The following is a 144,179-nucleotide window of genomic DNA, read 5'->3' as shown; positions in this document are numbered from 1 at the left end:
GCAGTACTATAGGATAGGTAATTATTGCTATTCATATAATTCATTAACAGGAAAAGATAACAAATTAGTTTAATGAGTCTCCCAGACATAAATTTGTTTCAATCTACAAACTCATTTATGGTTTTGTGGTATATCCAAATTAAATTGTCACTCTCTGATAGTCTCAGAATTGTTCTTTCTTGTAAAGTAATAAACATAGAACATAGATCAAAACAATTTCTTTACTCAAGTGTTATAGCACTTCCAGGAAATTATTAACACTTCTGGTAAAACTTCTACTTATGATTTTAAAAAACAATATCATTTTCCATTCAATATGGTAAACTCAGATATCACTATATGATTATGTGCAGTAGAACCATGAACAGCCACTTATCTAAAGAATCTTATTTAAAATATTTCTAAATTATTTTATCCAAACAATTGCAGCTATCACTACATAAATGTACAAATGTTTAAAATAGTAAACTCTAGAGTAAACTGCGTGGATTGGAATTCTGGCTCAGGCATGTTCTAGATATAATCAAGTAACTTAAATCCTTTATGCTTTAGTTTCCTTATCTGTAAAACTAAGGATTAAAATAGTACTTTCCAAATGAGTGATTATGGCAATTGATACTACAATATAAGTAAAATGCTCATTGAAGGCATATTATTTTAATTATTAAATATATTTTCTTATCTTGAATATATGAATATATGTGAAACGTAGGATATATATTTGGTCTCTGCCACCAATTTCTGACACAGAGCTTCTAAATTTCTTGTAACTTCCTGGATGATGAGAATATCTTTTGTTCTAATGAGTAAATTCTTGGTGGGCTTTTGGATAGCTTCAGCATCAGAGCTGGTCACCAGACCAAGCCGTTATCAGAAGTTTGGAACTTTCATCCTCATCCCCTGTTCTCCAGGGAGGAGAGATAGGCCAAAAATTGAGTTAATAATCAGTGATTTCTACCTGTACCTCAGCACCTCCCTGTGTCTCAGGGCTGACAGCTTTTCCTTTTCTATGTGAAAAGAAGTGTTTCCTATGTTCTGTGCATTCTCTGAAAGGCAGAGAAGGGCTTCTTGTTTCCTTTTTTCTGGACCACTACTTATCATCTGCTTCTAAGCAAAGATAACTCATGCTATTTAAACTTGAAAAGATTCAGTTCTACTATCTTTAAGATGTTAATAAGAGAGAAAAAAAAGAAAAAAGACAAAGATGGAGAGGACAAAAGAGAAATAAGCAAAGAGAAGAAAAGGAAGGAAAGGAAAGGAAAGGAAGGAAGGAAGAATGATATATGGAAAATGATAGGCAACAAAAATAACATTTAACATTGTTTTGTTAGCTAAACTATAGAATATAGGATGCAACAGAAACATCAGAATTCTTTGATATGACCCTTTAACATCAGATGAGAAAACTGAAGAACTGCTGTGCTTGGTATCCTTGAGTTCATTCATCAGTGTTTATTTAGTGCTAATGAATGTCAGGCTTTGGTCTAGATGCTAGAACACCGGAGTAAATAAAAGAAAGTCTGGGGATTTTCTTAGCAGAATTAAGGTTCTTGTTCTGATTTCCCAATTCCTAATTACTCTGCCTACCTCATTTCACCCATGCCCTAATGAAAGTGACATCACTGATGCCATGAGACTGGCGTGCATTTTTGGAAGAAGTGGCTACATTTAGCATTTTAACATGCTAAGAATCTCTGGTCCTAAATGTAATTATTTAAAACACCAAATTATTATTTAGAAAATTATTTCCATAACATGAATTCTACTGAATGTGTGCTGGCCTCACTAAAAAAAGAATAAATGACTTGTGGTTGGTAGATAAAAACAGGAAAGGGATCATTCTTAGAAAGTTACTTTATTCTTTGTTTATGTTTCCAGGCTTTTAGTGTGCCAGTTATTCTGGCAAACAAACAAGCAGCCCTTAAATATTGTTACAACACAGAAAACATGCTTAGGAAAAGATAAAGGCTATATTAGAGAGGATTTAAAAATACTTGGAAATATTGCATGTGCAAAACAGATAGAGGAGTTGCAGAAAATTCTACATTTTTACCTGTCTTGATTGGCATAGGTAGGGGAATGTAAATTGCTTGGGGTCCATCAAAACATGGCAGGTGACTCAAAATGCCCCATGTGACATTGTACAAGCTAGACAATTTGTCACTAGAAACCTCTTTTCATTTTTGGGTGTGTCTTTGTTTGGAATCATATTGTTGAGTTATCACATTTTATAGTGCATTCAGTATGCATTTATGTAAAAAATAAACATTATTCTGCAAAAAATGTTTTCTGAGAAGAGATAAAAAAATTTTTAAGAGCTTTTAGCAGGAAAGCATAAACTGAACAGTCCTATGTCAGGGAGGTCTACAACCTTCTCCTGGTTTTACCTTCTTTTCTTCTTTATCAAAGTCTCTGCCTTTTCTTTTCATTTTTTACCCCCGTGGGGAAATGTCTGTCTCTTTATCAAGGTCAAATTTAAATGTCAGCACATTGTGAGGCTGGTCTCACCTCCAGTTCTGTCTTTCTTTTATCAATCTCTTCCTTTTCTGCCATTCTGAATCCTTCACATTTACTTCCTTTATAGTAGTTTAGAAAGATCAGTCCTGCAGTGTTGATAGGATTAGAGTAATGAGATGAGGATTCAGGAACACTAGTTAAAAATCTGATTGCATAATCCAAGTAAGAATTGATGCTGATCTGATATAAAATAATGTGGTGGAGATGAATGGAAAACAATAAGACAGGTATTAGGAAATATAAAATAAAAATATGAAATTAAACAAAGTAAAGCACAAAACCAAAAAACAAAATAAAAGCAAAAACAGAAAACCAGATGAAATAAACTAATAAAAAAAAAAAAAAACCCTTGATTCATCAGACTAAAGAAAAACAGTAGAATAATTTGGGTGAATACATAATTTATCATCTGAATCAGGAAAGAGTTTAGGGTGAAAAGGAGCACTATTGATAATTAAATCAAACAAGAAACTTCTAACTAAAGCAGGCTGTGAAAACCTGGGCATCTGGTCACCCTGAGGATAATGGAATCATTGCTGAATTATACATTGAAATGTATTTAAATCCTAATCTTAATTAATCACTACTTTTCTGGGAAAATTTTTGAAAATTAGCTACATGATTTGATGGTTAGTTTTATCTTGCCAAAATTGTTCTAGATGTACTGAAAATTGTGGGTGAAAAGGACTGAAATCTAAGCATCTAGCTATTTTTCTAAGATTGTATGAAAACAAAGAGGATAAAAGCTCTCCTTCCTCTCCCTTCCTTCCCCACCCATCCTCCAACTCCTGAACACAAATAAGCAAACCAGACCTCCTCTGAAGAAGCCAGGTGCTCACCATGGTCACATTGTCAACCCATAGGAAGATGTTACTCCTTGCTAACCACACTCTAATCAAATGATTAAGTTCCAAAGCTTCAACACTGTGTTTATACTGATGCTTTCAAAATGCATATCTCCAATCTCAATATCTCTAATGAATGGAAGACAATATATTTAATGGGGTACTCACCTCAAATCTTTGAAAACTAGCATGTATTTTACACTTAAAAGATATCCCAATTCAGATACTAGATTTTCATCAATTACTTGATCTGTATTTGGATTTTATAAAATTTGCAATTCAGAAAGTAGAGTCACAAGCTAAGTTGATCCAAATACAAGGAAAATTTTTCAGTGAGTTGAGTAGCAGCTTTAAATTTAAGTTTAACTTCAGTAGATTAAATAAAATGTAAAATTTGGTCTCTGCTAAGTACCAGAGGCTACCATATAAAACAATGTAGGAAAAACAGGTGTCTCAAAGTTACAGATTCACAAATTGCATGTTTACCCTACCCTCAAATCTGCTTCCCTCCTAGGCTTCCCGACTACAGTACCTGGCACTGTCATTTGCCTGTGGGCTAAGGTCAAAAAACTTGAAGTCAGACTTAACTCTAGGCTATTTCCACCCCTCATATCCAGTGTCCAGGAAATTGTGATACAAATGTAAAAAAAAAAAAAAAAAAACTGACCACTATTCACCACCTCTGCTGTTAAAGCTCAAATATTTATTGATTCTTCTTCTTTCACTTTTAGTGCCTATATGGTATTTCCCAGGCTAACTAATCCTTTTCATCTGAATGTGCTACTTATTTGCTCAGAGTTCCTCAAAATGTTTTCATTACTCATAAAAAACATACTGCAATCAAAAGTCTGACATGATCTGGTCATTTCTCGCTCTGTTGACTCATCCGCCATCTGCAGATCATCCAAGGTGTTTTCTTGATTATGCCCTGACCACAGGAAGCACATCCCACAGTAAGGCTTTACCTTTGCAGACCCCTTTGAAGTTCCTTCGCATCTAGTTACTTGGCTAACTCCCTTATCTTCTCATTGAGGCTCTCCTATTATTTTTTTATTTTATTTCATTTTTTTAATTGAAGTATAGTCAGTTACAATGTATCAGTTTCTGGTGTACAGCATCATGTCCCAGTCATGCATATATACATACCTATATTCATTTCCATATTCTTTTCCATTAAAGGTTATTGCAAAATATTGACTATAGTTCCTTGTGCTATATAGAAGAAATTTGTTTTTAATCTATCTTTATATATAATTGTTAACATTTGCAAGTCTCAAACTTCCAAATATATCCCTTCCTAACCCATTTCCCTCAGTAATCATAAGATTGTTTACTATGTCTGAGAATCTGTTTCTGTTTTGTAGATGAGTCCATTAGTGCCCTCTTTTTCTTTTCTTTTCTTTTTTTTTTTTTTTTTTAGATTCCTCATATGAGTAATATCATATGGTATTTTTCTTTCTCTTTCTGGCTTACTTCACTTAGAATGACAACCTCCAGATCCATCCATGTTGCTGCAAATGGTATTATTTTATTCTTTTTTTTTAATCACTGAGTAGCATTCCATTGTGTAAATATACCACAACTTCTTTATCTAGTCATCTATCAATGGACATTTAGGTTGCTTCCATGACTTGGCTGTTGTATATATTGCTGCTATGTACATTGGGGTGCATGTATCTATTTCCTTAACTAAAAACTCTCTCATCTTTCACACATTCATGCTATTTTCTCTTAACAAGTTACACTCTAATTTGTTTTCAGAACTCTTCTTACATGGAGAACTGTCATAGCATAGTGATTAAGAGTACAGATTTTGAAGCCATATTTCCTCGGTCTTACTTCTTAGTAGTTATGTGACCTTGAGCAATTTTACCTACCACTCTGTGCTCTGGTTTCCATAACCCTAAAAATGAGGCTAATAATAGTACCTTGATAGTGATAATGTTACTTTATCTAAGGGGCTAAAAACAGTGCCTGGCACATGGAAAACACCCAATGTTAGGTTATATATTTATTTGTTATTATTTATTTCTCACATTAGAGTGAAAGATACATGAGAAGGGGCAATTTGTCAGTTTATTTACACAATCTTCCTAGATCCTAGAAAAAATGCCTGGCCTATACATGAATAGAAAGACCAGAGTTAAAAAATATACATACAGATTCAAGAAGATATCAACAAATAATTATAATTAAATAAGATAATGCCCAGAAGAAATATTCAAACAGGGGAATTGGGAGAAGAGAGGATTAAAAAGGAAATCTATCTGTACTATTTGGATTAAATTAAATTGTTCTTTTAGCTTCACTCTTGTTAGCTCATTTCTGCATCCATCCTTCATTTAATATTTTACATAGGTAAGGCTAACTTGCCTTGGCTTATCAACAGGGCAAATCATGTGACATCCAAGATGCTCCATTTGAAAGCATGCCATGTAATGCAATTAAGAGAGGACCATGTCAGTAAATAGGAACCTGGATTCATTTCTTGACTATACCACCACAAGGGATTGATACTGCTTTGTGTCTCTCATCTTAGTTTTATCATGAATGGAACTGGATTAAGTAGTTACTATTAACCTTCTAGCTTTCTAATTTGTTGCATTTTTGTGGTATGCTCTGACTTTTTCCTGAATGTTTTCTATCTTTGCCCTCTCTCTGTCCTCAATTGGATATCATGGTAAACAGAGCATAATTGCAAAGATAAACATAAGGCACAAAATTATATGCTATACATGTGTACTCACTGATAGTTGAATGTTATGCTATTTGGATTAGCATGGGTAATAATTTCTTATCTTGCCCAACCAAATATGGTAATATGAATTGATGTCAATTGATACGATAAGGCACATGAAAATGAAGCAGTAAAAGTAAGTGAAATAGAGAAATGCAGGGTACCAGATAAAATTACAAGTGGACAAAATGAGGGCAAGCAGATTCTATAGCCATCATAATTTATATATTTCCTATGGCTTCAAATTCTTTCTGGATTCACAAATTAACCAAAACTGCTTCCTAGTGGAATAAGAGAATGGGGAAAATCAACAAATATGTGTAATCCTGAATCTGATTTCCAAGTGGGCATCTGATTCAGTGAGGATGTGTTGTCTTCAAGTTGCAGAAAATCTGAACAATTTTGGCTTCTACTGTAGGCACTTGTGTGCTTTCCTTTAATAGAAATTCTAGAAAAAGAGAATATCAAAAATGGTGTTCCAGTGATGGAATGATGGAATCCTTTTCAAGCATTCTGCTGAGTATTCGGGCTACTCCACATTCATCAGATGGTGCTGGGGTTTCAGTATCACATCCTCAGTTAACAACATCTGAAAGCAGCAAGGAAGAAGTGTGTGGAGGAGATCTTTCTTACTACTCTCCCTTTTCATCAGGAAGAAATAATGTTCCCTGAAACACCAAGTATTTTCTCTTATGTTCTCTTTGAAGACAATCCCTGACAAACTAAGCCAATTGGGCTGAATATTGGTCATTTCCTGAGTTTAAGGTGTCATCTGAAAACACTGATAACCTTATTAAGTTTATTTGTGGTTTTTAACAGAGAAGTGGGAAGGAAAGACAGGCTTTTGGGATCAAAGGGTGTTTGTTTATCTGTAGTTGTTCTTGCTTTTCACACGTCCTTTAATAGGTAATAGTTCTAAACAAGGTCTATATTATTTTTGGCCTTGTATAAGGTTGTGCTCCATTTCTTTACCTTTTATTTTAATATGATTGGCCCCTCAGGCTGAATATCCCCACCGCCTTCCCAGGAGCAGGAGGTGAAAAGATGGAGTCCTTCTTTGGAGTTTTGCTGTAGGCTTTTGTATAAGTAAAGCTGACAAACACACATGGGAACATTCCTGGACCTACTATGTGGTGGTGCACTTAATGCTTTTTAGATTTGTAAGTATCATAACTGCTGACTTCCATTGATCTTCACAAAATGAAAAATAGAAACAAGTTGTGAACAAATCACTCATAAACTCTTTAGCCACAGTTGAATCAGTCATTTCCTTGTGATGGCATTTTGGGAAGAGAGGGTTACCAATAAAGCAAAGTCCCTACTGGGAGAGTTTCAACCACCAAAACAACAAAACAAGTGTTAGATATGACACTTCCTTCTTAAGAAGGTGCCCTTAACATTGGCCAGTATATGATTTTTGTGTTATTGTCAGTGTATGTGTGTCTGCATATGTGTGTATGGACTAAATTATTAAATATCAGGGCTGCTGTTAATTCTTAGAATTATTTGTATTACTAGGAATAAAGAAGTATTCCATAAGGGCAAAGCATTTGCCATAATTTTTTGTGTCCTTTGTTATAGTATTTTAATAATTTGTCAGAAAACTATATACCTATATATTTTTATTAATTATATAATTTATTGTAACTTCATAAACAGTAACTATATAATTTATTACAATAATATTTATAATAACATTAGAACAGTTTAAGGTGCTCAAATATTTTATTATTTTGATATATAACAGAAATATGTGAGAAATTATTGTTTAATATATTAAAAAATCAAATAAGGATAAAAATTAAAATAAATTCTTAAATGCTAAGTAGTACACACATTTCATGATGTCATGGCAACCGAAATATCAGCGATCAACTGGAGCATCAGGCAGAATGGCAGACAGCTTTAATGCATTTATTTTAGAATCTTTGCCTCCTGTAGTGATAGTTTATGCATTTAACTACAATTTCATTCATGTATTATCATCTAATGAGTAGTATAAATGACTGTCAATGAACCAGATATGTTACTGTAGAAAATATATTTTTAAAAGACATGAAATCAAAGTGAATATTGTACAAGTACCATAAATGCAGACTTCCTTCTCATCACACATTAATTACAATATTATTATTAAAATTCTCTCAGTACAATGATTTTCAAACAGAATAACATATATTCAGCTCTTAAAATCATCTTTATATGAGTGTCCTGTTTTCCTGTGGAGTTTCAAGTTAAGTGACCATTTCTTCCTCTTTTGCTGTTGTCAATCAGCCGCATATTCAAAACATAGAGCTTACACAGTCATTGTCAAATGAAGGGCCAATCCGAAGGAAAATAAAGAAAAATAATTATCACGGACATCCTTTGAAAGCAGAATCTAAATAGCCAAAACTAATGCCAAGTACATGCAAGGGTTTTTTTAATTTTTTTTCTCTCTCTCATTACTGCTGTGTTTCCTCTGAGAGTAAAATTCTTTTTAAAACTGCTATATAATTTTAGTTTTATTGAAAAGTCTTCAATTGATTCTAAATACATGAGAATTTACATCAACCTATCTGAGACTGGCCTTTGGGGGCAGGAAAATGGATATTTCAGCCACTTGAGGTCTTCAGGGTTTTTATGAGTGACAAGATGACAAATGCTAATGTCATTGTCCTGGATGAGCATATCAGTGATTTGATATATGACATTCTGTTTTGAACCACTTGTTTGGGATATTGAGATTGAATGCTATTGCATCTATGTGATTGAAATTTTATTAAAGTTTATTCTCCACCCCCCATATTCACAATCAAATAACAGGGGAAATATTAAATCCGTGGTTATAGACTATTTCATTATGTTTCATTGATGGATTTCAGACAAACACATAATCCTGATACTTATCACAATTAAGTCTCGATAAATGCTCTATCCTTGGTCACACTTTGGGGAAAAAATATCAAGGCATTGTGAGAGAAGTCCTTAGTGTTTATGAATACTAGCTTTACAATTGGTAGCCTCCACTCCAGTGTTTGTGTTTTGGTGCCAGTCTAGCAGTTGTACATTCTTAAATAATGTCCTAGGATTTAAATTTCCTAATGTCCAAAATTACTAATTTTTTGGCTTCAATCACCAAATATGTACTGATGCATCTCTCATCTTTATTTCCAGATAAAAGAATCTTTGCATTCATCTTAATTTAATGTTAAAATAAATAGCAAGGTGAGTTTTTAGATTTACCAAATTCTCTGTAACTTACAGGTTACTATTTTAGTGGGTCATTTTAGGATAAAGAATAAGAGACTTTGTTCCATTCTAAAGAATGTGTTACTAACCCTTTAAAATAATAGAAAAATTTCAGTCTTTTCTCTTTAGAGCTTGAACTGAATGTAGGCATTAAGAAATAAAGAAATTGTGGTAACAATAGAAGTTAAATATAGAAAAGTAAAGTAAATGATCACTTTTAATTCCTAATTTTAATGACTTTGATAATGATAATAACATAAAACTATAGTATAAAAGTCTAGATGTTCTAATAATTTAATGTATTTTATCCTTTAAAGCCTCCCTGATAATTCCATGAGCTAGGTTTCATTATTAATCCAATTTTACAATCAAGAAAACAGATATTAAGAATTTAAGTTACTTGTCCAAGATCACACTACTTAGAAATGACAAACTTAGTATTAGAGCCAAAGGAGACCCAGCTTTTTACACTAGGTTGATACTTCTTTCTCATAAATTTCAGATATCTTTGGTGTCCAAACATCACAAATTTCTCCCTGCTTCTTCTTAGTCTATACATTGCTTTTATCCTGCTACCTTTTGAATATATATGAACCAGAGTTTAGTTCTAAGATTTTATATTCTCACCTTGTACCTAGTTAACTTGTTAATGTAACTAGAGTAATTTACTTCACAAGGCAGCAATCTTTTGGAGATTAAGACATTTTTACTCCATATTATTCAGTGGCTGCTGGAGGCATATTGCCAATGATATTAAATCTTAAATGCGATTGAGCTCTGCAGTCATCACATAAGGTAATAAAGGCAGACTTCCAAGTTTTCATGCTGTTGGGTGTAAGCCTCCTGGGAACCATGAGATATCTCTGCCCTGTTTGCCATCAAGTAGAATCTCATACAAATCAAACCCTTCTTGCATTTCATCCAAGAAAATTTGCAAAGACTTGTATACAAAAATTCTTCCCTGTAATGCATCAAGCTTGTAAATATCTTGTGAACTTGTTTGATGGCAAGTTGTTTTCCAAGGCAGGGCAAACTTCTTCAATGAGGAAAATTCATGTTTCAAAAAAAAAAAAAGCATAAAGCAATAAAAAAGATCAACTTATATCACCTTTAACAAATGGAACTAGGGGACTTAAAGTTTTTCCTGAATGTTTTTCCTTTGATGAATGTGGTTAAATTGTATGTCACATATCTAAGGACAAAATGATGAGTTTTCATTCTTTGATTTACAAAGGCCTCTCATCTACTTCTGCTCTTCAACACACATGCCACTTTCCCCTTCATAGGACAGTAGGGAAGAGAGTTCTGGATTTAGAAATAAGAGATCATGGAGTAATAGTCCTATTTAAAAAAAAGATCAACAATCTCTTAGGCTCCTACATATGGATATTTGTAATGCAGTCTTTCTTATACGCATAATGTGTTTTAAAAATAAGATACCAAGTGCATAGTTCACACATAAAAAAGGAAGTCCTCTATATAAGTTTACAAATATATATAATGGATATTTTGTATGTTTGCTTGTGGGTGTGTGGATGTGAAACTAAGTAAATGTATTCATATACACATATATATATATATACACATACATATATATACACATATACATATATATATCTATATACACACATATACATATATATATATTCAGTGCTGTTCCAGAAGGTAGATTATTACCTACATTTTTCAGACATACTGGAGGTACAAATACACTAATAAACATTTTTCAAAGACATTAATCCATGCATAAAGTCTCTACCAGTTTAGCTATTTGCTTAGTTTCATCATTTATATTATAGTGAGCATCATGATGTTAGATATGAATACAATATGGTCTATTATGTCAGGCCCCAGGTTGTTAAACACTCCCAGTGAGCTGGTAACCTTTTCAGAAAATTGCATTGTCATAATACTTGTCAACCACAAGCAAATATTAAGAACTTACTTCTTCATTGTGCATTGCTAATTGCAGGATAATTAATTGAAGGGTTTTGTGACTTACAGAAACAAAGCCCGTGATCTCTCTGGTATCATAGACACAGTTACATAACAGCCTTAGGAAATAGAGATAGGAAATGTTAATTAAAAATGAATATTTGGATAAGTACTAGAACAATATAAAACAGACATCCAGGAAGCTTTTCATATAGAAACACCAGAGAAGAATGCCATAGAGGTTTGAAAGATTTGGAAAAAATTTGTAAAGTGAGCTGGAAACTAGACATATGTTTTTAAAGGAGGAAGGGATATTGATTTGGAATTGGATCAAACATCTACCTTCTTTATGTGATTTAAAGGACTTTTCAAACATTTCTTCTTCAATGATTTGATGAACTTAACAACCACAAAACAAGTTTTCAGTAATTCCTGTTAATCCACTGAAGAACTTCATTCTAACTCAACTATCCACATATATATGAGTTTTATGTTGTTATTAGCTTGTACTAGCAACCATCACCCATAGCTGAATAAATAATTGTACAACTATTTTGATGTCACAATTTACAATATTCTCACTCTTACATTTGAACTTCAATATAATGTGAGTTAAGGAGGACATGGTATATATTTTTTCAATTTTGCAGATGAGAAAAATGAGCATGGCATCTTGAATCAGATATACTTGATTTCAAATTCTGGCTTTATAACTTACCATCAATTTGCATTCCCATGCATTCTTCAGTTTTTTTTAAATAAAATTGTTTTGAACAGTTAAATTAAATAGGGGAGGTAAAGCTGTTAGTACAGTCTAACAGATTAAGAAATGATAGTTATTTTGTTTTAAATTTAAAGCGAACATTTTCTTACTCTGTCAAGTTGAATGCTAAATCTCAATCATTGAGGTATTTTAGAATTTTTGTATACTAGACAGTGTATTCATAAATATTCATGCAATTTAACTTTTAAACCCTGAGCTGAATGTTTTGGCACATATTCTATTCCCTATGTAATGACAAAGACATGCGAGTCCCAGTCATGAAGTGGAGTTAGGTGAGGCAGAAAGGAGAAATGACACTGATAAATAATTCCAGGCCATTTCTGTGAACCACAGATGTTTACATCAAGCTGATTAATATTTTCATAATTCACAATAGATTAATTTATTGTGGGTTGCCACCTCCAGCTCATTTATAAATCAAATTATTAAAATTGTATTTAATAAATCATTTTCATTTTCTAAAAATATGTAAAAAATTTAGCTGTCATATTAACATATATTGTGAGTCCACAAATGAAGATTATTTGAACTCTAACTCTCATAATACAGAAAGAGATTTCATATATTGAAATACAGACAGCCTTTGAAAACATTTGTACATCATTATTAGATAATAAGTTTAAGGCAGGTGTCATCTTTTCATCTTTATCAATCTGATCAAGTTTGTCCAAATATTGGTCAAAAGAAGAATCTGAGTCTATAATCTTATTCCTGTCTCCTGCCCTGACATAGTTTTAGTTTAGTTTCTTTAGAGACCTCTGTTGGAGGTACATATTTCTTGTTAACAACCTTCTTTCATCTATATATTTTCTTCTCTCACATTTTATGATTATAGTTTTCATATTATCTTTAAAATTATAAGCAGATTATTCAGAATGATTTTGTAATCAAGTAAGTTAATTATTCATACTTGACCCTAACTAGAAGCAAATCTATAAACTAAAAATGCTATTAAATAATTGATTTCCTGTCTTGTTTTAAGCGACCTGTTCAAACTGTGATTGTTAATTTTGCTGGAAATTTCAATTTAATCTCCTCTAAGATAGCATGAAGTTATTTTACTAGTTTCTTCTCTCCCCATCATGTTTTTAAAACAATTTTCTAAATGTATTATTGATGAACTTTACCTACCTATCTATCCATCTATCCCTTCCCTTCCTCAGGATTTAACTCATTTCTCAGCTCCACCCTTCTGCTTATCTGTTGTGGACTAAATTGTGTCTTTCTAAAATTCATATGATGTCATATGATGTCCTAACCCCCAATGTGATTGTGGCCATACATAGGACACTTATGAGGTAATTAGTTAAATTAAGTCATTAGGGTAGGACCCTAATCCCACAGGACTTCTGTCTTTATCAAAAGAGGAAAAGATACAGGTTCTCTCTCCATGTACATACAAAAAAGGGGACATATGAAGACACAGAGAGCAGATCATCATCTACAAGGCAGAAAGAGAGGTCTCCCAGAGACCAACCTGTTGACAACTATATATCAGACTGCCAGCCTCCAGAATGGTATGGAAATAAGTGTGCCTGTTGTTTAATCCACCCAGTCTGTGGTATCTTGTTATAGCAGCCTGAGCAGTCTCAACCTAAGCAACCAATTTCTACCACCCTTTCAGATTTCTGTGTAAATATTACCTTTTCCAAAGCCCTTTCTATCACATCCATTTTCATCAACACCACATTACTAGACTTGCTGCATTTTTATATGTTCTATCTAATACTGTTTTGGATTTCTGTTACCTGTGACTGATTTAGAAGCTTCTTCAGTTTAGAGACTGTTTCCCAACAATTAAACATCCTTAAGACCTATCACAGGGAGTGGTGAATGTTAGGCTACAAGAAATATTTGTTGACGTGCGTTTTTGGAGACATATCAGTACCTGGAAGGCTAGCTATCATAAAGTTGTCAAACAATTGCACATGTTCAATTTAACTTGAATTGAAATTCTAAAGACATTTTTCATGTGATAAAATCATGGGGTTCTTCCCTCCAGTGAAGTAAAATAGCTACCAATGATAGTATTAATTATATTATGCTATATCAACTCAATATACGTTTAAGTGGCCTCTAAAAATAATGATTATGAACTCTGTGTAGCATTGTGGAAACATTATAATAAAATGTATGTGAATTGCATGTAACATAATAGAAACATTATAATAAAATGGAAAAGACAGGAGGTGAAATTGCTCATGAACTATGATTCCAAGTGTTAACAGATTGAAACATGAGAATATTTAGAGAATAATAGTTATAACATGGTGTCAATATGAATATTTTCTCCATTTTCCAAATTTCTGTGTTGTTTTCTATTTTCACCATTAAAATATTAAATTTACTTAAAAACGCAAGGAAACATGTGAGTAGCATAGATAATACGTATTAGAAGAATATGTGTTAAAAAGGTGAAATAGCATGGCAGCTGGACTCGTGGGCATGGGCAAACTGGATGGGGTTAAATCTCATATTTAATGCTTACTAGCTTGATGATCTTGAAGAAGTGATTTGCATGCCCTGAGACTTCATCTCCTTGTCCTTTGAATGAGAAATGATATTAACATAATGCCCACCAAAGAACTAAGACTGCTGGAGTATCAGGAGTGCTCTTAAATGCCAGCTAATAATTTCCAATACAGTGTAATCTCTGTGAGGCTAGGGACCTGTGAATTCACTACTATAGATTAGTGCCTGGCATTTGGTAATTTTATAATACAACTTTACTTATAGATAAATGAATAAAAGGGTGAATGTAATGAAGCTAATAGAAAAGACTTCATAGAAAGTCTAGGAATTTTGAAGAAAAGAAGAGCAGGACTTTATATACATATACGTGCATATCTATCTATAATTTCATTAAATGCCTGATGTCTAAGCAGATAACTAAATAAACAAACACTTTTTGCTTCCTGAAGAGAATTAATCCTATTTTCCTTTAAGTTGTTTCCTGAGTAAGATAGTTTTTTTCATAAACTGCTTTAACCCATACCTTGTGATAATTTACTGTGTCTCTGTTCAGAATGATTTTCTTGTGATAGGTTAACTCAGGTTCTAGTAGAATCAGCCATGGTAAATATGTAAAATAAAATTACTGTAAGAAAGATTAATAACATTGGTAAGATCATTTAATATTTTTGGAAGAGAAAAAAAGCAGAAACTGCCTAAAATTTAGAATGACCCTAGGAACAAGCTGCATTCCCTGCTTTCAAAATCCTTCTTGCTACTTCTGCTCAGTGATGGCACTGAAATTCATTGATGCCTCTGCACACAGTTTTCTTTTTTCAACCTCAGGTCATATCACATTTACAGTTTACTGTCTTAAAAACACATCTGGAATGCACCCAGTGTATTGATCATCTCTCATATTTAAATTGAAAAATATAATGGACTTGGAAGGGAATAAACCAAGTGGTGGCCAGCTTTCTCTATCACTTTTTCTGTGTGTAGCACAGCAGATATATCTAAACATTTTCAGGATAAAAGGAGATTCAAGTGAGCCACTCAGTGATGTCATAATAAACTTTCTCCCCACACACACATAGGAGTGTAACACTGACTTACATGTGTTCCAGGAGATAAACCACTCACCCATTCTTTAGGAAATAATTATGAATGGAGTAAGTCAAAGTGTGTCTCCCTGTCCCCTCTCCAGCCCTTATTAATATATTCATACATCTATTGATTCAAAAGGTTAGTCATTCAAATATATATACTATGTATTCATCACACATTTTCTCTATACTAAAGGCCTGTGGAATTTTTGCATTCCAAGAACTTACATTGTAACTGGGAGAGAGACACTGTAAATGAAAAAAATAAGTAAAGTAATTTCAGAATGCAAAAAATAAAAAAGTAAAGAAGAAATAAGGGGGCAGAGGTATAGAGTGAGGATGTATTCATGGCTATTTTAGAGCTAGTGTTCTGAATGTCTTCTCTTAGGGAGTTACATTTCAAGCTGGGGTGTGACAAATGGACACTCAGCCACAACAGGATATTGGGAGAAGAGAATGTCAGGCTTAATTTCCAAGGAGGATACTGACTTGAGGTTTCCAAAGAATTGAAGAAGAAAGGGAAGGAAGGAAGAGGGAGAGAGAGAGAGAAAGAGAAAAAAAGATGAGAAAATGTTAGTGGGATTGAAGAAAACCATGACAAGTTTTATGGGGTGGATGTGAAGGAATAATATGGGCTCAATTTGGCCATGAAAAAGTCTTAGGTATTCTTCTAATTTCAATTGATCTTCAGTGGAGCATTTTCTCTAAGGCAGTGATATTATCTATTAGAAATTTCTTAAAAAATTTACACACACACACACACACACACACACACACACACACACACTACTCCAACATCTTTTGTCTTATGAAAAAGTTGTCTAGACACAGAGATAGGACACCATATACTGAAAGATGTCCAAAGGAATCAATGTGAGAACTGAATTGTGAAAGCTTTGAGTTCCAGTCCAGTTGAACAAGAGGAAAAAAGCACTTTTTAAGTATTTAAGTATTGGTGAATCAACTTTACACTAACATTTTTTAAACCCTTGATTTTGTCAAAAAACATAAATATCAGCAAGATGCAACTGAAATTTTTTGACATCCCTAAAATTTTAAACAGTCTAGACTTGTTTGCTTAAAGGTTGAGCAAAGGTTGAGAGGTTGACTTCTCAAGTATCTGCATATATATTATTTTCTACAAATATAAAAATTGTATAACAGAAACAGAATAGAAAGTGTTTCCTCAAAAATATGTTGGTGTATATTTGTAAAATATCTACCATTTATTGGACTATTACACTGTTCTGCACATATTTTAATTTTTCAAGAATTCAGATTTGAGGAGGAGGTTAGAGTTCAGTGGTAGAGTGCATGCCTAGCATGCACAAGGTCCTACGTTCAATCCCGGACCTCCATTATACAAACAAACAAACAGACCAAATTACCTTGGCCCCCACTCACCTCAAAAAAAGATTGTGTTAAAAAAAAATTCAAAATTTACATTGACACTAACAGGGAACTATTATCATGTTCAATTTCCTGTTGAAGAAAATGAGTTTCAGGGAGGCTTCCCCAGCTCATTTCAGATGGCAAATGTCAGGGTAGGACTAGATCTGAGCTCAGGTCCACCGAATTATTCTGCTGTCCCACACAGTTTAAACCATGGCTTCTTTCAAAGCATGCTTGAGTATTCAGCAGTAGAATGTGGGTTTCTTTTACTGTGTGGCTTACTCTGAAAACAGTAAAAGCCCATAAAATTATGAAAAAGAGGAAAGAAAACATATACATTGCTTTTTTGTAATTTTTTTAAACTACTCTATATCATTCTCCTCCTCATCCTCTTTTCTATTGTCCTTTCTTACTTAATGGCTTCAAACTTTCTTATGTCCCTTCTTCATGTCCTTTTTTGTACTGTGCTTTCTTTGTGGCATAAGCCTTTATTCTTAGATCTACAGTCTTATAGTACATTTGTGAATATATCTTATCTTTTTAAGAGAAAAATATGTAATATATATATGATCATAGAATAGCAAACTTTATACGACTCCTAAATCTATAATTTTATACAAATATTTTTGTCATTTTTAAGCTTATAAGCAAAATCTCCATGTGAATAGTATGTTTGCAAATACACAGACACCAAATATAAAATGATATAATTTGGAATTTTTATATATTAAAAGCTATGGAAATAAGCCAGAAGCAAAGTGCTTATAATTGTTGTCATGGCAGAGAGAAAGTTATGTAGTTTACATAGCCTCAGAGCATCTGTTATCTGAATATGAACCAAAAACACTCTTTAAAAGATCCTGGGCACATTAATGGAATCATGATTTCCCCTAAAAGTAAATAAACCTATAGATTAATATTACAGGAAACTGTGTAAGAGGATATAGTAAAATATTTATTCAATGTTATTTAAAAAAATACTACTTCTGTTCTACCACGTGAAGACATCCAAGTATCAAGAATTTGAGTGGAAAGAACAAAGGAAGAAAAAGAAATAAGTAGAAAAAAGGCTTGCAGTCAATTTTCCTAGAAGCAGTACATTTTTCCTGGGCTTGGCACTTTATAAAATACAATTGTCTATGCCTGCTCTTCAAATAGAATCATTTATAAATATTGTGCAAATCTATATTATAAATTTCATAGCTCCTGCCAAAATTAAGGATATTTTCTTACTTTGAAAAACACCTCATTTAATTGTTTTAACTGCAAAATTAATGAAATTCAGAACATCTAAGAAAAATTACAAAACAAATGACTAACATATTTTATAGCACCTCCTATTCAAGAGATGGAATCTGCATCTCAGTTCTGTGAATCTGGGCTTGTCTATGACTTGCTTTGACCCAGAGAACCTGACAGAAGTAATGGTTATCTTTTTAAGTTGCTAAGTTTCCAGGTGTTTCTTTCATTCAACACAAAATAACTGATACAACACTGACCAACATGAATTGGACAAAATTATTTCAATAAATTTTCCCTGACAAATTAAATATCAAGTGATCTCTAGATATTAAGTTCACTATTCATGCCCCCTGTCAGAATGTGGCTTTCTTCACCTGTCTAGAAATTCTAGAGACCCTGAGCTGTGGTTGCTTCTTTCTTAGAAAGGATGGATGAGAGTGGACTAGCCTGCTTATTCGCCTTGTCTGTCAGCCACATCTGAAGGTAGCTGCTCATCTAAAGGTGGGATTCTGCACTGTTCCTATTTATTATTTTCTCCAGAGCAGAAACTGTGGACCTATGGTTACATGTGATCACAACCCATGGAAGGACACATCACCATGGTCTTTTAAATAGATATAAAATGTCAACAGTCCTGGCTTATTAACACATACAGGTCCTTAATAAAGGCTTAGGTAAAGATTGATCTTTGAGCTTCAAAAATGAAACAAAGAGCTATTGGAGGTCATCAATGAGAGGATATGACTTCAGCTGACTCATGAGCTGGACCCACCAATCAGAGCTCCTCAACCCCTCCCCTGCCCTTTCCATGTACCTTCTGACCACCTTTCCCACAGCTGGAGCTGTTTTCAAGGACACAGCCTTGAGAGAGCAATGTATGATGCAGACCATCTGGAAAGTACATGTGACTGAATCCAGTAAAGGCCTCCAAATAAACTTTTAAGATTCTGGTGGGCAGGTTCAGAAGTCTATTTGTCCCACAGCCACCCAAGACAAACCTCATATGTAACTTCCCATGCTTATTAAACCTGCCACCTACCAGTCTGGAGTGGTTTACCTCTTTCTTCAGGCTCTCTTTGCCCTCCATGCATGGGGTCAGTTTTTAAACCAACAAAAGCAGCTTCATTTCTCTAATGTGGCTATTGGCAGAAACCATAGATTGAATAAAGCACATCTGGTTACTACCTCCATCTACCTTAGAGGGTGGAGGAAGAGGGTAAAGGATAAAGGGCTCCTGACTTGAGTCCATGATGTTTGTAGAGAGGAGATTGCTCACTGCTTGGTAGTGAGTTCTTGAGTGCAGTATCTCAGCTTTACTACTTCAGACAAAGGCAGTGATTTTCGTAGGGAATGGGTGACAGCTGCGGCACTGATTCCACCAGGTATCCAAGGAAGAAAGGCTGAAGGATTATGCTTTTAAGTGGCCAGGTGGGTTGCTCAGAGTTTTTTATTTATTTATTTATTTTTTTAAGCAGTAGGTCTCCACCTGGAGTAATTCTTCCCTGGGACATTTGGTAAGATCTGCAAAGATTTTTGATTGTCATACTAGGAGTGCAATGCTATTGCGATCTCATCTAAGATGCTGCTAAATGTCATAAAATGTACAAGTCAGCATCCCTCCTCACTCCCCCCTACCACAGACACACACACAAGCACAATCCCGTCCAAAATGGCAATAATGCCAAAGTCCAGAAACCCTGGTCTAGAGGAGCCAGGCCTTCCTTCCCAGATCAGGAGCACACAGGTAGTTTTTGCTCTCAGTCTTTCAAATTGTGTAATTAAATCCCAATGACACTTCTATAATTGAAACAGAATGGTTGTGCTTAAATTTAAACTACTCTATTATAACGAAATAATGTTATCCTATTTAAAATTTACAGGGAACAGATTTCAAATGATTTAGGGAAGAATCTGTTATTCAAAGGGAAACAATAGGCCCAGGTCCCCAGTGTGGGATTCCATGAAACAATTTACATAATACATTTACCATTTACTAAATGGTATTATTTATTATTATTATACAATTTTAGTTTTATAAAGAAGCTTTCATGTACCTTGTTATTAACAATAGCCCCAAATCACTGCTTAAAAAACTCATCTGTTACCGAAGTTGTAAATGAATCATTTCCTTGTGATATCAGGGATCTTGGGGCCCATAAAAGGAATTTTTTTAGTGTCTATCAGAGTACACTACAAAACAGATATCATTAAGCATATGAAAAGCAATATAATGCCCTTGCTTTTTGAGAAGACTTAGAAGAAAACACTTATTTAATCAGATCCTCACACTGAACATTATACAAAGAAATGTGCAGCTTAATTAGGATTAAATTTAAGCCTTGTTTAAGTTGTAATTTAAATTATGCTTTTATGTTAACTTTTTTAAAAATCTATTTATGTGTATTTCTGAAATTTATTTGGATGGATATTTAGTTATATCATATTTACTCCTCTCATTCTTTCTAAAATAGAATCTAAAATAGATTGAGGGTTGTTTATCATCTGAAAGTTAACACTCAAACTATAGATGATTTTTCCCTCCATTGGGAACTGGCCAAATGCTGTAGTTATTTAGAAGTCTTTTCCATTGTCTCCTGGGGAGAGTGACAAGAAACAGAAATGGGATAGAAGAAATTAGCCTAATGCATTGACTTTAGAAGAAATAAATGTGAAAGCTGTTATTGTACAGTTTTGCAGTTGGATAACTATTGTATAAAGTGACAGAAAACCAATTTTTATAGAAGTTTTATACCATTAAATGTATATTTAATTTTATTTTGAAATTCTTGTTTTTCCCTTTGTTACTTACAGATCAAAATTTATAATGAGTGCTTTTTGTTATTTTTTCTTCTCTATGAAAGTCATTTTGATAATTAGTCAGTTTATTACTGTGTTCCTTGATTTTAAGTTATTTCTGCTTCTTCATTACCTTGATTACATTATCTTATACAGTGACCCAAAAAACTGCTGTTACCCCTTTTATTTACTGATTGATAAGGCAGTGAATATAGTTAGCAGAAATTTTGTAAAAACTGAAGTGTGTCATGCATGTGGAAGAATTTAATTTTATTTTTCTTGAATCTATATCCTGACATTGATGTTGTCATTCAAAACTGCTTTAAGCATTGCTTTCTAAATTCTTACATTTATTCAACAAATATTGAATACATATAACACATCAGAATGTCCTTAGACAAAGGGATATAATGATTAAAACAAAATATGCCTGCCTCCACGAAACTTGCATTATAGCATCCTCTATCCTTCTGATTATGGTGTTTCTCTTTCTCAATCTATGCATTCATCTTTTTAACAAATATTTATGGTGTTCTTATGTGCTTGGCTTTGTTCTACATGTTTGGTACATAATGGTGAGATGATTACTATCTTCGTGGTTTTTAAATTAGAATGGGGAAATGAATATTATATAATAAAGGCAGACATGAATACAAAATAATGACATTTTACGTACTAAGAAAGAGACAAGTGCTTTGTAAGAAAACAATCTGGGTAGCAGATTCTTGTATAGAATATGCAGCCCAATATTGTCCTTAAAGAAGTAAATCAACCTGAGAGCTGAGTGAAGAGAAGGAAATAGCCATGCCCAAGAATTCAAATTCATGTTTTTCTGATAGACTATCATCACATTTAAGTACTGAGATGGGTAAAAGTCACAGTCTTCAGTACACCAGAGTCCAGTGCAACTGAAATTCAGTGAATAAAAGGAGAGAAAGATATTAGAAGATGCTGGGTGGTGGCCCTGATGCTGAAGATCAAGAAGGTGTTTTTTGGAAATATAATTATCAGGAATTGGTGATTTTTTGTATGTGAGGACTAAGGAATACAGAAGTATCAAGGATGGCCCCTAAAATCTGAGCTTAAGCAGCAAAATAGGGGACATAGTTTATGGAAGGAGTGAGATGAGTTTGCAAAATGTGTTAGAGACACCCTTTCTGGCACTAAAGCAGAGATGTCAGGTGGAAAGCTGAGTATAGGTCAAACTTCAGAGGAGGTGATCAGATTGAAGTTAGAGGTATAATGAGAGATATCTTGGGCTGCAATTATAAGTCATAAAAACAGGTTCCCCAAACAGTGTCTAGAGAAGATACTTCCAGTATAGATTCAATAGTAAGGTTTGAGTAGAGGAATAAAATCTGGGAGCATGCACTAGGAAATGGAGATACAGAAAAAATAGAACAAATCTTTGACTTCTAGGCGATTAAGGTCAAGCTGAAGAGATATACAAGTATCTGAATAGTTATATGATAAAGGTATGTACTAGCTACTAATGGAGCACAATGGAGGAAACATTTAATTCTACTGAGGGTAATTCAGAGGAGTTACAGAAGGATAATATGGAGCAATTCTGAAAAATCTTCAAAATAAATAACAAGCTAATAGGACACAGGGAAGAACATTCTGAGCAAAGGATTTGAGATTAAAAAATTCAAAGCATTTGAACAATTGTAAATAGTTCAGCTTAATTACACGGTTATACCTTGTTTCACAATTCAAGATTTAGGTTAACCTTCACTGATGTACCTTTCCACCTGCATTTTACATTCCTGTAGTAATTAACAAATCATATTGCTTTTGCCCTCTCATTGTCTGCATTAATATTTTCTCTCCTGGCTTGTCTTTAATCTGCACACTAAAAAGAGGAGCGTAATTACTTTTTATAAGCAAATGCTCATGCAGTTCTATGCAAAGAGCAGATGGCCTACAAATGTATCATTTTCTAAACAACTGTATTCTTGTCCCTTTGTCCTTGGTGGAGATGGAGGTAAAACTTTTAATTAGTGTGAAAACCAAAATAACTGTATCCAGAATATTACAACATATCATTCTATCCTATCTGTGATGCCCTGATGTAAGTAAAACAATTCAGTGATCTGAAATTAACCTGTAATTAAAGTGTTGAGAATCAATCAGTACAATTTAAGTTTCATTAAATTCAAACACACTCAAAATTGAATCAATTTATTAAGCTTACTTATTTCCCAGCCCCCAACAGACACAATAATACCAACATGTAACAAGTTCACATATAAACAGCTTCACTATTCCACTTACAGAAGTGAGACTACAACTTCCCAACTAGAATAAGGTACACTCTAAATGCAAATTAAAAGCAAGACAAGACACTCTAAATTGGAGATCTGCTTGCTGTTGGTGAGAATGCCTTGAAGTATTGTTTTTGATCTATATGCAAAAGTATAGGGACACACACTTGTCAAAAGAGAATACAAAGTTCAATGTAACTGATCCATATAGTGCAGATTTTCCCTTCATTCAGTGCAAATTTAAAATGTATAAATTATTTTGATCAGAATTCAGCAATAAAATCTTAACTCAAAAACAAATACAACAGAAGTGTCTTGTTCACACAATGCCTGTGTGTCTTTGAAAAAAGAAAACTACCTGGAAGAAATCGTCTCTGTACCTCTCTGCCAATTTTGATTAACAGATTCCCTCTTCTTGACTTGGAGCAACTCTCTTAGAATCATAAATTGTGAAAATGAATTGCACATTAAAGGTTCTGGCACCCGAGGACCTTGAGTTTTCCAAATTATGTTTTTCAAGACATTTAACTAAATGCAACTATTGTGTAAGGAGACGGTAGTTGTCAATATGGACACTTCAATAGAGTAGAAGTAGTCATGTTGAATTTTTTGCATTCAATTATTCATTCTATTTTATGTGATAACACATAATCTATGAATTATTTGTTAACTATCACAATTAAATTTGTCAGTTTTTTTTTTGGTAAAACCACTACCAAAAACAGCAATGACTAAACATGCTTTTATAAGGATCAATCAACCAATGCAGTTTAACACATGATCCATTAGAACCTCTCTTTTCAAAGCCTGGAGTTCTTTGACAGGTGGAAAAAATGTACATACTGTATACATTACAGAAGAGATCTTACAAAATTCTATCAATAAATATCCACAAAACTATTGCATGTCACTGCCAAAATTCAGTTTCACTATTCTGTTCAAAAATTCCATTGGTTACATATCTCATTTAAGTGTTGGAAAGAATACTCCATGACTTGTAAGAAATGATGGACAATCTGAATTAAATAGCTAACTAACTTAAAATCAAAACTATAAGTTACATATTTGATAAAAGTAATATATATGTGTGCTTATCACACTAATATAATGTAGAATAAGATGGCTATAATTGTGGAAGACTAGATCTACAGAGGTAGTAAAATGGTCCTGCTAGCTAATAAATCAGATTATTAAAATCAGGAAGGAATAAGAAGAAAGTAGGGAAGAGAGGGAGAGAGGAAGATGAGAGGGAGTGAAAGAGAAAAAGGAGGGAAGGAAGGAAGGAAGGATTTGTAGTCAAACTGTTACATATCAGGCCCTAAAATAAATTCTTTCCTTAATTCCATGAATTCACTTATTATACAATATTAACAAATTACTTAAAGAATGAATCAAAACCATATAAGATATTATTTCTCATGTAATGGAAAAAATAATACGATGAAGCAAATTAAATCTAATAGTGTTAAAATATTCAAAGCCTTTCTAATGATAAAAACTTTAAATATAAAGTATTCTACTTCAAAAATGCTTTCAGAGATGTTATCAATGGTGAGAGGATGTATATATCATATATAGTTTTCTGTTTATGAATTTGATTATATTATAGCAATGGAACAGTGTAATATTAAATTTAAAAAATGCATATCAATTGAAGATATAAATTAACCTCAAATTTGGGTTGTAAATAATTTTATATTTAGCTTTCAGTTTTCTTTATGTTTTTATATAATTTTAGGAAAATAATTATCATACATAAATGTACAGATCTGAGTCTTTATCTAATATGTCTCAATCTCAAGAGTTCTAAAACCCCTCAATTTCCTTCTTTCTTTCTTCTTTTCTCCCTTCTTTCCTATTCCTTTATTGGTAATTTGGGGTATAAAAGTTAATTGTTGGCAATATTTTATCAGAACTTATAATGTGAATGAAGGATGAAAAATATATACATATATACACACACACATATAGTGATGATCCAACTTGGAATAAATATTTCCATATTTCTATGAAAAATTGTGAATGAATTTAACGATAGTATGTTATTCCTTAACATTTTTCATAATATACAGTATATGTACTTACAACTTTATACTGTGAACTTAATTGTTTAATATCTACCTTCATGCATGGAAGAGTTTTTATGTTATTATAACGTATACTTTAATAATGTGATAAAGGAGAATGACATGGTGTTAAGAAATTATGTTAATGTAATGGGCTTTATGAATTCACAAATTAGCTGAGCACTGAGAGTGATTGGAATTAGATAGGCAAATCTCTTGAGGGGAGTAGGGCATTGATGTGTAAAAGATTATTTCTGAGAGTGAGAATAGCATGTGTATGGCCCTGTAGCATGAGGGAACATAGTAAGTACGAGGATTGTAAGGCGTATATCTATGGTAATGATCATGAAGGTGAACAAGGAGTGATTTGAGGCAACTAACAAGGGTAAGGCCAAATATATAACAGTCAGCATATTACAGCAGGCTGTCCGGCGAGCCGGCCCTCCGCCCGCGCCGCGGGGTGGGCTAGCGCCCCGCGGGGGTCTCGGGCTCCCAGCCCACTGCCCCGCCTCAACGCCACCCGCTAGGCGTCGTCCGGGGACGCCCCTCGCCGAGAGAGACCCTCAATCACAAGTCACCCCGCCCTCCCCACCCTCCTCGCCGTGCCACGCAACCCCGCCCCCGAACCGCCCTCCCGATCTCCCTGCAGTAGCCCTCGCCCCTCGCCGGGAAGAACGCAGTGACTCCAGCAGCCCTGGCTGCTCTTTGGGCCCAAGGGGCGGGCGCGGCAGCCATTGGCGGAGGCCGCTGCCTCCGGCTGTCAATCCCGCGGCCCGGCCCCGCCCCACCGGCGGAGCGTGGCAGGACGCAGGGCCGCGGGGGCTGTCGGGACGGCACCAAGATGGCCGCGCGCTTGGGGTCCGCACCTGCTGGCGGCCCCGAGCCCCGTTCACTGCCACCGCTGCTGACCAGAGACGCCGGTCGGCCCGGCGACTCCGGGGGCTGACCCCGCGGGGCGGGAGGCCGCCATGGCGACCCTGGAAAAGCTGGCGAAGGCCTTCAAGTCCCTCAAGTCCTTCCAGCGGCCGCCACCGCCGCTGCCGCTGCCTCAGCCGGCACCGCAACCGCCGCCGCCTCAGCCCCCTCAGCCGGACCCGCGGCCTCAACCGCCACCGCCTTCCGCCCAGCACCGTCAGCCGGCACCGCCGCCCGCCCAGCCCCCTCAGCCGGTACCGCCGCCGCCTCAGCCCTTTCAGCCGGTACCGCCGCCGCCTCAGCCCTCTCAGCCGGTACCGCCGCCGCCTCAGCCCTTTCAGCCGGTACCGCCGCAGCCGCCGCATCAGCCGTCTCAGCCGCCGCCGCCTCAACCCGTACCGCAGCCGTTGCAGCCCCCTCAGCCGGTACCGCCGCCGACTCTGCCGTTACCGCCGCCGCCTCAGCCCTCTCAGCCGGTACCGCCGCCTCAGCCGGTACCGCAGCCGCCGCAGCCCCCTCAGCCGGCACGGCCGCCGCCGCCGCCTCAGGCCCTTCAGCCGGTACCGCCGCCGCCTCAGCCGCCTCAGCCGGTACCGCCGCAGCCTCAGCCCTCTCAGCCGGTACCGCCGCCTCAGCCGGTACCGCAGCCGCCGCCGCCTCAGCCCTCTCAGCCGGTACCGCCGCCTCAGCCGGTACCGCAGCCGCCTCAGCCCCTTCAGCCGGTACCGCCGCCGCCTCAGCCGTCTCAGCCGGTACCGCCGCCTCAGCCGGTACCGCAGCCGCCGCTGCCTCAGCCGGTACCGCCGCCGCCTCAGCCCTCTCAGCCGGTACCGCAGCCGCCGCCGCCTCAGCCGGTACCGCCGCCGCCTCAGCCGGTACCGCCGCCTCAGCAGGTACCGCAGACGCCGCAGCCCCCTCAGCCGGCACGGCCGCCGCCGCCGCCGCCTCAACCAGTACCGCCGCCGCCTCAGCCGTCTCAGCCGCCGCCTCAGCCCTCTCAGCCGGCACGGCCGCCGCCGCCGCCTCAGCCCCTTCAGCCGGCACGGCCGCCGCCGCCGCCTCAGCCCCTTCAGCCGGTACCGCCGCCGCCTCAGCCCCCTCAGCCGGTATCGCCGCATCAGCCCCTTCAGCCAGTACCGCCGCCGCCTCAGCCCCCTCAGCCGGTATCGCCGCCTCAGCCGGTACCGCCGCCGCCTCAGCCCCTTCAGCCAGTACCGCCGCCGCCTCAGCCCTCTCAGCCGGTATCGCCGCCTCAGCCGGACCGCCGCCGCCTCAGCCCCCTCAGCCGGTATCGCCGCCTCAGCCGGTACCGCCGCCGCCTCAGCCCCTTCAGCCAGTACCGCCGCCGCCTCAGCCCCCTCAGCCTGTACCGCAGCCGCCGCAGCCTCAGCCGGTACCGCCGCCGCCTCAGCCCTCTCAGCCGGTACCGCCGCCGCCTCAGCCGGTACCGCCGCCGCCTCAGCCGGTACCGCCGCCTCAGCAGGTACCGCAGACGCCGCAGCCCCCTCAGCCGGCACGGCCGCCGCCGCCGCCGCCTCAACCAGTACCGCCGCCGCCTCAGCCGTCTCAGCCGCCGCCTCAGCCCTCTCAGCCGGCACGGCCGCCGCCGCCGCCTCAGCCCCTTCAGCCGGCACGGCCGCCGCCGCCGCCTCAGCCCCTTCAGCCGGTACCGCCGCCGCCTCAGCCCCCTCAGCCGGTATCGCCGCATCAGCCCCTTCAGCCAGTACCGCCGCCGCCTCAGCCCCCTCAGCCGGTATCGCCGCCTCAGCCGGTACCGCCGCCGCCTCAGCCCCTTCAGCCAGTACCGCCGCCGCCTCAGCCCTCTCAGCCGGTATCGCCGCCTCAGCCGGACCGCCGCCGCCTCAGCCCCCTCAGCCGGTATCGCCGCCTCAGCCGGTACCGCCGCCGCCTCAGCCCCTTCAGCCAGTACCGCCGCCGCCTCAGCCCCCTCAGCCTGTACCGCAGCCGCCGCAGCCTCAGCCGGTACCGCCGCCGCCTCAGCCCTCTCAGCCGGTACCGCCGCCTCAGCCGGCACCGCAGCCTCAACCGCCACCGCCGACTGCCCAGCCGTGGGTCAGGAGCCGCTGCACAGACGGTGAGTCCCTGCTGGCCCCTCCCCAGCCCTGCGCGGGTCTCCGTCCCTCCCTTGGCCTCCCCTAAAGGCCCCTGAAGGCCCCGAGGTGGTCCGGGCCCCAGGCCTCTGCTTTCCCAGCTGCGAAACTCTGGAAGGAACGGTGCTGTGTTGTGATCCGAGGCCGCGCGTCCCGTTCGTCTTCTTCTGGGCCACTCCCACCCCTCTCCTCCTCCGGGCCAGGTGTAACATTTTGTCTTCCCTTTTCAACTGACGGTTTAAAACAGTGTTTCAGATAACTGTCAAAACACTATGCATGCAAAACCCTAGGTTAACTTAAGGGAAGGAGTAGGAGAGAAGGGGGAAAGGAGCGAAGTTCACCGGTCACTTCTGTGGGGGTGGGTTAGATGGTCACAGTGGTGAACGCTTAACTGCTACATGGCCCCCTGCGCTTACCATCATAGTCGTTACTGTTACTAACCCCGGACAGCACTGGTGTTAAGGAGGCATGACCACGGAACAGGTGCTCATTGAGCTTAATTTTACACAAACAGTAAGATTTCCAAGGAATCAAGACAGGCAGTAAACGCCAGCTGCAGAGGACAGCTTGTGCAGGGTTGGGGAACAGCATGACATGATCAGAACTTTAGTTTGACTGGCTTGAAATGTAGAGGGAAAGGGAAACTTCACACTGATGAATCAGAGAGGAGATAGCTGTTTTTATTAAACTAAAATGGTTAAATGAGTCTTGTTGGTTAATGATTTGCCTTAGCAATGTGAATTTGGATTCTGCAAGTATTTTATAAGTTCTGTAAGAAGCTTGTTTTAAAATTTCAGAACTCTTAACGTATTAGAAGTTCAGTTTTATTTTATAAAAGTTTTTTTTAAAAAGTCTATATTTAACTCAACTAGAATGGAGTTCCTTTAACATAGGAGACTTTATTACCTCATGTATTAATACCTGCTAGAGGTACACAATGACAAATGTGATTTATAAACAGACACATACAGACACAAGGAAAACAGAGCATGTAGCTTCAGTAACAGTTTAAGAGAAAAGTCAGAAACAGAAATTTTCCCTGGTCAAAATATCAAAAAAAGCACCTGGGGCTTATATCCCTTAATTGATTTGAGCTCTAAATGGACAAATACACATTTTTTTAAAAAAAAAAATGCTAAGAACAAGATTCTTTTTCACGTTGAATAATAATTTTGAAGTTTAAATAAATACCAACAATAGAGTTATGAGGGAGGAAAAATATAAAATACTGATTTTTTTTTTTTAACTTCACCATAAGGTGCATTCTTAAATACATAGGAGAGAACTGTCATGATTTGCGCAACTCGCTTGCAAATAGTTCAACAGTATTAACGATGATTGAATTTAGGTGGTGGGCATATGGGAATTTATCATCCTATTAAACAGTTTTCTGTACTTCTGAGACTTATAACAAAACATTGAAAGGAACCTGTTAGACATAATGCTGTATGTGAAGTAATTTGTTCCCTTTGTGAAATTCTAGGAAGGTTAAAATAACATCAAGAAAATCACAAGCATTTACGATGTAATCAGAACTACCTGAGGATCTGTGAAACTTGGTGAGTTGGTGAATTTTTTAAAATGTCTTAAAACATTTTGTTTTTACAAAGATTACAGGAGTAAGAGAAGATAAATTTTAATAAACTCTTAATATTTTTTTTCCTGGTTGATGTGATATAATTAAATGTGGGGAAAAAAGGTAAATTCTAAAAGGAGACACTACCTTGATGGTTTTCTATGGAGGAAACTCAAGCAGGAGGAAGTTTAATTTAAAAACATAAATTACTGCTCTTTATAATACATTCTAAGTTGTCATTCTTTTGAATGCCTTCCTTTCCAAACAGGTGTGTTATTCTGGGAGATCATCAGGACTTCTGGGTATTTGGAGGTATTGACCTAACCAGTGGAACTGCTGATTTATAAGAAGTTGTCCAGAATTTTGGAAAACTGATTAGTAGAGGTAAATAATGTTTCCTTGGCAAGTGATGACAGAAAGTGACTTGAGTGAATTTTCCTTTGTTTTTAGGCAGATGTACCTAACCATGTATGTTAACAATGATTACAGGCTGGAGACCAAGAAGAACTACCATTTTTGCCGGCTGGGATGAAGAAAAAATTGGACTTCTGGGTTCCACAAATGGGCTGAGGTAACTAAGACAGAAAACGTATCTTCTTGGTCAACATGTAACTCAGGGTAATCACAGATGTGTTCCATTACCTGATATTGTTTTAATTTGGATAAATACTCAAGAAAATTTAAGAAATAGAGTTTGTTTTTGCTTTTACATCAGTTTGGCAAAACAGAACAACCTCTTAATTACTAAGTACAAACCAATTTTTTCATTATTTTTAAAGTATTTTAGTTTCTGTTTATATTTGTTTTGTGATAAGTAAAATCTGTAAGCTCAGAAAATAGTCAAACCTAGGAAGCTGCTTCTGACAAGTGAATTAGCTTATTGAAAATCTGATATAGATCCTTGGCATTAATTTTCAAGTTTTTACAGTTTCCTTGGATTTCTTCTATCTAGGAAAACAACATGCTCTTTTAAGATGACTATACTCTGATTATAGTCTCTCCTTTATGGATTCCATACTAAATTGTAACCATACGTATATTTTACCATTTACAAAAGTGCCTGATTGGGAAGTATAATACATTGATTTTGTAAATTGAATTACTCTAAAATTTCAAGGATTTATTTTTAATTCAATTATGATTAATTTTCATTTGTCACTGGCTCTTAAAGCTTTATTTTAAAGTGTCTCTCATAGGCCCCCTTCTTTCATCTTCTTCCCTTAGGCTCTCTGTCCAGTAACTCTAAGTTCTTACATGTTCAAGGTAGGCTTGTGTATTTTTTTAAAGGCAGGTGCACCAAAAAGCACTTTCCTGTGACTATCCTCTGTTTTGTTCATCGTTTATGAGTCCAAATTTTATAGAATTTGTTTAAAGAATATCATATCTTTCTTATCATTGTGTCTGGTTTTTAAAATGCTTTCCTTCTGACTCATTTCCGCATACTTTAAAATAATAATATGAATCAAATAAGTATGGGAATAAAATCACAGTTACTTGTATCATATTTGATTCCATGTATATTGCAAAGTCTTATTATTATGTTGGTGTTATGAACATGCATTTCATAATACACTTATTTACATGAATCAGATCTTATTCATTAAGGTCATTTACTTTTAGAAATATGTAATTTCTTGTGAATACATGTATATAGAAATACATGTGTCTTTCTATAATTTAAGCAGCTTAGAATACAGATAAAATAAATCCAAGATACAAGATAATATGCCTTGCATTAATTTAAATTCATTTGAGTTAAAAGACAATTTGAATATTGTTTCCCATTTTCTACTAGTTTCTTGATCATATTCAGCAGCACATTTACCTTTACATACAGTTAAGGAATCTTTTTTATTTCTACTGTAGCTCTGTCATAATGGAAACTCTGCAGCAGAATCAGCTGTCATCTATCCTGTGTGGCCAAGTGCAGAGGTGAGAATTCTCATTTGTGGGATGACCAGTCAAAGCTTTAAATGTTTTTACTGTAACTGCTCTTACAAGGTAGCAAGCTAGAGAGAGAGGGAGAGAAACAGAGAGAAGAAAAGAGCTCTCTCCGCATATTCCCATGTGTATGATGGCATTAGTCTTCTTCTGCTGTATTTTTCTAGAATGTGTGTGCGTGTGTGCATGTATGTGTGAGAGAGAAATGTCTTGTCTTTGTCCTAATAGCCACTCTTCTCTCCCTCTAGTTTTTTCTCTATCCTCCCCTCCTTCTTCTTTTTCATCAATATCTTCTCTTTCAAAAAATTCTTGATAAATCAAATTTCCAACTTCCTCACTTTTAATATGGTAAAGTTACTTGGATCCCCAACGTCAAGGGGTCTCATACTTTAATGACTGTAAGGATTGCCAGGGACACCTTTTAAAAATACAGATTTCCAGGCCTTACTTTGAGCAGTTCTCTTCCAGTAGATCCAGGGTGTGGCTGAGCATCTCCGAGCCTTACCCCTTCATATTATGGTGCAGGGGATCAGGGACAGTTTTCCTCTGGGTCTCCCTGCTGTTGCTATGAACAGTGGCTACAGCATCACTAATATTTTTCTTTCTTGTTTTAATTGCATTAATATTATCAACCAGTTAATGGCATTTTCTTAAAATTATGGTCAAAGGCATAGGCATTTGATTTATAATGGTATCTGCAAACCACTCTTTTACTGAATTAATTTATTTGTTTTGCTTGTATTTCCACAATTGTAAATGCTGTGAGTTAAGTGACTGCTTTGCTTCAACTACAGGAGAATGTGAAAACACTCCAGGAGAGAGCGGTTGCATATATCAATGCAGACTCATACACAGAAGGTAAATTTTATTTCAGATTGTCATTAAATAGTATACCAGTATTTAAGTCTGTCAACTCCAACTCATAAACTAGGATTATCCTCTTTCTATGAGATGCCTCAATAATACCTCCATTTCTCCATTTTACCAGAGAGAACATTATTATGATTCAAATGAATCAATATGATTCATAACTAAGTAATTGATCCTAATTTCTTTAGTATATTTACCATTGGCCTATGTTGGATTACTACTTAAAACTTTAGTACTTTTGACATTCTTCCTGTGGAGCTATTTTTAAAAGTTGGGCTAAAGTATTTCATACAGAAATAGTTCCTGTATGTATTGGAACAACTCTGAAATAAGCACCCACTACAGACTTCCTTTTGACCCTGACATGTGGCATGTGCATCTGTAGGCTTTCATCGTGTTATGGTTATTTCTAGGCAAGTGTCACAGGACACATGTTAGTTACTGACACGCTCTAGTCTAACGTCTTGATATTGAATTGAATGAATGAATAAAAACGTGAACATTATGGCCTTACCACTTCCTTTGCCAAAGACCCCTAGGTACTGCTGCCATAATGAGCAATGGCCCTTACTGTTACTGCAGGAGCTGCGGCCTTAGCAGCAGAGTCTGCCTCTGCAGTCTCCTATCCTGAGTGTGTGCTGCAGCCTCTCTGGCTCCTGAAGAGTTATTTCCACCTTGTGTTTTAGTATTAGCCAGACTGTCTGTCTGTCTATTTATCTACCTACCTATCTATCTATTCTAAAATTTTATTTATTTGTTTTTACTGAAGTACATTTGATTTGTAATATTAGTTTCAGGTGTACAGCGAAGTTACACAGTTATATACATATACATATACATATACATATACATATACATATACATATACATTGTTTTTAGATTCTTTTCCATTATAGGTTATTATAAGATACTGAATATAATTCCCTGTGCTATACAGTAGGTCCTTGTTGTTTATCTGTTTCATATATAATAGTGTATATCTGTTAGTCCTGAACTCCTAACATCTCTCTTCCCTTCCCCCTTTCCCCTTGGGTAACCATAGTTTCTTTTCTATGTCGTGAATGTATTTCTGGTTTGTAAATAAGTTCATTTGTATCATTTTTTTGTTTGTTTACATTCCACATATAAGTGATATAATTTGATATTTGTCTTTCTCTGTCTGACATACTTCACTGAATATGATAATCTGTAGGGTCCACCCTATTTTTAATTCTCCAGGAATGATGCCTTCAATTTGAAATCTGTTATATCTTGTTTATAATTAGAAAATAAAGTTAGAATTAAATACAGGTTTGAAGTCCATTTGGAGGTATTAAAATACTCTCTATTTTGCAGGCAATTATACTCTCAGAGTTGACTGTACACCCCTTCTTTTCCAGTTGGTATATAAACTGACAAAAGAGGTATGTAAGTAGATCTGTCATAATGTTTTTTGATGAGTGGATAAACAATAACTTTTGTTTTCTAAATTACTAATATTTAAACTGCTGACAGACATAGCTGATTTGTATAAATAACAAATCAGAATGAGCTTTAATACACTACTTATGTGACATAACTATGAGAACAGTAGTGCTAGTCTCTGTTCTAATAATAGTTCCTAATAATTGTATACATTAGTTAAAATGTGCAGGGTCTATTGTTTCATGGGGCAGATTCTCTTTGATATAACAGAAAGAATACTGAGCTGGGATGGGGAAGCCTTGGCTGTGAAGATTGCCTTGGCTATTCATTCATTCATTCATTCAGCAAGTATTTATTTTGTGGTTACTATGTATCAGGTCCTATGAAATGAATTCTAGCAGCTACAGTGATAAAAGCACAAGGTTTCTGAATCCAAATACTTTATAATCTAGAGAGGCCACAGACCTGTAAATGAGGACTCATACTTCACTTGAATATTGGATACTATATACAGTGGAGGACAGTTGTGGAAGAGAGAAGTTAAAACCCTGGGGTAGCTGGTGAGGTTGGAAAGCATTAGAAGGTGTTCACAGAAGGATTAGTGGTTAGGCTGTAAAATGGAAGGATGTGAAAGTGGGGAGAAGGTTTCTCCTCAGAGGACACAGGACCTAATAAAGACATGGATGTGTGAAAGAACATTTCCCGACCTCTGGGTAATGCAATATAACCTAAATGTAAGGTGTTGGTGAAAAAGCTGGCAAGAAATGGGGACTGACACATAGGCCTAAGTGTTCATAAATCTGGTGATGGAGAAATTAAAGAATCTTTAACAAGGTTGTATATTATCATTTTTATTCATTAGAAAAATTACTCTGTATCAGTGCATTGAATAGGTTAAGCTGTAGTAAGTCTAAAAGCAAAATGGAAATAATTCCACATAATTATTTAGCGCACAGGAACTTATAAATACTAGTTATTGATGTAAAAAGTACTCTGAAAATGCTAATGCACTCTGAATCTCTAATAATTATGTGATCTACTCATTGAGTATATGTGTGCTTCATTTAAATAACCCCCCATTATAGAATTTAACTGTAAAAATTTCTTTCAAGTAGGTATCACTTAGATGACAGTGGGAAGTAGATGTCACATCTCTGTGGTCCTGTTTCCCAATCGCCCTTCATCTTGCCCTGTCCTTTTCACTGTTAGTGTCTTTAACATCTCATCCTCCCAAGTGAGCATCCTCCCATGCCCATCACAACTCCCACCATACTGGGAAGCTTAGGTCCTTGATGCTTTTATTGAAATGTCCCATAAAAACATCTTATTTAAAAGCATGCTGTAAAGACAGCCCTTGTTGGGGAATCCTTCTCAGGAGATACATTTACACTCTGTCCTACAGAGGAGGCTCCTGCCTTTATAGGAGGGGTAGTAAGAATTTTAGGGCCAAGAAGGAGAAGCTTAGGTCTATCCCCTTTGTACATTTATTTAATAAGTATTAAATGTGTAAATGGTTACCATAGTGACAGGATAACTCAAACATAGATTCTGCTATTAGTGTGTTACCTGTGTAGCCAGGAGAGACTATGATCAGGAATTTTCAAATCCAAGATAGAGATTAAAATCACCAAAGTGAATACAGATAAAAGTGTGGGAAGCAAAAAATAAATATCTTAGTTTATTATTTTACATGTTGGAATTAAACAGCCTGCTTAATGGGAAATTGCTAGTTTTTTTCCCATTTTAAAGCCTCTTTTATGTTAATTTGAATTTAATTTTCATGCCACTTTATATACAATATATTTGTCTTTCAGAGTTTTTGTTTAGGTAGTTTTTTAACAGTTTAACTGGGAAATTAAAATGTATCTTTAGAAGTTACATTATCAGGATGAACTAATTAATTGTCCAGAAGAGAAGAGTGAGATTTTATAATCTTGTTTGATTTGATTGTCAGTGGAGGAATCAGACATCATTCATCTGGAGAAATGCTGTTGGTTGCTGAGGGCTCAATCCTGAACTGGATGATTTGATTTAGAGACATTTGGCCCATTGGCTTCACCACCAATTTGTCCATCTCTGAGTGAAGGTGGGAATCCTATTTTCTACAAATGTTCTTTGCTAAACACGTGAGCCTTGTTCCACCTTTGGAGCCTTGTGTAAGTTGGTTTACCTTTCTGCACCTGAATATTCTCATATATAAAATTGGTTTGACCAAGAAAATCATTATGAAACTGTGCTCCAGTGTGGTGCCTGAGCATCTGGTGCAAGGTCAGGGTGGTGGACACTGAATAGGCAAAGCTCTAGCTTCCACACATGACCCCACCTCTTCCTCAGCTGAGTAGTGTCTATTGTATTTCTTTTATATAGAAGGTTCCACTGCTGTATCCTTCCCCCACCCTTAAAAAATTAAGAAACCACTGGAGTAGACCATCTCTTAGGTCCCCACTTATCTCTAAACTTTTCACTACTATATATATATATATATATATATATATATATATATATATATATATATATATATATATATATATATATAATTAAATGAGGTTTACAAGGAGTAGTTGTGGGTGATAATCACAAAAACTGTATTTGAAATCTGAAAGCTTGGGTTCTGCTTCTGATTCAGACCTTTTTAAAAAAAAATTTCTTACTTCTAGCAAGTCATTTAACTACTTCTTAGCTTCAATTTTCTGCTCTTTGAGGGCACAGAATTAGATTCTTGAAATAGTCTGTATTCTTCAGGTTTCCAGTGTGTTTTAGAAATATTTGTTAGGGGAGCTAGAACAGACAGGGCTTCCACTTCAGCAGTGCAGTTATGTTTTTACCTTTTTAGAATTAGAGATTGAGAAATCATTTCATTTGAAAACAAAATGATTCCATTTATTTTTTATGAAAAGTTTAAAATCCACAGGATTAGATTATAAATTGCCCTTTATTTCTGAAATTTAATATATTTATGTATACAGATTAAGTGGTACAATGAAGACTGCAGTACAGAATTTCTTTCTCTTATAATATAGTGTGTTAGTTTTCTTTGCTTCATGAAGGAGCCGTATGAAGCTTGTTAATAACAACACAGTATATCTTTGATAGAGTTCAACTTTTCTTCTTCTTTTTTCCTTTTTCTTCTTAGTCTTTCCAAATTAGGATAATTGTGGTCTCTGACGTTTTTCCAGTTACATTTTTAAAATATACTTTTATTTTTTACATTCTACAATCACTTTAGACTTTTGGAATTAATATAAGATAGAGACAGGTAGGCAGACAAAACCAAACACTAAATGATAGTATTTTCTTCTAGGAAGTTAAATTTTGGTTATAATTATGCCAGGGGGGAAAAAAAAACTTCCTAAGACAGTGGAAACTACTGATAACTTTTAAAAACTAAGTCAGTTTATGCGAGTCATGTCTCCTTTCATAAGCATGTCATTATTAACAGGAAGTTTGTTGGCTGTGATTTATTCTGTGTTCCTATTTTACAGGTTTATTTAACGCTTTTGGTGAAAATCATGACAGCCACATAGATTTTAAGGAGATATCCTGTGGGTTATCAACTTGTTGCAGAGGACCTCTGGCTGAAAGACAGAAATGTAAGTGTGTTAAACATCACAAAATTTGGAAGCTATACAGAGAAAAAAATCATCCATTCATGTAAAAAATCATCTGATTAAAGCTTGAATTTTCATCCCTTTGGCAAATAGCAATCTCTTGCTGAGGTTTTACTGAGGTCAGTGTAAAGGTTCAATCATCTGTTCTTTTTTACTGTGGAGTAATTTAAGATCTTTGTTATTAATAATGGTTGACTTTCCAGATGAATGTACAATTCATGATAAATGAACTACATCATTCATGATGTGTTTGAAAATGTTAAGCATATAGAAAATATTTTCTGGTAGTCTATATAGAAAATTTGTCTTGCTTAACTTGAATTCCAACTTATTTTCTAGCACTGTGTATATTGATATTTTATTAGCAAAATTAAATTTATGATAAAACAATTTTATTAAATGCTAAATTTATCTTTTAAACCTAGCTAAAATATTATAGCGTAATTTATAAGCATATTACAGTAATAAATCTTAAACATATTTGGTTAGGAAAATGCAGCAGTTTACATTTAATTGGAACCTAATTCTTATATATTCATTAGGGTCATTATCTCTGCATCTTTGTAAAATACAGCTTCACAAATAATGCATATTTTGGGTATGATACTTAATAGTTCAATATTCTTTAGTAATGTTGTACTGTGATGCACTCAGTTAATTTAATAGCATAATTGTTACACGGGTGTGTGAAGTAGATAATTATTTAATCTTAAGACTTTAGATTTCTTTTATCTTCCCTGATAGTATACCATTACTCTAACCTGGCTTTGTGATAGATTATTTGTTCACATTAAAGTTCTGGTATTAAAGAGGCTGAAGTCTTTTTTTCTCAATTGAGTTTAATTATTGTCTTAAATTTTTTTTAATTTATTTTTTGCCAGTGGACTAGTGGAAGTTAACCAACTAGACTAACTAGCAATTTTGCTGATATTGATGTTAATTAGCAAAGTGCTGATATTTTGGATTTTTAGCTTGTTGTATATAAACTTCATTGAAGATTTGAAATTGTTCTTAGGCAAAAATATTGGGTGCACATTAATTACATTGGAGAGGCAAAATCTTTATACAGTCATCTCTCATTATCTGCTGAGGATTGGTTCTGAGACCCCCTCAGATACCAAATCCATGGACGCTCAAGTCCTTATGTAAAATGACATAGTATTTGCATATAACCTATGAACATCATCCTGTATACTTTAAATCATCTCTAGGTTACTTGTAATACCTAATATAATGTAATTATTTGTAAATACAATGTAAATGATATGTAAATAGTTGTCAGTGCATAGCAAATTCAAGTTTTGCTTTTGAGAACTTTCTGGGAAAGTTATATATATATATTTTATATATATATATACATTTTTTTTGATCTATTGTTTATACCTGTGAATGCAGAACCAATGGATACAGGGGGCTGACTGTACCAGCTTTTTGTTGATTCTTAATGTAGATGGAATATTTTCAGCATTGTAAGAATCAACTCTGAAGTGATCAGTTTTAAATATTAGAAATTAATTTAAAAGGTTGAATTACCTTCTCAAAATCTGTGAGATATTGTATAGTAACTTGGCCCTTTTTCAGTTTGCAAGAAATTTAACTTCAGATTTAGGTGAAGGATAGAGTTCTCTAAGCTGGCTAATGATATAAGGAGAGAGACTTGTGAAGTGTACAGGAATTCCTACAAGTTCAAAGGACTTTAAGGACACAGTGTCCTCCAAATAAGAACTTAGTTCAGAATGTAGTTGTTTGAGGAACTAAGTAATTTTACTAGGGCAGCTTGTAATAAAATGTATTATACTTCAGAATATGAAAGTAATTTCTCTCCATAAGAGTTTCTTTTCTTTAGTTTGCTTCAAGGTATTTGATGTTGACGGTGACGGAGTTCTTTCTAGGGTTGAACTGAGAGACACGTGGTTGCACATTTAGAGGTCTGGAAGGACAACTGCACCGATGATATCCTCTTAAAATCTGATTGCATACATCTTCTTGCATGTAAACTTCCAACAGGAACATAGAGTGAAGAATTTTTTAAAAGAGGTTGAGAAAAAGATTTCTTACTACTTCTAGGTTCTATATTATGCTACTCAAAATATTCATAGCCAAAGATGCAAAATTGGGAAGAGAATTTGCCTTAGAAAATTTAATAAACTGAATGTATTATGTAAAAAAAAATGAAACCACTGGAAAATTGTCATAAATTTTTAAGGTAAACAAGCAATCTATTTCTGTAATTAAAAAAAAAAAAAAGAAAGAAAAACCTTGACCGAAAATACTTTATACTTCAGCTACTGGCTAATAAAAATGATACCTTCTCCTTCCTAACTACTGATTTGGGTTTCTGGTTTTAAAGGAATTACACGTGGGTGTATCCAACATTGTAGAAGACACATAGAATGCGCATGATACCACAAAGGTGAGTCTAGCAGAGACTAATTTATTCTTTTCTAAAAATACATTATATTCTGAATTGCTATACATACCTTACGTATACATACTTGAATCTCTTCTACATCATCCCTGCTAAATGCTTATTTGGACCTGTCGTTACAATACCTCCAAGTTGTCCCTAAGGAAAGCCCATTCCACCTTTAAACAACTCCATTAAGTGTTATTTACATAAAAAAATTATATTTTATAAGCTAGGCATTTTATAAAAATTAAGTAGAGACAGCTCTTGCCATCTGTAGTTTATAATCTTTACTTCTCCCATTTTAATACATTATGGTAAGACAAAACTTATATTGAGCAAAAGAAGCCACAGAATAAAAGAACACATTGTACAATTCAATTTATATGAAGTTCTAGAACAGAGACAGAACTAATGTTAATAAGTGTTACAATAGTGATTTTGGAGATGGGTGATTTAACTGGGAAGGACCATAGGATATCTGGGATGATGGAAATTATTTTTTATCTCAATCTGGGTGGTGTATATTGTTTAAAAAAAAATTTTTTTTCAATAATATTGGTGAGGGTCTGTCCTAAGTTCTTTAATAGCAGCCAGAATAATTGTATAATAGCAGAAACGAGCATGTACTTTACAAAGAATAAAGCCTTGAATTTTTTTAGTTTCACAACATTTATTAAAGATATTATAATAGGTTTGCCTTAATGTCTATGTATCCCTGTGAAACTGAAGATAATCCATATATGTGAGACACATATGAGCTAATTTGACCCTTTCTATTCAAATGTTGACATGTACCAAGTAGCAGATGGTAGGATGTAGACCATAGTGGTTTTATACAGGCTTAGAAAAATAAGTAACATTTTTTTTAATCACAAATCCAGAAGAAATCATCATAGTCTTATTAACTGACACTCAATAGAAATAAATAATAGAAATGAATTTTTCAGGGCTTGATCTTTGGCAATTCAGATAACCATCTTCATTTACTTTTCTGCCCAAAACTAAGGTAGCCATTTCTATTTGGTATATATGAAAACAGAAACATAGGAAAGTTTCTTTTAGGAAATACCTTATGTAGAGATACAATTTCCATCGCCTTTTTTCTGGGTGTTTGATAAGTATGGAGGTTATCATTGCTGTCTATTTTTGTGCAAGACCGAGTTTCTTCTTATGACTGTACTTTTGAACATTAAAAAAAAAGATCATTTAGCTGCTCCATCTCCGTGTAACCATAATAATGAAATGGTAAAAATTTAGAATAGAATTTGGACCTTTCAACCAAACCTATTTCCCATATTCACTGGTGACTAGACTGTGACAATATTACCCATTATTTTGTACCATTACATTGGTATTAATATACTTTAATGGAAGTTGCATCATGAAAGCCAATAAGTACCATCACAGTGCTTTAAAATCTTTTCTTATAATAAATGGTATTATATATTGAATGAATATATGAATATCATTAATAAATAATATTAAGTATCATTAAATAATAAATCATTAAATAATAAAAATATAATTAAGTAATAAAAGCTAAGAACATTATTATTCATCTAGGACTGTTAAGGTGATTGTTCAAAAGATGAAGTAAGAGGCATTTGGTTATATTTTTGCCTCCCAAGAAATATTGTCTACTGTATATAAATGTAATTTTTGGTACACTTTGACACGAAAAAAAAATACTGCTTTACTCAACTTGTGAAAGTAATGTTAAATTTTATTTTGAGGAAATGTTAATATAGATACTCATTTATTATATATATGTAGTTCTTTTAAATCTCTTAAGAAGTCTAATAATGCCAGATGTTTTAAAGAAGATCTTAGAAAATTGATAGGGTCAAAGGGCATAATCCAGAGAGTTTGGAAAAATGCTTTCAAAGTTAGTAAATAATCCTTTTTCTCTACCCAGAACCTTTTGTGGGTTCTGTTAGTAAACTTCACCTTGAACCAGAAGATACTGTGAGTTATTTCCCAGGTCTTACTGGAGGAAGATTTTTGGTGATAAATTGCCCACGTTATGACTCATTACTTCAGAGTTTGGTTATTTTTGAACTTATTTTTGCTGGCCTACTTTTAGATGAACACATAGCATCTACACTAAATCATTAGTTTTCTTTCAGGCAAATGACCATTGCAAGTTTAATAAAACATTTTATTCAAATAATATAAGAAAATGAAGATTTAAGATGTTCTTAAATATTGTTTCTCTTTCAGAATGGCCATCTTAACTCTAGAAGAATATCAGATCTGGAGTGTGAAAAATGTTCTTGCCAATGAGTTTTTGAATCTACTTTTCCAGGTATGTTTAAGGTAAATGACAGAGACCGAGGGCAGTGGTACCAGTAGTTCTACATCTTTTCCATTATGTAGTAGTTAGACAACTAGACTACAAAACCATATATTGTCAAAAGAACTGCATTAACCTGTACACCACCTGCAGATGGTAAGTTAGAGCGTGAGTGCTTCTCAGAGTCACAATGTGCATGATAGGAAAGTAGAGTATAGCTGATAATGTTTATCTTAATAACTCATGATAGAGCAGATTATAAACACATAGAAAAGAATTTAAAATGTAAAAGCCATTATAATTTGCTATTTTTCTTTACTTTTTTTTTTTTTAAGACCCTTCCTAACAAGTAACACAGTGTGGACAGAGACATAGATCATAAATTGGCAGCTGTAAATTTTTCACAAAGTATACAATCTTTCCAGTTAGGAGGTTATTTTAGATGCAAAGCTGTTTCTTAATTTTCTTTTTTTTCTTTCTTTCTTTCTTTTTTTTCTATTTTTTAATTTAATTCTTTAGAAGGCCCAAAAAAGATTGAAGGAGAAAGGAGGAAAGAAAAGCTGTCAGGGGTGAACATGAAATCATAAAACTTGCCAGATTTTAACTATTTTCCCAGTTAAAGTAGTTCTCTTTGCTCCAATTTAAAGAAACAACTTATAGTTTCCCATTTTTCATAGTTCTTCATAAATATATGTTGATTTAATAGTATTTTACAGGGTGTGAGTAGGGACAGACTGGAAGTTCAAGATTTGTAAATACTGACAGTATATATAGAATAGAAACAAGTTTATACTGTATAGCACAGGGAAATATATTCAAGATTTTGTAGTAGCTCATGGTGAAAAAATATGAAAACAAATATACGTATATTCATAAAGGACTGAAAAATTGTGCTGTACACCGGAAATTGACACAACATTGTAAACGGACTATAACTCAGTAAAAAAATAAAAATAAAGATAAAACTGTTAGAACACTATAAAAAAAGTAGTATTTTAGATTTTTCTTATTTTATTCTCCTTTTCTTATAAAAGCACCCCTATGAAGATCAATAAGACTTGATATCTTTATATCTATCAAGATCCTCCATTGTAAATACAGAGTAACCTGCCTGTGACACAGCTATGTTAGAATAAATGAAAATTGAACTCTTCCTGACAGCTAATAACTAATCTATATTTAAAGCATATGAAATCTGATAAGCCTATGATACCCATTTAAGTCAATCAGTTGCTCTACTGTCAGTTATCAGCCAGGATCTAAGTTGATGTCTTTATAAAACATAAATACATATAAAAATAATATAAACCTATTGTAAACAGAAATGACTTGCTTAGTAATATGAAAATGGTGCAGCTATTTTAATCTCATTTAAAATGATGTCCTCAATTATTTTAAGTTATCATTAATTATATAAACATTTTGACCACTTAAGTTTATGTCTGATTCATCTTGCAGCTCTTACATAGCAAAGCATTTTGAACTTTTATATTGCCTTTCCTATTTTCTCATGCTTATTAGGGACTTGCATAGGCACTATTTTTTCTATGACTCTATAAACAGATGTATGCCTGAGATTTTCTTTTGTATCTCAGTGTCTCTAGCATTATATTACTGACAGATTTTTTGTTGGTTATCAATCTAATTTTTTTCTTGGTATATATAGTCCTTTCAAATATATATATATATGTAGTCAGTTTACACTGTAGTGTCAATTTCTGGTGTACAGCACAATGCTTCATTCATACATGAACATACATATATTCATTTTCATACTCTTTTTCACCATAAGTTACTACAAAACAGTATTGGATATAGTTCCCTGTGCTATACAGTATGAACTTGTTTATAAATTGGGAGTTTGATTTGCAGGTACTAAATATTAACATTACATTTTATGATGCTCACTTTATCCCATATTCAGACATGCTTTTAAAACTTTATGTTCACTTAATATATAAGTAAGCAGACTTACTCTAAATTGTTTTATTTTCTGTCTGTTTCTAAAATAGAATTAGCTAGTAAATTCAGTGATAATAGCTTGAATTATACTTTTATTTTATTTGCCAAGATCCCACTCCTGGCTGACCATTTTGGGTATTTAAGTATAAAGTAAGTAAATGTCAGTAGAATTAGGAAACCATTCCTGTGGTAATATTATTTTCAGTCCTTTCAAATAAACTCAGTGCCCATTATTTTGCAGAGGAAGCATTCTAAACATGATCAGGGTCTTCTATCTTGTACGTTAGTCATAAAGTGTCAAATGTTAAACAGTTTGATAAACAGAATAGTGCACCACACTGACCCCTACCTATATCCATGCTCTAATCCTGAAATCTGTGAATATGTTATTTTACATGGCAAAGGGGATTTTGCAGATGTATCAGGTTAAGGACTCTGAGACAGGGAGATTAGCCTGGATTATCTACATGGGCCTAGTCTAACAACAGGAGTCCTTAAAAATTGAAAATCTTTCCCAGCTGTGGTCAGAAAGATATGACTTTGGAAGAGGGATTAGAAAGCTGTAAAGCTGTTAGCTTTGAAGATAGAGGAAGGGCCATGGGTAAAGAAGTGTGAGTGAACTCTAGAAGCTGAAAAAGACAAGGAAATTCATTCTTCCTTTGACCTACAGAAGGGCATAGTGCTGCTGACATCTTGATTTTTAGCCAAGTGATACCTGTTCCTGACGACCTACAGAACCATAAAACAATAAGTTTGTGTTGCTTTAAGCTGCAAAATTTGTGATAATTTGTTACAGCAGTGATAAAAATAAGTATAGGGGAGATAATCCAAATTTATGGATTGGAGGGCTCGACATTTTAAAGATGTCAGTTCCCCTTCAACTGATTCAAAGATTTATATGTGCACATCAAAATCCCCAAAAGTTAATTGTTGTTACTGTTTTTTTGTAGAAATTGACAAACTGATTCTAAATACATAGAGAAGCGTGAAGGGCCAATAGCCAAGATGATATTAAAGAACAATGTTAAAGGACTTATTATAAAACAATATTAAGTCTATGTGATAACTACCTAAAGTTAGACATATAGACCAATGGAACAGTATTGAATTAAACCCTGTACCATACATGAACAGTAATTTTAGATAGATTATAAATCTAATAAATTTGAAACATAAAGCAAAGCATCTGGGGGAGGGTAAAGCTCAGGTGGAATGTGTGCTTAGCATGCATAAGGTCTTGGGTTCAACTCCCAGTACCTCCATTAAAATAAATAACCTAATCCCCCACCAAAATAAAGCATCTAGAAAATAGTGTAGGAGATATTTTAATGACTTTGAAGTGGCAAAGAGTTCTTAAACAGGACACAGCACTAAACAAAAAAGATGAGTTTTAAGTTGGACTTCAGTAAAATTAAGAATTATTTTTATCAAGAGATACCATTAAGAAAGTGAAAAGCTAAGCCACACGGTGGGAAAATATATTTGCTATACCTATATCCAACAAAAGACTTGTATCTAGGGCATATAAAGAACAAAAACCAGTGGAGAAAAAGGCAGAACCTTAATATTAAAATGTGCAAAAAAATTGAACAGGTGCTTCTCACACACAAAAAAAAATCCACATAAGCTATGAAAAGGGGCTGACCTCTTTAGTAATAATGGAAATACGTACTAAACCCACACTTGGAACACCATTAGACATCCACTAGTATAGTTAGTTGTTAAGTGATACGAAGCATTGGTGAGGGCAACAAGCAATGAGGACTCTTACACATGGACAGTGGGAATATAAATTCTTACAAATACTTTGGAAATAGGCTTTTTGAATGAAAGTTATATATGTATATGTGTGTGTGTATATGTGTACACACACACACACACCCTATTACCAAGGGTAAGCCATGTGTGTACCCTTCAGAAACTTCTACATCTGAGCACCAAAGGACATCCAGAAAATTCTCATAATCACTATTTGTTATACCCCCAAATAGAAAATGACCCAAACACTTTTCAACAATACATGACCATAAGTGGTGGCACATGCATACAAGTTGTATACTTTAAAGCAATAAAAATAAATATACTAGTTTACAGAAAACACTAGTGGATGAATCTTACATAATTTTGAGTGGAAAGTATGGGACCAAAAATTTCAAAAGCAAAAAAGCCAATCCATGGTGGCAGAATTTAGGATGGTGAGTCCATCAAAGGGGTGCCGTAGTATCTGGGAAGAAACCCAAAGTGGAACAGCAATGTTCTGTTTCTTGACTGGATGAAGGTTACATAGATGTGTTTACTTTGTGAAAAATCAGTGAGCTGCATACTTAAGATGTGTTCACATTTAAGCATGTATATTATATTTGCATTTTTTAAAAAAATGTTTGCTTGCAAAAAAAGATATCCAAAGCCTAAATATTTATTAGTAGGAGGATGGATAAAACAAATGATAGTATATTCAAATAATGGAATACTATTCAACAATAAAAAAGAATCAACTACTGATACAAGGATGAACCTCAAAAGCCTAATTTATACATCTCATTGTCAGGTAAATTTTAACTCAGAAGGTAAACAAAACTGTAAACAGGAATGTGCCCTGGGGGGAGGGGTGCTTTAGCCTTTGTCTCCTCAGACCTGTGCCATTACTGGCACATCTCGCAAGAAGAGAGGCAGGGCTCAGCCACATCTACCATCTCCTCCTGTGCATAGTGCCCGGGCGGGGGCGGGGCTGAGGCCTGAATCTGCACATGGGGGCTCCACAACCTCCTAGGCAGGACTGAGACTTGTTTATAGCCTGAGGCAGGGAGGATCTTTCTACCCTGACACCTCAGAGAACTTGTGCTGCCAAGAGAAACAAGGAGCTCAGATTTGGCACAGAGCGTAGGCGGGGCTGTTCCGCGGTCTTCCCCGAGCCCACCTACAGACCGCCTACCCGAGGCAGAGCAGGCAGCTGCACAGAGCAGCGGAGTGACCAGCACCAGGAGAGGGCACAGCACCTGACCACTGTGCTGGGATGGGGTGTGATCTGCCCACCTGCCTCCCACTGAGCACAGCATCTGACTGTGGAATCAGGAGGGGTAGTGACCTTCCCGCCCACTGGGTAAGAGCTCAGCTCCTGACCTAGTGTTAGGAGGGGTCACAATCTGCTAGCCAGCAGCCACTGAGAGCAGCACAGATGAGGGCGCCAACAGAAGGCCTATGAAACAGCAAGCTGAGTTCGCGAAGCAGGGCGAAGACACAAAGACCTCTCGATCAAATCATTAAGGGCACACCATCTCCAGGTTAAGTAGGTAACTGATACTCCTTAAGCCACGGTGCCAGAGAGATATGAGCAATGTGAAGCAGAGAAACCACTCCCAATTAAAAGATCAAGAGAAATCCCCTGAAAGCATGATCAAGGAAAAAGACATTGATGGCCTACTAGATCAAGATTTCAAGAAAAGAGTGATCAAAGTACTGAAGGAACTAAAAGAAATAGGGTTTAGGGATATAAAATATGTCAAAAATGAAATAGAAACTATAGAGAAGAACCAAGTAGAATTAGTAAACTCATTGGCTGAGATGAGAGCTGACCTAAAGGCTGTGCAAAGCAGACTAGAAAATACAGAAGAACAAATATGTGATCTAGAAGACAGGACAACAGGAAGCACCCAATCAGAACAGCTGAGAGAAAAACAAATAAAAAACAATGAAAACAATATATGGGACCTATGGGGTAATATAAAGTGTGCCAATCTATGCATAATAGGAGTTCCAGAAGGGGAAAAAGAACAAAGGGGATTGAAAAGGTATGGGAAGGACTCATGACTGAAAACTTCCCAAACCTAAAGAAGGAATCATATCCAAGCACAGGAGGCTCAGAGGGTCCCAAACAGGAAGAACCCAAACAGACCCTCACCAAGGCACATCCTAATCAAGATAGCCAGAGTTAAGGATAAAGAAATGATCCTAAAGGAAGCAAGAGGAAAACAGAGTGAGTTACAAGGGAACCCCCATAAGGTTTTCAGCTGATTTCTCTACACTGTTTACAACAGCTAAGACATGGAAACAGCCTAAAATGTCCATCAACAGATGACTGGATAAAGATGTGGGATATTTATATGATGGGATACTATTCAGCCACAAAAACTGACAACATAACGCCATTTGCAGAGACATGGATGCTCCTGGAGAATGTTATTCTAGGTGGAGCAGAACAGAAAGAGAAAGAGGAATACCATATGAGATCACTCATGTGTGGAATCTTAAATATATGCAAGATCTTGTGGTAACTCACAGCAAAAAAAAAAAGTGACAATGAATATATGTACGTTCATGTATAACTGAAAAATTGTGCTCTACACTGGAATTTGTCATAACATTGTAAAATGACTATTACTCAATAAAAAATGTTTAAAAATAAGTAAAATAAAATATAACCTTTAAAATACTGTATAATGAGAGGTGTGATGTTCTAGTATCTGTTCTAAGAAGTACGTTAGACACACATAAGAATAGCCAATGGTCAGAAAGATCACATGTTATCAGCTACCACCCCATGCAAATTAATGGCATTTAGTAGATATTCATATATGTGTGTACATATATAAAATGTGTATTAGTATATATGTAAATCAAATAAAATAATTATATTATAATCTAATGTAAAATCATATCAGCAAGCACACTGTGCTGTCTTGGTGTAAACAGATTATAATTTTTCATTGAGTTGTCATAATGGGATAATATTGTGAACCAAGTGGAAATTGTAAAAAAATGTTATCCAAAAAAAAAAAAAAATGCTGACTACATGAAAAGATGCACAGTTACTATAAGGGCTCTCCCCTTATTTACTATCAGTGTCAGAAAATCTCTTGGAATAAGTTAGCACAATTAAAAACTCTAAAAAGACACAAGAATGCACTCTCTGTTAAAGAAACCAAAAGAAAAAACAAATGAATGGACAATTAAGATCCTACAGATAAAAATACCAATTTTTATGGGAAATAGCCTTAATATAAAAAATGAGATTATATTCTAATTTCACTTTTTGAATAAAGATATACAAAATTTAGCTGAATACTTTCGTATTTTGCACTTATGAAGAAAAAATGTATTTGCAATGAAAAAGCAGCCATTATTCTGCCTTTTGAGTATTCTAAAGTTTTAGGTTTGAATATATTTCATCTTAAATGGTCTTAAGCACTATGCAGTGGTTGGTGTTTTAAAAATACCAGTGTGTGTGGAACTTCTAAAAGTGATTCAAAAAAATTTATATTTTTGTAATAATTTAGTAATGGCCCGGATATTATTTTTAACAAGACTACTCACCATGGAATGCTGCAAGATTTTTTCAATGAGTTTATATTCACACATGTTGAAGATTGTCACTATATTATGAGAAAATGTCAACCATGGCAGTATTTTGACTTGAAAACGAGATAAGATGAGAAGCATATTTTAAGTATAAAATAAATGATTGCATGCCTTTAAAGACAAGAAAATAAAAGCACGATAAACTCTGACTTTGACACACTTAAAATATAAAAATTAACATAATGTGATTTACACACTTCTCTTTAACTCTTTCAGTACTTTCTCAGCCCCTTTCCCATTACACCTGTGTCCCCGCTCCTAATCCGCGGTGTACACACCCCCGATCACACGGGGGAGCGGGGACACTCACACCTGCATCCCCGCTCCTGACCCTTAGTGTACACACCCCCGATCACACGGAGGAGCGGGGACCCGGGCGGTGAGGACCAGGGGCACGGACACTCCAGCGGCCCGGATGGACGCGGACACTCACCCGCTACCTGCGGGCAAGGAGAATAGTCGAAGCGGGCCCGCCAGCGCACCCGTCCCCTCCTGCACAGCCGGCCGGGGCCCCAGCTCGGTCAGGTCCACACACACCCCGGCAGGAAGCGGGCTCAGGCCGTGAGAAACCGGCGTAACTTCAGACAGCGGGCGGGGAGCATCCTCCTCCCGCGGACACGCAGGCAGCGCTGTCCCTGAGTTTCCATGGCGCCGCCCGCTCAGTCCTGAGGAAAACAAGCTCCGCCCCCAGGGAAGACGCTGGCTGCTTTCGCGAACTGCGCATGCGCACCGCCACCTAAGACACGCTGGCTTCGCGCGCCCCCTGCAGGTCCTCGAGGGCGGTGCAGGATACTCAGAACTCACTGTAGAACACATGACCCCTCCCAGCCAGGATGCTAAATCACTGGAAATCTCAGTGCCCTGGCCTCTTTGTTGATGGCACTGGCGATGCTCTCATCCAGCCATGCCTGCTCTCTTGCCTGACACATGCCTCAGTCCTTGGAATCCCGCCTGAATCAGATTCTGTTCTGGAGGAAGGACAGGTGCAGAAGAATCTCAAAATTCCAAACTTAGAAGATGATCAGGAACCCAAACTCAACTCTGTCAACTCCCTGGGGTCCCCTGAGGAGTGTGGTTTTCTCAGACCATCTGCCCTGTGTCAGGAGCAGACCAAGCCTCAGGTAGCTTAGAGAGACTATCATGCAGCACATGCTTTGGACGGTTCTCAGTTGTGACCTGCATGACCTTGAGACCCTTTTGTAACTCCTAACACTGTTTTCTCATACCTATAGTGATGGTTATTGATGACTGAGTTAATCCTCTTACAATGCTGAGGTGCTGTTGTTCCTTGGATAACCGAATATTTTGAAGGGATCAACTGTTTATCACTTCCCCCTAATTATGTTTTTAAAACTAGAAATGTTTCAGGGGGCACTCAGGTCCTCCTCTTGCACCAGTTCCTGGTGTTGGCAGTTTCTGCTCTGAGCTCCAGATCTTGATCCTGCCGGTGGTCTATGGTGATGCCAGTGTGTACATGCTCTTCCTTGTGCACTGGTGAGGAAAGGAGGCAGCCCTTCCCCTAAATGAGGCTGCAACATGCTGACACTCAAAGCAGGCACAATGAAGAATCAGCTAGAGTTCCCGGTACCAGCTGTCCCAGGTAGAAACATCACCTTCACCACAGTGTTCCTGTGCTCCTATCAGGCCTTCACTACTCCCAGCAGGCCATGCATGAGCAGTGTGACAGGTGACTGCCTGTCCCAGCACAGCATGGTGGTGATGATCCCACCTTATCTGTTTGTCTTTGGAGTGTCCCCACACCTCTCTGAGCTTCACTTTGCTCTTCTCACAGGCAGGCTTGTACAGGCATGAACCTCAAAGGATTATGGTAGGTAGTCATGGTAGCTGCTCACCCAGTGGCAGGCTCTGCCGAGAGGGCTGCTGGGAGTACTGTGTGTCTTCACACTTGTCCTTCACTCTCCCCAATGAAAACACTCTTGGCCTTATCCTTCCCTGGCCTGTGGCCTTTCTGTGTTTGCAAAAGAACATGGAAACAATCTGCAAAGAAGTTTTGAGGTTCTGTCCATCTGGTCCAGGAAATGCTGACTCTGCTAGATGTGCTGTTGTGTGGGCTCTCATGGGAGAGGCTTGGGCAGGACTTCCCTTGGCAATAAGCTGCCCCACCCAGGCCTTTCCATGATCCAGACTCCTGGGACCAGGGTGCAAATCCCCAGCTCCTCACTTGTCAACAATGTGACCTGGGCAACTTTCTCAAACCCAAGCTTTGTCCACCCAAGGTCAGCAGAGATGGGGGATAACAGGATGTCCTGCACAGAGTGTCTGTGCAGATTAAGTGAGGTAGAACAGACAGAAAAGTGGTGGGGCCTGGCCCATTGGTTGGCAGAAGGGAGCTCACCATGTGCAGCAATTTCCGCGGGTCACCCAGCAATCTGCCCAGAGGCTTAGCCACTCCATCACTATCATGTGTCTGAAGTCCACTTAACCACATGGGAGAGAAACAAACACATATTCTGAGTGTAGCTGCCACAGGAAAAAGTGCATCTGAGCGGGGAGTAATACCAGAGGGTGATCAGGATGGTGGAAGATACCCCCTTGGGTTGAGCAGAGTGTAGCTGCCCTCTGGAGCCTGGGGTTAGTGAGAATGGGCTTGTAGAAATGCCCCTCTCCTTTACCCATCAATGCTGGGTCCTGCGGGTACTGAGTCCCACAATCGGTGTGCTGCTAGTGCCCTCAGCACAGAGAAAAACCCAGGGGTTCCCACAAGGCTTCGGCCACATCCTTGCTTCCTGAACTCCCATTCTGGTGACCCCACCTGGGATGCAGTGATGAGGTGAGGCAGGGGCTTGTGCTGTCAACACCACTGCTCTACCCTGGGAATCTGACACACAGTAGGTTCTCGGTAAGTCATTGTTGAATGAACAGCAATACTGGGTCAAGTTTCTGTGGGTGTCTGTGCCCCCAGATCAGGGACCCCTCAGGGCCCACCTCACAAGTGACATGAAAATAATAATGCCACCAGGAGCAATAACAGTTCCTCAGAATAAGTGGGCTTTTCCAAGCACTCTCCACCTGTTGCAAAGGCCTCCCAGCAGGGAAGTGGGCTGTCAGGGGCAACACTGCACTCTCCACTGTAACAAGGAGAAAGCCAAGGGCCACAGAGAGGAGTGCCTTTCCAGTGTCACTGCTCACTTTCCCACCTTTTGTGATACTGGGAGGCTTTTCTACTACATTCTGGCTCTGAAGCCCCAATATTGTTTGGACATGCCTCCCTCCCTGGAGCAGGGAACCACTAAGTGACCTGTCACTTGTCACCAAGCAGACAGGCTCATTTCAGCTCATTGTGCCACCTGCAGTTTGTGCTAGTAGCAGGATCCTCTAGGAGACATCACACTCTCCCAAACTGAAAACAGGTGAACAGCTCACAGGTTTCCTGGAGAGGATGGTCACATGGCCTTGATCTGGCCAATCAGCATTTTCCACCCTCCCTGGCCACTGTGATTGGCTCAGGGCTGGGCACCAGCCCAATCAGGCTCCACGGAGGTCAGGCCTAGTTGCTGGAATCCTCGGAGCAGAGAAGTTCTATTTCAGTTGGGATTTGAGGGGTGGTGATGTCAGCCTCTGGCAGTTGGTGACTATCTTGCTCTCGTAAAGGCAGAGCCATGTGAAGATGACACCAGTGGCAGAGCCCAGAGGTGGGGAAGGATGACTTCTGCTGATGTCACTGAGCACCAGGTACAGCCCTGCCTGAAGCTATCTCCCTGTGGATGTCTCAGTTAGGTAAGTCATTCTCTCCTGCCCTGTTTTCTTCTTTAAGCCACTTTGGTTTTCTGTCACTGGTTTTAAGAAAAAGTTTGACTATTCCTTCAAGCTGGCTAAATGGAGACCCTGGAACTGCAACAGTGTGTTGACAGGCAACAATGTGGCTAATAGACTCCAGAGGCCTCTGTTCAAACAGGGGATTGTAAATGACAAGGGAGAGTACACATGGCCTCAGTGAACAGATTTGCTAGTGGTAGCTCGCAGTTCCTGGATATTAGAGTGCATGCACTCAGCCAAGTCTCAGCCCTGTTCTCACACCTGCTAACCCATACATCTCCTCTCCCACCTGCCCGGCCTAGGGGCCTGGACACCCCCAGGCACCTGAAACAGCCCAGGGCTTTGTGTTGTAATTTACACAGGCTGCCCCCACTTCTGAGGGTGAGGGTGACTGGGTTCCAGTTTACAGAGAAAACAGACTAGACGGTCTCACTGGTGAGCTGTGGGGGTGGGACCCCAATCTACCATCTGACCTATGACTTCAGAGTGGACAGCCTCCCCACCCTCAGCCAGGATGCTTGCTAAGCCTAGGGGCTCAGGAGTCCTGCTCCCTCCAGCACCCCTCCTGGAGGTGAGAGTGGGGGGGCTCTGCCCTATACAACATTCACCCCTGCAGGGGCACACGTGTGACCTCACAGTCTGTCATCCCTTCTTTATGACCTGGACCTCCTTGGCAGGGCATGAGAGGTGACTTGATGTGTGAGAACTGCAGTTCATGGGTGCACATGTGGGCAGGTGCACCATGACTGAGAGGACAGCACCCCAATTTAAGCCCCCTCCATGCTCAGATGATTACATCCTGGAATTGAGGGGTTCCCAGGGGTCAGGTGGCCAATTCTGGCCTTAGGGGCAAATTCTTATCACCCAGGAGGCTAATTTTTAAATTAAATTACACATTTACAATTCAATAGTCAAGCCCCTTTCTCAGCAGCCTTGTAGCCTCTCAGCTTTTACCCCTCGCTGTGACCATGTTCTTAGCTTCAAATTGAGTGCCATTATGGACATGAACATGTCCTTGTCATGTGTCACTTTCAGAGTAAGGGGCCACCCGAAACTCCCCTCCCTTCCCCTTGTCGATACCTCCACACAGGGAGTAGGGCCCTTTCGATGCAGTTGTGCAAATGTGTGAGCTAAGGGTTTAGAATGACCAGGCTAGGAGGGGTCTGCCCCACATGGCAGGGCAGGTGGGCTGGCAGGGGGTGATGGTTCACTTGTAAAACTCAGCTGGTGTCAGGCAGCGACAACAGACTGGCAGGCAAGGGCTCAGCTGGTGCAGAGTAAGCGGATTAAATGTGTTCACCCAGACGCCTCGGGGATGGCAGCCCTGGAGTAAGACTACAAGTGAGGAAGGTGGAGGGTCGCCAGTGCCTGGACCTCCACCTTCTAAAAATCAGGACTGAGATGTGGCTTTGAAATCAGAACACTGGAGTTCAAAGCTTCCCCCACCACTCGGTCAATAATTCAAAGCAAATGAGCCTCAGTTTTCTCATGTGTAAAATCGGAACATTGAAGCCTCTCCCTCTGAGGGTGTGGAGGGAAGTAAATGCGGTGACAGCAGAGCACAGGAGCTGTCTGGGCTGAGCCTGAACACAGGCAGGCCGTTGTTGCTGCCATGACCACCGTCTTCCAGGGCAGGGTCTGCACACTCTCCCTGTGAAGGTCCAGACAGTAAACATTCTAGGCTTTGAGGGACCTACAGTCCCTGTCACAACTACCACCCTCTGCTGTTGGAGGACAAAGGCAGCTCCTGCAGTAGGTAATCTAGGCTCGCACCCCCGCTTCCTGGGATAAGTATTCCTGCGATACAATTGTCACATAACTTTGTTGGCTTTAGGTGTGCAGCATAATGGCTTGTTACATGTGCATATTGTGAAATGATCACTGCATTAAGTTTACTTGACGTCTGTCATCACCCATAGTCACACACTATTTTCCTTGTGATCAGAAATTTTAAGAGGTACTCTCTTAACAACTGTCAAATGCACAGTGCAGTGTTGTTAACTACAGTCACCTTGCAGTACATTATGTCCCCAGGACTTTTTTATCTTCTAACTGGAAGTTTGTACATTTTGATTATCTTCCCGTATTTCAATCACCCCCTGACTCACCTCTGGCAACCACCAACCTGATCTCTGTTTCTATGGGTTTCGGTTTATTTTATAGATTCCACATATAAATGAGATCATAGGTATTTGTCTTTCTCTGTCTTATTTATTTCACTTAGCATAATACCCTGAAGGTCCATCCAAGTTGTCACAAATGGCAGGATTTCATTTTTTTAATGTCTGAATAAGATTCCATTATATATACATATATATGCATCATGTTTTCTGTATTCATTCATCTGTTGATGGACACTTAGGTTGTTTACATATCTTGGTTATTGTAAATAATGATACAGTGAAAGTGAGGGTGCAGTTGTCTCATTGACATAGTGATTTCATTTCCTTTGGATATATTCCCAGCAGTGGACTTGCTGGATCATATGGAAGTTCTAATTTTAAATTTTGGGGGAGTCTTCTTACTCTTTTCCAGAGTGATGGCACCAATTTACATTCCCACCAACATTGCAGAAGTTTCCCTTTTCTTCACACCACCACCATCACTTGTTATCTCTTGTATTTTGATGACACCCACCCTTACAGGTGTGAGGGGATATCTCATTGTGGTTTTGATTTGCATTTCCCTGATGGTGAGTGATGTTGAGCACCTTTTCATGTACCTGTTAGACATCTGTGTGCCTTCTTTGGAAAAATGTCTATTCAGTTCCTCTGCCCACTTTTTAAATCAGATTGCTTGTTTTTTTGCTGTTGAATTGTAAGAGTTATTTATATGTTTTGGGTGTTAACCCCTTATCAGATACATAGTATGAAAGTACTTTCTCCCCTTCTGTCTGTTACCCTAACCTCTGCTTTCTGGATGACAGGGGTCCAGGCACTTGGGAATCTCTGCTTCTCACATGTTTCCAATGGTGGGTGGGTGAGGGCTGTGTTCTGATAAAACTGTGCACAACCGTGGGTCACTACCCCTTCTTTTAGAAGGTGGGCTCTGAAGAGTGCAGTGTGGGCAGGGATGTTTCCCTGTAGTCATCATTTGGATGGTCATGTGCCCTGGAACTCACATCTTCTAGCCTGGATGTGATGGGGGAATTTGCAAAGGGAGGACCTTGCAGCTAAGAGACTGACCAGGTGCTCTTGTGTCTTGTTGGAAGCACCTGGAAAAAAAGTTGTGTGGAACAGGGACTCCTCCAGGTCACAAGGCTCAGTTCAGGCTTCTGGGATGCAGAGACCTGCTCTGAGCCACTCACTGAGGAGGGAAGGGCCTCAGGCAGGAGGGAGGTGTTGCTGGATTTCACTTGCCCTGTTTGTCAAGTATTAGCTCTGGTGATGTGTGGCACATGGGCTTAGCTTTGGGCATGTAAGAGGAGAGGTTCCTGGGGAAGGGCTGGCTTTTTCCTCTGATTGAGGTCCTACTGTGTGCCAAGCACAGCAGTCCTCTGAGTCAGAGCTGGAAAGCCAAGCACAGAGAGGTCAGGGAGTTTCCAGGTCACACAACATTAGGGGCATCATTAGGGTCTGATGCAGACCTGACGCCCAGGCTACATTCTCTCTCCTTTCCCAGGACCATCATGATCCCACATGTCAGCATCACCCAGAGAGGCCCAGGTATGGGCACTGGGACCTTTCCTGCCTAACATGCCAGGAGCCTTAAGAGGGAGGACAAGACACTTCCTAAGTCCATGATGCCCAGAGGCTGCTCTCAGCGAGAGGCCCAGCACACACTCTTGGATGAATCCTAGCTCTGTCCTGAGTCACTCTGTCCTCCCTGCCTCAGTCCTTCTGCCCACATGGGGCTGGAAACAGCAGCCACTTCACAAGGGTCTAAGGAACCTCCAGGATCCTGGAAGCAGCGCCCTCACACAGGGAGCACGGTGGGGTCAGCCTCCATTGTCTCCTTAACTTTTCCTCACCTCTTTGCTGGATGAGGAGCCCTAGCGGGGCCCTGGCTTGTCCCAATTCTCACCCCAGATCAGGGTCCAGCAGGGGGTGGTGTCCAGGCTGGACTCTGTCCTCTGCCCCTTCTGGGCACCCTCATTCCCCACACCTTGGCTGCCTGGACACTGTCTTCCAGGGGCCACTCTGTGCCTCCCACACCTACCTAGCATCCACCCACCATGGGTTAGTCCATCGCCCTCTGGCCCTTGGACACACACCTCCGTGTTGAGTGGAAATGAGGTGACGGACATGCTGGGCCTCCTAGACAGTCTGGGGGAGCCCGATATCCCCATCCTGCCCACCGCCCCAAGAGCTCAAGTTGGGGAGAGGGTGTGCCTCCATTCATACTCTGATTTGCTCAGATTCTCAGCACTTACTTTGCTGGGTGGATATGGGGGCAGAGGGATGATGTAAAAGCAGGAGACCTGGACAGCAGAGCATGAGAAGGGGGCTAGCCCAGGCTGGTCTCATAACCCCCTTAGCCTTGGCTTTCTCATCTTTAAAGTGGGACAGACTATTGTGAGGTGAGCAGGATCCTGACCCATTGCCAGGCACTGTCCTACACGCATAAGAGATCACTGACTCCTCATGAAAACCTGTGGGGCAGGGACAGGCGTTATCACCCATTTCTGCAGAAGTAACTGAGGCACAGAGAGAACAGGGGAGGTGACCACCCCAGATTACAGAGCCCAGGCCATCTGGTTCCAGTGTCCAGGCTCATGGTCAGTGCCCACTCTGGGTTTCCTTCCTCCCTTCACCCTCCACTGGGACCCATGGCTGCAGCCTCATCTCAGTGTGATTGTTCATGGGAAACAGGATGGGGGCTCTGAGGGCCTGTTTCTCTGAGCACTGCTTTCCCAGAAGGCTCAAGGGGTTGACTGTATTCACTACTGGACACCCAGGCCTGGGCCCAGGCCAGCCACACTGCAAGGCCTGAATCAATGATTGTTGAGTGAATACCTGAACCTCTGCATATACCTGCATGTTGCTCCCATTTCCTCATCTCCACAGCTGGCTACCTGACCAACACCTCGTGTCATCTGGCCTCTGCCAGGGACAGTCAAGGGGACCAGAGCTGCTCATCTGGGGACAGGGAGCCTCAGGGGCCCTGTGTCTGTCCCAAGCATCTCCTGGGCCAATTCACAGGGAAGCCCAGCCAGCTTCCAGGAACAGCAATCAGGTCCCAATCCCAGGGGTGTAGAGTAGGTCTTGAGGGGTGTTTCCTGAGACTGACTTTGTGTATGAAGGGGTCCTGGGGGTCAGGCTGCTTTCAACCTCCATTCCAGGCCCACACCCCTGCTGGCAGCATTGAGCTAGTCATAAAGGACACAGGCCGTGAGGCCAAGGATATAGCAGGGCTCTGCTCCCTCTCTGTGGCTCAGTGTCCTCATCTGTAACAGAGAACTAGTAACAGGGCCAAGGGAGGGCTCACTGAGACCCTCCTCTGTAGCTTTGGTTGGACACTGCCCTCTCTCTGCTCAGTGCCCTTCTCTGTAATAGAGAACTAGTAACATTTTTCTTAGACCCTTTTGGCCCCATTTTTCTGAGTCTCTTTCCACATTGAGCCCAGGGCTTTCACAGAGATCACAGACTTGGGAGGTAATCAGAGTGTGGTCTCAGCCCTAGTGGTCCCAACTGAGGCAGAGGAACTTCAGGAGGGGTGGGAATCCAGAAGTGCTTCATGGAGGAGGTGAGATCTGAGCTGTGTCCCCAAGGAAGAGCTGTCATCCAGCTGAGACCTGGCACTGAGCAGGACCCATGTACATGGTGAATGAGGTTGTGAATGAATGAATGGGCACCCCTCTAACAGAGAGTGAGGGGGGAAGTCCCCCAGGCCAAAGCAGGAAACACAGGGCACCCTGGGGGAGCAGAGGGCGGGGCTGCAGTGTGATGCCTGCCTCACCCTTTATGGGTGTCTTGCCCCCACTTTAGCCTGTGTTCTGGTGGATTGGGAGCCCTTGCCTCTCCTCTGCTACAGTATCCTGCTCTTCATTCCCAGCAACACCCACCTGTGTCACCTCAGTGTCCCCAAGTGGACCTGGACCTGTCTTGTGGGAGATTGTGAAGAGGGATTTGGTGTGCAGCCCAAGACTGAAGTGGGAGGGAGAGGATAATAGGGACCTCCAGAGGGGATCATGGGCTGGGGGAAATCGGAGGGGTGGGGAAGTCAGAGACTCAGGGCTGAAGGATCCTGCTAGTGGTGGCTCCTTCACAAGGGGCTTCACAGGGAGGAAGCATTCATGGGGTAAAGGCAGAGCTCAGTTTGGGGCTCGCTGACATGGAACAGCTCATCACAGAGATGTCCAGAGGAGCTGGATATAGGGAACCAAGGTGCCACTGATGTCAGTGTCAGAGACTGAGACCCAGATGAGGTGGGGCGGTGGTGCAGGTTAAGGGGCTTGAGGATGTCAAGATGTTAATTCATTGGGGTCCTCAGGGTGGGGACCTTCATGTTCATTTCACATGGTGCCTGACAGAGCTAGACTTAGGGAGCTCACTGAGTAGACATGTGCTGACAACCTAGAGTCTCCTGTTTCCACATAAAGTCCCTGGTGTGAAACCAGCTGGCACTCTTTAGAGTCATACACCCTCACACCTGGGCTCTCTGTGTGCCTAGAGCCCAGTGACACCTTACCTCCCACTCCCCACTGCAGGACCCTTTGCACACCTGCATTTCCACAAGCTATAAAACATCTTCTCTTGCTGTGTGTTTACCCTATGAAAACTCATTGCCCTAGGAAGAGAGGCCTCACATCCTGCCCTTATTAAAGTGGTAAAGACTGTTGTTCAGAGAAGCCCCTGTCAGATCTCACAACCAACCAGGTACCTGTGCAAGAATTGATCATGCATCCCCCTCCTCCTTGTGTGCACAGCACCCCCCCAATAACAGACCCCACAAACTCAACCTTGGCCCTCGTGTAGGCACCTCTTGCCTGTGTGGCCTGATGTTGCCTATAGCAGTGTCCCTATTAAACTTTCCTAAACCCTTCTCAGATGCTGGTAATTCTTTACCAACCCAAGTAACTAGCCCGCCATTGTGCCCACAACACCTGAAACAGAATTGGCTAAATTATGCAGATTGATGATGCAGGTTAATTTGCTATAAAGGTGAAATCAATTGTTTACAAATAAAAGCAACATACATACTCACGGCAGGACTAAGAACTCACACGGATAACTAAGACCCTCCACGCGCATCCCACTGTGGCCTCAGGGCCTTTGCGCTGGCTGCTTTTCAGCCAGGATCTCTCTCTGCCTGCTTCTTAAACACCTCCAGGAATCTGCTCAATTTTCCTCCCTGACCTTATTTTTCTCCATGGAACATATCACCTCCGGACACTGTGCATATTTTACTTAATTTTCTCTGTGTCCCCCACCAGGCTGTCTGCTGCATGAGAATGGAGACCTGCCTGCTTCACTACCTGCTGTGCCCGGTGTCTGGAACCCGCCCAACACACAGTAGGACGTCAGCGAATGTGTGACGGGTGTGTGATCACTGTAGGCCACAGACAAAAGTCTTCCCAGCAGTGATGGTAAGAGTCATTCATTCTCTACTTACTGAGCCCTACTGTGCACTGGATACTGACCTGGGTGGAAGGCATGCAGTGGATGAGACACAGTGAGCACACACAGCATGTTAGGAGGGACACGTGCTCTGTAGAGCACACAGGGCTGGGGGAAGTCAGGAGTGCAGGAGTGGAGGAGAAGAGGGCGAGGTGGAGACAGTGGTGGCAGAAGAGACAGAGAGGTGGGGCCCAGGTCTTGCAGGGCTTGATGGCTCCTGTGAGGGCTTTTCCTCAGGGCAGCGAAACCATGGCTGGGCGTGGAGCAGGGGCCCGGGTCCTGAATGCTATGCAGGAAATGGAGAAGTTGTCTGCTGGGGAGATGTGCGTGGAGGAGGCTGTCCCTGTAGACTGTGCAGGCAGGGAAGGCTCCTCTGAGGGGCTGACATCTGAGCTGAGCCCTTGTATGGACCGTGTTTCCACCTTCTGTAGACTGGATGCTTTCGTCTGCCCTGCAGGCCTATGCAGGACACACCCTGTTCTCAGTCACCTGGACTTGGCCTCCTGCCTCCCTTGTGGGCCCTCCCACCCCAGAAGGAGTCCTTCTAGATCTAACGCACTACCTCCTCCACTGGACTTGGACTCACACTGAGCCACTGTCCACCTGCCCAACTCACCCAGAGTCAAGTCCAGACACTTGGGGGAGCCCCTCCACCCTAGAGCCCATGAACTTACTCAAATGGCCAGTCCTCAGCCTGCTCACATGCCTCACCCTCCCCTCCTGCAGAAACCCTGTGACAGATCCTGTCCACAGCACCCTGCTCCTCCAATCCTGACCCCAGGCTTTCCCATGGTGTGTGACCCCGCATGGGGTGCAGTCCCCTCCACAAGTCTGGTGAGTAGAAACTACCTTTTCTTTTTTCTTTTGTTAATATATTTATTTTTTAATTTTTATTTTATTGAGTTATAGTCAGTTTGCATTGTTGTGTCAATTTCCAGCATAGAGCATAAATTTGTCAATTGTGTTTACTCTTTCAAGAAACCATCTCTTGGCTTGATTTTTTCAAATGTTTCTAATATCTCTATTTTATTTATTTCCTCCCTGATCTTTATTATTTCCTTCCTTCTGCTTACTTTTGTTATTTTTTGCTCTTCTTTTTCTAATTCTTTTAGGTGGTAAGTTTGATTGTTTATTGCAGTTTTTCCTCTTTTTTGAGGTAGACCTGATACTCTCGCTATAAACTTCCCTCTAAGCACTGCCTTTTCTGGATCCCATAGGTTCTGTGTGGTTGTGTTTTCATCATCATTTATCTCACTGTGTTTTTTTATTTCTTCTTTGATTTCATCATCCACCCATTTTTTTTTTAAAGCAGTATGTTGTTTAACCTCCATGCTGTCATTTATTTCTCCTTTATTTTTCTGTAGTTAATTTCTACTTTTATGGTATTGTGTTCAGAAAAAGTTGCTTCAAATATTTTCTATCTTCTTCAAATTGTTAATGCTTCTTTTGTGCCAAAGTATATGATCTATCCTAGAAAATGTGGTACGTGCGCTTGGGAAGAATGTATATTCTATTTTAGGGAAATATAATGTTCTGAAAATATTAACTAAGACAAATTGTTCTATTTTATCATTTAATTTCTATGTTGTCTTATTAAATTTATGTATGGGAGATCTGTCCAGTGATGTTAATGGATAGTTAAAGTCTTCTACCATGACTGTATTCCGATCAAATTTTCCCTTTTTATCTGTTATGTATTTAGGTGCTCCTATGTTGGGTTCATATATGTTAATGAGTGTAATATCTTCATCTATGACTCCTTTAATCATTATAAAATATCCTTCTTAATCTTTCTTTATAATCTTTGTTTTAAAGTCTATTTTATTTGAAATCACTGTTGATATTCCTGCTTTCTTGTCATTTCCATTTTTGTGGAATATCTTTTTCAATCCTCTCACTTTCAATCTATGTGTGTCCTTCTCCCTAACGTGGGTCTCTTGTATACAGTGTATTGTAGATACTTGCTTTATTATCCACTCTGCACTCTATATCCTTTGATTAAAGCATTTAGTCCATTGACATTTATAATAATTATTGATAGATATGTGTTTATTATATTTTGAACTTTGTTTTGCAGTTGATTTTGTATTTCCTCTTTGTTCCTTTCATTTTCTTTTTGTGGTTTGATAATTTTCCTTTTTATTATCTTGGTGTCTTCTTAGTTTTGTGACTCTATTGTAACTTTTTGGCTTGTGGTTACCCTACTTTGTACATATATTAACCTATTACTATATCTGTTTGTTTAAAAACAGATAGTAATATAAGCTCAAACTCATCCTACCAAGAACGAGAGAGAGAGAGAGAGAGAGAAACCTGTACATTTTCTTGTTCGCCTCCCCCACCCTTAATGATTTAGATGTCCTCTTTTATGATTTCATGTTTATTCTATTGTAATTCATTTTAGGAATCACCTTTCCAATCATGGTTTTCTCCTTTTTGTAGCATCCTGCTTCTTTTCTGTTTAGAGTAAGTCTTTCAATATTTCCTTTAGCATAGGTTTAGTGTTGCTAAATTCTTTTAGTTTTTGCTTGTCTGTGAAGTTCTTTATCTCTCCTTCTATTCTAAAGGATAGCCTTGCTGGATAAAGTATCGTAGGCTGCATCATTTTTTCATTCAGGACTTTGAATATTCCTTGCCCCTCCCTTCTGGCCTGTACTGTTTGTGTAGAGAAATCAGCTGAAAATCTTATGGGGGTTCCCTTGTATCTCATTCTTTGTTTTTCTCTTGCTGCCTTTAGAATCATTTCCTATTCTCAACCCTGGTCATCCTAATTGTAATATGTCTTGGTGTGGGTCTGTTTGGGACCTCCTTGTTTGGGACGCTCTGTGCTTCCTGTACTTGGATATCTGATTCCTTCTTTAGGTTTGGGAAGTTTTCAGTCATGATTTCTTCAAATACCTTTTCAATCCCCTTTGTTCTTTCTTCTCCTTCTGGGACCCCCATTATGAGTAGGTTGGCATGCTTTATGTTATTCCATAGGTCCCTTATATTGCTTTCATTGGTTTTTATTTGTTTTCTCTCAGCTGTTCTGTTGTCCTGTCTTCTAAGTCACATATTCATTCCTCTCAATTATCTAGCCTACATTTTACAGCCTTTAGCTCAACTCTCATCTCAGCAAATAAGTTTTCCAATTTTCACTGGCTCCTCTTTAGAGTTTCAATTTCGTTTTCTGACATATTCTCTGTCTCTATAGACAATCTCTTTTAGTTTCTTCAGTACTTTGATCACTCCTTTCTTGAAATCAACTAGTAGACTATCAATGTCTATTTCATTGATTGTTCTTTCAGGGGATTTATCTTGTTCTTTTAATTGAGAGAGGTGGCTCTGCTTCATCTTGCTTATATCTCTCTGGCACTTTGGCTTATGGAGTATCAGTTATCTACTGTCGTCCTTTAGGAGTTTATTTATTTATATAAAGTAAATGCAGAAATAAAACTAAGCACAAATAAATTAGTTTTAAAAGCAGTATAATCAATAACAGAAGAACATATTGAAACAAGTTAACAATTGAGTTGCGATGAATTTTTAAAACATTAAAGGAAGAAAAATATTTGAGAACAGAGTATAATTATAACAGAAGAACAAAACAAAGATAAAAATGAAATTGGACAAATTGAAAGATAATAATATTAGTATTTTAAAAGAAACTTTTAAAAGGGATTAAAAATAGAAATATAAAAATTATTTAAGAAGTAACATTTAAAAAGTAAAAGAAAATGGAACAGAAAAAGAAGAGAGGATGTTCCCGTGGAGATTGTGTGCCCTTAATAATTTTATCAAGATGTCTTTCTTAAATAAGTGTGGTTGCCAAGTCTTACTTCTGTGCCTTTTGTCTGTTATCCCTTTGGTTACGGATGTGGCCGTTAACCTGTTAACCAGAGCCTACCCTGGCTATTGAATTGGGACTCCTATTTGTTTTGTGGTTGTCACAGCTCCTGCCCCTGCCTTGTTTCATGAACTCAGCTCATTGGTTCCAGAGACCCTCTGGTCACACCCTTGGTCTGTGCTGCTCCCAGTGCCTGTAGGTAGACATGTCACATCTCCTCCCAATGCTGCATCTTGGTGCTGCTCTCCTGCATGGTAGGTGGGCAGGGTGTGCCCCTTCCCAATGCCGTGTCCAGGTGCAGCAGTCCTGCACAGTAGTTGGGTTGGTTGCTCCCCTGTTCAGTGCTATTCCCCACTCCACATCTGTTCCACACTCTGTAGGTGGGCTTGAGGCAAATGGCCACACCAGCCCTAGTCCCTGCTCTTTGCCAGAACTCTGCTCCTTGTTCATTTGTCTTAGAGGTGCGAGTTCGTTGAGGCACCAGGACAGAACCTTCCTATATGTCTGGGGATGTAAACAAGTCTGAGTCCCACCTATGAGGCTGCAGAACTGCGAGGTACATATTCAGGTTTCAACCCTGCCTCTGCCTGGGTGGGTATGATGGCTGTGGCTGAGCCTCATCTCTCTTCTTCTGAGAAATCACCAGTTATGTTGCCGTGGGTCAGCAGAGACAAAGGCAAAACTCCCCTTCCCCCAGGCAAGCCAGCAATGTTGCTTTGCTTTATTTTTTTCTTATTTTATCGGGGTCCCAGGCTGTTCTGCTCTGTATACAATCCAAGCAGTTGTCCACAGCACACTGTAGTCCCCCAGGGTTACCACTGTACATTCAACCAGAGTCTGCCTGGATCCAGCAGCCTGTCCCTTCCCATCCCTGATTCACTTCTAGGTTTGGGGGTTGTTGACACACTTTGTGCCCATGTAACTTAATTCTGTCAGTCAAGGCGGTTCTGTACACTTCTGAGCCTCAGAGGTTCCCTGTCCATCCTGCTGACCTCTCCGTTGGGAAGGGGGAGACCCAGTCAACCAGCACTATCCCTCCTTTGCTGCTCCCTCTTCAAAGGACCAAACCCAAGCCATTTTGCATTTTCGTCCTTCTTTTTTCCGTTTCTCCTACCAGATTGGTGGCACATTTTGTATTTTGAAGATGGCAATGTTTTATCAAAGTTCAGCAGATGTTCTGAGTGGGTGGGTGTGTCTGTGAATGTCAGTCTTGGTGTATTTATTGGAGAGGATAAGATACAAGTATCCTTCTACTCCACTAACTTGGCCTTTCTCCAAGAATATGCACTCAATAATTTTGTCATAAGGTTGTTTTTAATTATGGGTGGTTGCCAAGTCTTCCTTCCATGCCTTTTGCCTGTTATCCCCTTTGTTGGTGGTGTGGCTAGTGTTCTGGTGGCCTGAGTCTGCCCTGGATATTGAGCAGGAGCTCCTTTTTTCCTGTGGTTGTCACACTCCTGCCCATATCCTGCTGTGAAAACTCCACTTGCTGGTTCCAGAGGCCCTCCAGTCGTGCTCCTGGTCTGTGTCCCAGCATCAGTAAGTGTGTGGTCTGCACCCCCACCAGATGCCTGGTCCCAGTACCACACTTGTGCAAGGTAGTTGGCAGGTAGCTCCCCTGCCGCATTAGGTCCATGCTTCATAGGTGGACTCAGAGAAAACAGCTGCACTAGCCCTCACCCCTGCTCTGTTCCAGAACACTGCTTCTTGTCCATTTGTCTTAGAAGAGCCAATTCAGAGAGGCATCGGTGTGTAATGGTCCCCTCTGCTTGGGACTGTAAACAAATCTCAGTGCCACCTATGAGGTTGTGGAGCCCCTAGGTAGGGATTCGGGTTTTGACCCCTCCTTCACCTGGGAACCTTGAACCAGAAAATATGGTGGCTATGGCTGAGCCTTGACTCTCTTCTCCCAAGAAGTCTCCAATAATGGCACTGTGGGTCTGTGGACACAAAGGCTACGGATCCCCTTCCCCCCAGGGCAGACCAGCAGTGTTGCTGTGCTTTTTTTTTTTTTTTTTTGGATTTTATGGGGGACCCAGGCTGTTCTAATCTGTATACTCTCCCAGCCATGGCACACAGAACATTGCAGTCCCCCAAGGTTTCCTCTGTACAGTCAGCCCGAATCCTCTGCTCGACTCAGACAGCCTGTCCCATCCCACCTCTGCTGGTTCACGTCTAGGGCTGGGGATCATTGGGACTCTTTGTGCCCAATTAACTTAGTTCTGTCAAAGGCTATTCTGTACAGATCCGAGCTGCAGATGTTCCCTCTCCATCTTGCTGAACTCGCCATTGGAGTTGGGTAGACCCAGTGTATTAATGCTATTACTCCTTTGCAGCTCCCTCCTCATTGGAATGGTCCTGAACTATTTTCCTTTTTCTTCTTTTCTCCTAACAGATTTGTGGAAAATTTTATCTTTTGAAGAAGGCAATATTCTGTCAAAGTTCAGCAGGTGTTCTGGGTGGTGGGTGTGTCTGTGGATGTCACTCTTGGTGAATTTGTGGGAGAGGCTGAGCTCTGAGCATCTTTTTTACTCAACCATCTTTCCTCCTCCTTCACTTTTTCTTTTGATTGGAACACTTAGTCCATTGACATTTATAGTAGTTATTTTATAGATGTGGTTTTATTGCCATTTTGAAATTTGTTTTCCAGTTGATTTGGTATTTCTTATTTGTTTCTTTCTTTTATTTTTTTTTTATTTTTGTCATTTGATAAATATCTTTTCTATAAGTTTGGTTTCTTTTTGGGTTTTATGACTCTTTATATACTTCTGATTTGTGGTTATCTTGTCTTTCAAGTATGGTAATCCCTTACTTCATCTGTTTGGTTTTAGTTGATAGTCATGTAGGCCCAAGTGCATCCTAAAAAGAAAGAAGACAAAAAGAAAGAAGAAAAAAAAAAAAAGAAAGGGAACAAAATCTATATTCTCTTGCTCTCCTCTTTCACCTTTTATGATTTTGCTATTCTCTCTTTCTCTCTTTCTTTCTTGCTTTCTTTATTGACTTGCTGACTTATTTATATCTTCATGTTTTCCCTTGCAATTCACTGTATTTATTGCATTTCCAATTATGGTTTCCTAATTTCTATAGTTTCCTGTTTATATTTTATTTAGATTAGAACTTTCAATTTTTTTTTTTTAGCATAGATTTAGTACTGCTGAATTCTTTTAGTTTTGCTTGTCTATGAAATTCTTTCTCTCTCTTTCTGTTCTAAAGGAGAGTCTTTCTAAATAGAATATCCTAGTTTGTAGCCTTTTCTCATTCAGGACTTTGAATATATCTTGCCACTCCCTTCTGGCCAGAAGTTTTTATGTAGAGAAATCTGCTGAATGCTTATGGGGCTCCCTTGTAACTAACATTTTGTTTTTCTCTCACTGCCTTTAGAATATTTTCTTTATCTTTAATTTTAACCATTTTAATTATAATATGTCTTGGTGTAGGTCTGTTTGGTTTCTTCTTGTTTGAGACCCTCTGTGCCTCCTGTACTTGGATAATTCTTTCCTTCTTAAGGTTTGGAAAGTTTTCAGTCATGATTTCTTTAACTATTTTTTCAATCCCCTTTTCTCTTTCTTCTCCTTCTGGGACCCACTATTATGCATAGGCTGGCACACTGTATATTATCTTGCTTTAATTGGTATTTATTGGCTTTTATGTCTGCTGTATTGGGTTATTTCTTTTATCTTGTCTCCTAAGTCATTTATTCATTCCTCTGCGTTATCTAGTCTGCTTTTGATTGCCTGTAGTTGAATTTTCTATTTTTAACTAGCTCTTCTTTATAGTTTAAATTTTCTTTTCAAAGTTTTCTGTCTTTATTGATAGTCTCTTTTAGTTCTTTCAGTGTGTTGTTCATTCCCTTTTTGAAGTCTAGTAGACTATCAGTCTATTTTACTGATTGTTCTTTCAGGGGATTTCTCTTGTTCTTTTAATTGAAAGTGGTTCCTCAGCTTCTTTATTTACTTATATTTCTCTGGCTCTATGTATTTCTTCTAGACCCGTTTCTGAGCTGTGGTGTGTAGTAGGCAGTGTGGGAGCACTTCAGTTGTGAAGAAAAATAGGCAGATGTCCACTGGGGAGTTCCCTCTGTGGTTTTGTCTGTCACCTGTTATGCAGACTTACAAAGTACTATTTGTTGATGTTGACTTTATCCCTGCCTTAGCTATGGGAATGTCAGCCACCTACTCTGTTGCCCCTCAGGTTCTGAGCCCCAGGAAACATCAGTGCAGATCCAGCAGTGTCAGTCCCTTGGACCTGCCTTAGCAAGTGTGTATTCACACACATGAATTTGTGGTCCACTACAGGTTCAGCTCAAACCCCAATCCCGCATCCACTTATGGAACCATACACCACCGTGTTGTAAATACCCTCACTGGCCACCCTTCTTGAGTCAGAACTCCACTCACTGTCTGTAAGTCCCAGAGGTGTGGATCCACAAAGTGACCAGAGAGAGCAAATCTACCCTCTCTGCCTGGAGCTGTAAACAAATCTCAGTCCCGCCTGTGAAGTTGCAATGGCACAGGATATGGATTCAACATTCAGCTCTGCCTTTGTGCAGCAGTGTTGGCTATGACCAAGCCCCATTTCTCTTCTCATGAGAACACACCAACAATGGAGCCAAGTGGAGAATGTGACTTTGGCACAGCCATGCGTCATTCCTCTCCCATTATACCAAAATTGGTGCTTTTTTATGAGGGTTTCAGTCTGTTCTGTTCCACACACACACACACACACACAGCCAGAGCTCACACTGCCCTCTAGTTTCCTGATGCTGCCTCTCTGCAGTGTGACCCAGCCCTCTGCCTGGGCTCTTCACTGACTCCAGTAGCCAGTCCTGGCTCATCCCTGCTAGCTCATGTCTAGTGCTGGTCATCACAGGGACCCTCTATGTCAGTTCCCCAGTTCTGCCTGCCATGCAGTTGCCACTGTCCCCTCCAAACCTTGGAAGCTCTGCTTCTTTCCTAGTTGATCTCCCAGCTAGAGAGGTTGTGTCCCAGTGTGAGGGTGCCTTTCTTCCTATGCTACTCTTTCCCTGCAGGATCAGTCCTGCACTGAATTTTTCTTTTTTCTTTTTATTCCTTACCATATTTTGTGAGAATCTTCCTGTATTTCAAAATGAGAGACAGTCTGCCAGAGTTCAGGTGGCTTCTGTGCAATTCAATGTTTTTGTAGATGTAATTCTTTGTGTATTTGTGGGAGAGGTCAAGCTGTGAGTCTGTCTACTCTGTCATTTTGGCTCCTTCAAATTTTAAAATAGGGCTAGGTCTTTCTTAATTACTCTCAACAAGCTATTGTAGTTTCCAGCGTACATGTCTTGTAATTTTTCCTTGCCTCTATTGGATGCTGATTCAGAACATACACAACTTTCTGGAAAAACATGTCCCACCCTGCCATTTGCTGCCAACTAGCTGGCCTGTGTCTGAGTCACCAAAAAGTTTTGTTCTTTATCTGATTCTTAATTCTTTAGAATTTATCATTTTACTCTCATAAATGATGATTGTACTTGTAACAAATACTTTAAAATAAAAATAATAAACTTTATGCTGTGGATGCAATATGAATGAATCTCAAGTAACATATGCTTTAAATACCTTAGAATTAGTAAAGCAATATAGATACATTATGAACACTTGAAATGTTGCCTAAAGGAAAAGTGCAGAGATTTGCAAATCCCACCCCCAGAAGTGACCATCATGAATGGCTTGATGAACATCTCTCAGTCTCTATCTCTCTTATTCTCTCTGCCTCTGTCTCTCACACACCACAAGATTCATTTACATCTATGATGATTTGACACATATGTGGTCATAGATGGAATCTGGGATGTAGATGATGGATTAACAAGCATCCAAACTGAGGGCTTCCTTGACATCAGGTAAAGACCAGCAGTCATTTTTCCAGCTGCACAACAATCATTCCTCCATGTGAACCAGAACTGATGAATCCCACCCCCTCTCCATGAACATTAGTGTTGCTTCCAATCTCCTACTAGTTAAACGAGAACTGTGATGAACATCCTTGAAAAGACATCTTTGAAAAATTGTGCAAGAATTTTAGTATGATCAACACTAAGCATCAGCACTACTCGGAAAGGGGTGAACTTGTGGAACTGTAATTCATCCTGCATACTGTTCTCCCAGAGAGGAGTGTCTGCTCACTCTTCCCTCCAGGGGATCTACTGTGGCCTCTGCCTCCTCATGTTGTCACTAGAGCTGGTTGTCACCAGGCTAAAGTCCTGCCAGTGTGATGGTGACCAATGCTGTCTCCAAAGTGTGTACATCTGTGTGCATCCTCACTTGAGAGGTCAAGCACCTCTAATATACACTGGCCACCTGCATTGCCTCTTGTTGGAATTGCATGTGTTTGTTCTGTTTCTGTTTAGAACACAGTGTTTCAAGAAGTTTTTGGACCACAGGGATGTGAAACCTTTCTCTGACATTAGGTTATGAAAAATGATTTTTCCAGGTTGTGGTTTGTCTTTCATGGCTTTTGAATATTAGTATTTTTTATTTTGTAGGTTATGTTTTGCCACAGGAAGAGCTAAGCATCTCCCTTCTGGCTCTGGTTTCACACATAGAATAGCAGTGCCTATCTCGAGATTATGCACATAGTTACTAAATTTTTCATTTTGTACATCTCATGTTTAATCCACCTGGGTTTCCCTTTCAGATAACCAAAATGCTACTTCAAGTAAAAAAAAAAAAAAAAACATTCCCTTGTTAAAATATGAGAGCAGACACAAACAGCCATCTTTTGTATGATTTCATTGATAGGGAACATCCAGGGTAGGGAAAGACACACAGAAAGAAATAGGATTAGGGCTTGTCAGGGGCTGGGGGAGGGAGAAAAGAGAATATGTGCTTTGGATACAGGGTTTTATTATGAGGAAAGAAACAGTCTGAAACTAGACAGTGATGATGGTTACACAGCATTGTGAATGCACTTAATGCTCCTGAATTGCACAATTTAAAATGGAAAAACATCTAAATTTTATTATTGTAAACTTAAAACATAAAAAAAATGATACTCTAAATGACATGAAAGAAAACAAGGAAATTACAGAAAAAACAAACAAAAATGATGCCAGGAGAAGGGAAGTAAAGTTTGGGTCTGCGAGTGGGTTGATTCTGAGAATTAGATGACAGTGTTGGTGTTTGCAGAGGCATCTCAGCCCATAGGGGTGGTGATGCCTGAATTGGCTCTGGGTCTCATAGAAGTGTGTGTGTAGGTGCAGGAGGAGCTACAAGATCAGGCTCAGGGTCTCCCTGCAGGACTGGTAAAGTAACCTGTCTCTAGGTCTCCTGTAGGGCTAGTCTTAAAGTCTCCCTGCAGAGCTGGTGGGATGTGACATGGTTCTGTGTTTTTTGCAGGTGCAGGTTCGGGTTCCCCTGCAGGGTTGGTAGAATGGGACCCAGTCCTGTGTCTCATGCAGGATCCAGCTCAGGATCTCATGCAAGACCAGGCTCAGGGTCTCCTTGTAAGGCTTGTGGAATGAGACCCCATCCTTTTTCTCCTGCAGCAGCAGATTCATGGTGTCCCTGCAAGGTTTTGCAATTTCACCCTACTGTGTATCACCTGCAGGAGCAGGCTCAGACTGTCCCTGCTGGGTTGATGGCATATGACCCATCTCTGATTCTCTGGCAGAAGCAGGCTCAGGGTCCCTCTACAGGGCTAGTCAATTTTGTTCCAGTCCTAGGTCCCTTGCAGGTGCAGGATTGGGGTCTTCTTTCAGGGCTGGTGAAATGTGACTCAGCTGTTGGTCTCCTGCAGAAACAGGCAGAGTTTCTCCCTGCAAGCCTTGTGGAATGAGACCCAGTGCTGGGTCTCCTACAGGAGCATGCTCGGGGTCTCTATGCAGGGCTAGTGGAATTGGACCTGGCTAATGGTCTCCCTGCAGTCCTGTTGGAATTGGTCCAATTCTTGGGTGTCTTGAAGTTGCAGGCTCTAAGTCTCCCTGCATTGCTGGTGAAATGTGAGCCAGTTGTGGTTCTCCTGAAGGAACAGTCTCAGGGTTTCCCTGCAAGGCTGGTGGATGGGACATAGTCCTCGGTCTCCTGGAGGAGCAGGCTCTGTGTCATTTTAGAGCTGTTGCAATATGACCAATCTCAGGTTCTCCTGCAGGAGTAGGCTCGGGGCCTTCCTGCAGGGCTAGTGGAATTGGACACGGCTCATGGTCTCCCTGCAGTGCCATTGGAATTGGTCCAATTCTTGGGTCTTTTGAAGGTGTAGGTTCTAAGTCTCCCTGCATTGCTCATGGAATGTGACCTGGCTCTGGGTCTTCTGCAGGAGCAGGCTGATAAATTACCTGTAGGGCTGGTGGAATGTGACATGGCTCTTAGTCTCCTGCCAGAGCTGATTCAGGGTCTTTCCACGGGGCTGGTAGAATTGGCCCCAGGCCTGGGTCTCCTGCATGTGCAGGCTCAGGTATCCCTGCAGGGCTTGTGGAATGTGACTGGGTTTCTGTTTCCTTCAGGGGCAGGCTCAGACTCTCCTTGCAGTGTTGCTGGAATGGCACATGGCTCTGAGTTTCCTGTAACAGCAGTCTTATGTTCTTCCTACAGGGCTAGTGGAATATGACTCAGACCTTGGTCACTTGCAGGAGCAGGCTAGATTTCTCCCTGCTGGGATGGTGGAATCAGACCCTGTCCTGGGTCTTCTGCAGAAGCAGGCTCCAGGTCTTCCTGCAGGGCTGTTGGAACATGACCCCATCACTGGTTCTGCTTCAGGAGTAGGCACAGAGTCTCCTTGCAAGGATAGTGTAATTGGACCCAGCTCAGGGGTCACTACAGGGCTGATGGAATGTGACCTGGCTCTGTGGTTCCTGCAAGTGTAGGTTCTGTGTCTCCCTTCAGGGTTGGTTTAATGGGACCCATTCCTGGGTCTCCTGTAGAAGTAGGTTCAGAGTCTCCCTGCAGGGCTGGTGGAATGGGACCCATCTCTGGGTCACCTGCCAGAACAGATTTGGACACTACCTTCAGGCTGGAGGAATTGGGCCTGTTCTTGCATTTCCTGCAGGAACAGGCCTTGGGTCTTCCTGGAAGAATACTGTAATATGACCCATCTCTGGTTCTCTTGCAGGAGAGGCTCATGGTCTCCCTGGAAGGTTAGCAGAATTTGTCCCATTCCTTGGTCCAAGGCTCAGGGTATCCCTGCAAGGTTGGTGGAATGGGACCTAGTCCTGTGTCTCCTGCAGCAGCAGGTTCTGTTCTCTTTGCAGGGCTGGTGGAATGTGACTCCACTCTGTAGTATTTTTTGCAGATGCAGGCTTAGGGACCCCACCAGAACTGATGGCTCTTAGTCTCCTATGGGAGCAGGTGAGGGATTCCATGCTGAGCTGGTGGAATTCGTCCCAGTCCTCGGTCTCTTGCAATTGCAGACTCAGTGTCTCCCTGCAGGGTTTGTGGAATATGACTTGGCTGTGGGTATCCTGCAGGAGCAAGCTCAGTGTTTCCGTGCAGGGTTGGTGGAATGAGATCTAGTTCTGGCTCTCCTAGAAGAGGAAGCGGGGTTCTCCCTGGAAAGGCTGATGGAATTGGACTGGGATGTCTGTCTCCTGCAGGAGCAAGCCTAGGGATTACCTGCAGAGCTGGTAGAATGTCACACAACTCTTGTTCTTCTGCGGGAGCTGGCTCATGTTCTCTGTGAAGGGCTTGGTCTCCCCCAGGAGCAGGTTTGTAGTCTCACTACAGTGCTGGTGTTATGTGACCCACTCTGTTTTCTGCAGATGCAGTCTCAGTGTTTGACTGCAGGTTTGGTGGAATGGGACGAATTCCTGGGTTTCCTGGAGTAGCAGGCTTACAGTCTCCCTTCTGGGATATTGGAATGTGGCCCAGTCATGTGTTTCCTGCTGAAGTGGCCTCAGGATATCCCTGCAGGGCTTTTGGAATTGTACCTCGCTCTGTATCACCTGCAGGATCAGGTTTGTGCTCTCCCAGCAAGGCTGGTGGATTTGGACCTATTCCTGGGTCTCCTGCAGGAGCAGGTTTTCAGTCTTCCTGCAGGGCTTCTGGAATATGACATATCTCTAATTTTCCTGCAGGATCAGGCTTGTGGGTCACCCAGCAAGGCTAGTGGAATTGGACCCACTTCAAGGTCTTAGTGCAGGGTTGATGGAATGGGACCCAGTCCTGGGTCTCCTGCAGGAATTGGCTCAGTGTCTCCCTGCAGAACTGGTGAAATTAGACCCATTCCTGAGTCTCCTGCAGGAGGAGGCCCTGCATCTTCCTGGAGGGATGGTGGAATATGACAGAGATCTGGTTCTCCTGCAGGAATAGGCTCAAGGTCTCCCTACAAGACTAGTTGAATTGGACACATTCCTGGATCCATTGCAAGTGAAGGCTTGGGGGTCTTCCTACACAGCTGGTGGAATGTGATTTTGCTCTGAGTCTCCTGCAGGAGTAGGCTCAGGGCCTCCTTGAAAGATTGGTGAAATGGGACACAGTGCTGTGTCTCCTGCAGTAGCAGGCTCAGGTTCTCCCTACAGTGTTGGTAAAATTGGACCTGGCTCCAATTCAACTGCAGTAGCAGACTGAAGGTATACCTGCATGGCTGGTTTAGTGTGAAGGAACAGCAAGTCTTAATACATTGGCCCACTCCTGGTAAAACTATAAACAGGGCTTGGTGCATGGTCTCTTGTATTGTCTGAAAAAGCCCCTTGAGATGTGTTGATTATGATGACCTCTTCCAAGAACTTGAACACTTATAGAATCTCTGCCAACTCACCTTGTTTAGACTGAAGGAATCTGCCTTTCATCAGTTCTTGGAATAGGGATCAACACAAAATGAAAGAGGGAAGAAAAAATTACCAATCTATCTATTAAGAAATCAGCTGAAGACATTAGAAAATTCTCTTGCAATGCACTTGTTTCTATTTTGGTGCATTTAGAATCATTTCTTTATTATCAACTTTGGCCATTTTAGTTAGAATATATATTGTTTTAGGCCTACTGGGGTTCATTATGTTTGGACCCTCTGTGCTTCCTGTGTTAAGATAGCTGGTTCTATCTTTGGTTTAAGAAAATTTCAGTCTGATTTCTTCAAATATCTTTTCAAACCATTTGTCTTTCTTCTTTTCCATGTGGGATCCCTATGAGTCATAGACTGGTATGTTTTCTCTTATCCCAGGTTTCAGTTGCATTGCTTGCATTGGTTTTCAATTGCTTTTCTATGTCGTGTTCTGACTGACTGATTGCAGTTATCCTGCTTTCGAAGTCACTTATTTGTTCCTCTGCATTATCTAGTCCGATTTGGACTGTCTTTAGCTTAGCTATTCTCACCATTGAGTTTTCTGATTATATTTGGCTCATCTAAAGTGTTTCTCTTTCCATTTATACTAGCCTGCATTTGTATTCATAGACTCAAGATTTCCTTCAGTGTTTTTATGTCCTCCCTTTTCAAGTCATGTTCTAGTAAATTTTGGTGGTCTAATACATTGGATGTTCTTTCAGGAGACTCCTGTCTTTTGAAAATTTGGAATGGTTCTTTTAATTTTATTATATCTCTCTATCGCTATGGGTTAAGGATTATCAGTTATCTATTATAGACTTGAACAGCTTTTGTAAGTGAAATCATTTCTGTGCACATTTAGTATTAATGCTGTGAGGATTGTTTTTGGTATGTAATGATGCCATGCATTCCTTCTGTGTCTGTTGCCTGTTATATCTATGATTGCTAGTGTGGTTTTTGTTGTGGTGAATACAACCTATTCTAGTAAAGTTAGCAGAGTGTCATTTTGCTTAAATGCTTATCATAGCTCTGACAGTGCTGGGACTAGTAATTTTTGCTGGAATACAGGCTTCCAAATGGTTTCTGGGCTGCCAGCTGGATATGTGGATAGGGAATGGTTCCAATACACTCTCATGAAAGTGCATTCATCCTTACTATTGCCACGGAAAAGTCAAAATTTTATAATGGGTTCCCTCAGGTTCTCTGCAAACAAAAACAAAAGTGGAAACAAATCTAATGATGTCACACATTAGAACCTGTTGAAGCGTGCAGTGCCACAGTTGGGTCCTTAGTGTAGTACTGGGTCAGCACCACAACTATTGTTGCATTAGCATGTGGTAGTCAAGTCTGATGGAAAGGCTTCAAATTCACATATTGTTCAGCAGATCTCTGCTCCAAGAACTCTTGCAATAAGGCATTGGAACTCAAAGGCAAGCATGGGGCATTTGAAAAACCTCTGCTTTGGACAATAAGAAATTTCAATCCTGCCTATGAAAGTTGCAGATCCTTGGGCTATAGAATCTGATTTCAACAATAAATTGCCCTGGATTCTAGAAACTAGATGAAGATGGCTCTGAATGAGAACCATTTCTCCTTTATGGAGAAAATGAGCAATTATACCGTGGATGTGGAAAGACTGTGATTAAGGCCCTGGGTTACTAAGCTAATCCACAACACATATGCCAGCAGATTTAATATTAAGGGAGGACCCAGGCAGATCTGTTCTCTAGATAGTACCAACCACAGCCCAAAACAATCTCCAAACCCCTGGGAATAAATTTGTGACATCAGCCACAGCCCTAACACACAGATTCCACAGGCACTCCTAGCTCAAAATTAACAGGTGGAGTATTGGTCTGGGAATGAATTGCAGAGAAATTTTGTGATTATTGCTTTCAGATATGTCAACCAAACGTCCACTATGCACTCTTTTAACCCTCAGCACATTGTCTTCCATCTCAAATGACCTGTCCACTTTAGAGTGTGCATTCCAGTAAAACACAGTTTCCCCTTTACTGCTCCCTCACCAAAGGTCAGGCCCTGCACTGATTTCCATTTTCTAATTTGCCTTCTACTCTTTCCAGGTTATGTGAGAATTCTTTCTGACTTTTGAAGTAAGAGATGTTTGGGCATTATTCTGCAGGGTTCCTGGGCCAAGGGCTGGGAGAGTGTATGTTTATCTTGCTGTATACATGGGAGAGAGTGAGCAAAGTTTGCACTGGTACTCTGCCAGTTTGGCATGGATAAATTAACACAATTTAGTCATAACTCACAGACACTTGATTCTTGTTTAGCTAATTTTCTGTATATCAATTGTGGGAGGATGTGTCCGAAAACTCCAGGTCTGACAATGTGTTCATACCTCATTGCAGACTTTCAAATAATAAACAGAATTAAATTACATACATGGGAAATGTATCAAAATAAATACAGTTTTAGAAACATACTAAATCTAACTATAAGACAGAGTTGCCAAATTTAGGTACCAGCTTGAAATATCCAAATAAGAAAAATGCACAGAAACTATAAATTAGCAGCCAAAAGTCAAGAAGGAGGCAGGTCAACAGTTTTCTCTTGGTGCCTCCAGCACTAACAGAAACAATGAAATTATTCTTAGAACCATTAACAACCACAACCCTAGGTTTCCATTGTGCATGTGGTGCCCTTTCCTAATAATGCCACATACTGGTCAATGTTGGCGATTCAAGGGGAAAAATTATTATTTAGGAAACCACAAAGAAACCCAAACAATGTATTTTTACATAGGCTTGGTTTCAATAGCACTTAGAGATATTATAGCTATGAGAACACTGCCGCAGCTTTGCTAGGCTATTGAGAATCATGTGCTCTTCTATCAAAGATGAGAATGTTTAATTGACTAATTATGTTGAGAAAAGCAATTTAACCCAAAAAATACAGCAATCACATTATATCCTGCTCCTGGGACTTGACAAAAGGGAAAAGACGGTCCACAAAAGAAGTGTCACTACATATCTATCCCAACAATTACACTTCATTTCAATAACTGAATTATAATAGTTACAAATACTATTTTGACAAAATGAGGATAAATAAATATCCAAATTCAGGCAAAAAATTCACTCACTTACAAAACTCCCTTCACACCAAAGTAGACATAAGCCCAGCATTTGCTGAATCTAGGGGAAGATCATCATTTCAAAGTGTGAGCGAAGAATTCAATACCAATCTATTTTAGTCGAGAGTAGTTGACAATGGAGGAGTTCACTGTTGTGCACAGAATGTGAAGGAGGAGGAACTCTGATACAAGGAGGGGCTTGCTCAGCTCCTACTGGCTTCATTGCAACTCAAGTGCTGATTCTTTGAAATGGATACATGAGGGGAGGGGAGGGAAGAGCAAGTGCTTGGTACCAAGGGCCAACCCTGGGAAAAGGCTTACCTGTGCTTCGTGCTTGGTCGTCTGAGTGGTTTATAAATGCCCCTTGGGACATGTGGATTCTCACGACCTCTTCCAAGAACATGAGCGCTTTTATCATCTCTGCCATCTCTTCTCTTTTAGACGTCAGTAATGTTGGACCCGTTCTTGGAGCAGAGAATTGATTACCTTCCTAATGTGCACGTTGACACTCCATATGTTTCTGCCAGTATCAGCGAGGTTCAATATGTCTCATGAATGTCTTTTGAGCCTGGTATTCTCAACAGAAGTCTCCATGCCAGTATTCTCCATTGTAGCAGAACAACTCTCATCAATGTGTTCGCATCTCACCTCAATTCGTGCAGCCAGCTTTTCTGCCAACTTCCTTCATGTCTCCTATAAAGTCAAATTCTAAAGGACAGGGCAAGTCTGAAAGAACCTCGGAGCCTCACCTGTAAGATGATGACAGGCAGATCTTCCACTATCTGCCCTTTCAGATTCTGGAAACTGACCCGTGAACTCAGGCCATTGCGCAGCACGAGTATCTCGAACTTAAACAGATTCCAGAAAAAGAGACTTAAGCCAAGCTCCATAGAGGGCGGTACCGCCTCCATGACACTGATCCACCCACAGAATTCTGCCCAGTTACCTTGGATCCACCAGCCACAACAATCCTGGCGGAACACACCAAGATTCCACCTGGAATCCAACCGGTAACTGCCATCCCCAATGGTTGCTGCATCTTGTCAGTTTTGGGGGAGGGGCTGCATCAGACGAGAGGTTCCAAAGGTAAATGTGATTCTCTCCATTAGCGTCCCATGATCAGTTTTTTCTTCCCTCTATCCTTTTGTACAGAACTGTATACACAGTACAAACGGAGGGAATTCTGTCCATGTTAAGTTTATGGTTTCACACGTCTTTAAACTTTCTAACATTTAACATTACACAAAGACCCACTATAAGAATCTTTTGTTTGTGTAATATCCATTCACCCACAATGCATATCCGTCTGTTGCATTTCTGCTGAAATACACACTCTCTCAGAACATGGATCCATTTGTTTCATGGGGGCTGAAATTCCTAGAAGTGAAACCAATCCCAGTGTGCACTTTCCTGTCTGTCTCTTTTGCTCTTAGTACAGTTTTGCAGAGCTACTTGTCTTTGTTATAGGTGTATGCCATTTATTCTCTACGTAGGGTTGAATATGCCATTCATTGATCCTGTTGGAAGACTTGTAATCCTATATCACGGACTATGACTCCATCTTATTCAAAATCGGCATTTGGGTTAGGTCACGATATGCTCTTTGGAATCAATATTTATGAATAGTAATGCACACGTCTGTGTTCTGAATACATGTGTGTTGATTACATGCAAGCCTCGATACTGGGTCAATGCAGGCTGAATGATCCTTGACATCACTTTGAGTAATTTATTTTGAATTATCATGTTTCCTTTGGATAGATGTCAGCCAACCGTACACTTTTTGTGTTTATTTGTTTGACTGTTTGCTTGTTCTTTGTTTTGCAAACACATTACGCCATGAATCTCTCCGTTTGCTTCAGAGAGTTATGTAAGCTGATTTACTTAGTATAGTGCAGAAAATCACCTATGATTTCCTGCTCCCCACTTCCATCTTCAGGATTTTGATTTCCTCATTGCCTTCTTGTTTATTCTTTGCAACTCTTTGCTCTTCTTGCATTTCCAATAATGGTTTTCTTATTTACATTTCTACTTGCTACTTTTCGATTCAGGGTGGAATTCTCAATCTTCCTTTAAGGCTAAGTTCCTAACTGCTGAATTCTTCTAAGTTTTGCCGGTCTGTGAAATTATCTAGCTCTGCCTTTAATAGGAATGGCAGTCTTGTAGCATAGGCTACCATAGATTGCAGCTTTTTCTTATTCAAGATTTGGTCTATGTCCTGTCACTCCTTCTATCCTGCAATATTCCTTTCGAAATATAAGCTGAAACCCCTCTGGAGGTAGTGTTGTGACTAAGTTGTTTTCCTCTAGATGCATTTAAAATCACTCGGTAGATCATGAACTTTGTTGATTTGAATAATACTGCTGAATGTAGGTGTATTGGGTTTCCAACTCCTTTGGTATGTGTACTTTCTGATTTCGTATACCTCATTCTTTCTTGTCTTTCAGCAAGTTACAGTCTGATTTTTCTACAAATATCTTTTCAGACTTTTTTGTTAATCTTGCTTTTCCATCTGGGACTCTTACGAATCTTACTCTTTCATGCTTTGTCTTACCCCAGGCTTCAACAGCAAAGTTTGCATTGGGTTGCACTTCTTTTTCTATGTCTTCTTCTGATCGAGGGATTTCTGTTCCCCTGTCTTCACAGTCTTTCACGAGTCCGTCTGCATTATCAAGTCTGCTTTGGACTGACTTTAGCACTGATATTATCTCATCCTTGATTTTTCTGGTATTATTTGGCTCGTTTTTAGAGTTTCTCTTCCCCTTTCCTGGATAACTGCCTTTTGTGATTCTGAGACACTGTTGTACTTCATGTTTTCCTCACCTCCGTTTTCAATACATGCTCTGGTAGCGTTTTGCAGTCTAGATGTTTGAAAGCTTATTTTTTGGGCCTTCAAACTCTTTGGAACTGAAAATGGTACTTCCTGTTTCTTTTACTCTACTTCTTTATCTCTACTGGTCAAGTAATATCAGATATCTAATATAGATTTATAGGGCTTTGTTAAGTGAAAATTTTAGACCATTGGGTGTACAAAGTTCCATGATATTTCTGTGAGGACAATTTTCCCTAGGCATTGATGCCATGTCCTGTTCCTGTGTGTGTTGTCTGGTATATCTCTAATTGCTGGTGTTGCCTTTGTTGTGATGAACACACAATATAATTTCAATTAGTAAAACTTCGTTTTATTGCACTTACCTCACAATTCTGAAAGTGCAGAGTACACTTCCTGTTCTGGAAATGAAGCTTAAAGTTTTTCAGCTCGGCATTCTGCTGTATGTCATATTGGAGTCTTTCCAAAACAGCAAATTGAGAGTGCGCTTGTGCTTTCTATTGCCATGGGAATGTCCCAACGTTACCAGTTCTTCCCAGAGCTCCTCTGTCTAAAGAAACACCAGTGGAAGCATATGTATGGATGTCATACATCAGGGCCTGCTGGAATGATCCCGCAGACCAATCTTTGTGTCCTCTATGCTGTACCATGTCAGTGCCATCCAAAATGTAGCATCTGCATTTGGGAGATAATGCTGAAGGAAATGCTTCAACTTCTCACGTTGTGGACTTTGACCACTATTCCTTGATCACTCATCCTTGGGTCATGGGTGCACGAATGCAACCACAGAGCTGTACAGAATTCTCTTCCTCAAACCAATCCATAATCCCTGTCCAGGTTATGACTGTAGCAGATCCTAAAGCTTTTAATACTGATTTCAAACCCAAGGGCCACTGAATCCCTCAGACCAGATGCACGACATCTCTGATTGAGCCCCACATGTGCTCTATTGGCAAAATGCCAAATTGATCCTGGGCCTGCAAGATGCAGTGTATGTGGCCATGGCACATATTGAAAAACTCAACCTCACACGCCAATGTGGTTGCTTTCTTAATGGGGTAACAGGTCGGTTTGCTCTCTTGATAGAACCCACCACAACCCACAATGCACTCCAGATCCCTGAGACTCAGCGTGTGCCATTATCTGTAGCTCTATAACTCATTTTCTGCTGCCTCTGCTGGCTCAAATTTGGCAGATCGGATCTTTGTCTCAGAATCAATTGTGAGAATATTTTGTGCTGATTTCTATGAGTTACGTCATCCAAGCATCTGCTGTGCACTCTTCTAACACTCAGTGCATTACCTACAATCCCATCTGTGCTGTCCGCTTGAGAGTGTGCGTCCAAGTAAAACAGAGTTTAACCTTTGCTGCTCCATCAGCAGGGGTCAGATCCTGCACAGATTTCCATTCTCTACTTTGCCTTCTCCTGCTTCCAGGTTTTCTAAGGCCTCATCCTGTCTTTGGACGTAACAGACCACACTTTGGAAAGTGTCCTGTGCCAAGGGCTGGGTGAGTGGATGTTTACATTGCTGTGTACATGGGTGGGAGTAAGCGCAGGTTGCACTGGTTCTCTGCCAACTGGGCATCGATAAATCAACACTTTACAGATATAATTCACAGAATTGTGATGTTTGTTTATCTCTGTTTAATATGCAGCCATGCTGGGAGGGTTTGTTCTTAGCCTCCAATTTTCACATTGTGTTGATAACTCAGTTGCAATTTTTAAGAAGGTTAATAGAATTGATTTACATGTTTTGGGATTTATAAGAAAATGAAGGTAGATTTTGAGACATACTAAATCCACCTAGATGCCAGACCTATCAATTTTGTAACATTATGTCAACTATAAGAAAAATATAGACAGTTATAAAGTAAAATCGCTATCCAATATGTTGATGGGGATATGTCAACTCTTTACTGTTGAAAACAATACCAACAGGAATCATGAAGTACCTATTGGAACCACGAAATAACCGAGAACCTGGGTTTCCCTTGTGCATGTGGTTCCCTTTACTCCCAATGACACATACTGACCAATGTTGGCATTTCAAGGGGTAACATTCCTCTTTAGGAAAATACAAGAAAAACCAAACAAAATTATACATTTAGGCTTGATTCCAAAGCACCTAGAGGCATTTTAGCTATGAGAACCCTGCTGCAACTATGCTAGGCAATTGAGAACCATGTGTTCTTCTATCATTGATGAGAACGCTTAATCATCCGATCATATTGGGTAAATCCATTTCACACAACCAAGTGTGCACCCCCATGATATCTTGTACCCAGAGCTTGTCTGAAGGGAAAGACGCCCCACATAACCTGTGTCTTTAATGTCTTTCAAGACTTTTACAGTTCAGTTCAATATCTGACTTATAATATTTGACTATACTGTCTTGAAATACTGATGCCTAATACATATTCAAGTTCAGTCAAAGATTCCCCTCACATACCACACTTCCTTCACCCGAAAAAGACTTAACCACAGTATTTGCTGAATCTACGGGAAGATCATCATTTCTTTGTGTGAGCTGAGTATTAAATTCCTATCTATTTTAGTCGAGAGTATTTGACCTTTAAGTAATTCACCATTCTTCACAGAGTGTGAAGTTGGAGGAACTCTGATTCTAGGAGGGGCTTGCTCTCCTCCTACTGGCTTCATTGCAGCTCAGGATCTGATTCTTTAAAATGGATGACTGAGTGGAGGGGTGGGAAGTGCAAGTGCCTGATAGCTATGCCCAAACCTGGGAAAAGGCTTACCTGGGCTTGGTGCATTTTGGTCTGAATGGTTTGTAAATGCCCCTTGGGACCTGTGGATTCTCATGACCTCTTCTAAGAACATGAGCGCTTTTATCATCTCCACCATCTCTTTTCTTATAGACATCAGGAATCTTGGACCCGTTCTTGAAGCAGGGATTTGAGTAACTTTCTCAAGAGCACGTTGACACTCCGTATATTTCTACCAGTATCACCGAGGTTCAGTAGGTCTCATGAAAGAATTTCGAGTCTGGAATTCTCTAGAGAAGCCTCCATGCCGGTATTCTCCATTGTAGCAGAACAACTCTCATCAATATGTTCGCATCTCAGCTCAATCCGTCCAGCCAGCTTTTCTGCCAGGTTCTCTTCGTGTCTCCCATAAAGTCAACTTCAACAGGACTTGGCAAGTCTGGAAGTAACTCAGCCTCACCAGTAAGCTGATGACAGGCAGATATTCCACTGTCTGCCTTTTCAGATTCTGGAAACTGACCCGTGAACTCAGGTCTTTGGGCAGCAGCAGGAACTCAAAGTTGCACAGCTTCCCGAGCAAAACACCAAAGCCAAGCTCCACAGAGGGCGGCAGACCCTCCATCACACTGATCCACCCGCAGAATTCTGCCCAGTTACCGTGGATCCACCAGCCACAACAAGCCTCGCGGTACACAGCAACATTCCATCTGGAATTGCATCCGGTAACTGCCATCCGCAATGTTTGCTGCATTTTTTCAGTGTTGGGGAGGGGCTGAATTAGACTAGAGGTTCCTAACGGAAATGTGATTCAATCCACTGGCGTCCAATCGTCCTTTTTTCTTCCCGCTTTCCTTTTGTCCAGACTGTATACACAGTACAAACGGAGGGAAGTGTGTCCATTTTTAGTTTATGTTTTCAAACGTCTTCATATTTTCTAACAGTTCACAGTACACGGAGACCCACTAAAGTAAAGTCATGTTTGTGTAATATCCATTCACCCAGAATACATATCCGTCTGTTGCTTTCTGCTGAAACATCCACACTCTTAGAACATGGATCCATTTGTTTCATGGGGGCTGAAATTCCTCGAAGTGAAACCAATCCCAATGTGCCCTTTCAAGTCTGTCTCTTTTGTTCTTAGTACAGTTTTGCAGAGCTACTTGTCTTTGTTATAGGCTTATGCCATTTCTTCTCTACGTAGGGTAGAATATGACATTCGTTCATCCTGTTGGAAGACTTGTAAGTCTATATCACGTTCTATGAACCAATCATATTCAAAACCGTCATTTGGGTTGGCTCACGATATGCACTTCTGGATAAGTATCTATGAATAGTAATGCACGAGTCTGTTTTTGGAATTCAAGTGTGTTGTGTACATGCTAACAGCGATAATAGGTCGATGGGTGCTGAATGATCCTTGACATCACTTTGAGTATTTTGTCTTGAATAATCATTGTTGTTTGGTATATGTAAGCCAACTGTAACCATTTGGTGTTTGTTGGTTTGTCTGATAGTTTTGATAACACATTAGGCCATGCAACTCTCCATTTGCTTCAGAAAGTCATGTAAGTTGAGTCACTTAAGATAGTGCATAAAATCAACTATGATTTCCTGGTACTTTCTCCCATCTTTAGGATTTTGATGTCCTCCTTGCCTTCTTCTTCTTAATTCTTTGCAACTCAGGCTCTTCTTGCATTTGCAATAATGGTTTTGTTATTTCCAATTCATCTTGCTACTTTTCTACTCAGGGTAGGATTCTCAATTTTTGTTTTAGGATCACTCTCAAACTGCTGAATTCTTTTAAGGTTTGCAGGTCAGTGAAATTCCCTAGCTCTGCCGTTGTTATAAAAGGTGGTCATTTGGCATACGCTACCCTAGATTGCAGCTTTTTCTCATTCAGGATATGGTCTATGTCCTGGCACTCCTCCCCGTGCTGCAAAATGTCTGAATAGCTATCAGCTGAAACCCCTCTGGAGGTACTGTTGTGACTAAGTTGCTTTCCTCGAGGTGCATTTTACATCACTGGGATGATCATGAAATTTGTTTATTTGAATTCTACAGCTGCTTGTTGGTCTATAGGTATTCCACCTCTTTTGGACGCTGTGTACTTCCTGAATTCGTATAGATGATACTTTCTTGGCTTTCAGCAAGTTTCATTCTGATTTTTCTACAAATTCCTTTTCAGAATTTATTATTTTATCTCTTGCTTTTCCATTTGGGAATCCTATGAGTCCTATACTTACCTGCTTTGTCTTAACCCAGGATTCAACATTGATGTTAGCGTTGGTTTGCACTTGCTTTTCTGTGTCTTCTTCTGATGGAGGTATTTCAGTTCAGCTGTCTTCAGTCATTCACAAGTCCCTCTGCATTATGTAGTCTGCTTAGGATTGACTTTAGCGCAGTTTTTATCTCATCCATTGAGTTTTCTGATATTATTGGGTTCTTCTTTAGAGTTTCTCTTCCCCTTTTCTGGTATTCTGCCTTTTGTGATTCTGAGGCATGGTGGTTCATCAGTGTTTTCCTCACCTCCATTTTCAGAGCTTGCTCTGGTATCGTTTTGCCGTTTAGTTGTTTGAAAGCCTATTTTTTGGGCCTTTAATCTCTTTGGAACTGAAAATGGTTCTTCCTGTTTCTTTTACTATGCTTCTTTTATTCTACAGGTCAGGTAATATCATGTATATAATATAGACTTATAGGCCTTGTTTAAGTGCAAATTTTAGACTCTTTGGTGTACGCAATTCCATGGTATTTCTGTGAGGACAATTTTCCCTAGACCTTGATGCCATGCCCTGTTCCTGTGTGTTTTGTCTGGTATATCTCTAAATCCTGGTGTTGCCTTGTTGTGATGAACACACCATACTGTTTCAGTTAGTAGAACCTCATTTTTATTACACTAATCTCACAATTCTGAAAGGGCGCAGGGCAATTCCTCTAGTGGAAATGAAGCTTCTATACGTTTTCAGCTCTGCATTCTTCTGTATGTCATTTTGAAGTGTCTCCAAAACAGCCAACATAGAGTGCGGTTGTACTTTCTACTGCCATGGGAATGTCCCAATGTTACCAGTTCTTCAGAGAGCTTCTCTGTCTACAGAAACACCAGTGGAAGCATATGTATGGATGTCATTATTCAGTGCCTGCTGGGATGATCCCGCAGACTGACCTATGTGCCCTCGGTGCAGTACCCTGTCAGTGCCGTCCAAAATATAGCATCTGCATTTGGGTGATAATGCTGTAAGTAATGCTTCATGTTCTCATGCTGTGGACTTTGACCACTCTTCCTAGTTCTCTCATTCTTGAGTAATGGGTTCACGAAGGCAACCACAGAGCTGTTCCGCATCCTCTGCCTCAAACCAGAATTTAATCCCAATCCAGGTTTTGAATGTAGCAGATCCTAAATCTTTTAATACTGTTTTGAAACCCAACGGCGCCTGGAACCCTAAGTCCAGATGCATGATACATTTGATTGAGCCCAACACATGCTCTATTGGCAAAATATCAAATTGGACCCTGGTCCTGCACATGCAGTGGATGTGGCCATTGGACATATCGATAAACTCAACCACACGCGCCAGTGCGGTTGCTGTCTCACTGAGGTCACAGTTCTCTTTGCTCTCTTGAAAGTACCCACCAAAACCCACAACGCCCTCTAGAACCCTGAGTTGTGCGAGATTCATCATCCGTAGCCCTATCCCTCTTTTTCCGCTGCCTCTGCTAGCTCAGATATGGTAGCTCGGATCTTGGTCTCAGATTCAATTGTGGGGATATTTTGAGCTGATTTCTTTGAGTTCTGTCAGCCAAGCATCTGCTGTGCACTCTTCTAACACTCAGCGCATCACCTTCAATCCCATGCCTGCTTCCCGCTTGAGAGTGTGCTTCCAAGGAAAACAGAGTTTCACCTTTGATGCTCCATTACCAGAGGTCCGATCCTGCACTGGTTTCCATTCTCTACTTTACCTTTTCCTGCTCCCGGTTTTTCTGAGGCCTCAACCTGTCTTTGGAAGTAACAGACCACTCTTAGGCAAGTGTCCTGTGCCAAGGGCTGGGTGAGTGTGTGTTTACAATATTTTGTGTATGGTAGCTACTGAGAGCAGTTTGTACTTGTTCTCTTCCTACTGCCATCGACAAATCAACACTTTTCACAAATAATTCAAAGAAATTGGATATTAGTTTCGCTCCGATTTCTTTACAGCCATGGTCGGAGGGTTTGTCCGAAGAATCCAGCTTTGACATTATGTTGATAAGGCAGTTGCAGTCTTTAAGAAAGTTAATAGTATCGATTTACGTGTTTTCGGATTTATATGAAAGTGAAGTTAGTTTTTGAAAATTACCAAATCAACCTAGAAGCCAGCATTGACAATTTTTGTAAGATTTTGTCAGCTCTAAGGAAAAAAAAGACAGTCTCAATGTAAAATAGCTGTCCAAATGTTTCAAGGGGACATGCCAACTCTTTTCTCTTGAAGCCTCCAACAACAAAAGGAACAATGAAATAACTATTGGAACCATGATATAACCCCCAACCTGTGTTTCCCTTGTGCATCTGGTGCCCTTTACTCCCAATGACACATACTACACAATTTTGGCATTTCAAGGGGTAACATTCCTCTCTAGGAATATACAAGAAAATCTAAACAGAATTTATAGATTTAGGCTTGAATCCAAAAACACCTAGAGGCATTTAACTATGAGAAACCTGCTGCAGCTATGCTAGGCTATTGAGAACCAGGTGCACTTCTATCAGTGCTGAGAATGCTTAATCATCCGATCATGTTGGTTAAAGCAATTTAACACAACCAAGTTTCCACCTCCTTTGTATAGTGCACCCGGGGCTTGAAGGAAGTGAATGACTGTCCACATAACCTGTGTCTTTAATGTGTTTGGTGACTTGTACATTTCAGTTCACTATCTGACTTCTAATATTTTCCTGTAGTGTCCTGAAAATCTGAGGCCTTATACATATTCAATTTCATTCAAAGGTTCCCCTCACTTCCCACACTCCTTTCGGCCAAAAGAATACATAAGCCCAGCATTTCCTGAATCTAGGGGAAGGTCATCATTTCATTGTGTGAGCTAAGTATTCAATTCTTATCCATTTTAGTCAAGAGTATTTGACCTTTAAGGAGTTCACTGTTGTTCACCGAGTGTGAAGTAGGAGGAACTATAATTCTAGTAGGGGCTTGCTCTCCTCCAACTGGATTCATTGCAGCTCAGGTTCTGATCCTTTGAAATGGATTCCTGAGTGGAATGGAGGGAAGAGCATGTGATTGATAGCTAGGCACAAACCTGGGAATAGGCTTACCTGGGCTTGGTCCATTTCGGTCTGAATGATTCATAAATGCCCCTTGGGATGTGTGGATTCTCACGACATCTTCCAAGAACATGAGCGCTTTTATCATCTCTGCCATCTCTTCTCTTTTAGACGTCAGGAATCTTGGACCCGTTCTTGGAGCAGAGAATCGAGTAACTTTCTCAAGGGCACGTTGACTCTCTGTATGTTTCTGTCAGTATCAGCGAGGATCAGTAGGTCTCATGAATGTCTTTCGAGCCTGGTATACTATAGAGATGTCTCCATGCCTATATTCTCCACTATAGCAGAACGACTCTCATCAATGTGTTCACACATCTCCTCAATCCATGCAGCCAGTTTTTCTGCCAGCTTCTCTTCGTGTCTCCCATAAAGTCGACGTCAACAGGACTGGGCAAGTCTGAAAATACCTTGGAGTCTCACCAGTAAGCTGATGACAGGCAGATCTTCCACTGTCTGCCCTTTCAGATTCTGGAAACTGACCCGTGATCTCAGGTATTTGGGCAGCAGCAGTAACTCGAACTTACTCAGCTTCTCGAACAAAAGACCTAAGCCAATCTCCACATAGGGCAGCAGACCCACAATCAAACTGATCCACCCACAGAATTCTGCCCAGTTACCTTGGATCCATCAGCCGCAACAAGCCTCGTGGTACACACCAACATTCCACCTGGAATCCAACCAGTAACTGCCATCCCCAGTGGTTGATGCATGAAGACTGTGTTGGGGGTGATGCTGCATTAGACGAGAGTTTCCTAAGGGAAATGTTATTCTATCCAGAAAGATCTCATGGTCCTTTTCTCTTCCCTCTTTCCTTTTGTTCAGATATGTATACACAGTACAAACAGAGGGAAGAGTGTCCATGATCAGTTTATGGATTCACACCTCTTTAAACTTTCTAACAGTTCACATTACAAAGAGACCAAATCAAGGAAACTCATGTTTGTGTAATATCCATTCACCCAGTTTACATATCCGTCTGTTGCTATCTGCTGAAACACTCACACTCTCAGAACATGGATCCATTTGTTTCATGGGGGCTGAAATTCCTAGAAATGAAACCAATCCCAACGTGCACTTTCCTGTCTGTCTCTTTTGTTCTTAGTACAGTTTTGCAGAGCTACTTGTCTTTGTTATAGGCTTATGCCATTTTTTCTCTACTTAGGGTAGAATTAGGCATTCGTTCATCCTGTTGGAGGCCTTGTAAGACTATATCCCGTTCTATGACCCACTCTTGTTCAAAACCGTCATTTGGGTTGGCTCACGATATGCACTTCTGGATCAGTATCTATGAATAGTAATGCACGCGTCTGTTTTCTGAATACAAGTGTGTTGAGTACATGCTAACAGCGATAATAGTTCGATGCGTGCTGAATGATCCTTGACATCACTTTGAGTACTTTGTCTTGAATAATCATGTTTGTCTGGTATATGTCAGCCAAGTGTAACCTTTTTGTGTTTGTTTGTTTCTCTGATTGTTTGTTTTGCAAACACATTAGGCCATGCATCTCTCCTTTTGCTTCAGACAGACAGTCATGTAAGCTGATTCACTTAAGATAGTGCTTAAAATCACCTATGATTTCCTGCTACCCTCTCCCATCTTTAGGATTTTGATGTCCTCCTTGCCTTCTTCTTCTTACTTCTTTGCAACTCAGGCTCTACTTGCATTTGAAATAATGGTTTCATTATTTCCATTTCATCTTGCTACTTTTCTACTCAGGGTAGGATTCTCAATTTTTGTTTTAGGATCAGTCACAAACTGCTGAATTCTTTTAAGGTTTGCCGGTCAGTGAAATTCCCTAGCTCGGCCGTTGTTATAAACGGCGGTCATTTGGCATAGGCTACCCTAGATTGCAGCTTTTTCTCATTCAGGATATGGTCTATGTCCTGGCACTCCTCCCCGTGCTCAAAATTTCTGCCGAGATATCAGTTGAAACCCCTCTGGAGGTTCTGTTGTGACTAAGTTGCTTTCCTCGTGGTGCATTTTACATCACTGGGATGATCTTGAAATTTGTTTATTTGAATTCTACAGCTGCTTGTTGGTCTGTTGGTATTCCACCTCTTTTGGACGCTGTATACTTGTTGAATTCATATAGATGATACTTTCTTGGCTTTCACCAAGTTTCATTCTGATTTTTCTACAAATTCCTTTTCAGAATTTATTATTTTATCTCTTGCTTTTCCATTTGGAAATCCTATGAGTACTATTTTTATCTGCTTTTTCTTAACCCAGGATTCAACATTGATGTTAGCATTGGTTTGCACTTGCTTTTCTGTGTCTTCTTCTGATGGAGGTATTTCAGTTCCCCTGTCTTCACAATCATTCACGAGTCCCTCTGCATTATGTAGTCTGCTTAGGATTGACTTTAGCCCAGTTTTTTATCTCATCCATTGAGTTTTCTGATACTGTTGTTTTCTTCCTTAGAGTTTCTCTTCCCCTTTTCTGGTATTCTGCCTTTTGTGATTCTGAGGCATGGTGGTTCATCAGTGTTTTCCTCACCTCCATTTTCAGAGCTTGCTCTGGTATCGTTTTGCCATCTAGTTGTTTGAAAGCTTACTTTTTGGGCCTTCAATCTCTCTGGAACTGAAAATGGTTCTTCCTGTTTCTTTTACTATGCTTCTTTTATTCTACAGGTCAGGTACTATCATGTACCTAATATAGACTTATAGGGCTTGGTTAATTGCAAACTTTGGACACTTTGGTGTACGCAATTCCATGGTATTTCTGTGAGGACAATTTTCCCTAAACCTTGATGCCATGCCCTGTTCCTGTGTGTGTTGTCTGGTATATCTCTAAATCCTGGTGTTGCCTTTGTTGTGATGAACACACCATACTGTTTCAGTTAGTAGAACCTTATTTTTATTACACTAATCTCACAATTCTGAAAGGGCACAGGGCACTTCCTCTAGTGGAAATGAAGCTTCTATAGGTTTTCAGCTCTGCATTCTTCTGTATGTCATTTTTAAGTGTCTCCAAAACAGCCAACATAGAGTGCGCTTGTACTTTCTACTGCCATGGGAATGTCCCAATGTTACCAGTTCTTCAGAGAGCTTCTCTGTCTACAGAAACACCAGTGGAAGCATATGTATGGATGTCATACTTCAAGGCCTGCTGGGATGATCCCACAAACTGACTTATGTGTCCTCGGTGCAGTACTCTGTCAGTGCTGTCCAAAATGTAGCATCTGTATTTGGGTGATAATGCTGTAAGAAATGCTTCATCTTCTCATGCTGTGAACTTTGACCACTCTTCCTATTTCTCTCATTCTTGAGTAATGGGTTCACGAAGGCAACCACAGAGCTGTTCCGCATCCTCTGCCTCAAACCAGAATTTAATCCCAATCCAGGTATTGAATGTAGCAGATCCTAAATCTTTTAAAACTGATTTCATTCACAACACCCCCTGGAACCCTCAGTCCAGATGCATGATAACTTTGATTGAGCCCAACACATGCTCTATTGGCAAAATGTCAAATTGAACCCTGGTCCTTCACATGCAGTGGAGATGGCCATTGGACATATCGATAAACTCAACCTCACGCGCCAGTGCGGTTGCTGTCTCACTGAGTTCACAGTTATCTTTGCTCTCTTGAAAGTACACACCAGAACCCACAACGCACTCTATATCCCTGAGTTGTGCGAGATCCATCATCTGTAGCTTTATCCCTCATTTTCCGCTGCCTCTGCTAGCTCAGATTTGGCAGCTCGGATCTTGGTCTCAGATTCAATTGTGGGGATATTTTGAGCTGATTTCCTTGAGTTCTGTCAGCCAAGCATCTGCTGTGCACTCTTCTAACACTCAGCGCATCACCTTCAATCCTGTGCCTGCTACCCGCTTGAGAGTGTGCTTCCAAGGAAAACAGAGTTTCACCTTTGATGCTCCATTACCAGAGGTCAGATCCTGCACTGGTTTCCATTCTCTACTTTACCTTTTCCTGCTTCCGGTTTTTCTGAGGCCTCAACCTGTCTTTGGAAGTAACAGACCACTCTTAGGCAAGTGTCCTGTGCCAAGGGCTGGGTGAGTGTGTGTTTACAATATTTTGTGTATGGTAGCTAGTGAGAGCAGTTTGCACTTGTTCTCTTCCTACTGGGCATCGACAAATCAACACTTTTCACAAATAATTCACAGAAATTGGATATTAGTTTCGCTCCGATTTCTTTACAGCCATGGTCGGAGGGTTTGTCCGAAGAATCCAGCTTTGACATTATGTTGATAAGGCAGTTGCAGTCTTTAAGAATGTTAAAAGTATCGATTTACGTGTTTTCGGATTTATATGAAAGTGAAGTTAGTTTTTGAAAATTACCAAATCAACCTAGAAGCCAGCCTTGACAATTTCTGTAGATTTTGTCAGCTCTAAGGAAAAAACAGACAGTCTCAATTTAAAATTGCAGTCCAAATGTTTGAAGGGGACATGCCAACCCTTTTCTCTTGAAGCCTCCAACAACAAAAGGAACAATGAAATACCTAATTGAACCATGATATAACCCCCAACCTGTGTTTCCCTTGTGCATCTGGTGCCCTTTACTCCCAAAGACACATACTACACATTGTTGGCATTTCAAGGGGTAACATTCCTCTCTAGGAATATACAAGAAAATCTAAACAGAATTTATACATTTAGGCTTGATTCCAAAAACACCTAGAGGCTTTTAACTATGAGAAACCTGCTGCAGCTATGCTAGGCTATTGAGAACCAGGTGCACTTCTATCAGTGCTGAGAATGCTTAATCATCCGATCATGTTGGTTAAAGCAATTTAACACAACCAAGTCTGCACCTCCTAGGTATAGTGCACCCGGGGCTTGAAGGAAGTGAATGACTGTCCACATAACCTGTGTCTTTAATGTTTTTGGTGACTTGTACATTTCAGTTCACTATCTGACTTTTAATATTTTCCTGTAGTGTCTTGAAAATCTGAGGCCTAATACATATTCAATTTCATTCAAAATTGCCCTCACTTACCACACTCCTTTCAGCCAAAAGAATACATAAGCCCAGCATTTCCTGAATCTAGGGGAAGGTCATCATTTCATTGTGTGAGCTAAGTATTCAATTCTTATCCATTTTAGTCAAGAGTATTTGACCTTTAAGGAGTTCACTGTTGTTCACCGAGTGTGAAGTAGGAGGAACTCTGATTCTAGTAGGGGCTTGCTCTCCTCCTACTGGATTCATTGTAGCTCAGGTTCTGATCCTTTGAAATGGATTCCTGAGTGGAGTGGAGGGAAGAGCATGTGATTGATAGCTAGGCACAAACCTGGGAATAGGCTTACCTGGGCTTGGTCCATTTCGGTCTGAATGATTCATAAATGCCCCTTGGGATGTTTGGATTCTCACGACATCTTCCAAGAACATGAGCGCTTTTATCATCTCTGCCATCTCTTCTCTTTTAGACGTCAGGAATCTTGGACCCGTTCTTGGAGCAGAGAATCGAGTAACTTTCTCAAGGGCATGTTGACTCTCTGTATGTTTCTGTCAGTATCAGCGAGGATCAGTAGGTCTCATGAATGTCTTTTGAGCCTGGTATCCTCTAGGGATATCTCCATGCCGATATTCTCCACTGTAGCAGAACGACTCTCATCAATGTGTTCGCACATCTCCTCAATCCATGCAACCAGATTTTCTGCCCGCTTATCTTCGTGTCTCCCATAAAGTCGACTTCAACAGGACTGGGCAAGTCTGAAAATACCTCGGAGTCTCACCAGTAAGCTGATAACAGGCAGATCTTCCACTGTCTGCCCTTTCAGATTCTGGAAACTGACCCGTGATCTCAGGTCTTTGGGCAGCAGCAGTAACTCGAACTTACTCAGCTTCTCGAACAAAAGACCTAAGCCAATCTCCACATAGGGCAGCAAACCCACAATCAAACTGATCCACCCACAGAATTCTGCCCAGTTACCTTGGATCCACCAGCCGCAACAAGCCTCGTGGTACACACCAACATTCCACCTGGAATCCAACCGGTAACTGCCATCCCCAATGGTTGATGCATCAAGAATGTGTTGGGGGTGATGCTGCATTAGACGAGAGTTTCCTAAGGGAAATGTGATTCTATCCAGAAGGATCCCATGTTCATTTTCTCTTCCCTCTTTCCTTTTGTTCAGATCTGTGTACACAGTACAAACAGAGGGAAGAGTGTCCATGATCAGTTTATGGATTCACACCTCTTTAAACTTTCTAACATTTCACAGTACACAGAGACCCACTCAAGGAAACTCATGTTCGTGTAATATCCATTCACCCAGATTACATATCCGTCTGTTGCTTTCTGCTGAAACACCCACACTCTCAGAACATGGATCCATTTGATTCATGGGGGCTGAAATTCCTAGAAATGAAACCAATCCCAACGTACACTTTCCTGTCTGTCTCTTTTGCTCTTAGTACAGTTTTGCAGAGCTACTTGTCTTTGTTATAGGCTATGCCATTACTTCTCTACGTAGGGTATGATAAGGCATTCGTTCGTACTGTTGGAAGACTTGTAAGTCTATATCCCATTCTATGACCCACTCTTATTCAAAACCGTCATTTGGGTTGGGTCACGATATGCACTTCTGGATCAGTATCTATGAATAGTAATGCAAGCGTCTGTTTTCTGAATACAAGTGTGTTGAGTACATACTAACAGCGATATTAGGTCGATGCGTGCTGAATGATCCTTGAAATCACTTTGAGTATTTTGTCTTGAATAATCATGTTTGTTTTGTATATGTCAGCAAACTGTATCATTATGGTGATTGTTTGTATGTCTGATTGTCTGTTTTGCAAACACATTATGCCATGCATCTCTCCTTTTGCTTAAGAGAGACAGTCATGTAAGCTGATTCACTTAAGACAGTGCTTAACATCACCTATGATTTCTTTCTACCCTCTCCCATCTTTAGGATTTTGATGTCCTCCTTGCCTTCTTCTTCTTACTTCTTTGCAACTCAGGCTTTTCTTGCATTTGCAATAATGATTTTGTTATTTCCATTTCATCTTGCTACTTTTCTACTCAGGGTAGGATTCTCAATTTTTGTTTAAGAATCAGTCTCAAACTGTTGAATTCTTTTCAGGTTTGCTTGTCAGTGAATTTCCCTAGCTCGGCCGTTGTTATAAACGGCGGTCATTTGGCATAGGCTACCCTAGATTGCAGCTTTTTCTCATTCAGGATATGGTCTATGTCCTGGCACTCCTCCCCGTGCTGCAAAATTTCTGCCGAGATATCAGCTGAAACCCCTCTGGAGGTTCTGTTGTGACTAAGTTGCTTTCCTCGAGGTGCATTTTTCATCACTGGGATGATCATGAAATTTGTTTATTTGAATTCTACAGCTGCTTGTTGGTCTATAGGTATTCCACCTCTTTTGGACGCTGTGTACTTCCTGAATTCGTATAGATGATACTTTCTTGGCTTTCAGCAAGATTCATTCTGATTTTCTACAAATTCCTTTTCAGAATTTATTATTTTATCTCTTGCTTTTCCATTTGGGAATCCTATGTTTCCTATTCCTACCTTCTTTTTCTTAACCCAGGATTCAAGAGTGATGTTAGCTTTGGTTTGCACTTGCTTTTCTGTGTCTTCTTCTGATGGAGGGATTTCTGTTCCCCTAAACTCACAGTCATTCACGAGTCACTCTGCATTATGTAGTCTGCTTAGGATTGACTTTAGCCCAGTTTTTATCAAATATATTGAGTTTTCTGATACTATTGGTTTCTTCTTTAAAATTTCTCTTCCCCTTTTCTGTTATTCTGCCTTTTGTGATTTTGAGGCACAGTGGTTCATCAGTGTTTTCCTCACCTCCATTTTCAGAGCTTGCTCTGGTATCGTTTTGCCGTCTAGTTGTTTGAAAGCTTATTTTTTGGGCCTTCAATCTCTTTGGAACTGAAAATGGTACTTCCTGTTTCTTTTACTATACTTCTTTAACTGTACATTTCAGGTACTATCATGTATGTAATATAGACTTAAAGGGCTTGGATAATTGCAAACTTTAGACTTTTTGGTGTACGCAATTCCATGGTATTTCTGTGAGGACAATTTTCCCTAGACCTTGATGCCATGCCCTGTTCCTGTGTGTGTTGTCTGGTATATCTCTAAATCCTGGTGATGCCCTTGTTGTGATGAACACAACATACTCTTTCAGTTAGTAGAACCTCATTTTTATTACACTAATCTCACAATTCTTAAAGGGCGCAGGGCACTTCCTCTAGTGGAAATGAAGCTTCTATATGTTTTCAGCTCTGCATTCTTCTGTATGTCACATTGAAGTGTCTCCGAAACAGCCTACATAGAGTGCGCTTGTAGTTTATACTGCCAAGGGAATGTCCCAATTTTACCAGTTCTTCCCAGAAATTCTCTGTCTACAGAAACACCACTGGAAGCATATGTATGGATTTCATACTTCTGGGCCTGCTGGGATGATCCCGTAGACGGACCTATGTGTCCTCGGTGCAGTACCCTGTCAGTGCCGTCCAAAATATATCATCTGCTTTTGGGTGATAATGCTGTAAGAAATGCTTCATCTTCTCATGCTGTGGACTTTGACCACTCTTCCTAGTTCCCTCATTCTTGAGTAATGGGTTCACGAAGGCAACCACAGAGCTGTTCCGCATCCTCTGCCTCAAATCAGACTGTAATCCCAATCCAGGTTATGAATGTAGCAGATCCTAAATCTTGTAATATGATTTCAAACACAACACCATCTGGAACCCTCAGTCCAGATGCATGATGCTCTGATTGAGCCCCACACGTGCTCTACTGGCCGAATGTTAATTGGAAACTGGTCCTGCAGATGCAGTGAATGTGGCCATAGGACATATCGATAAACTTAACCGCACGTGCCAGTGCTTTTCCTGTCTCACTGAGTTCACAGTTTCCTTTGCTCTCTTGAAAGAACCCACCAAAACCCACAATGCATTCGAGATCCCTGAGTTCTGTGAGAGCCATCATCCGTAGCCCTATCCCTCTTTTTCCGCTGCTTCTGCTAGCTCAGATATGACAGCTCGGATCTTGGTATCAGATCCAATTGTGGGGATATTTTGAGCTGATTTCTTTGAGTTCTGTCAGCCAAGCTTCTGCTGTGCACTCTTCTAACACTCAGCACATCACCTTCAATCCCGTACCTGCTGCCCACTTGAGAGTGTAATTCCACGGAAAACAGAGTTTCACCTTTGATGCTCCATTAGCAGAGGTCAGATCCTGCATTGGTTTCCATTCTCTACTTTGCCTTTTCTTGCTTCCGATTATTCTGAGGCCTCATCCTGTCTTTGGAAGTAACAGACCACTCTTAGTCAAGTGTCCTGTGCCAAGTACTGGGTGAGAGTGTGTTTACATTATTTTGTGTATGGTAGCTAGTGAGAGCATATTGCACTGGTTCTCTTCCTACTGGGCATCGACAAATCAACACTTTTCACAAATAATTCACAGAAATTGGATATTAGTTTCACTCCGTTTTTTTACAGCCTTCGTCGTATGGTTTGTCCAAAGACTCCAGCTTTGACCTTAGGTTTATAAGGCAGTTGCAGACTTTAAGAAAGTTAATGATATCGATTTACGTGTTTTGGGATTTATATGAAAGTGAAGTTAGTTTTTGAAAATAACCAAATCAACCTAGAAGCCAGACTTGACAATTTCTGCCAGATTTTGTCAGCTCTAAGGAAAAAACAGACAGTCTCAATGTAAAATTGCAGTCCAAAAATTTGAAGGGGACATGGCAACTCTTTTCTCTTGAAGCCTCCAACAAAAATAAGGAACAATCAAATAACTATTGGAACCATGAATTAACCCAGAACCTGTGTTTCCCTTGTGCACGTGGTTCACTTTACTCCCAATGACACATACTAGGCAATGTTGGCATTTCAAGGGGTATCATTACTCTCTAGGAATATACAAGAAAATCTAAACAGAATATATAAATTTAGGCTTGATTCCAAAAGCACCTAGAGGCATTTATCTATGAGAAACCTGCTGCAGATATGCTAGTCTATTGAGAACCAGGTGCTCTTTTATCATTGCTGAGAAGTCTTAATCATCCGATTATGTTGGGTAAAGCAATTTAACACAACCAAGTCTGCACCTCCAAGATATAGTGCTCCCGGGGCTTGACAGACGTGAATGAATGTCCACATAACCTGTGTCTTTAATATGTTTGGCGAATTTTACTGTTCAGTTCACTATCTGACTTCTAATATTTTCAAGTACTCTCTTGAAAAACTGAGGCCTAATACATATTCAAGTTCATTTAAAGATTCCCCCTCACTTACCACACTCCTTTCAGCCCAAAGAATACATAACCCCAGCATTTCCTGAATCTAGGGGAAGGTCATCACTTCATTGTGTGAGCTAAGTATTCAATTCCTATCTATTTTAGTCGAGACTAATTGACCTTTAAGCATTTCACTGATGTTCACCGATTGTAAAGGAGGAGGAACTCTGTTTTTAGAAGGGTCTTGTTCTCCTCCTACTGGATTCATTGCAGCTCAGGTTCTGATCCTTTTAAATGGATGACTGAGTGGAGTGGAGGGAAGTGCATGTGATTGATATCTATGCACAAACCTGGGAATAAGCTTACCTGGGCTTGATGCATTTCGGTCTGAATGATTCGTAAATGCCCCTTGGGATTTGTGGATTCTCACGAACTCTTCCAAGAACATGAGCGCTTTATCATCTCTGCCATCTCTTCTCTTTTAGACGTCAGGAATCTTGGACCCTTTCTTGGAGCAGAGAATCGAGTAACTTTCTCAAGGGCACGTTGACACTCCGTATGTTTCTGCCAGTATCAGCGAGGTTCAGTAGGTCTCATGAAAGTCTTTTGAGCCTGGTATGATCTAGAGATTTCTCCATGCCGATATTCTCCACTGTAGCAGAACAACTTTCATCAATGTGTTCGCACATCTCCTCAATCCATGCAGCCATTTTTTCTGCCAGCTTCTCTTCGTGTCTCCCATAAAGTCGACGTCAACAGGACTGGGCAAGTCTGAAAATACTTCGGAGCCTCACTAGTAAGCTGATGACAGGCAGATCTTCCACTATATGCCCTTTCAGATTCTGGAAACTGACACGTGAACTCAGGACTTTGGGCAGCAGCATTATCTCGAACTTAGGTTCCAATCAAAGACGTAATCCAATCTCCACATAGGGCAGCAGACCCACCATCAAACTGATCCACCCACAGAATTCTGCCCAGTTACCTTGGATCCACCAGCCGCAACAAGCCTCGTGGTACACACCAACATTCCACCTGGAATCAAACCGGTAACTGCCATCCCCTCTGGTTGATGCATCAGGACCTTTTTGGTGGTGATGCTGCATTAGACGAGAGTTATTAAAGGGAAATGTGATTTTAAACACAAGGGTCCCAAGGTCATTTTCTCTTACCTCTTTCCTTTTGTTAAGTTCTGTATACACAGTACAAACGGAGGGAAGAGTGTCCATGTTAAGTTTATGGATTCACACCTATTTAAGTTTCTAACAGTTCAAAGTACAAAGAGACCCACTCAAGGAAACTCATGTTTGTGTAATATCCATTCACCCAGATTACATATCCTTCTGTTGCTTTCTGCTGAAACACCCACACTCTCAGAAAATGGATCCATTTGTTTCATGGGGTCTGAAATTCCTAGAAATGAAACTAATCCCAACGTGCACTTTCCTGTCTGTCTCTTTTGCACTTAGTACAGTTTTGCAGAGCTACTTTTCTTTGTTATAGGCTTATGCCATTTCTTCTCCACGTAGGGTAGTATAAGGCATTCATTCATTCTTTTGGAAGCCTTCTAAGACTGTATACCGTTCTATGACAAAAACTTATTCAAAACCATCATTTGGTTTGGCTCACGATATGCACTTCTGGATCAGTATCTATGAATAGTAATGCACGCGTCTGTTTTCTGAATTCAAGTGTGTTGAGTACATGCTAGCCTTGATAATGGGTCGAAGCGTGCTGAATGATCCTTGAAAAGACTTTGAGTATATTGTTTTGAATATTCATGGTTGTTTGGAATATGTCAGCCAACTGTAACCTTTTGGTGTTTGTTTGTCTGATTGTTTATATGTTTTGCAAACACATTAGGCCATGCATCTCTCCTTTTGCTTCAGACAGATAGTCATGTAAGCGGATTCACTTAAGATAGTGCTTAAAATCATCTATGATTTCCAGCTAACCTCGACCATTTTTAAGATTTTGATGTCCTCCTTGCCTTCTTCTTCTTACTTCTTTGCAACTCAGGCTCTTCTTGCATTTGCAATAATGGTTTTGTTATTTCCATTTCATCTTGCTACTTTACTACTCAGGGTAGTATTCTCAATTTTTGTTTTAGGATTAGTTACAAACTGCTGAAGTCTTTTAAGGTTTGCCGGTCAGTGAAATTCCCTAGTTCTACCGTTGTTATAAACAGAGGTCATTTGGCATAGGCTACCCTAGATTGCAACATTTTCTCATTCAGGATATGATCTATGTCCTGGCACACCTCCCCGTGCTGCAAAATATCTGCCAAGATATCTGCTGAAACACCTCTGGAGGTAATGTTGTGACTAAATTTCTTTCCTCGACGTGCATTTTACATCACTGGGAAGATCATGAATTTTTTTATTTGAATTCTACAGCTGCTTGTTGGTCTATTGGTATTCCAAGAATTTTGGACGCTGTGTAGTTCCTGAATTCGTATAGATGATACTTTCTTGGCTTTCAGCATGTTTCATTCTGATTTTTCTACAAATTCCTTTTCAGAATTTATTATTTTATCTCTTGCTTTTCCATTTCGGAATCCTATTAGTCCTACTCTTACCTGCTTTTTCTTAACCCAGGATTCAACAGTGATGTTAGCGTTGGTTTGCTCTTGCTTTTCTGTGTCGTCTTCTTGTGATGGAGGGATTTATGTTCCCCTGTTTTCACAGTCATTCACGAGTCCCTTTGCATTATATAGTCTGCTTAGGATTGACTTTAGCCCAGTTTTTATCTCATCCATTGAGTTTTCTGATACTATTGGGTTCTTCTTTAGAGTTTCTCTCCCCTTTTCTGGTATTCTCCCTTATGTGATTCTGAGGCACTGTGGTTCATCACTGTTTTCCTCACCTCTATTTTCAGAGCTTACTCTGGTACCGTTTTGCCATCTAGTTGTTTGAAAGCTTATTTTTTGTGCCTTCAATCTCTTTGGAACTGAAAATGGTACTTCCTGTTACTTTTACTATACTTCTTTTATTCCACAGGTCAGGTAATATCATGTATCATATATAGAATTATAGGGCTTGGTTAAATGCAAACTTTAGACAATTTGGTGTACGTAATTACATGGTATTTCTATGAGGACAATTTTCCCTAGTCCTTGAAGACATGCCCTGTTCCTGTGTGTGTTGTCTGTTATATCTCTAAATCCTGGTGTTGCCTTTGTTGTGATGAACACACCGTACTGTTTCAGTTAGTAGATCCTCTTTTTTATTACACTAATCTCACAATTCTGAAAAGGCGCAGGGCACTTCCTCTAGTGGAAATGAAGCTTCCATATGTTTTCAGCTCTGCATTCTTCTGTATTTCATTTTGAAGTGTCAGCAAAACAGCCAAATTAGAGTGCGCTTTTACTTTCTACTGCCATGGGAATGTCCCAATGTTACCAGTACTTCCCAGAGCTTCTCTGTCTACAGAAATACCAGTGGAAGCATATATATGGATGTCATACTTCAGGGACTGCTGGGATGATCCCACAGGCCGACCTATGTGTCCTCGGTGCAGTACCCTGTCAGTGCCATCCAAAATGTAGCATCGGCATTTGGGTGATAATGCTGTAAGAAATGCTTCATCTTCTCATGCTGTGGACATTGACCACTCTTCCTATTTCTCTCATTCTTGAGTAATGGGTTCAGGAAGGCAACCACAGACCTGTTCCTCATCCTCTGCCTCAAACCAGAGTGTAATTCCAATCCAGGTTATGAATGTAGCAGATCCTAAATCTTTTAATACTGATTTCCAACCCAACGCCCCCTGGAACCCTCAGTCCAGATTTATGATACCTCTGATTGAGCCCCACTTGTGCTCTATTGGCAAAATGTCAAATTGGAACCTGGTCCTGCATATGCAGTGGATGTGGCCATAGGACATATCATAAACTCAACCTCACGTGCCAGTGCTGTTCCTGTCTCACTGAGTTCACAGTTTCCTTTGCTCTCTTGAAAGAACCCACCAAAACCCACAATGCATTCGAGATCCCTGAGTTCTGCGAGAGCCATCATCCGTAGCCCTATCCCTCTTTTTCCGCTGCTTCTGCTAGCTCATATTTGGCAGCTTGGATCTTGGTCTCAGATTCAATTGTGGGGATATTTTTAACTGATTTCTTTGAGTTCTGTCAGCCAAGCTTCTGCTGTGCACTCTTCTAACACTCAGCACATCACCTTCAATCCCATGCCTGCTGCCCGCTTGAGAGTGTGCTTCCACGGAAAACAGAGTTTCACCTTTGATGCTCCTTTACCAGAGGTCAGATCCTGCACTGGTTTCCATTCTCTACTTTGCCTTTTTCTGCTTACAGTTTTTCTGAGGCCTCATTCTGTCTTTGGAAGTAACAGACCACTCTTAGTCAAGTGTCATGTGCCAAGGGCTGGGTGAGTGTGTGTTTACAATATTTTGTGTATGGTGTCTAGTGAGAGCAGTTTGCACTTGTTCTCTTCCTACTGGGCATCGACAAATCAACACATTTCACAAATAATTCACAGAAATTGGATTTTAGTTTCGCTCCTTTTTCTTTACAGCCGTGGTCTGATGGTTTGTCCTAAGACTACAGCATTGACATTATATTGATAAGACAGTTCCAGTCTTTAAGAAGGTTAATAGTATCGATTTACGTGTTTTGGGATTTATATGAAAGTGAAGTTAGTTTTTGAAAATAACCAAATGAACCTAGAAGCCAGACTTGACAATTTTTGTAAGATTTTGTCAGCTCTAAGGAAAAAACAGAGAGTCTCAATGTAAAATAGCAGTCCAAATGTTTGAAGGGGACATGCCAACACTTTACTCTTGAAGCCTCCAACAACAAAAGGAACAATGAAATACCTATTGGAAACATGAAATAACCCACAACTTTGTTTCCCTTGTGCACCATGTGCCCTTTAATCCCAATGACACATACTAGGCACTGTTGTCATTTAAAGGTATAACATTCCTCTCTAGGAATATACAAGAAAATTTAAACAGAATATACACATTTAGGCTTGATTCAAAAAGCAATTAGAGGCATTTAACTATGAGAAACCTGCTGCAGATATGCTAGGCTATAGAAAACCAGGTGCTTTTCTATCAGTGCTGAGAAGGCTTAATCAGCCGATCATGTTGGGTAAAGCAATTTAACACAACCAAGTCTGCACCTCCAAGATATAGTGCACCCGTGGCTTGACGGAAGTGAATGACTGTCCACATAACATGTGTCTATAATGTGTTTTCGACTTTTACAGTACAGTTCACTATCTGACTTCTAATATTATCCTGCAGTGTCATGAAAAACTGAGGCCTAATACATATTCAAGTTCATTCAAAGATTCCCCTCACTTCCCACACTCCTTTCAGCCCAAAGAATACATAACACCAGCATTTCATTAATCTAGGGGAAGGTCATCATTTCTTTGTGTGAGCTAAGTATTCAATTCATATCTATTTCAGTTGATAGTATTTGAACTTTAAGGAGTTCACAGTTGTTCACCGCTTGTGAATGAGGGGGAACTATGAATCTAGCAGGGGCTTGCTCCCCTCCTCCTGGATTCATTGCAGCTCAGGTTCTGATCCTTTGAAATGGATGCCTGAGTGGAGTGGAGGGAAGAGCATGTGATTGATAGCTAGGCACAAACGTGGGAATAGGCTTACCTGGGCTTGGTGCATTTCGGTCTGAATGATTCATAAATGCCTCTTTGGATATGTGGATTATCACGACCTCTTCCAAGAATATGAGCGCTTTATCATCTCTGCCATCTCTTCTCTTTTAGACGTCAGGAATCTTGGACCCGTTCTTGGAGCAGAGAATCGAGTAACTTTCTCAAGGGCACGTTGACTCTCCGTATGTTTCTGCCAGTATCAGCGAGGATCAGTAGGTCTCATGAAAGTCTTTCGAGCCTTGTATGCTCTAGAGCTGTCTCCATGCCGATATTCTCCACTGTGGCAGAACAACATTCATCAATGTATCCGCACATCTCAATCCATGCAGCCAGTGTTTCTGCCAGCTTCTCTTCGTGTCTCCCATAAAGTCGACGTCAACAGGAATAGGCAAGTATGAAGATACTTCGGAGCCTCACCAGTAAGCTGATGACAGGCAGATCTTCCACTGTCTGCCCTTTCAGATTCTGGAAACTGACCCGTGAACTCAGGTCTTTGGGCAGCAGCAATATCTCGAACTTACTCAGCTTCCCGAACAAAAGACCTAAGCCAATCTCCACATAGGGCAGCAGACCCACCATCAAACAGATCCACCCACAGAATTCTGCCCAGTTACCTTGGATCCACCAGCCACAACAAGCCTCGTGATACACACCAACATTCCACCTGGAATCCAACCGGTAACTGCCATCCACAGTGGTTGATGCATCAAGTCAGTGTTGGGGGTGATGCTGCATTAGACGAGAGTTTCCTAAGGGAAATGTGATTCTATCCACAAGGGTCCCATTTTCCTTTTCTCTTCCCTGTTTCCTTTTGTTCAAATCTGTATACACAGTTCAAACGGAGGGAAGTGTGTCCATGATCAGTTTATGGATTCACACCAATTTAAATTTTCTAACAGTTCACATTACACAGACACCCATTCAAGGAAACTCATGTTTGTGTAATATTCATTCACCCAGATTACATAATACTTCTGTTGCTTTCTGCTGAAACACCCACACTCTCAGAAAATGTATCCATTTGTTTCATGGGGGCTGAAATTCCTAGAAATTAAACCAATCCCAACGTGCAATTTCCAGTCTGTCTCTTTTGCACTTAGTTCAGTTTTGCAGAGCTACTTGTCTTTGTTATAGGCTTATGCCATTTCTTCTCTACGTAGGGTATGATAAGGCATTCGTTCTTCCTGTTTGAAGACTTGTAAGTCTATATCCCGTTCTATGACCCGCTCTTATTCAAAACCGTCATTTGGGTTGGCTCACGATGTGCACTTCTGGATAAGTATCTATGAATATTAATGCACACGTCTGTTTTCTGAATACAAGTGTGTTGAGTACATGCTAACAGCGATAATAGGTCGATGCATGCTGAATGAAACTTGACATCACTTTGAGTATTTTGTCTTGAATAATCATGGTTATTTGGTATATGTCAGCCAACTGTAACCTTTTGGTGTTTGTTTGTTTGTCTGATTGTTTATTTTGCAAACACATTAGGCCATGCATCCCTCCTTTTGCTTCAGACAGTCATGTAAGCTGATTCACTTAAGATAGTGCTTAAAATCACCTATGATTTCCTGCTACCCTCTCCCATCTTTAGGATTTTGATGTCCTCCTTGCCTTCTTCTTCTTACTTCTTTGCATCTCAGGCTCTTCTTGCATTTGCAATAATGATTTTGTTATTTCCATTTCATCTTGCTACTTTTCTACTCAGGGTAGGATTCTCAATTTTTGTTTTAGGATCAGTCTGAAACTGCTGAATTCTTTTAATGTTTGACGGTCAGTGAATTTCCCTAGCTCTGCCGTTGTTATAAATGGCGGTCATTTGGCATAGGCTACCCTAGATTGCAGCTTTTTCTCATTCAGGATATGGTCTATGTCCTGGCACTCCTCCCCGTGCTGCAGATTTTCTGCCGAGATATCAGCTGAACCCCCTCTGGAGGTACTTTTGTGACTAAGTTGCTTTCCTCGAGGTGCATGTTACATCACTGGGATGATCATGAAATTTGTTTATTTGAATTCTACTGCTTCTTGTTGGTCTATTGGTATTCCACCTCTTTTGGACGCTGTGTACTTCTTGAATTCGTATAGATGATAGTTTCTTGGCTTTCAGCAAGTTTCATTCTGATTTTTCTACAAATTCCTTTTCAGAATATACTATTTTATCACTTGCTTTTCCATTTGGGATTCCTATGAATCTTATACTTACCTGCTTTGTCTTAACCCAGGATTCAACAGTGATGTTAGCGTTGGTTTGCACTTGCTTTTCTGTGTCTTCTTCTGATGGAGGGATTTCTGTTTCCCTGCCTTCTCAGCCATTCACGAGTCCATCTGCATTAAGTAGTCTGCTTAGGATCGACTTTAGCCAAGTTTTTATCTCATCCATTGAGTTTTCTGATACCATTGGTTTCTTCTTTAGAGTTTCTCTTCCCCTTTTCTGGTATTCTGCCTTTTGTGATTCTGAGGCACTGTGGTTCATCAGTGTTTTCCTCACCTCCATTTTCAGAGCTTTCTCTGGAATCGTTTTGCCGTCTAGTTGTTTGAAAGCTTACTTTTTGGGCCTTCAATCTCTTTGGAACTGGAAATGGTACTTCCTGTTTCTTTTACTATACTTCTTTTACTCTACATTTCAGGTACTATCATGTATCTAATATAGACTAATAGGGCTAGGTTAAATGCAAACTTTAGTATTTTTGGTGTACACAATTCCAAGGTATTTCTGTGAGGACAATTTTCCCAAGACCTTGATGCCATGCCCTGTTCCTGTGTGTGTTGTCTGGTATATCTCTAAATCCTGGTGTTGTCTTTTTTGTGATGAACACACCATACGGTTTCAGTTAGTAGAAACTCATTTTTATTACACTAATCTCACAATTCTGACAGGGCGCAGGGCACTTCCTCTAGTGGAAATGAATCTTCTATTGGTTTTCATCTCTGAATTCTTCTGTGTGTCATTTTGAAGTGTCTCCAAATCAGCCAACAGATTGTGAGCTTGTACTTTCTACTGCCATGGGAATGTCCCAATGTTACCAGTTCTTCCCAGAGTTTCGGTGTCTACAGAAACACCAGTGGAAGCATATGTATGGATGTCATACTTCAGGGTCTGCTGGGGTGATCCCGCAGGCCGACCTATGTGTCCTCGGTGCAGTACCCTGTCAGTGCATCCAAAATATACCATCTGCATTTGGGTGATAATGCTGTAAGAAATGCTTCATCTTCTCATGCTGTGGACTTTGACCACTCTTCCTAGTTCACTCATTCTTGAGTTATGGGATCACGAAAGCAACCACAGAGCTGTTCCCCATCCTCTGCCTCAAACCAGAGTGTATTTCGAATCCAGGTTATGAATGTAGCAAATCCTAAATCTTTTAATACTTATTTCAATCCCAACACACACAGGAACACTCAGTCCAGATGCATGATACCTCTGATTGAGCCCCACACGTGCTGTATTGGCAAAATGTCAAATTGGACCCTGGACCTGCAGATGAAGTTGATGTGGCTTAGGACATATAGATAAACTCAACTTCAAGAGCCAGTGCGTTTGCTGTCTCACTGAGTTCACAGCTCTCTTTGCTCTCTTGAAAGTACCCACCAAAACCCACAAGGCACTCTAGATCCCTGAGTTGTGCGAGAGCCATCATCCGCCGTCCTACCACTCTTTTTCCGCTAACTCTGCTAGCTCAGATTTGGCAGCTCGTATCTTGGTCTCAGATTCAATTGTGGGGATATTTTGAGCTGATTTCTTTGAGTTCTGTCAACCAAGAATCTGCTGTGCACTCTGCTAATACTCAGCACATCACCTTCAATCCCATGCCTGCTGCCCGCTTGAGAGTGTGCTTCCAAGTAAAACAGAGTTTCACCTTTAATGCTGCATTACCAGAGGTCAGATCCTGCACTGCTTACATTTTCTACTTTGCCTTTTCCTGCTTCCAGTTTATCTTAGGCCTCATCCTGTCTTTGGAACTAACAGACCACTCTTAGGAAATTATCCTTGCCAAGGGCTGGGTGAGTGGTTGTTTACAATATTTTGTGTATGGTAGCTAGTGGGAGCCGTTTGCACTGCTCCTCCTCCTACTGGGCATCGACAAATCAACACTTTTCACAAATAATTCACAGAAATTGGATATTTCTTTAGCTCCGTTTTTTTATAGCCATCGTCTGAGGGTTTTCCCGAAGAGTCCAGCTTTGACCTTATATTGACAAGTCAGTTGCAGTCTTTAAGAAAGTTAACAGTATCGATTTACGTGTTTTGGGATTTATATGAAAGTGAAGTTAGTTTTTGAAAATAACCAAAACAACCTAGAAGCCAGACTTGACAATTTTTGTAAGATTTTGTCAGCTCTAAGGAAAAAACAGACAGTCTCAATGTAAAATAACAGTCCAAATGTTTCAAGGGGACATGCCAACTCTTTTCTCTTGAAGCCTCCAACAACAAAAGGAACAATGAAATACCTATTGGAGCCATGAAATAACCCGCAAATTTGTTTCCATTGTGCACCAGGTGCCCTTTAATCCCAATGACACATAATAGGCACTGTTGTCATTTAAAGGTATAACATTCATCTCTAGGAATATGCAAGAAAATCTAAACAGAATATACACATTTAGGCTTGATTCAAAGAGCAATTAGAGGCACTTAACTATGAGAAACCTGCTGCAGATATGCTAGGCTATAGAAAACCAAGTGCTTTTCTTTCAGTGCTGAGAAGGCTTAATCAGCCGATCATGTTGGGTAAAGCAATTTAACACAACCAAGTCTGCACCTCCAAGATATAATGCACCTGCGGCTAAACGGAACTGAATGACTGTCCACATAAACTGTGTCTATAATGTGTTTTCAAATTTTACATTTCAGTTCACTATCTGACTTCTAATATTTTCCGGTATTGTCTTGAAAAACTGAGGCCTAATACATATTCAAGTTCATTCAAAGATTCCCCTCACTTCCCACACTCCTTTCAGCCCAAATAATACATAACACCAGCATTTCCTTAATCTAGGTGAAGGTCATCATTTCTTTCTGTGAGCTAAGTATTCAATTCCTATCTATTTCAGTCGAGAGTATTTGAACATTAAGGATTTCACAGTTGTTCACCGTGTGTGAAGGAGGAGGAACTCTGAATCAAGAAGGGGCTTGCTCTACTCCTACTGGATTCATTGCAGCTCAGTTTCTGATCCTTTGAAATGGATGCCTGAGTGGAGTGGAGGGAAGAGCATGTGATTGATAGCTAGGCACAAACGTGGGAATAGGCTTACCTGGGCTTGGTGCATTTCGGTCTGAATGATTCATAAATGCCCCTTGGGATGTGTGGATTCTCACGACCCCTTCCAAGACCATGAGCGCTTTTATCATCTCTGCCATCTCTTCTCTTTTAGACGTCAGAAATTTTGGACCCGTTCTTGGAGCAGAGAATCGAGTAACTTTCTCAAGGGCACGTTGACACTCCGTATGTTTGTGCCAGTATCAGCGAGGTTCAGTAGGTCTCATGAAAGTCTTTCGAGCCTGGTATTCTCTAGAGATGTCTCCATGCCGATATTCTCCACTGTAGCAGAACAACTTTCATCAATGTGTCCGCACATCTCCTCAATCCATTCAGCCAGTGTTTCTGCCAGCTTCTCTTCGTGTCTCCCATAAAGTCCACGTCAACAAGAATGGATATGTCTGAATATTCTACGGAGCCACACCAGTAAGCTGTTGACAGGCAGATCTTCCACTGTCTGCCCTTTCAGATTCTGGAAACTGACCCATGAACTCAGGTCTTTTGGCAGCAGCAATATCTCGAACTTACTCAGATTCCCGAACAAAAGACCTAAGCCAATCCCACATAGGGCAACACACCCACCATCAAACTGATCCACCCACAGAATTCTGCCCAGATACTTTGGATCCACCAGCCTCAACAAGCCTCGTGATACACACCAACATTCCACAAAGGAAACCTACCGGTAACTGCCATCCCCATTGGTTGATGCTTCAAGTCAGTGTTGGGTGTGATGCTGCAATAGACGAGAGTTTCCTAAGGGAATTGTGATTCTATCCACAAGGGTCTCATTTCCTTTTCTCTTCCCTGTTTCCTTTTGTTCAAATCTGTATACACAGTACAAACAGAGGGAAGTGTGTCCATGTTCAGTTTATGGATTCACACCTATTTAAACTTTCTAACAGTTCACATTACACAGACACCCACTCAAGGAATCTCATGTTTGTGTAATATCCATTCACCCAGATTACATATCCGTGTGTTGCTTTCTGCTGAAATACCCACAGTCTCAGAACATGTATCCATTTGTTTCATGGGGGCTGAAATTCCTAGAAATGAAACCAATCCCAATGTGCACTTTCCAGTCTGTCTCTTTTGCACTTAGTTCAGTTTTGCAGAGCTACTTGTCTTTGTTATAGGCTTATGCCATTTCTTCTCTACGTAGGGTAGAATTAGGCATTCGTTCATCCTGTTGGATGCCTTGTAAGTCTATATCCCGTTCTATGACCCACTCTTATTCAAAACCGTCATTTGGGTTGGCTCACGATATGCACTTCTGGATCAGTATCTATGAATATTAATGCACGCGTCTGATTTCTGAATACAAGTGTGTTGAGTACATGCTAACAGCGATAATATTTCAATGCGTGCTGATTGAAACGACATCACTTTGAGTATTTTGTATTGAATAATCATGTTGGTTTGGTATATGTCAGCCAACTGTAACCTTTTGGTGTTTGTTTGTTTGTCTGATTGTTTATTTTGCAAACACATTATGCCATTCATCTCTCCCTTTGCTTCAGACAGACAGTCATGTAAGCTTATTCACTTAAAATAGTGCTTAAAATCACCTATGATTTCCTGCTACCCTCTCCCATCTTTAGGATTTTGATGTCCTCCTTGCCTTATTCTTCTTACTTCTTTGCAACTCAGGCTCTTCTTGCATTTCAAATAATGGTTTTGTTATTTCCATTTCATCTTGCTACTTTTCTACTCAGGGTAGGATTCTCAATTTTTGTTTTAGGATCAGCCTCAAACTGCTGAATTCTTTTAAGGTTTGCCGGTCAGTGAATTTCCCTAGCTCTGCCTTTGCTATAAACGGCGGTCATTTGGCATAGGCTACTCTAGATTGCAGCTTTTTCTCATTCAGGATATGGTCTATGTCCTGGCACTCCTCCCCGTGCTGCAAAATTTTTGCCGTGATATCAGATGAACCCCCTCTGGAGGTACTTTTGTGACTAAGTTGCTTTCCTCGAGGTGCATTTTACATCACTGGGATGATCATGAAATTTGTTTATTTGAATTCTACTGCTTCTTGTTGGTCTATTGGTATTAGACATTTTTGGACGCTGTGTACTTCCTGAATTCATATAGATGATACTTTCTTGTCTTTAAGCAAGTTTCATTCTGATTTTTCTACAAATTTCTTTTCAGAATATACTATTTTATCACTTGCTTTTCCATTTGGGAATCCTATGAGTCCTATACATACCTGCTTTTTCTTAACCCAGGATTCAACATTGTTGTTAGCGTTGGTTTGCACTTGCTTTTCTGTGTCTTCTTCTGATGGAGGGATTTCTGTTCCCCTGTCTTCTCAGCTATTCATGAGTCCATCTTCATTAAGTAGTCAGCTTAGGATTCACTTTAGCCAAGTTTTTATCTCATCCATTGAGTTTTCTGATACTATTGTGTTCTTCTTTAGAGTTTCCCTTCCCCTTTTCTGGTATTCTGCCTTTTGTGATTCTGAGGCACTATGGTTCATCAGTGATTTCCTCACCTCCACTTTCAGAGCTTGCTCTGGTATCGTTTTGCCGTCTAGTTGTTTGAAAGCTTATTTTTTGGGCCTTCAATCTCTTTGGAACTGAAAATGGTACTTCCTGTTTCTTTTACTATACTTCTTTACTCTACAGGTCATGTACTATCATGTATCTAATATAGACTAATAGGGCTTGGTTAAGTGCATACTTTAGTCTTTTTTGTGTACAGAATTCCAAGGTATTTCTTTGAGGTCAATTTTCCCTAGACCTTGTAGCCATGATCTGTTCCTGTGTGTGTTGTCTTGTATATTTCTAAATCCTGGTGTTGTCTTTGATGTGATGAACACACCATAATGTTTCAGTTAGTAGAACCTCACTTTTATTACACTAATCTCACAATTCTGTCAGGGCACAGGGCACTTCCTCTAGTGGAAATGAAGCTTCTATAGGGTTTCAGCTCTGCATTCTTCTGTATGTCATTTTGAAGTGTCTCCTAAACAGCCAACAGAGAGTGCGCTTGTACTTTCTACTGCCATGGGAATGTCCTAATGTTACCAGTCCTTCCCAGAGCTTCTCTGTCTACAGAAACACCAGTGGAAACATATGTATGGATGTCATAATTCAGGGCCTGCTGGGGTGATCCCGCTGGCCGACCTATGTGTCCTCGGTTCAGTACCCGGTCAGTGCCGTCCAAAATGTAGCATCTGCATTTTGGTGATAATGCTGTAAGGAATGCTTCATCCTCTCATGCTGTGGACTTTGACCACTGTTCCTAGTTCTCTCATTCTTGAGTTATGGGATCACGAATGCAACCACTGAGCTGTTCCCCATCCTCTGCCTCAAACCAGATTGTAATCCCAATCCAGGTTATGAATGTAGCAGATCCTAAATCTTTTAATAATTATTTCAAACCCAATGCACACAGGAACACTCAGTTCAGATGCATGATACATCTGATTGAGCCCCACACGTGCTGTATTGGCAAAATGTCAAATTGGACCCTAGACCTGCAGATGCAGTTGATGTGGCCTTATTACATATCGATAAACTCAACTTCAAGAGCCAGTGCGTTTGCTCTCTCACTGAGTTCACAGCTCTCTTTGCTCTCTTGAAAGTACCCACCAAAACCCACAAGGCACTCTAGATCCCTGAGTTGTGCGTGAGCCATCATCCGCCGTCCTACCACTCTTTTTCCGCTAACTCTGCTAGCTCAGATTTGGCAGCTCGTATCTTGGTCTCAGATTCAATTGTGGGGATATTTTGAGCTGATTTCTTTGAGTTCTGTCAGCCAAGAATCTGCTGTGCACTCTGCTAATACTCAGTGCATCACCTTCAATCCCATGCCTGCTGCTGGCTTGAGAGTGTGCTTCCAAGTAAAACAGAGTTTCACCTTTAATGCTGCATTACCAGAAGTCAGATCCTGCACTGGTTACATTTTCTACTTTGACTTTTCCTGCTTCCAGTTTATCTTAGGCCTCATCCTGTCTTTGGAAGTAACAGACCACTCTTAGGAAATTATCCTTGCCAAGGGCTGGGTGAGTGGTTGTTTAGAATATTTTGTGTATGGTAGCTAGTGAGAGCCGTTTGCACTGCTCCTCCTCCTACTGGGCATCGACAAATCAACACTTTTCACAAATAATTCACAGAAATTGGATATTTCTTTCGCTCCGTTTTTTACAGCCATCATCGGAAGGTTTTTCTAAAGATTCCAGGATTGACCATAAGTTGACAAGTCAGTTGCAGTCTTTAAGAAAGTTAACAGTATCGATTTACATGTTTTAGGATTTATATGAAAGTGAAGTTAGTATTTGAAAATTACCAAATCAACCTAGAAGCCAGACTTGACAATTTCTGTAAGATTTTGTCAGCTCTAAGGAAAAAACAGACAGACTCAATGTAAAATAGCAGTCCAAAAGTTTGAAGGGGTCATGCCATCTCTTTTCTCTTGAAGCCTCCAACAACAAAAGGAACAATGAAATACCTATTGGAACCATGAAATAACCCCCATCCTGGGTTTCCCTTGTGCACCTGGTGCCCTTTATTCCCAATGACACATAATAGGCAATGTTGGCATTTCAAGGGGTATCATTCCTCTCTAGGAATATACGAGAAAATCTAAGCAGAATATACACATTTAGGCTTGATCCCAAAAGCACCTAGAGGCATTTAACTATGAGAATCCTGCTGCATCTATTCTAGTCTATTGAGAACCAGGTGCTCTTCTATCAGTGCTGAGAAGGCTTAATCATCAGATCATGATGGGTAATGCAATTTAATACAACCAAGTCTGCACCTCAAAGAAATAGTGATCCCGGGGATTGACGGAAGTGAATGACTGTCCACATAACCTGTGTCTTTAATGTTTTTGGCGAATTTTACAGTTCAGTTCACTATCTGAGTTCGAATATTTTCCTGTACTGTCTTGAGAAACTGAGGCCTAATACATTTTCAAGTTCATTCAAAGATTCCCCTCACTTCCCACACCATGTTCAGCCCAAAGTTTACATAACCCCAGCTTTTCCTGAATCTAGGGGAAGGTCATCATTTCTTTGTGTGAGCTAAGTATTAAATTCCTAACTATTTCAGTCGAGATTATTTGACCTTTATGGTGTTCAATTTGTTCACCAAGTGTGAAGGAGGAGGAACTCTGATTCAAGTAGGGGCTTGCTCTCCTCCTACTGGATTCATTGCAGCTCAGGTTCTGATCCTTTGAAATGGATGCCTGAGTGGAGTGGAGGGAAGAGCATGTGATTGATAGCTGGGCACAAACGTGGGAATAGGCTTACCTGGACTTGGTGCGTTTCGGTCTGAATGATTCGTAAATGCCCCTTGGGATGTGTGGGTTCTCACGAGTTCTTCCAAGAACATGATCGCTTATATCATCTCTGCCATCTCTTCTATTTTAGATGTCAGGAATCTTGGACCCGTTCTTGGAGCTGACAATCGAGTAACTTTCTCAAGGGCACGTAGACTCTCCGTATGTTTCTGGCAGTATCAGCGAGTTACTGTAGCTCTCATGAATGTCTTTCGAGCCTGGTATTCTCTAGAGATGTCTCCATGAAAATATTCTCCACTGTAGCAGAACAACTTTCATCAATGTGTCCGCACATCTCCTCAATCCATGCAGCCAGATTTTCTGCCAGCTTCTCTTCGTGTCTCCCATAAAGTCAACGTCAACAGGACTGGGCAAGTCTGAAAATACCTCGGAGCCTCACCAGAAAGCTGATGACAGGCAGATCTTCCACTGTCCGCCCTTTCAGATTCTGGAAACTGACCCGTGAACTCAGGTCTTGGGGCAGCAGCAGTATCTCGAACTTACTCAATTTCCCGTACAAAATACCTAAGCCAATCTCCACATAGGGCAGCAGACCCACCATCAAACAGATCCATCCACAGAATTCTGCCCAGTTACCTTGGATCCACCAGCCACAACAAGCCTCGTGGTACACACCAACATTCCACCTGGATTCCAGCCGGTAACTGCCATCCCCAGTGGTTAATGCATCAAGTTCGTGTTGGAGGTGATGCTGCATTAGACGAGAGTTTCCTAAGGGAAATGTGATTCTATCCAGAAGGGTCCCATGGTCCTTTCCTCTTCCCTCTTTCCTTTTCTTCAGATCTGTATACACAGTACAAACGGAGGGAAGTGTGTCCATGTTCAGTTTATGGATTCACACCTCTTTAAACTTTCTAACAGTTCACAGTACACAGAGACCCACTCAAGGAAATTCATGTTTGTGTAATATCCATTCACCCAGATTACATATCCGTCTGTTGCTATCTGCTGAAACACTCACACTCTCAGAACATGGATCCATTTCTTTCATTGGGGCTGAAATTCCTAGAAATGAAACCAATCCCAACGTGCACTTTCCTGTCTGTCTCTTTTGCACTTAGTTCAGTTTTGCAGAGTGACTTGTATTTGTTATAGGCTTATGCCATTTCTTCTCTACCTAGGGTAGAATTAGGCATTCGTTCATCCTATTGGAAGACTTGTAAGTCTATATCCCGTTCTATGACCCACACTTATTCAAAACCGTCATTTGTGTTGGCTCACGATATGCACTTCTGGATCACTATCTATGAATATTAATGCACGCGTCTGTTTTCTGAACACAAGTGTGTTGTGTACATGCTAACAGCGATAATTGGTCGATGCGTTCTGAATGATCCTTGACATCACTTTGAGTATTTTGTCTTGAATATTCATGGTTGTTTGGTATATGTCAGCCAACTGTAACCTTTTGGTGTTTGTATGTTTGTCTGATTGTTTGTTTTGCAAACACATTAGTCCATGCATCTCTACTTTTGCTTAAGTCAGACAGTCATTTAAGCTGATTCACTTAAGATAGTACTTAACATCAACTATGATTTCTTGCTTCCCTCTCCCATTTTTATGATTTTGATGATCACCTTGCCTGCTTCTTCTTACTTCTTTGCAACTCAGGCTCTTCTTGCATTTGCAATAATGGTTTTGTTATTTCCATTTCATCTTGCTACTTTTCTATACAGGGTAGGATTCTCAATTTTTGTTTTAGGATCATTCTCAAACTGCTGAATTCTTTTAAGGTTTGCCAGTCAGTGAATTTCCCTAGCTCTGCCGTTGTTATAAACGGCGGTCATTGGCATAGGCTACCCTAGATTGCAGCATTTTCTCATTCAGGATATGGTCTATGTCCTGGCACTCCTCCCCGTGCTGCAAAATTTCTGCCGAGATATCAGCTGAAACCCCTCTGGAGGTACTGTTTTGACTAAGTTGTTTCCTCGAGGTGCATTTTACATCACTGTGATGATCATGAAGTTGTTTTACTTGAATTCTACAGCTGCTTGTGGGTCTATTTGTATTCCACCTCTTTTGGATGCTGTGTACTTCCTGAATTCGTATAGAAGATACTTTCTTGGCTTTCAGCAAGATTCATTCTCATTTTTCTACAAATTCCTTTTCAGAATTATTATTTTATTTCTTGCTTTTCCATTTGGGAATCCTATGAGTCGTATTCTTACCTGCTTTGTCTTAACCCAGGATTCAACAGTGATGTTAGCTTTGGTTTGCCCTTGCATTTCATTGTCTTATTCTGATGAAGGGATTTCTGTTCCCCTGTCCTCACAGTAATTCTCGAGTCCCTCTGCGTTATGTAGTCTGCATAGGATTGACTTTAGCCCAGTTTATATGTCATTTATTGAGTTTTCTTATATTATTGGTTTCATCTTTAGAGTTTCTCTTCCCCTTTTCTTGTATTCTGCCTTTTGTGATTCTGAGGCACTGTTGTTCTTCAGTGATTTCCTCACTTCCATTTTCAGAGCTTGCTCTGGTAACATTTTTCCGTCTAGTTGTTTGAAAGCTTATTTTTTGGGCCTTCAATCTCTTTGGAATTGGAAATGGTACTTCCTGTATTTTTCATCTACTTCTTTTGATCTACAGTTCAAGGACTATCATGTATATAATATAGACTTATAGGGCTTGGTTAAGTGCAAACTTTAGACTCTTTGGTATATGCAATTACATGGTATTTTTGTGTGGATAATTTTCCCTAGACCTTGATGCCATGCCCTGTACCTGTGTGTGTTGTCTGGTATATCTCTAAAACCTGGTGTTGCCTTTGATGTGATGAACACATCATAATGTTTCAGTTAGTAAAACCTCGTTTTTATTACACTAATCTCACAATTCTGAAAGGGCACAGGACACTTCCTCTAGTGGAAATGAAGATTCTATAGGTTATCAGCTCTGCATTCTTCTGTATGACTTTTGAAGTGTCTCCAAAACAGCCATCAGAGAGTGCGCTTGTAATTTCTAATGCCATGGGAAAGTCCCAATGTTACCAGTTCTTCCCAGAGCTTCTCTGTCTACAGAAACAACAGTGGAACCATATGTATGGATGTCATACTTCAGGGCCTGCTGGGATGATCCCGCATACCTACCTATGTGTCCTTGGTGCAGAAACCCGTCAGTGCCCTCCAAAATGTAGCATCAGTTTTTGGGTGATAATGCTGTAAGAAATGCTTCATCTTCTCATGCTGTGGACTTTGACCACTCTTCCTAGTTCTCTCACGCTTGAGTCATGAGTTCACGAAGGCAACCACAGAGCTGTTCCGCATCTTCTGCCTGAAACCTGACTGGAATCCCAATCCAGGTTAAGAATGTAGCGGATCCTAAATCTTTTAATACTGATTTCAAACCCAACGCCCACTGGAACCCTCAGACCAGATGCATGATCCCTCTGAGCCCCACATGTGCTCTATTGGCAAAATGTCAAATTGGACCCTGGTACTGCAGATGCAGTGGATGTGGCCATAGGACATATCGATAAACTCAACCTCACGAGCCAGTGCGGTTGCTGTCTCACTGAGTTCACAGTTATCTTTGCTCTCTTGATAGTACCCACCAAAACCCACAATGCACTCTAGATCCCTGAGTTCTGTGAGAGCCATCATCCGTAGCCCTATCCCTCTTTTTCCGCTGCCTCTGCTAGCTCAGATTTGGCAGCTCAGATCTTGGTCTCAGAAAAAATTGTGGGGATATTTTGTGCTGATTTCTTTGAGTTCTGTCAGCCAAGCATCTGCTGTGCACTCTTCTAACACTCAGCGCATCTCCTTCAATCCCATGCCTGCTGCCCGCTTGAGAGTGTGCTTCCAAGCATAACAGAGTTACACCTTTGATGCTCCATTACCACAGGTCAGACCCTGCACTGGTTTCCATTCTCTACTTTGCCTTTTACTGCTTCCAGGTTTTCTGAGGCCTCATCCTGTCTTTGGATGTAACAGACCACTCTTAGGCAAGTGTCCTGTGCCAAGGGCTGGTTGATTGTATGTTTACAAAGTTTTGTGTATGGGAGCGAGTGAGAGCAGTTTGCACTGGTTCTCTGCCTACTGGGCATAGATAAATCAACACTTTCCACAAATAATTCACAGAAATTGGATATTAGTTTAGCTCCGTTTTGTTTACAGCCATGGTCAGAGGGTTTTCCCAAAGACCCCATCTTTGACATTAGGTTGATATGGCAGTTGTAGTCTCTAAGAAGATTAATAGTATCGATTTACGTGTTGTGGGATTTATATGAAATTGAAGTTAGTTTTTGAAAATTACCAAATCAACAAAAAGCCTGACTTGTCAATTTCTGTAACATTTTGTCAGATCTAAGTAAAAAACAGACAGACTCAATGTAATATAGCAGTCCAAAAGCTTGAAGGGGTCATGCCAAGTCTTTTTCTGAAGCCTCCAAAAACAAAAGGAACAATGAAATAACTATTGGAACCATGAGATAACGCCCAACCTGCGTTTCCCTTATGCACGTGGTGCCCTTTACTCCCAATGACACATACTATGCAATGTTGACATTTCAAGGGGTAACATTATTCTCTAGGGTTATACAAGAAAATCTAAACAGAATATATACATTTAGGCTTGATTCCAAAGCACCTAGAGGCATTTAACTATGAGAAACCTGCTGCAGCTATGCTAGGCTCTTGAGAAACAGGTGTTCTTCTATCAGTGCTGAGAAGTCTTAATCATCCGATCATGTTGGGTAAAGCAATTTAACACAACCAAGTCTGCACCTCCAAGATATAGTGAACCCGGGTCTTGACTGAAGTGAACGACCGTCCACAAAACCTGTGTCTTTAATGAGTTTGGCGACTTTTACTGTTCAGTTCACTATCTGACTTCGAATATTTTCCTGTACTGTCTTGAGAAACTGAGGCCTAATACATTTTCAAGTACAGTCAAAGATTCCCCACACTTCCCACACTCCTTCAGCCCAAAGAATACATAAACCCCGCATTTGCTGAATCTAGGGGAAGGTCATCATTTCTTTGTGTGAGCTAAGTATTGAATTCCTATCTATTTCAGTCGAGAGTATTTGACATTTAAGGAGTTCAGTGTTGTTCACCAAGAGTGAAAGAGGAGGAACTCTGATTCTAGTAGGGGCTTGCTCTCCTCCTACTGGATTCATTGCAGCTCAGGTTCTGATCGTTTGAAATGGATGCGTGAGTGGAGTGGAGGGAAGACCATGTGATTGATAGCTAGGCACAAACGTGGGAATAGGCTTACCTGGGCTTGGTGCATTTCGGTCTGAATGATTCGTAAATGCCCCTTGGGATGTGTGGATTTTCACGACCGATTCCAAGACCATGAGCGCTTTTATCATCTCTGCCATTTCTTCTCTTTTTGACGTCAGGAATCTTGGACCAGTTCTTGGAGCTGAGAATCGAGTAACTTTCTCAAAGGCACGTTGAAACTCCGTATGTTTCTGCCAGTATCACCGTGGTTCAGTAGGTCTCATGAATGTCTTTCGAGCCTGGTATGCTCTAGAGATGTCTCCATGCTGATATTCTCCACTGTAGCAGAACAAGTTTCATCAATGTGTTCGCACATCTCCTCAATCCATGCAGCCAATTTTTCTGGCAGCTTCGCTTCGTGTCTCCCATAAAGTCGACATCAACATTACTGGGCAAGTCTGAAAATACCTCGGAGCCTCACCAGTAAGCTGATGACAGGCAGATCTTCCACTGTCTGCCCTTTCAGATTCTGGAAACTGACCCGTGAACTCAGGTCTTGGGGCAGCAGCAGTATCTCGAACTTACTCAGCTTCCCGAACAAAAGACTTAAGCCAATCTCCACTTAGGGCAGCAGACCCACCATCAAACAGATCCACCCACACAATTCTGCCCAGTTACCTTGGATCCACCAGCCGCAAGAAGCCTCGTGGTACACAGCAACATTCCACCTGGAATCCAACCGGTAACTTCCATCCCCTGTGGTTGATGCAGCAAGTTCGTGTTGGAGGTGATGCTGCATTAGACGAGAGTTTCCTAAGGGAAATGTGATTCTATCCAGAAGGGTCCCATGGTCCTTTTCTCTTCCCTCTTTCCTTTTCTTCAGATCTGTATACACAGTACAAACGGAGGGAAGTGTGTCCATGTTCAGTTTATGGATTCACACCTCTTTAAACTTTCTAACAGTTCACAGTACACAGAGACCCACTCAAGGAAACTCATGTTTGTGTAATATCCATTCACCCAGATTACGTATCCGTCTGTTGCTTTCTGCTCTAACACCCACACTCTTAGCACATGGATCCATTTGTTTCATTGGGGCTGAAATTCCTAGAAATGAAACCAATCCCAACGTGCACTTTCCAGTCTGTCTCTTTTGCACTTAGTACTATTTCGCAGAGCTAATTGTCTTTGTTATAGGCTTATGCCATTTCTTCCCTACGAAGCGTAGTATATGGCATTCATTCATCTTGTTGGAAAACTTGTAAGACTATATCCCGTTCTATGACCCACACTTATTCAAAACCGTCATTTGTGTTGGCTCATGATATGCACTTCTGGATCAGTATCTATGAATAGTAATGCACGCATCTGTTTTCTGAATACAAGTGTGTTGAGTACATGCTAGCCGCGATAATGGGTCGATGCGTGCTGAATGATCCTTGACATCACTTTGAGTATATTGGTTTGAATATTCATGTTTGTTTGGTATATGTAAGTCAACTGAAACCTTTTGGTGTTTGTTTGTTTGTCTGATATTTTGTATGTTTTGCAAACACATTAGGCCATACATCTCTCATTTTGCTTCCGACAGACAGTCATGTAAGCTTATTCTCTTAAGATAGTGCTTAAAATCACCTATGATTTCCTGCTACCCTCTCCCATCTTTAGGATTTTGATGTCCTCCTTGCCTTCTTCTTCTTACTTCTTTGCAACTCAGGCTCTTCTTGCATTTGCAATAATGGTATTGTTATTTCCATTTCATCGTGCTACATTTCTACTCAGGGTAGGATTCTCAATTTTTGTTTTAGGATCAGTCTCAAAGTGCTGAATTCTTTTAAGTTTTGCCGATCAGTGAATTTCCCTAGGTCTGCCGTTATTATAAACGGCAGTCATTTGTCTTAGGCTACCCTAGATTGCAGCTTTTTCTTATTCAAGATATGGCCTATGTCCTGGCACTCCTCCCCGTGCTGCAAAATTTCTGCCGAGATATCAGCTGAAACCCCTCTGGAGGTTCTGTTGTGACTAAGTTGATTTCCTCGAGGTGCATTTTACATCACTGGGATGATCATGAATTTTGTTTATTTGAATTCTACAGCTTCTTGTTCATCTATTTGTATTCCACCTCTTTTGAACGATGTGTACATCCTGAATTCGTATAGATGATACTTTCCTGGCTTTCAGCAAGTTTCATTCTGATTTTTCTACAAATTCCTTTTCAGAATTTATTATTTTATCTCTTACTTTTCCATTTGGGAATCCTATGAGTCTTATTCTTACCTGCTTTGTCTTAACCCAGGATTCAACAGTGATGTTAGCGTTGGTATGCACTTGCTTTTCTGTGTCTTCTTCTGATCGTGGGTTTTCTGTTCCCCTGTCCTCTCAGTCATTCACGAGTCCCATGCATTAAGTAGTTTGCTTAGGATTGACATTAGTCAAGTTTTTATCTCATCCATTGAGTCTTCTGATACTATTGGGTTCTTCTTTAGAGTTTCTCTTCCCCTTTTCTGGTATTCTGCCTTTTGTGATTCTGAGGCATGGTGGTTCTTCAGTGTTTTCCTCATCTCCATTTTCAGAGCAAGCTCTGTTATCGTTTTGCCGTCTACTTGTTTGAAAGCTTATTTTTTGGGCCTTCAATCTCTTTGGAACTGGAAATGGTACTTCCTGTTTCTTTTACTATACTTCTTTTACTCCACAGTTCAGGTAATATCATGTATCTAATATAGACTTTTAGGGCTTTTTAAGTGCAAACATTAGACTCTTTGGTGTACGCAATTCCAAGTTAGTTCTGTGAGGACAAATTTCCCTAGGCCTTGATGCCATGCCCCGTACCTGTGTGTGTTGTCTGGTATATCTCTAAATCCTGGTGTTGCCTTTGATGTGATGAAAACATCATACTCTTTCAGTTAGTAAAATCTCGTTTTTATTACACTAATCTCACAATTCTGAAAGGGCACAGGGCACTTCCTCTAGTGGAAATGAAGCTTCTATAGGTTATCAGCTCTGCATTCTTCTGTATGACTTTTGAAGTGTCTCCAAAACAGCCAACAGAGAGTGCGCTTGTAATTTCTACTGCCATGGGAAAGTCCCAAAGTTACCAGTTTTTCCCAGAGCTTCTCTGTCTACAGAAACAACAGTGGAACCATATGTATGGATGTCATACTTCAGGGCCTGCTGGGATGATCCCGCAAACCTACCTATGTGTCCTTGGTGCAGAAACCCGTCAGTGCCCTCCAAAATGTAGCATCAGTTTTTGGGTGATAATGCTGTAAGAAATGCTTCATCTTCTCATGCTGTGGACTTTGACCACTCTTCCTAGTTCTCTCACGCTTGAGTCATGAGTTCACGAAGGCAACCACAGAGCTGTTCCGCATCTTCTGCCTGAAACCTGACTGGAATCCCAATCCAGGTTAAGAATGTAGTGGATCCTAAATTTTTAATACTGATTTCAAACCCAACGCCCCCTGGAACCCTCAGACCAGATGCATGATTCCTCTGAGCCCCACATGTGCTCTATTGGCAAAATGTCAAATTGGACCCTGGTCCTGCAGATGCAGTGGATGTGGCCATAGGACATATCGATAAACTCAACCTCACGAGCCAGTGCGGTTGCTGTCTCACTGAGTTCACAGTTATCTTTGCTCTCTTGATAGTACCCACCAAAACCCACAACGCACTCTAGATCCCTGAGTTCTGTGAGAGCCATCATCCGTAGCCCTATCCCTCTTTTTCCGCTGCCTCTGCTAGCTCAGATTTGGCAGCTCAGATCTTGGTCTCAGAAACTATTGTGGGGATATTTTGTGCTGATTTCTTTGAGTTCTGTCAGCCAAGCATCTGCTGTGCACTCTTCTAACACTCAGCGCATCTCCTTCAATCCCATGCCTGCTGCCCGCTTGAGAGTGTGCTTCCAAGCATAACAGAATTACACCTTTGATGCTCCATTACCACAGGTCAGACCCTGCACTGGTTTCCATTCTCTACTTTGCCTTTTACTGCTTCCAGGTTTTCTGAGGCCTCATCCTGTCTTTGGATGTAACAGAACACTCTTAGGCAAGTGTCCTGTGCCAAGGGCTGGTTGATTGTATGTTTACAAAGTTTTGTGTATGGGAGCGAGTGAGAGCAGTTTGCACTGGTTCTCTGCCTACTGGGCATAGATAAATCAACACTTTCCACAAATAATTCACAGAAATTGGATATTAGTTTAGCTCCGTTTTGTTTACAGCCATGGTCAGAGGGTTTTCCCAAAGACCCCATCTTTGACATTAGGTTGATATGGCAGTTGTAGTCTCTAAGAAGATTAATAGTATCGATTTACGTGTTGTGGGATTTATATGAAATTGAAGTTAGTTTTTGAAAATTACCAAATCAACAAAAAGCCTGACTTGTCAATTTCTGTAACATTTTGTCAGCTCTAAGTAAAAAACAGACAGACTCAATGTAATATAGCAGTCCAAAAGCTTGAAGGGGTCATGCCATGTCTTTTTCTGAAGCCTCCAAAAACAAAAGGAACAATGAAATAACTATTGGAACCATGAGATAACGCCCAACCTGCGTTTCCCTTATGCACGTGGTGCCCTTTACTCCCAATGACACATACTATGCAATGTTGACATTTCAAGGGGTAACATTATTCTCTAGGGTTATACAAGAAAATCTAAACAGAATATATACATTTAGGCTTGATTCCAAAAGCACCTAGAGGCATTTAACTATGAGAAACCTGCTGCAGTTATGCTAGGCTATTGAGAACCAGGTGTTCTTCTATCAGTGCTGAGAAGTCTTAATCATCCGATCATGTTGGGTAAAGCAATTTAACACAACCAAGTCTGCACCTCCAAGATATAGTGAACCCGGGTCTTGACTGAAGTGAACGACCGTCCACAAAACCTGTGTCTTTAATGAGTTTGGCGACTTTTACTGTTCAGTTCACTATCTGACTTCGAATATTTTCCTGTACTGTCTTGAGAAACTGAGGCCTAATACATTTTCAAGTACAGTCAAAGATTCCCCACACTTCCCACACTCCTTCAGCCCAAAGAATACATAAACCCCGCATTTGCTGAATCTAGGGGAAGGTCATCATTTCTTTGTGTGAGCTAAGTATTGAATTCCTATCTATTTCAGTCGAGAGTATTTGACATTTAAGGAGTTCAGTGTTGTTCACCGAGTGTGAAATAGGAGGAACTCTGATTCTAGTAGGGGCTTGCTCTCCTCGTACTGGATTCATTGCAGCTCAGGTTCTGATCCTTTGAAATGGATGCCTGAGTGGAGTGGAGGGAAGAGCATGTGATTGATAGCTAGGCACAAACGTGGGAATAGGCTTACCTGGGCTTGGTGCATTTCGGTCTGAATGATTCGTAAATGCCCCTTGGGATGTGTGGATTTTCACGACCGCTTCCAAGACCATGAGCGCTTTTATCATCTCTGCCATCTCTTCTCTTTTAGACGTCAGGAATCTTGGACCAGTCCTTGGAGCTGAGAATCGAGTAACTTTCTCAAGGGCACGTTGAAACTCCGTATGTTTCTGCCAGTATCTCCGTGGTTCAGTAGGTCTCATGAATGTCTTTCGAGCCTGGTATGCTCTAGAGATGTCTCCATGCCGATATTCTCCACTGTAGCAGAACAAGTTTCATCAATGTGTTCGCACATCTCCTCAATCCATGCAGCCAAGTTTTCTGGCAGCTTCGCTTCGTGTCTCCCATACAGTCGACATCAACAGTACTGGGCAAGTCTGAAAATAACTCGAAGCCTCACCAGTAAGCTGAAGACAGGCAGATCTTCCACTGTCTGCCCTTTCAGATTCTGGAAACTGACCCGTGAACTCAGGTCTTGGGGCAGCAGCAGTATCTCGAACTTACTCAGCTTCCCGAACAAAAGACTTAAGCCAATCTCCACTTAGGGCAGCAGACCCACCATCAAACAGATCCACCCACAGAATTCTGCCCAGTTACCTTGGATCCACCAGCCACAAGATGCCTCGTGGTACACAGCAACATTCCACCTGGAATCCAACCGGTAACTTCCATCCCCTGTGGTTGATGCAGCAAGTTCGTTTTGGAGGTGATGCTGCATTAGACGAGAGTTTCCTAAGGGAAATGTGATTCTATCCAGAAGGGTCCCATGGTCTTTTTCTCTTCCCTCTTTCCTTTTCTTCAGATCTGTATACACAGTACAAACGGAGGGAAGTGTGTCCATGTTCAGTTTATGGATTCACACCTCTTTAAACTTTCTAACAGTTCACAGTACACAGAGTCCCACTCAAGGAATCTCATGTTTGTGTAATATCCATTCACCCAGATTACGTATCCGTCTGTTGCTTTCTGCTCTAACACCCACACTCTTAGCACATGGATCCATTTGTTTCATTGGGGCTGAAATTCCTAGAAATGAAACCAATCCCAACGTGCACTTTCCAGTCTGTCTCTTTTGCACTTAGTACTATTTCGCAGAGCTAATTGTCTTTGTTATAGGCTTATGCCATTTCTTCCCTACGAAGCGTAGTATATGGCATTCATTCATCTTGTTGGAAAACTTGTAAGACTATATCCCGTTCTATGACCCACGCTTATTCAAAACCGTCATTTGTGTTGGCTCACGATATGAACTCCTGGATCAGTATCTATGAATAGTAATGCACGCATGTGTTTTCTTAATAAAAGTGTGTTGAATACATGCTAGGCGCGATAATGTGTCGATGCGTGCTGAATGATCCTTGACAACACTTTTAGTATATTGTTTTGAATATACATGATTGTTTGGTATATGTAAGCCAACTGTAACCTTTTGGTGTTTGTTTATTTCTCTGATATTTTGTAAGTTTTGCAAAAACATTAGGCCATACATCTCTCATTTTGCTTCCGACAGACAGTCATGTAAGCTGATTCTCTTAAGATAGTGCTTAAAATCACCTATGATTTCCTGCTACCCTCTCCCATCTTTAGGATTTTGATGTCCTTCTTGCCTTCTTCTTCTTACTTCTTTGCAACTCAGGCTCTTTTTTCATTTGCAATAATTGTTTTGTTATTTCCAATTCATCTTGCTACTTTTCTACTCAGGGTAGGATTCTCAATTTTTGTTTTAGGATCAGTCTCAAAGTGCTGAATTCTTTTAAGGTTTGCCGGTCAGTGAATTTCCCTAGCTCTGCCGTTGTTATAAATGGCAGTCATTTGGAATAGGGTACCATAGATTGCAGCATTTTCTCATTCAGGATATGGTCTATGTCCTGGCACTCCTCCCCGTGCTGCAAAATTTCTGCCGAGATATCAGCTGAATCCCCTATGGTGGTTCTGTTCTGACTAAATCTATTTCCTCGAGGTGCATTTTACATAACTGGGATGATCATGAATTTTGTTTATTTGAATTCTACAGCTTCTTGTTTGTCTATTTGTATTCCACCTATTTTGAACGATGTGTACATCCTGAATTCGTATAGATGATACTTTCCTGGCTTTCAGCAAGTTTCATTTTGATTTTTCTACAAATTCTTTTTCAGAATTTATTATTTTATCTCTTGTTTTTTCATTTGGGAATCCTATGAGTCTTATTCTTACCTGCTTTGCCTTAACCCAGGATTCAACAGTGATGTTAGCGTTGGTATGCACTTGCTTTTCTGTGTCTTCTTCTGATCGAGGGTTTTCTGTTCCCCTGTCCTCTCAGTCATTCACGAGTCCCATGCATTAAGTAGTATGCTTAGGATTGACTTTAGTCAAGTTTTTATCTCATCCATTGAGTTTTCTGATACCATTGGGTTCTTCTTTAGAGTTTCTCTTCCCCTTTTCTGGTATTCTGCCTTTTGTGATTCTGAGGCACTGTGGTTCAACAGTGTTTACCTCACCTACATTTTCCGAGATTGCTCTGGTATCGTTTTGCCGTCTACTTGTTTGAAAGCTTATTTTTTGGGCCTTCAATCTCTTTGGAACTGGAAATGGTACTTCCTGTTTATTTTACTATACTTCTTTTACTCTAAAGATCAGGTACTATCATGAATCTAATATAGACTTTTAGGGCTTGGTTAAGTGCAAACATTAGACTCTTTGGTGTACGCAATTCCAAGTTAGTACTGTGAGGACAAATTTCCCTAGGCCTTGATGCCATGCCCCGTACCTGTGTGTGTTGTCTGGTATATCTCTAAATCCTGGTGTTGCCTTTGATGTGATGAACACATCATACAGTTTCAGTTAGTAAAACCTCGTTTTTATTACACTAATCTCACAATTCTGAAAGGGCACAGGGCACTTCCTCTAGTGGAAATGAAGCTTCTATAGGTTATCAGCTCTGCATTCTTCTGTATGACTTTTGAAGTGTCTCCAAAACAGCCAACAGAGAGTGCGCTTGTAATTTCTACTGCCATGGGAAAGTCCCAAAGTTACCAGTTTTTCCCAGAGCTTCTCTGTCTACAGAAACAACAGTGGAACCATATGTATGGATGTCATACTTCAGGGCCTGCTGGGATGATCCCGCAAACCTACCTATGTGTCCTTGGTGCAGAAACATATCAGTGCCCTCCAAAATGTAGCATCAGTTTTTGGGTGATAATGCTGTAAGAAATGCTTCATCTTCTCATGCTGTGGACTTTGACCACTCTTCCTAGTTCTCTCACGCTTGAGTCATGAGTTCACGAAGGCAACCACAGAGCTGTTCCGCATCTTCTGCCTGAAACCTGACTGGAATCCCAATCCAGGTTAAGAATGTAGCGGATCCTAAATCTTTTAATACTGATTTCAAACCCAACGCCCCCTGGAACCCTCAGACCAGATGCATGATTCCTCTGAGCCTCACATGTGCTCTATTGGCAAAATGTCAAATTGGACCCTGGTCCTGCAGATGCAGTGGATGTGGCCATAGGACATATCGATAAACTCAACCTCACGAGCCAGTGCGGTTGCTGTCTCACTGAGTTCACAGTTATCTTTGCTCTCTTGATAGTACCCACCAAAACCCACAATGCACTCTAGATCCCTGAGTTCTGTGAGAGCCATCATCCGTAGCCCTATCCCTCTTTTTCCGCTGCCTCTGCTAGCTCAGATTTGGCAGCTCAGATCTTGGTCTCAGAAACAATTGTGGGGATATTTTGTGCTGATTTCTTTGAATTCTGTCTGCCAAGCATCTGCTGTGCACTCTTCTAACACTCAGCGCATCTCCTTCAATCCCATGCCTGCTGCCCGCTTGAGAGTGTGCTTCCAAGGATAACAGAGTTACACCTTTGATGCTCCATTACCACAGGTCAGACCCTGCACTGGTTTCCATTCCCTACTTTGCCTTTTACTACTTCCAGGTTTTCTGAGGCCTCATCCTGTCTTTGGATGTAACAGACCACTCTTAGGCAAGTGTCCTGTGCCAAGGGCTGGTTGATTGGTTGTTTACAAAGTTTTGTGTATGGGAGCAAGTGAGAGCATTTTGCACTGGTTCTCTGCCTACTGGGCATAGAACAAATCAACACTTTCCACAAATAATTCACAGAAATTGGATATTAGTTTAGCTCCGTTTTGTTTACAGCCATGGACAGAGGGTTTGTCCGAAGATCCCATCTTTGACATTAGGTTGATATGGCAGTTGTAGTCTTTAAGAAGATTAATAGTATCGATTTACGTGTTGTGGGATTTATATGAAATTGAAGTAAGTTTTTGAAAATTACCAAATCAACAAAAAGCCTGACTTGTCAATTTCTGTAACATTTTGTCAGCTCTAAGCAAAAAACAGAGAGACTCAATGTAATATAGCAGTCCAAAAGTTTGAAGGGGTCATGCCAATCTTTTTCTGAAGCCTCCAAAAACAAAAGGAACAATGAAATAATTATTGGAACCATGAAATAACGCCCAACCTGCGATTCCCTTATGCATGTGGTGCCCTTTACTCCCAATGACACATACTAGGCAATGTTGACATTTCAAGGGGTAACATTATTCTCTAGGGTTATACAAGAAAATCTAAACAGAATATATACATTTAGGCTTGATTCCAAAGCACCTAGAGGCATTTAACTATGAGAAACCTGCTGCAGCTATGCTAGGCTCTTGAGAACCAGGTGTTCTTCTATCAGTGCTGAGAAGTCTTAATCATCCGATCATGTTGGGTAAAGCAATTTAACACAACCAAGTCTGCACCTCCAAGATATAGTGAACCCGGGTCTTGACTGAAGTGAACGACCGTCCACAAAACATGTGTCTTTAATGAGTTTGGCGACTTTTACTGTTCAGTTCACTATCTGACTTCGAATATTTTCCTCTACTCTCTTGAGAAACTGAGGCCTAATATATTTTCAAGTTCAGTCAAAAATTCCCCACACTTCCCACACTCCTTCAGCCCAAAGAATACATAAACCCCGCATTTGCTGAATCTAGGGGAAGGTCATCATTTCTTTGTGTGAGCTAATTATTGAATTCCTATCTATTTCAGTCGAGAGTATTTGACATTTAAGGATTTCAGTGTTGTTCACCGAGTGTGAAGGAGGAGGAACTCTGATTCTAGTAGGGGCTTGCTCTCCTCCTACTGGATTCATTGCAGCTCAGGTTCTGATCGTTTGAAATGGATGCGTGAGTGGAGTGGAGGGAAGACCATGTGATTGATAGCTAGGCACAAACGTGGGAATAGGCTTACCTGGGCTTGGTGCATTTCGGTCTGAATGATTCGTTAATGCCCCTTGGGATGTGTGGATTCTCACGACCCCTTCCAAGACCAAGAGCGCTTTTATCATCTCTGCCATCTCTTCTCTTTTAGACGTCAGGAATCTTGGACCAGTTCTTGGAGCTGAGAATCGAGTAACTTTCTCAAGGGCACGTTGAAACTCCGTATGTTTCTGCCAGTATCACCGTGGTTCAGTAGGTCTCATGAATGTCTTTCGAGCCTGGTATGCTCTAGAGATGTCTCCATGCCGATATTCTCCACTGTAGCAGAACAAGTTTCATCAATGTGTTCGCACATCTCCTCAATCCATGCAGCCAAGTTTTCTGGCAGCTTCGCTTCGTGTCTCCCATAATGTCGACATCAACATTACTGGGCAAGTCTGAAAATACCTTGATGCCTCACCAGTAAGCTGATGACAGGCAGATCTTCCACTGTCTGCCCTTTCAGATTCTGGAATCTGACCCGTGAACTCAGGTCTTGGGGCAGCAGCAGTATCTCGAACTTACTCAGCTTCCCGAACAAAAGACTTAAGCCAATCTCCACATAGGGCAGCAGACCCAACATCAAACTGATCTACCCACAGAATTCTGCCCAGTTACCTTGGATTCACCAGCCGCAACAAGCCTCGTGGTACACACCATCATTCCACCTGGAATCCAACCTGTAACTTCCATCCCCTGTGGTTGATGCAGCAAGTTCGTGTTGGAGGTGATGCTGCATTAGACGAGAGATTCCTAAGGGAAATGTGATTCTATCCAGAAGGGTCCCATGGTCCTTTTCTCTTCCCTCTTTCCTTTTCTTCAGATCTGTATACACAGTACAAACGGAGGGAAGTGTGTCCATGTTCAGTTTATGGATTCACACCTCTTTAAACTTTCTAACAGTTCACAGTACACAGAGACCCACTCAAGGAAACTCATGTTTGTGTAATATCCATTCACCCACATTACGTATCCGTCTGGTGCTTTCTGCTGTAACACCGACACTCTCAGCACATGGATCCATTTGTTTCATGGGGGCTGAAATTCCTAGAAATGAAACCAATCCCAACGTGAATTTCCTGTCTGTCTCTTTTGCACTTAGTACTATTTCGCAGAGCTAATTGTCTTTGTTATAGGCTTATGCCATTTCTTCCCTACGAAACATAGTATATGGCATTCATTCATCTTGTTGGAAAACTTGTAAGACTATATCCCGTTCTATGACCCACGCTTATTCAAAACCGTCATTTGTGTTGGCTCACGATATGCACTTCTGGATCAGTATCTATGAATAGTAATGCACGCATCTGTTTTCTAAATACAAGTGTGTTGAATACATGCTAGCCGCGATAATGTGTCGATGCGTGCTGAATGATCCTTGACGTCACTTTGAGTATATTGTTTTGAATATTCATGATTGTTTGGTATATGTAAGCCAACTGTAAATTTTTGTGTTTGTTTGTTTGTCTGATATTTTGTAAGTTTTGCAAAAACATTAGGCCATACATCTCTCATTTTGCTTCAGACAGACAGTCTTGAAAGCTGAATCTCTTAAAATAGTGCTTAAAATCACCTATGATTTCCTGCTCCCCTCTCCCTTCTTTAGGATTTTGATGTCCTCCTTGCCTTCTTCTTCTTACTTCTTTGCAACTCAGGCTCTTCTTGCATTTGCAATAATGGTTTTGTTATTTCCAATTCATCTTGCTACTTTTCTACTCAGGGTAGGATTCTCAATTGTTGTTTTAGGATCAGTCTCAAAGTGCTGAATTCTTTTAAGGTTTGCCGGTCAGTGAATTTCCCTAGCTCTGCCGTTGTTATAAATGGCAGTCATTTGGCATAGGGTACCCTAGATTGCAGCATTTTCTCATTAAGGATATGGTCTATGTCCTGGCACTCCTCCCAGTGCTGCAAAATTTCTGCCGAGATATCAGCTGAAACCCCTCTGGAGGTTCTGTTCTGACTAAGTCGATTTCCTCGAGGTGCATTTTACATCACTGGGATGATCATGAATTTTGTTATTTGAATTCTACAGTTTCTTGTTCATCTATTTGTATTCCACCTCTTTTGAACGATGTGTACATCCTGAATTCGTATAGATGATACTTTACAGGCTTTCAGCAAGTTTCATTCTGATTTTTCTACAAATTCCTTTTCAGAATTTATTATTTTATCTCTTGTTTTTCCATTTGGGAATCCTATGAGTCTTATTCTTAAGTGCTTTGTCTTAACCCATGATTCAACAGTGATGTTAGCATTGGTATGCACTTGCTTTTCTGTGTCTTCTTCTGATCGAGGGTTTTCTGTTCCCCTGACCTCTCAGTCATTCACGAGTCCCATGCATTAAATAGTCTGCTTAGGATTGACTTTAGTCAAGTTTTTATCTCATCCATTGAGTTTTCTGATACTATTGGGTTCTTCTTTAGAGTTTCTCTTCCCCTTTTCTGGTATTCTGCCTTTTGTGATTCTGAGGCATGGTGGTTCTTCAGTGTTTTACTCATCTCCATTTTCAGAGCTAGCTCTGGTATCGTTTTGCCGTCTAGTTGTATGAAAGCTTATTTTTTGGGCCTTCAATCTCTTTGGAACTGGAAATGGTACTTCCTATTTCTTGTACTATACTTCTTTTACTCTACAGGTCAGGTACTATCATGTATCTAATATAGACTTTTAGGGCTTGGTTAAGTGCAAACTTTAGACTCTTTGGTGTACGCAATTCCAAGTTAGTTCTGTGAGGACAATTTTCCCTAGGCCTTGATGCTATGCCCCGTACCTGTGTGTGTTGTCTGGTATATCTCTAAATCCTGGTGTTGCCTTTGATGTGATGGACACATCATACTGTTTCAGTTAGTAAAACCTCGTTTTTATTACACTAATCTTACAATTCTGAAAGGGCACAGGGCACTTCCTCTAGTGGAAATGAAGCTTCTATAGGTTATCAGCTCTGCATTCTTCTGTATGACTTTTGAAGTGTCTCCAAAACAGCCAACAGAGAGTGCGCTTGTAATTTCTACTGCCATGGGACAGTCCCAAAGTTACCAGTACTTCCCAGAACTTCTCTGTCTACAGAAACAACAGTGGAACCATATGTATGCATGTCATACTTCAGGGCCTGCTGGGATGATCCCGCAAACCTACCTATGTGTCCTTGGTGCAGAAACATATCAGTGCCCTCCAAAATGTAGCATTAGTTTTTGGGTGATAATGCTGTAAGAAATGCTTCATCTTCTCATGCTGTGGACTTTGACCACTCTTCCTAGTTCTCTCACGCTTGAGTCATGAGTTCACGAAGGCAACCACAGAGCTGTTCCGCATCTTCTGCCTGAAACCTGACTGGAATCCCAATCCAGGTTAAGAATGTAGCGGATCCTAAATCTTTTAATACTGATTTCAAACCCAACGCCCCCTGGAACCCTCAGACCAGATGCATGATTCCTCTGAGCCTCACATGTGCTCTATTGGCAAAATGTCAAATTGGACCCTGGTCCTGCTGATGCAGTGGATGTGGCCATAGGACATATCGATAAACTCAACCTCACGAACCAGTGCGGTTGCTGTCTCACTGAGTTCACAGTTATCTTTGCTCTCTTGATAGTACCCACCAAAACCCACAACGCACTCTAGATCCCTGAGTTCTGTGAGAGCCATCATCCGTAGCCCTATCCCTCTTTTTCCGCTGCCTCTGCTAGCTCAGATTTGGCAGCTCAGATCTTGGTCTCAGAAACAATTGTGGGGATATTTTGTGCTGATTTCTTTGAATTCTGTCTGCCAAGCATCTGCTGTGCACTCTTCTAACACTCAGCGCATCTCCTTCAATCCCATGCCTGCTGCCCGCTTGAGAGTGTGCTTCCAAGGATAACAGAGTTACACCTTTGATGCTCCATTACCACAGGTCAGACCCTGTACTGGTTTCCATTCTCTACTTTGCCTTTTACTGCTTCCAGGTTTTCTGAGGCCTCATCCTGTCTTTGGATGTAACAGACCTCTCTTCGGCAAGTGTCCTGTGCCAAGGGCTGGTTGATTGTATGTTTACAAAGTTTTGTGTATGGGAGCGAGTGAGAGCAGTTTGCACTTGTTCTCTGCCTACTGGGCATAGATAAATCAACACTTTCCACAAATAATTCACAGAAATTGGATATTAGTTTAGCTCCGTTTTGTTTACAGCCATGGACAGAGGGTTTGTCTGAAGACCCCATCTTTGACATTAGGTTGATATGGCAGTTGTAGTCTTTAAGAAGATTAATAGTATCGATTTACGTGTTGTGGGATTTATATGAAATTGAAGTAAGTTTTTGAAAATTACCAAATCAACAAAAAGCCTGACTTGTCAATTTCTGTAACATTTTGTCAGCTCTAAGTAAAAAACAGACAGACTCAATGTAATATAGCAGTCCAAAAGCTTGAAGGGGTCATGCCAAGTCTTTTTCTGAAGCCTCCGAAAACAAAAGGAACAATGAAATAACTATTGGAACCATGAGATTACGCCCAACCTGCGTTTCCCTTATGCACGTGGTTCCCTTTACTCCCAATGACACATACTAGGCAATGTTGGCATTTCAAAGGGTAACATTATTCTCTAGGGATATACAAGAAAATCTAAAAAGAATATATATATTTAGGCTTGATTCCATAAGCACCTAGAGGCATTTAACTATGAGAAACCTGCTGCAGCTATGCTAGGCTATTGAGAACCAGGTGTTTTTCTATCAGTGCTGAGAAGTCTTAATCATCCAATCATGTTGGGTAAAGCAATTTAACACAACCAAGTCTGCACCTCCAAGATATAGTGAACCCGGGTCTTGACTGAAGTGAACGACCGTCCACAAAACCTGTGTCTTTAATGATTTTGGCAACTTTTACTGTTCATTTCACTATCTGACTTCGAATATTTTCCTGTACTGTCTTGAGAAACTGAGGCCTAATACATTTTCAAGTTCAGTCAAAGATTCCCCACACTTCCCACACTCCTTCAGCCCAAAGAATACATAAACCCCGCATTTGCTGAATCTAGGGGAAGGTCATCATTTCTTTGTGTGAGCTAAGTATTTAATTCCTATATATTTCAGTCGAGAGTATTTGTCATTTAAGGAGTTCAATGTTGTTCACCGTGTTTGAAGTAGGAGGAACTCTGTTTATAGTAGGGGCTTGCTGTCCTCCTCCTGGATTCATTGCAGCTCAGGTTCTGATCCTTTGAAATGGATGCCTGAGTGGAGTGGAGGGAAGAGCATGTGATTGATAGCTAGGCACAAACCTGGGAATAGGCTTACCTGGGCTTGGTGCATTTCGGTCTGAATGATTCGTAAATGCCCCTTGGGATGTGTGGATTCTCAAGGCCCCTTCCAAGACCATGAGCGCTTTTATCATCTCTGCCATCTCTTCTCTTTTAGACGTCAGGAATCTTGGACCAGTTCTTGGAGCTGAGAATCGAGTAACTTTCTCAAGGGCACGTTGAAACTCCGTATGTTTCTGCCAGTATCACCGTGGTTCAGTAGGTCTCATGAATGTCTTTCGAGCCTGGTATGCTCTAGAGATGTCTCCATGCCCATATTCTCCACTGTAGCAGAACAAGTTTCATCAATGTGTTCGCACATCTCCTCAATCCATGCAGCCTGGATTTCTGGCAGCTTCTCTTCGTGTCTCCCATAAAGTCGACATCAACAATACTGGGCAATTCTGAAAATACCTCGGAGCCTCACCAGTAAGCTGATGACAGGCTGATCTTCCACTGTCTGCCCTTTCAGATTCTGGAAACTGACTCGTGAACTCAGGTCTTGGGGCAGCAGCAGTATCTCGAACTTACTCAGCTTCCCGAACAAAAGACTTAAGCCAATCTCCACATAGGGCAGCTGACCCACCATCAAACTGATCCACCCACAGAATTCTGCCCAGTTACCTTGGATCCACCAACCGCAACAAGCCTCGTGGTACACACCATCATTCCACCTGGAATCCAACCGGTAACTTCCATCCCCTGTGGTTGATGCAGCAAGTTCGTGTTGGAGGTGATGCTGCATTAGACGAGAGTTTCCTAACGGAAATGTGATTCTATCCAGAAGGGTCCCATGGTCCTTTTCTCTTCCCTCTTTCCTTTTCTTCAGATCTGTATACACAGTACAAACGGAGGGAAGTGTGTCCATGTTCAGTTTAAGGATTCACACCTCTTTAAACTTTCTAACAGTTCACAGTACACAGAGACCCACTCAAGGAAACTCATGTTTGTGTAATATCCATTCACCCAGATTACATATCCGTCTGTTGCTTTCTGCTGTAACACCCACAATCTCAGCACATGGATCCATTTGTTTCATGGGGGCTGAAATTCCTAGAAATGGAACCAATCCCAACGTGCACTTTCCTGTCTGTCTCTTTTGCACTTAGTACTATTTCGCAGAGCTAATTTTCTTTGTTATAGGCTTATGCCATTTCTTCCCTACGAAGCATAGTATATGGCATTCATTCATCTTGTTAGAAAACTTGTAAGACTATATCCCGTTCTATGACCCACACTTATTCAAAACCGTCATTTGTGTTGGCTCACGATATGCACTTCTGGATCAGTATCTATGAATAGTAATGCACGCATCTGTTTTCTGAATACAAGTGTGTTGTGTACATGCTAGCAGCGATAATGTGTCGATGCAGGCTGAATGATCCTTGACATCACTTTGAGTATATTGTTTTGAATATTCATGGTTGTTTGGTATATGTAAGCCAAGTATAACTTTTGGTGTTTGTTTGTTTGTCTGATATTTTGTATGTTTTGCAAAATCATTAGGCCATACATCTCTCATTTTGCTTCAGACAGACAGTCATGTAAGCTGATTCACTTAAGATAGTGCTTAAAATCACCTATTATCTCCTGCTACCCTCTCCCTTGTTTAGGATTTTGATGTCTCCTTGCCTTCTTCTTCTTACTTTTTCAGCTCAGGCTCTTCTTGCATTTGCAATAATGGTATTGTTATTTCCATTTCATCTTGTTACTTTTCTACTCAGGGTAGGATTCTCAATTATTGTTTTAGGATCAGTCTCAAAGTGCTGATTTCTTTTAAGGTTTGCCGGTCAGTGAATTTCCCTAGCTCTGCCGTTGTTATAAACGGCAGTCATTTGTCATAGGCTACCCTAGATTGCAGCTTTTTCTCATTCAAGATATGGTCTATGTCCTGGCACTCCTCCCCGTGCTGCAAAATTTCTGATGAAATATCAGCTGAAACCCCTCTGAAGGTTCTGTTCTGATTAAGTCAATTTCCTCGAGGTGCATTTTACATCACTGGGATGATCATGAATTTTGTTTATTTGAATTCTACAGCTTCTTGTTTGTCTATTTGTATTCCACCTATTTTGAACGATGTGTACATCCTGAATTCGTATAGATGATACTTTCCTGGCTTTCAGCATGTTTCATTCTGATTTTTCTACAAATTCCTTTTCAGAATTTATTATTTTATCTCTTGCTTTTATATTTGGGAATCCTATGAGTCTTATTCTTACCTGCTTTGTCTTAACCCATGATTCAAAAGTGATGTTAGCGTTGGTATGCACTTGCTTTTCTGTGTCTTCTTCTTATCGAGGGTTTTCTGTTCCCCTGTTCTCTCAGTCATTCACGAGTCCCATGCATTAAGTAGTCTGCTTAGGATTGACTTTAGTCAAGTTTTAATCTCATCCATTGAATTTTCTGATACTATTTGGTTCTTCTTTAGAGTTTCTCTTCCCCTTTTCTGGTATTCTGAATTTTGTGATTCTGAGGCACTGTGGTTCATCAGTGTTTAACTCACCTCCATTTTCAGAGATTGCTCTGGTATCGTTTTGCCGTCTAGTTGTTTGAAAGCTTATTTTTGGGCCTTCAATCTCTTAGAAACTGGAAATGGTACTTCCTGTTTCTTTTACTATACTTCTTTTAATCTACAGGTCAGGAACTATCATGTATCTAATATAGACTTATAGGGCTTGGTTAAGTGCAAACTTTAGACTCTTTGGTGTATGCAATTCCAAGTTAGTTCTGTGAGGACAATTTTCCCTAGACCTTGATGCCATGACCTGTTCCAGTGTATGTGTTGTCTGGTATATCTCTAAATCCTGGTGTTGTCTTTGTTGTGATGAACAAACCATACTATTTCAGTTAGTAGAACCTCATTTTTATTACACTAATCTCACAATTCTGAAAGGGCACAAGGCTCTTCCTCTAGTGGAAATGAAGCTTTTATAGGTTTTCAGCTCTGCATACTTCTTTATGTCATTTTGAACTGTCTCCAAAACAGCAAACAGAGAGTGCGCTTGTGCTTTCTACTGCCATGAGAATGTCCCAATGTTACCAGTTCTTCCCAGAGCTTCTCTGTCTACAGAAACACCAGTGGAAGCATATGTATGGATATCATACTTCAAGGACTGCTGGGATGATCCCGCAGACCGACCTATGTGTCCTCGATGCAGTGCCCTGTCAGTGCTGTCCAAAATATAGCATCTGCATTTGGGTGATAATGCTGTAAGGAATGCTTCATCTTCTCATGCTGTGGACTTTGACCACTCTTCCTAGTTCTCTCATTCTTGAGTTATGGGATCACCAAGGCAACCACAGAGCTGTTCCCCATCCTCTGCCTCAAACCAGTCTGTAATCCCAATCCAGGTTATGAATGTAGCAGTTCCTAAATCTTTTAATACTGATTTCAATCCCATCACACACAGGAACCATCAGTCCAGATGCATGATACCTCTGATGGAGCCCCACACGTGCTCTATTGGCAAAATATCTAATTGGGCCCTGGTCTTGCAGATGCAGTTGATGTGGCCTAAGGACATATCGATAATCTCAAACTCACGATCCGGTGCGGTTGCTGTCTCACTGAGTTCACAGTATTCATTGCTCTGTTAAAAGTACCCACCAAAACCCACAACGCACTCTAGTTCCCTGATTTGTGCGAGAGCCATCATCCGTCGCCCTACCTCTCTTGTTCCGCTGCCTCTGCTTGCTCAGATTTGGCAGCTCGGATCTTGGTCTCAGATTCAATTGTGGGGATATTTTGAGCTGATTTCTTTGAGTTCTGTCAGCCAAGCATCTGCTGTTCACTCTGCTAATACTCAGCGCATCACCTTCAATCCCATGCCTGCTGCCCGCTTGAGAGTGTGCTTCCAAGTAAAACAGAGTTTCACCTTTGATGCTGCATTACCAGAGGTCAGATCCTGCACTGCTTTCCATTCTCTACTTTGCCTTTTCCTGCTTCCGGTTTATCTGAGGCCTCATCCTGTCTTTGGAATAACACACCGCACTTAGGAAAGTGTCCTTGCCAAGGGCTGGGTGAGAGGTTGTTTAAAATATTTTGTGTATGGTAGCTAGTGAGAGCAGTTTGCACTGGTTCTCCTCCTAATGGGCATCGACAAATCAACACTTTTCACAAATAATTCACAGAAATTGGATATTTCTTTCGCTCCATTTTTTTACAGCCTTCGTCGGAGGGTTTTTCTGAAGACTAAAGCATTGACCATAAGTTGACAAGGCAGTTGCAGTCTTTAAGAAAGTTAACAGTATCGATTTACATGTTTTAGGATTTATATGAAAGTGAAGTTAGTTTTTGAAAATTACCAAATCAACCTAGAAGCCAGACTTGACAATTTCTGTAAGATTTTGTCAGCTCTAAGGAAAAAACAGACAGACTCAATGTAAAATAGCAGTCCAAAAGTTTGAAGGGGACATGCCAACTCTTTTCTCTTGAAGCCTCCAACAAATAAAGGAACAATGAAATACCTATTGGAACCATGAAATAACCCCCATCCTGGTTTTCCCTTGTGCACCTGGTGCCCTTTAATCCCAATGACACATAACAGGCAATGTTGGCATTTCAAGGGGTAACATTCCTCTCTAGGAATATACGAGAAAATCTAAGCAGAATATACAAATTTAGGCTTGAATCCAAAAGCACCTAGAGGCATTTAACTATGAGAATCCTGCTGCATCTATGCTAGTCTATTGAGAACCAGGTGCTCTTCTATCAGTTCTGAGAAAGCTTAATCATCAGATCATGATGGGTAATGCAATTTAACACAACGAAGTCGGCACCTCCAAGATATAATGATCCCGGGGCTTTACGGAAGTTAATGACTGTCCACATAACAGGTGTCTTTAATGTTTTTGGCGAATTTTACAGTTCAGTTCACTATCTGACTTCTAATATTTTCCGGTATTGTCTTGAAAAACTGAGGCCTAATACATATTCAAGTTCATTCAAAGATTCCACTCACTTCCCACACTCTATTCAGCCCAAAGATTACATAACCCCAGCTTTTCCTGAATCTAGGGGAAGGTCATCATTTCTTTGTGTGAGCTAACTATTCAATTCCTATCTATTTCAGTCGAGATTATTTGACCTTTATGGAGTTCAATTTGTTCACCAAGTGTGAAGGAGGAGGAACTCTGAATCTAGTAGGGGCTTGCTCTCCTCCTACTGGATTCATTGCAGCTCAGGTTCTGATCCTTTGAAATGGATGCCTGAGTGGAGTGGAGGGAAGACCATGTGATTGATAGCTGGGCACAAACGTGGGAATAGGCTTACCTGGGCTTGGTGCATTTCGGTCTGAATGATTCGTAAATGCCCCTTGGGATGTGTGGATTCTCAAGGCCCCTTCCAAGACCATGAGCGCTTTTATCATCTCTGCCATCTCTTCTCTTTTAGACGTCAGGAATCTTGGACCAGTTCTTGGAGCTGAGAATCGAGTAACTTTCTCAAGGGCACGTTGAAACTCCGTATGTTTCTGCCAGTATCACCGTGGTTCAGTAGGTCTCATGAATGTCTTTCGAGCCTGGTATGCTCTAGAGATGTCTCCATGCCCATATTCTCCACTGTAGCAGAACAAGTTTCATCAATGTGTTCGCACATCTCCTCAATCCATGCAGCCTGGATTTCTGGCAGCTTCTCTTCGTGTCTCCCATAAAGTCGACATCAACAATACTGGGCAATTCTGAAAATACCTCGGAGCCTCACCAGTAAGCTGATGACAGGCTGATCTTCCACTGTCTGCCCTTTCAGATTCTGGAAACTGACTCGTGAACTCAGGTCTTGGGGCAGCAGCAGTATCTCGAACTTACTCAGCTTCCCGAACAAAAGACTTAAGCCAATCTCCACATAGGGCAGCTGACCCACCATCAAACTGATCCACCCACAGAATTCTGCCCAGTTACCTTGGATTCACCAACCGCAACAAGCCTCGTGGTACACACCATCATTCCACCTGGAATCCAACCGGTAACTTCCATCCCCTGTGGTTGATGCAGCAAGTTCGTGTTGGAGGTGATGCTGCATTAGACGAGAGTTTCCTAACGGAAATGTGATTCTATCCAGAAGGGTCCCATGGTCCTTTTCTCTTCCCTCTTTCCTTTTCTTCAGATCTGTATACACAGTACAAACGGATGGAAGTGTGTCCATGTTCAGTTTAAGGATTCACACCTCTTTAAACTTTCTAACAGTTCACAGTACACAGAGACCCACTCAAGGAAACTCATGTTTGTGTAATATCCATTCACCCAGATTACATATCCGTCTGTTGCTTTCTGCTGTAACACCCACAATCTCAGCACATGGATCCATTTGTTTCATGGGGGCTGAAATTCCTAGAAATGGAACCAATCCCAACGTGCACTTTCCTGTCTGTCTCTTTTGCACTTAGTACTATTTCGCAGAGCTAATTTTCTTTGTTATAGGCTTATGCCATTTCTTCCCTACGAAGCATAGTATATGGCATTCATTCATCTTGTTAGAAAACTTGTAAGACTATATCCCGTTCTATGACCCACACTTATTCAAAACCGTCATTTGTGTTGGCTCACGATATGCACTTCTGGATCAGTATCTATGAATAGTAATGCACGCATCTGTTTTCTGAATACAAGTGTGTTGTGTACATGCTAGCAGCGATAATGTGTCGATGCAGGCTGAATGATCCTTGACATCACTTTGAGTATATTGTTTTGAATATTCATGGTTGTTTGGTATATGTAAGCCAAGTATAACTTTTGGTGTTTGTTTGTTTGTCTGATATTTTGTATGTTTTGCAAAATCATTAGGCCATACATCTCTCATTTTGCTTCAGACAGACAGTCATGTAAGCTGATTCACTTAAGATAGTGCTTAAAATCACCTATTATCTCCTGCTACCCTCTCCCTTGTTTAGGATTTTGATGTCTCCTTGCCTTCTTCTTCTTACTTTTTCAGCTCAGGCTCTTCTTGCATTTGCAATAATGGTATTGTTATTTCCATTTCATCTTGTTACTTTTCTACTCAGGGTAGGATTCTCAATTATTGTTTTAGGATCAGTCTCAAAGTGCTGATTTCTTTTAAGGTTTGCCGGTCAGTGAATTTCCCTAGCTCTGCCGTTGTTATAAACGGCAGTCATTTGTC

The 144,179-nt window shown here is 40.6% G+C and overlaps 1 protein-coding gene and 2 long non-coding RNA genes across 3 annotated transcripts; all 3 read left to right on the top strand.

Annotated features, from left to right (window-relative positions):
* The first annotated feature begins 22,538 nt into the window (after positions 1-22,538).
* On the top strand, positions 22,539-48,896 carry LOC141576100 (uncharacterized). The gene is made up of 12 exons (XM_074358578.1): positions 22,539-22,566; positions 26,019-28,379; positions 29,879-29,954; positions 30,240-30,355; positions 30,461-30,542; positions 31,838-31,903; positions 32,707-32,770; positions 34,118-34,185; positions 36,141-36,272; positions 37,669-37,776; positions 40,145-40,207; positions 42,425-48,896. Exons 1-3 carry the CDS (start codon positions 22,539-22,541, stop codon positions 29,890-29,892), a joined length of 2,403 nt encoding a protein of 800 aa, XP_074214679.1. The 3' UTR covers positions 29,893-29,954; positions 30,240-30,355; positions 30,461-30,542; positions 31,838-31,903; positions 32,707-32,770; positions 34,118-34,185; positions 36,141-36,272; positions 37,669-37,776; positions 40,145-40,207; positions 42,425-48,896.
* Positions 48,897-61,195: 12,299 nt separating this feature from the next.
* On the top strand, positions 61,196-90,722 carry LOC141576197 (uncharacterized). Its single transcript, XR_012504444.1, has 5 exons — positions 61,196-61,984; positions 79,231-79,799; positions 83,056-83,128; positions 84,497-85,065; positions 89,760-90,722. It is a non-coding gene; the product is annotated as an uncharacterized LOC141576197 (long non-coding RNA).
* A 4,645-nt stretch (positions 90,723-95,367) lies between these two features.
* Positions 95,368-116,673, top strand: LOC141576118 (uncharacterized). Its single transcript, XR_012504349.1, has 4 exons — positions 95,368-95,605; positions 105,577-106,143; positions 110,842-111,411; positions 116,110-116,673. It is a non-coding gene; the product is annotated as an uncharacterized LOC141576118 (long non-coding RNA).
* The last annotated feature ends 27,506 nt before the right edge of the window (positions 116,674-144,179 follow it).

Source organism: Camelus bactrianus, chromosome 36 (genome assembly GCF_048773025.1).
Source record: "Camelus bactrianus isolate YW-2024 breed Bactrian camel chromosome 36, ASM4877302v1, whole genome shotgun sequence".
NCBI classification, from domain to species: Eukaryota; Metazoa; Chordata; class Mammalia; order Artiodactyla; family Camelidae; genus Camelus; species Camelus bactrianus.
The sequence above is the reverse complement of the archived record's forward strand: the minus strand, read 5'-3'. Positions and strand labels throughout refer to the sequence as shown.

What these genes read in the sequence shown, in the direction of transcription:
- LOC141576100 (XM_074358578.1), top strand. Translation starts at nt 22,539, where the DNA reads ATGGAGGAAACATTTAATTCTACTGAGG. An exon ending in AACATTTAATTCTACTGAGG is followed by an intron (nt 22,567 to 26,018) that starts GTAATTCAGAGG and finishes ATCTCCCTGCAG; the next exon opens with TAGCCCTCGCCCCTCGCCGG.